At 34.9% G+C, this 132,857-nt stretch overlaps 27 protein-coding genes across 53 annotated transcripts; 11 read left to right on the forward strand and 16 right to left on the reverse strand.

Moving 5' to 3' along the window:
- The first annotated feature begins 2,265 nt into the window (after positions 1 to 2,265).
- LOC144473897 (protein Wnt-1) lies at positions 2,266 to 4,574 on the forward strand. Its single transcript, XM_078188279.1, has 3 exons — positions 2,266 to 2,350; positions 3,558 to 3,789; positions 4,368 to 4,574. Exons 1-3 carry the CDS (start codon positions 2,278 to 2,280, stop codon positions 4,567 to 4,569), a joined length of 507 nt encoding a protein of 168 aa, XP_078044405.1. The 5' UTR covers positions 2,266 to 2,277; the 3' UTR covers positions 4,570 to 4,574.
- A 4,683-nt stretch (positions 4,575 to 9,257) lies between these two features.
- On the reverse strand, positions 9,258 to 14,406 carry LOC144472937 (UDP-glucuronosyltransferase 2B31). Of its 2 annotated transcripts, XM_078186403.1 has the most exons (6): positions 14,204 to 14,406; positions 13,686 to 14,134; positions 12,791 to 13,247; positions 12,112 to 12,457; positions 11,653 to 11,905; positions 9,258 to 11,118 (listed from the first exon to the last, which is right to left on the reverse strand). In XM_078186403.1, the coding sequence occupies exons 3-6, from the start codon at positions 13,156 to 13,158 to the stop codon at positions 10,607 to 10,609; spliced, it is 1,479 nt and encodes a 492-aa protein (XP_078042529.1). In that variant the 5' UTR covers positions 13,159 to 13,247; positions 13,686 to 14,134; positions 14,204 to 14,406; the 3' UTR covers positions 9,258 to 10,606. The 2 variants fall into 2 exon arrangements, with proteins under 2 accessions (XP_078042529.1, XP_078042528.1); XM_078186402.1 differs by having other exon boundaries at positions 12,791 to 14,134; positions 14,242 to 14,404.
- Positions 14,407 to 14,985: 579 nt separating this feature from the next.
- On the forward strand, positions 14,986 to 16,898 carry Hus1-like (Hus1-like checkpoint clamp component). Its single transcript, XM_078186575.1, has 3 exons — positions 14,986 to 15,804; positions 16,064 to 16,470; positions 16,533 to 16,898. The coding sequence occupies exons 1-3, from the start codon at positions 15,753 to 15,755 to the stop codon at positions 16,896 to 16,898; spliced, it is 825 nt and encodes a 274-aa protein (XP_078042701.1). The 5' UTR covers positions 14,986 to 15,752.
- Positions 16,899 to 17,053: 155 nt separating this feature from the next.
- Nup62 (nucleoporin 62) lies at positions 17,054 to 19,063 on the reverse strand. Of its 3 annotated transcripts, XM_078186574.1 has the most exons (7): positions 18,976 to 19,063; positions 18,636 to 18,806; positions 18,246 to 18,548; positions 18,039 to 18,158; positions 17,807 to 17,975; positions 17,494 to 17,737; positions 17,054 to 17,422 (listed from the first exon to the last, which is right to left on the reverse strand). In XM_078186574.1, the coding sequence occupies exons 2-7, from the start codon at positions 18,703 to 18,705 to the stop codon at positions 17,060 to 17,062; spliced, it is 1,269 nt and encodes a 422-aa protein (XP_078042700.1). In that variant the 5' UTR covers positions 18,706 to 18,806; positions 18,976 to 19,063; the 3' UTR covers positions 17,054 to 17,059. The 3 variants fall into 3 exon arrangements, with proteins under 3 accessions (XP_078042700.1, XP_078042699.1, XP_078042698.1); XM_078186573.1 differs by having other exon boundaries at positions 17,807 to 17,966; positions 18,039 to 18,548; XM_078186572.1 differs by having other exon boundaries at positions 18,039 to 18,548.
- Positions 19,064 to 19,313: 250 nt separating this feature from the next.
- Positions 19,314 to 21,856, forward strand: LOC144473275 (suppressor APC domain-containing protein 2). Of its 3 annotated transcripts, none has more exons than XM_078187005.1 (5): positions 19,314 to 20,626; positions 20,856 to 21,002; positions 21,070 to 21,276; positions 21,364 to 21,506; positions 21,584 to 21,856. In XM_078187005.1, exons 1-5 carry the CDS (start codon positions 19,781 to 19,783, stop codon positions 21,588 to 21,590), a joined length of 1,350 nt encoding a protein of 449 aa, XP_078043131.1. In that variant the 5' UTR covers positions 19,314 to 19,780; the 3' UTR covers positions 21,591 to 21,856. The 3 variants fall into 3 exon arrangements, with proteins under 3 accessions (XP_078043131.1, XP_078043130.1, XP_078043129.1); XM_078187004.1 differs by having other exon boundaries at positions 19,317 to 20,626; positions 21,064 to 21,276; positions 21,364 to 21,511; XM_078187003.1 differs by having other exon boundaries at positions 19,317 to 20,626; positions 21,064 to 21,276.
- Positions 21,857 to 22,835: 979 nt separating this feature from the next.
- LOC144473788 (uncharacterized) lies at positions 22,836 to 25,525 on the forward strand. Its single transcript, XM_078187996.1, has 4 exons — positions 22,836 to 23,166; positions 24,709 to 24,852; positions 24,977 to 25,108; positions 25,338 to 25,525. Exons 1-4 carry the CDS (start codon positions 23,118 to 23,120, stop codon positions 25,400 to 25,402), a joined length of 390 nt encoding a protein of 129 aa, XP_078044122.1. The 5' UTR covers positions 22,836 to 23,117; the 3' UTR covers positions 25,403 to 25,525.
- Positions 25,487 to 32,394, reverse strand: Unr (cold shock domain-containing Unr). 2 transcript variants are annotated; one of them, XM_078187980.1, is made up of 11 exons: positions 32,350 to 32,394; positions 29,947 to 31,230; positions 29,685 to 29,864; positions 29,406 to 29,596; positions 29,114 to 29,324; positions 28,803 to 29,032; positions 28,442 to 28,706; positions 28,249 to 28,350; positions 27,837 to 28,042; positions 27,183 to 27,767; positions 25,487 to 27,090 (listed from the first exon to the last, which is right to left on the reverse strand). In XM_078187980.1, the coding sequence occupies exons 2-11, from the start codon at positions 30,340 to 30,342 to the stop codon at positions 26,922 to 26,924; spliced, it is 2,535 nt and encodes an 844-aa protein (XP_078044106.1). In that variant the 5' UTR covers positions 30,343 to 31,230; positions 32,350 to 32,394; the 3' UTR covers positions 25,487 to 26,921. The 2 variants fall into 2 exon arrangements, with proteins under 2 accessions (XP_078044106.1, XP_078044105.1); XM_078187979.1 differs by having other exon boundaries at positions 28,114 to 28,350.
- A 402-nt stretch (positions 32,395 to 32,796) lies between these two features.
- On the reverse strand, positions 32,797 to 36,587 carry LOC144473787 (ataxin-3). 2 transcript variants are annotated; one of them, XM_078187993.1, is made up of 5 exons: positions 36,385 to 36,587; positions 36,142 to 36,306; positions 34,026 to 34,162; positions 33,694 to 33,848; positions 32,797 to 33,618 (listed from the first exon to the last, which is right to left on the reverse strand). In XM_078187993.1, the coding sequence occupies exons 1-5, from the start codon at positions 36,406 to 36,408 to the stop codon at positions 32,981 to 32,983; spliced, it is 1,119 nt and encodes a 372-aa protein (XP_078044119.1). In that variant the 5' UTR covers positions 36,409 to 36,587; the 3' UTR covers positions 32,797 to 32,980. The 2 variants fall into 2 exon arrangements, with proteins under 2 accessions (XP_078044119.1, XP_078044121.1); XM_078187995.1 differs by lacking the exon at positions 36,385 to 36,587 and adding an exon at positions 34,263 to 34,366 and having other exon boundaries at positions 36,142 to 36,257.
- Positions 36,588 to 36,904: 317 nt separating this feature from the next.
- Positions 36,905 to 45,878, forward strand: Srpk (SR splicing factor protein kinase). 2 transcript variants are annotated; one of them, XM_078187987.1, is made up of 8 exons: positions 36,906 to 37,794; positions 37,967 to 38,080; positions 38,251 to 38,367; positions 39,021 to 39,234; positions 39,314 to 39,629; positions 39,809 to 40,387; positions 40,442 to 40,736; positions 40,815 to 45,878. In XM_078187987.1, the coding sequence occupies exons 1-8, from the start codon at positions 37,613 to 37,615 to the stop codon at positions 41,104 to 41,106; spliced, it is 2,109 nt and encodes a 702-aa protein (XP_078044113.1). In that variant the 5' UTR covers positions 36,906 to 37,612; the 3' UTR covers positions 41,107 to 45,878. The 2 variants fall into 2 exon arrangements, with proteins under 2 accessions (XP_078044114.1, XP_078044113.1); XM_078187988.1 differs by lacking the exons at positions 37,967 to 38,080; positions 38,251 to 38,367 and having other exon boundaries at positions 36,905 to 37,794.
- Positions 45,879 to 46,034: 156 nt separating this feature from the next.
- On the reverse strand, positions 46,035 to 50,106 carry Nhe1 (Na[+]/H[+] hydrogen exchanger 1). Its single transcript, XM_078187986.1, has 5 exons — positions 48,666 to 50,106; positions 48,425 to 48,594; positions 47,976 to 48,347; positions 47,565 to 47,896; positions 46,035 to 47,151 (listed from the first exon to the last, which is right to left on the reverse strand). The coding sequence occupies exons 1-5, from the start codon at positions 49,951 to 49,953 to the stop codon at positions 47,124 to 47,126; spliced, it is 2,190 nt and encodes a 729-aa protein (XP_078044112.1). The 5' UTR covers positions 49,954 to 50,106; the 3' UTR covers positions 46,035 to 47,123.
- A 128-nt stretch (positions 50,107 to 50,234) lies between these two features.
- Positions 50,235 to 52,470, reverse strand: Dph2 (Diphthamide biosynthesis 2). The gene is made up of 5 exons (XM_078187992.1): positions 52,116 to 52,470; positions 51,522 to 51,855; positions 50,963 to 51,444; positions 50,601 to 50,892; positions 50,235 to 50,531 (listed from the first exon to the last, which is right to left on the reverse strand). The coding sequence occupies exons 1-5, from the start codon at positions 52,230 to 52,232 to the stop codon at positions 50,365 to 50,367; spliced, it is 1,392 nt and encodes a 463-aa protein (XP_078044118.1). The 5' UTR covers positions 52,233 to 52,470; the 3' UTR covers positions 50,235 to 50,364.
- A 708-nt stretch (positions 52,471 to 53,178) lies between these two features.
- Positions 53,179 to 65,522, reverse strand: LOC144473778 (uncharacterized). Of its 6 annotated transcripts, none has more exons than XM_078187973.1 (17): positions 65,298 to 65,522; positions 64,617 to 64,718; positions 64,078 to 64,537; positions 63,674 to 63,890; positions 63,514 to 63,594; positions 61,846 to 63,411; positions 61,508 to 61,759; positions 61,322 to 61,423; positions 61,003 to 61,107; positions 60,551 to 60,695; positions 57,979 to 60,467; positions 57,472 to 57,882; positions 57,182 to 57,385; positions 56,558 to 57,090; positions 56,219 to 56,462; positions 56,020 to 56,122; positions 53,182 to 55,936 (listed from the first exon to the last, which is right to left on the reverse strand). In XM_078187973.1, the coding sequence occupies exons 4-17, from the start codon at positions 63,776 to 63,778 to the stop codon at positions 55,197 to 55,199; spliced, it is 7,080 nt and encodes a 2,359-aa protein (XP_078044099.1). In that variant the 5' UTR covers positions 63,779 to 63,890; positions 64,078 to 64,537; positions 64,617 to 64,718; positions 65,298 to 65,522; the 3' UTR covers positions 53,182 to 55,196. The 6 variants fall into 6 exon arrangements, with proteins under 6 accessions (XP_078044101.1, XP_078044099.1, XP_078044098.1 ...); XM_078187972.1 differs by adding an exon at positions 65,065 to 65,176 and having other exon boundaries at positions 64,078 to 64,718; XM_078187978.1 differs by having other exon boundaries at positions 53,189 to 55,936; positions 61,846 to 62,406; positions 63,364 to 63,411; positions 64,078 to 64,718.
- Positions 65,523 to 66,034: 512 nt separating this feature from the next.
- On the reverse strand, positions 66,035 to 69,163 carry LOC144473784 (PP2C-like domain-containing protein CG9801). Of its 3 annotated transcripts, XM_078187990.1 has the most exons (9): positions 69,068 to 69,162; positions 68,729 to 68,870; positions 68,563 to 68,651; positions 68,068 to 68,375; positions 67,772 to 67,998; positions 67,507 to 67,707; positions 67,127 to 67,424; positions 66,571 to 67,060; positions 66,035 to 66,419 (listed from the first exon to the last, which is right to left on the reverse strand). In XM_078187990.1, exons 4-9 carry the CDS (start codon positions 68,232 to 68,234, stop codon positions 66,204 to 66,206), a joined length of 1,599 nt encoding a protein of 532 aa, XP_078044116.1. In that variant the 5' UTR covers positions 68,235 to 68,375; positions 68,563 to 68,651; positions 68,729 to 68,870; positions 69,068 to 69,162; the 3' UTR covers positions 66,035 to 66,203. The 3 variants fall into 3 exon arrangements, with proteins under 3 accessions (XP_078044116.1, XP_078044115.1, XP_078044117.1); XM_078187989.1 differs by having other exon boundaries at positions 68,729 to 69,163; XM_078187991.1 differs by lacking the exon at positions 68,563 to 68,651 and having other exon boundaries at positions 68,729 to 69,163.
- On the forward strand, positions 69,131 to 76,251 carry LOC144473781 (protein zyg-11 homolog B). 4 transcript variants are annotated; one of them, XM_078187982.1, is made up of 10 exons: positions 69,131 to 69,232; positions 69,824 to 70,045; positions 70,138 to 70,375; positions 70,468 to 70,662; positions 70,998 to 71,404; positions 71,483 to 71,628; positions 71,755 to 72,143; positions 72,348 to 72,717; positions 72,785 to 73,121; positions 73,246 to 76,251. In XM_078187982.1, exons 2-10 carry the CDS (start codon positions 69,937 to 69,939, stop codon positions 73,374 to 73,376), a joined length of 2,322 nt encoding a protein of 773 aa, XP_078044108.1. In that variant the 5' UTR covers positions 69,131 to 69,232; positions 69,824 to 69,936; the 3' UTR covers positions 73,377 to 76,251. The 4 variants fall into 4 exon arrangements, with proteins under 4 accessions (XP_078044108.1, XP_078044109.1, XP_078044111.1 ...); XM_078187983.1 differs by lacking the exon at positions 69,131 to 69,232 and adding an exon at positions 69,249 to 69,406; XM_078187985.1 differs by lacking the exon at positions 69,131 to 69,232 and adding an exon at positions 69,490 to 69,505.
- Positions 76,252 to 78,807: 2,556 nt separating this feature from the next.
- Pabp2 (poly(A) binding protein nuclear 1) lies at positions 78,808 to 80,704 on the reverse strand. The gene is made up of 7 exons (XM_078186502.1): positions 80,592 to 80,704; positions 79,842 to 79,978; positions 79,652 to 79,766; positions 79,508 to 79,575; positions 79,181 to 79,422; positions 78,956 to 79,048; positions 78,808 to 78,879 (listed from the first exon to the last, which is right to left on the reverse strand). Exons 1-7 carry the CDS (start codon positions 80,686 to 80,688, stop codon positions 78,846 to 78,848), a joined length of 786 nt encoding a protein of 261 aa, XP_078042628.1. The 5' UTR covers positions 80,689 to 80,704; the 3' UTR covers positions 78,808 to 78,845.
- Positions 80,705 to 81,917: 1,213 nt separating this feature from the next.
- On the forward strand, positions 81,918 to 83,189 carry LOC144472166 (magnesium-dependent phosphatase 1). Its single transcript, XM_078184955.1, has 4 exons — positions 81,918 to 82,235; positions 82,329 to 82,383; positions 82,456 to 82,677; positions 82,752 to 83,189. Exons 1-4 carry the CDS (start codon positions 82,190 to 82,192, stop codon positions 82,906 to 82,908), a joined length of 480 nt encoding a protein of 159 aa, XP_078041081.1. The 5' UTR covers positions 81,918 to 82,189; the 3' UTR covers positions 82,909 to 83,189.
- LOC144472165 (uncharacterized) lies at positions 82,778 to 84,830 on the reverse strand. Its single transcript, XM_078184954.1, has 4 exons — positions 84,357 to 84,830; positions 83,996 to 84,264; positions 83,359 to 83,924; positions 82,778 to 83,288 (listed from the first exon to the last, which is right to left on the reverse strand). Exons 1-4 carry the CDS (start codon positions 84,533 to 84,535, stop codon positions 83,046 to 83,048), a joined length of 1,257 nt encoding a protein of 418 aa, XP_078041080.1. The 5' UTR covers positions 84,536 to 84,830; the 3' UTR covers positions 82,778 to 83,045.
- Positions 84,831 to 86,285: 1,455 nt separating this feature from the next.
- Tsc1 (tuberous sclerosis 1 protein hamartin) lies at positions 86,286 to 91,370 on the forward strand. The gene is made up of 15 exons (XM_078184952.1): positions 86,286 to 86,434; positions 86,819 to 87,087; positions 87,161 to 87,429; positions 87,510 to 87,737; positions 87,799 to 87,992; positions 88,101 to 88,213; positions 88,273 to 88,511; positions 88,567 to 88,872; positions 88,953 to 89,141; positions 89,204 to 89,495; positions 89,577 to 89,800; positions 89,872 to 89,997; positions 90,078 to 90,314; positions 90,373 to 90,469; positions 90,586 to 91,370. Exons 2-15 carry the CDS (start codon positions 86,979 to 86,981, stop codon positions 91,065 to 91,067), a joined length of 3,105 nt encoding a protein of 1,034 aa, XP_078041078.1. The 5' UTR covers positions 86,286 to 86,434; positions 86,819 to 86,978; the 3' UTR covers positions 91,068 to 91,370.
- A 202-nt stretch (positions 91,371 to 91,572) lies between these two features.
- On the reverse strand, positions 91,573 to 94,933 carry Sugb (Sugar baby transporter). The gene is made up of 11 exons (XM_078184953.1): positions 94,807 to 94,933; positions 94,490 to 94,642; positions 94,110 to 94,229; positions 93,684 to 94,036; positions 93,459 to 93,605; positions 93,109 to 93,385; positions 92,856 to 93,049; positions 92,394 to 92,716; positions 92,150 to 92,325; positions 91,913 to 92,080; positions 91,573 to 91,804 (listed from the first exon to the last, which is right to left on the reverse strand). The coding sequence occupies exons 3-11, from the start codon at positions 94,171 to 94,173 to the stop codon at positions 91,734 to 91,736; spliced, it is 1,773 nt and encodes a 590-aa protein (XP_078041079.1). The 5' UTR covers positions 94,174 to 94,229; positions 94,490 to 94,642; positions 94,807 to 94,933; the 3' UTR covers positions 91,573 to 91,733.
- Positions 94,934 to 95,166: 233 nt separating this feature from the next.
- Positions 95,167 to 108,031, reverse strand: LOC144473389 (uncharacterized). Of its 3 annotated transcripts, XM_078187217.1 has the most exons (10): positions 107,272 to 108,031; positions 105,520 to 105,608; positions 105,136 to 105,300; positions 104,917 to 105,033; positions 104,468 to 104,800; positions 103,828 to 104,393; positions 103,388 to 103,533; positions 101,925 to 103,303; positions 101,141 to 101,831; positions 95,167 to 101,068 (listed from the first exon to the last, which is right to left on the reverse strand). In XM_078187217.1, the coding sequence occupies exons 1-10, from the start codon at positions 107,297 to 107,299 to the stop codon at positions 97,791 to 97,793; spliced, it is 6,792 nt and encodes a 2,263-aa protein (XP_078043343.1). In that variant the 5' UTR covers positions 107,300 to 108,031; the 3' UTR covers positions 95,167 to 97,790. The 3 variants fall into 3 exon arrangements, with proteins under 3 accessions (XP_078043343.1, XP_078043342.1, XP_078043344.1); XM_078187216.1 differs by having other exon boundaries at positions 95,167 to 101,831; XM_078187218.1 differs by lacking the exon at positions 105,520 to 105,608 and having other exon boundaries at positions 95,167 to 101,831.
- Positions 108,032 to 109,550: 1,519 nt separating this feature from the next.
- Positions 109,551 to 112,743, forward strand: Rangap (Ran GTPase activating protein). Its single transcript, XM_078187219.1, has 5 exons — positions 109,551 to 109,845; positions 109,978 to 110,397; positions 110,467 to 111,335; positions 111,406 to 111,633; positions 111,717 to 112,743. Exons 1-5 carry the CDS (start codon positions 109,734 to 109,736, stop codon positions 111,933 to 111,935), a joined length of 1,848 nt encoding a protein of 615 aa, XP_078043345.1. The 5' UTR covers positions 109,551 to 109,733; the 3' UTR covers positions 111,936 to 112,743.
- LOC144473391 (phosphatidylserine lipase ABHD16A) lies at positions 112,174 to 116,398 on the reverse strand. Of its 2 annotated transcripts, XM_078187222.1 has the most exons (12): positions 116,310 to 116,398; positions 115,267 to 115,406; positions 115,137 to 115,190; positions 114,590 to 114,900; positions 114,338 to 114,522; positions 114,151 to 114,265; positions 113,913 to 114,048; positions 113,513 to 113,677; positions 113,305 to 113,432; positions 113,037 to 113,233; positions 112,807 to 112,958; positions 112,174 to 112,743 (listed from the first exon to the last, which is right to left on the reverse strand). In XM_078187222.1, the coding sequence occupies exons 2-12, from the start codon at positions 115,354 to 115,356 to the stop codon at positions 112,639 to 112,641; spliced, it is 1,638 nt and encodes a 545-aa protein (XP_078043348.1). In that variant the 5' UTR covers positions 115,357 to 115,406; positions 116,310 to 116,398; the 3' UTR covers positions 112,174 to 112,638. The 2 variants fall into 2 exon arrangements, with proteins under 2 accessions (XP_078043348.1, XP_078043346.1); XM_078187220.1 differs by lacking the exon at positions 116,310 to 116,398 and having other exon boundaries at positions 115,267 to 115,484.
- On the forward strand, positions 116,042 to 117,434 carry Mbf1 (multiprotein bridging factor 1). 3 transcript variants are annotated; one of them, XM_078187225.1, is made up of 5 exons: positions 116,042 to 116,273; positions 116,354 to 116,439; positions 116,524 to 116,575; positions 116,833 to 116,993; positions 117,089 to 117,434. In XM_078187225.1, exons 2-5 carry the CDS (start codon positions 116,365 to 116,367, stop codon positions 117,242 to 117,244), a joined length of 444 nt encoding a protein of 147 aa, XP_078043351.1. In that variant the 5' UTR covers positions 116,042 to 116,273; positions 116,354 to 116,364; the 3' UTR covers positions 117,245 to 117,434. The 3 variants fall into 3 exon arrangements, with proteins under 3 accessions (XP_078043351.1, XP_078043352.1, XP_078043350.1); XM_078187226.1 differs by having other exon boundaries at positions 116,042 to 116,269; XM_078187224.1 differs by lacking the exon at positions 116,042 to 116,273 and having other exon boundaries at positions 116,304 to 116,439.
- A 1,030-nt stretch (positions 117,435 to 118,464) lies between these two features.
- On the reverse strand, positions 118,465 to 119,661 carry Prosbeta6 (proteasome beta6 subunit). Its single transcript, XM_078187223.1, has 4 exons — positions 119,442 to 119,661; positions 119,141 to 119,330; positions 118,791 to 119,027; positions 118,465 to 118,717 (listed from the first exon to the last, which is right to left on the reverse strand). Exons 1-4 carry the CDS (start codon positions 119,537 to 119,539, stop codon positions 118,532 to 118,534), a joined length of 711 nt encoding a protein of 236 aa, XP_078043349.1. The 5' UTR covers positions 119,540 to 119,661; the 3' UTR covers positions 118,465 to 118,531.
- Positions 119,662 to 120,398: 737 nt separating this feature from the next.
- Gmd (GDP-mannose 4,6 dehydratase) lies at positions 120,399 to 123,250 on the forward strand. Of its 4 annotated transcripts, none has more exons than XM_078185194.1 (8): positions 120,399 to 120,478; positions 120,808 to 121,014; positions 121,188 to 121,430; positions 121,508 to 121,700; positions 121,782 to 122,014; positions 122,084 to 122,299; positions 122,386 to 122,454; positions 122,526 to 123,250. In XM_078185194.1, exons 2-8 carry the CDS (start codon positions 120,961 to 120,963, stop codon positions 122,586 to 122,588), a joined length of 1,071 nt encoding a protein of 356 aa, XP_078041320.1. In that variant the 5' UTR covers positions 120,399 to 120,478; positions 120,808 to 120,960; the 3' UTR covers positions 122,589 to 123,250. The 4 variants fall into 4 exon arrangements, with proteins under 4 accessions (XP_078041320.1, XP_078041319.1, XP_078041321.1 ...); XM_078185193.1 differs by having other exon boundaries at positions 120,400 to 120,478; positions 120,805 to 121,014; XM_078185195.1 differs by having other exon boundaries at positions 120,413 to 120,427; positions 120,805 to 121,014.
- A 332-nt stretch (positions 123,251 to 123,582) lies between these two features.
- Positions 123,583 to 124,996, reverse strand: LOC144472955 (uncharacterized). Its single transcript, XM_078186433.1, has 2 exons — positions 124,406 to 124,996; positions 123,583 to 123,834 (listed from the first exon to the last, which is right to left on the reverse strand). The coding sequence occupies exons 1-2, from the start codon at positions 124,994 to 124,996 to the stop codon at positions 123,637 to 123,639; spliced, it is 789 nt and encodes a 262-aa protein (XP_078042559.1). The 3' UTR covers positions 123,583 to 123,636.
- A 2,877-nt stretch (positions 124,997 to 127,873) lies between these two features.
- Positions 127,874 to 132,114, reverse strand: LOC144472718 (retinoid-inducible serine carboxypeptidase). The gene is made up of 9 exons (XM_078186035.1): positions 132,019 to 132,114; positions 130,687 to 130,916; positions 129,616 to 129,846; positions 129,370 to 129,480; positions 128,997 to 129,231; positions 128,755 to 128,907; positions 128,590 to 128,667; positions 128,365 to 128,519; positions 127,874 to 128,275 (listed from the first exon to the last, which is right to left on the reverse strand). The coding sequence occupies exons 1-9, from the start codon at positions 132,074 to 132,076 to the stop codon at positions 128,219 to 128,221; spliced, it is 1,308 nt and encodes a 435-aa protein (XP_078042161.1). The 5' UTR covers positions 132,077 to 132,114; the 3' UTR covers positions 127,874 to 128,218.
- Between the last annotated feature and the right edge of the window lie 743 nt (positions 132,115 to 132,857).

Genomic DNA, 132,857 nt, shown 5'->3' on the forward strand with positions numbered 1-132,857 from the left:
ACGCGGCCCCCGGAACCGCAAAAATGGCGGGTCCGCGCGGCGAACGCGCGTAATACCCGGACGCGATATGTACCCGGCGCCGCGCTTTTCCCCGGCGACGTTTTCCACGTGACTCTTCTCACGAACACGTGTCCCGCGGACGCCCCCTATCCTCGTTCCTCGTCTCCTTTTTCTGCTCTTTCCCTCCTTTACGTCCTCCCTCGCTCCTCGCCCCCTCCCCGGACCCCTCGCCCGCCCACCGCCGAAGACAGAGCCCCGTACCTCTGTTGTCTTTTCTCACGCCGGCTTCTTGTTCCTCCCTGCCTCCCCTCTTTTTCTCTATTCCTTTTTTCTCTTTCCTCGGCCGCGCTTGGTTTTCTTCTCCTCGTCCGTCCGTCGTCGTCCTCCTCCTCCTCCGCCTTCTCCTCCTCTTGGATTACGGTGTGTTCGATGCGCACGGCCTTTGTCCTCTTTTTTTTCTACAGCGATTCATAATTACAGGAGCATCGTAGCGGAATATCGAAAAAATCGCATTTTCCGTAGTCCTACGTGCGAATTACAGTTCGCGGCTGCGGATTCGATGAATGAACCTTTATTTTCAGATTTCGTGACGAATTAACGTTTTATGTTCGCGCTGTTCGGACGCTCGTCGTACCGATAACGCGTACAGGCTGGCCGGTGAGACGCGATGGAGGGAAATGTTCTGATCTGCTAGATTAATGTATAAATTTCCATTACATATATTACAGATAATATATTGGAATTAATATATTGGAGATGATCTTGACAGAACGTAAATATATATGTGACAGAAATCAGAATATTAATTCAGCAACTTAGAACATTTATTAGGATATTATATATATATATATATATATATATTTTAACCTCTCAACGACGGTATCGGTACGAAATTCATATTTTGGAAACAACGTCGTAGTCTCGATGATATTAATACTATAAAATTAATATTATACTTAACCTTTTATGAACCGAATTTGTTTTCTCAAATATGTATGTGAAGACGAGGCACTTTGATATATTTTAGGCTGACAGTGCTGCGCCGTAAATATTGTTATCATTTATATCAAAGATTTTATATAATTAAAATGTCAGCTTGTGAAAAAAAAAGATAAAGTTATTTGGTAAATTTTCAATATATTAACATGTGACCTGAAAGTTACACGATCCCATAGAGGGTTAATTAACATTACTCGCCGATCGCATAAATAAGTATCAATAAAAGATTACGAATTTATTAAATATTATTATTTGATATGAAATATTAAATATTTATTAAATAGGTTACCCGAGAGTGTTAATGTATTATATATCGAGAACTTAAAGATATTCGACATTTGCTTCCAGACCAAAACGAAAGGATTGAGAAAGTAGGGGGCTGCTGACGTTGTCGAGAAAACTTCGGATGTGTAATCAGTGTTCGTTATTCTAGGTTTCTTCGTTTCGAGCCGATCAGGAAGAACCGCGTTGCTTCTAGGAGGACCGAACGCGACATTACGATTAACCCCTTGCGCTATAATAGCGAGTCAGACACGTGACGAACGTTTCGCGCCCGATTCGATAAATACGGCTGCCAATCGTTTCTATAAAATCGAAAGAAAAATTTGAATCCCCTCTCATCGAAATCTGGAAATGAAAGTAAACGAGGAGGACAGAGACACTGGAATCATTTCATGGCATCAAGGAAATAATTAACACTTTATCGACCGGTCATCCGGTCGTAAATATTTCCGTTTCTATTTCGATTTTATTTATCTCATTAATCGCGAAAGGTATTTAAAATTAAAAAATGTATATAATAATATCGAAGCTTGCCGTACAATTTAACACATCTATCTAAAGCTGTAAAGCTGTAATTATGAATAAAAATCTATCTCAATAATAGATAACAAATTACGGGTTACTATGGCAACCGATTCACAGATTACCGATCGACAAAGTGTTAAAGACGAAGCAGTCGCAATCAACGCAGCTCCGAGAGACGTAATAATATAATAGCGCGAGGGGTTTAAGATTCGCAAGACGACACGGTCTCGCCGACCGGCGAAAGAAGAACCGCCTCTCTATTTATTGTGCGGCCGCGATCGTGAGAACCGTTCGGCGGCGGCTACGTCGCATTTTTGTCCTGCGGTTTTTGGTTCGGTATCACGATGGTCCTCGTTTTCTGCGCAGGACATACACTTCGGCGAGAAGTTTTCGCGAGAGTGGTCCGACGGCGGCGAGGAGCCCGTGAAAGACGGCGTGCTGCACGGGCCGAAAGGGCTGGCTGGCCAGCTGATGAGGAAGCACGATAGCGAAGCTGGCAGGCGCGCCGTCCGCTCGAGAATGCAACGCGTGTGCAAGTGTCACGGTGAGCCATTAATGCATCCCGCAGATAACAGAGCGAACCCGCTATCTGCTCTCTTATTTTTCACTCTGCCCGCTTAACGACTTAGGACCTCTCGCCTATATCCCCTGTCACCCTTTTTTTTTCGAACCGCGCGCGCGCGCGCGCACGCCCGCCGGGCCCCGAGGACAGATAGATGTCCTCCGGGGGATCTTCGCGTGTCTCGAGAACAAAGGTGTGTGTTGCTCGTGTCCGGCGAGAAAACGGATAACGCGCTTTCATTCTATCGGCTGATGACCATCGGTGGAGCGGGATCGCTGACAGTCGGACAACCCTTTGGACATGATCCTTCCGTACACGGGACCGCTTCTACGCGGGTACGGTCGTTTCTCTCGCGTGGTTGTCCAGCTCGCGGGAGAAAATGGACCACTCCGGAACAGGAGATACGATTGCTCGAGTCTCGTCGACAATTTCACGTATTTCCAAACCGAGCGACGACGCGAGAGAAATAACTGTACCATGAGGTTTGACCGAACGAAGAACGTGACAATGATAGGGATGATATACGACTTCTGATCTTAAATGATTTTTGAGACATTTTTGTTATCCACGGACGCTTCCGATGGCATCGGCAAGGTTCTTAGAATACCAAGTGTCTCGACGTCCAAGACATCCTCAAAAGTTTTCATGCTCCGACCGAGCCTTTGACATCCTCGCCGGATACGATCTAAAGCATATATTCGTATAATAAAGAAAAACATATCTCCGATATCCGGACAACTCCTTAACCCTTAATTAGGCGCATGGGGTCAGGGCCACAGGGTCACAGTAAGTATTTGTTTCTTAAAGTTAAGTATATTAAAGAACTTTATTAATTACTATAGAAATCCATTAAATTTTATTCCTTTTTGATACTACTCCTTTCCCAATGTTTTTTGGGGGTTATTTAAGACCCCATGCGCCTAATTGGGTGATTTTCTTAATGCGCCTAATTAAGGGTTAAGTCTCGTTAGGCCACTCTGTCATCTGCTAATATCCCGGCAACATCGACGCGCGTCGACGAGTCAGCGTAGTTTCAGCGGTCGACGTGTTCGCCAGTCGCTTTCTAGATGTCGATATAATCGCGATCGCGTCACGCGGGGCTCGTCTTCATCGGATTCGAGGTCTCCCCGTTCGCGAACGGTCGTGCTCGCGGCTTATTGACCGACCCGGAATTTTCTACTTCCAACAGGTATGTCGGGTTCGTGCAGCGTCCGCGTCTGCTGGAGACGACTGCCGGCGTTCAGGGTGGCCGGCGCTGCTCTTGCGGCGTTGCACGAAGGCGCGGCTCTGGTACGATTGGCGCAACGCGGCGGAAGAAGACCGGCAAGACTGAGGCCAGCCCGTCCGGATCTGAAGCGACCGAACAAAACCGACCTTGTGTACCTCGAGGACAGTCCGGATTACTGCGAGAAAAATATCACGTGAGCCATCCAACCCGATCTTCTATCCTCCGTTCTGCTGCGCGTGTCGCAAGGTCCAACTAGAAAGTCAACCGGAAAGACTGCTTTTTCGTAGAAAACGATCGAGTATGAATCTCTTGACCCTTTCGGTGCGTGCACTCGTTGTACGAGACGCCGCGCCGAAAATTCGCGCATGGTCGAGCATCCTCCTTAAGAGTTTCCTAAGCGTTAAATAAAAACTGTGGTTAACAAGACAACGTTTTTCAATAAAACTGTTGCCTGTAGTTTAAGAGATATTTAGAGATATTTCTATGAATCGTTAAGAGCAATTTATATAAAATTCTGTTATTTACATCGTCGCATGGACGTCGGATATATTCGTCGATCGTACCGAAAGGGTTAATCCAAGCACGCGCTTCAATCAAAATGGCGAGATGCCTGAATAAATGTTCCTTTCGTGTCTATAAAACAAGACGTTGCAGTTGGTGGTAGGACTTTAGGTTTAGCGTAAAAGCGAGCCACGGCGTTTGATCGTCTTAATGATCGGCTGGTTAAAGCGAAGCGGTAAGAAGGTGACCAACGCGTCAATTGGTTTTCAGGCTCGGTATACCCGGCACGAGAGGAAGAATATGCAACCGGACGTCCCTCGGATTGGACGGATGTCGTCTGCTTTGCTGCGGCCGGGGCTACCAGACGCGGGTCCGCGACGTTACCGAGAAATGCGGCTGCCGGTTCGTCTGGTGTTGCAACGTCGAGTGCGAGCTCTGCCGGCACACGCGCGAGGAGCACGTCTGCAATTAGGTGGTGCAACTGCATTCCGGTCGGCCTACCGAAAGGTGCTTCACGACCATCTGCGTCCAGGCAGATATCTTTCCGCGACAATGATTCCTCGGGGAGGCTTCCCCCCCCCCCCGCCCCCCCCTCCCCGCCGCCGCCCCCCCCCCCCCCCCCCCCCCCCCCCCGAACCTGGGCGAGAAGACGCGATCAAGGTCGCCGCCGAGGATCACCGAGACCGGGTAGACCAACGCTGCTCTACCAACGCCTGTTTTTAAGTTAAAAGTTCAAACCGTAAGCCCGGCCTGGCCGGCCGGCCGCCCCCCCTCCCCCCTACCCCTCCACCTCCACCCCTCCCATTCTCACGGGGGGTCGGCCGCACGGGGGCCGTAAAACCGCCGCGAGAGGCTACAAAGTGTGACACGTTACGTTAGAACATTCTGTACCTGACAGTCAGAGTGTCGTAAGTCCACTCTTCGGCAACAGTGACTTTACGCGTAGTTTTCAGACGGTTAGAAGAACATATCTGGCATGTATACGGTCGTGATCTGCAGGGCGGTCCGTACCACGGCCGCGCGATCGTCTTCCTTGTTTCCGTTTGCGAACGATCCTCTCGGGGTCGTCCCGGGTCGGGCACACCCGCCCAGGACGGAGCTCGGGAACGGTAGTTTCTCGGTTCGCCTAAAATTGCTTTTACTCGCGGAGCTATAAAACTTGCATGCTTCTTAAAATTACCGCCAACGGAAATTGTCCGATACGGAAACTTGATTCCGTGTAATTCCGAATTTTGATGCGAAGCGATCGTTTAGAAATGTGCGACTACGCGAGTCTACTTCTGGCGAAACCATTCTCTAATGAAACATTATTAAGTTGCGTGACGATCCGCAGAAAATATTTTCTTTACAGAAAAGCTTATTCGTTGTTAATTTAGTTCGTCGTGTTGGTATCATTAATGTTTAACTAATACATTGAAATTCGGAATTGAGGAGAAAAATGATGAGGAGAAGATTTGCAAAGTGTTTGGAAAGCATTGTCAACGGATCGAATGGAAACGAAATTAAAGGACATTTGGACCGGTGCGATGCTGTCCAAATGCAGTCTCTCTGATCGCGTTTAATCCAAAAACGGTTCGCATTAATACGAGGTCTTTGGCAGACCGTCGGAAGAAGCAACGAAGACGCGGCGAGACGGATCGCCCAAACCCCAGCAGAGACGCGACCGGGGGCGAAATTCGCTCACCCCAGCAAAACTGTGTCGACTCGTTTCAGTATTAATATCGTAATAGCAAGGTACGATTGTGTATGCGAAGTTGCAGTTACGTGGCTTATAATGCTAGTCTGGCTCTCAGGTGCACCAATTAATTTACGCGAATGTCAGCATATTGAGGAGCAGTTGGGAATGACGGACGGTATACGCGGCCGGAAGTCGCGCGGCGTTCTCCAAAATGGCGGCCGGTGTCGCGTTACCGGCGGCGACAAAACGAAACATTCTTCGCGGTATACAATATTAATTCCCGCACGATCTCGTGCCCCCGTTCACGACGAATTTGTACACGCTCGTATCTCGCGCGTACACGCTTTTTTTTCTGGCTGTCGTGTCCCCCCCCACGTTGTAACTCAATATGTTAATAATTTGCGGTTTTCTGCTGACGCGAGAGAAAGATAGAGGAGAGGCGAGAGAGTGTTCTGTGTGCGTGTGCTTGTGCGTATTTCGTGTGGACGAGAGATCGAATGTCCGGATAAGCGAGCGACTGAGGAGCGGAGAGCATGGGATAGAGTAATATAGGCGTGAATATTAGGCCACTCGACGACCATTCTTCGTTCGTTTCTGTTAACGCGCTCGCGAACTGTTCGCGTACGGCTGCGAGTCTTATTTATATCGGAGTTAAAAAGACCTGAACGATGTGTAGGTATCTCATTGTAATACCGACGCTCTCTCTAGCGCGTAGAAACCACCTTGTCTTCACTTGAATATGGATCACCTACAGTGGCTCGCAAAAGTGCTCGCGCTATACACAGTCTCGGAAAAGCTCCGAGACGAGCCCGGAATCGGCCACGCCGGATCATTCGGAACGCGTTGCATTCGATTCTCTCGATTCGTTTCTTCTCGAATAGATCGCGCCGAACGTGAAACGGTAGAGAAATCTTGTGCTGTAGACTGTGGATTTTTGTACGAATTTAAATATTTATACGGTAATTTATAAACGACGAGAATCAAAGAAATGACGACGAGACACGTCGATCGGGATCTGTGTCGGATTTTTTTCGAGCACCGATATCTGCGGTCTAGTTAAGAGTAAACCGTTTCTTCTTCCTTTTTACTCGGAATTAAAGTACGTGCTGCCCCGCCGATCGCTGAAACGATGGACGCCGTCGAATCACCTTAAACGACATCTAGCTTCTAATTTGTACATATCTACGTGAATTATGTTAATAATTACGAATACGTTCTCCTTTAACGGTAAAACATGACGCATATTATCCTATATAGTTTTCCGTGGAACGACAGAGAAGAGAAAGGGGAAGGGTACCGTGTACTTACGTTCGATTTCGTATCGAAAGTCTCTTCGCCTCGTGTCGATCGTTGCGTGAAAAACGAGCAACCGTCGGGCGTCGACACACGCCAGTTTAGGCGAGTCCGCGCTTCGGTGCTGGCGAACAAATGATTTCGTCGCGCAGCGAGAATGTTGCGTCGCGAGCTCCCCGCGTTAAGTTCGTCAACAAATGTCGCCCTGTGGCGTTAGAATACTTTCGCGATCCACTGTACCACGACTTGCTTATATCGGCCGTGTTCCGGCGAACAATGCGAGTTACGAGGAGCGAGACGGACTGCGAAAGCGAGAGTCAGTCCACGTCGAGGCGAGGTGAAAAGGAGATGAAAAAATAACCGGAGAAAAAACAAAGAAAAGGGAGAAAGACGAAGACCTAGGGAAGGGGGGAAGGGGGGGGGGGGGGGGAAGGAGGCCGTGCAAGCGATACGACGTGTGTATCCCGCTGTCGGCAGTTCGCCTCGGGTCGCTCGAATGGGAAACAATTCTGCCAATGACTGTACATACTGTCTTTTTAACGTATTCCTCTTTTTTAATTATTTTCCTGTTTTTTTTTTTTTTTGTAGATTTTACGTGCACACGACTGTTGCGCTGTATATAGATAAGCCGGTTTACGTGGCATCGTTGACACTGGTTTCACCGACACTCTCTTATCAAGGGCTACGGTTCTTTTTTTTTTACTTTTCTACTTCCAGGGAGAATCCCCCCTTTTTTCACACGCTTGTGATACGCGAGCCACAGCGTCGTATTTCTTGAGAAAATTAGATCTCACTTTCGTAAGGGAATTCTCTTTCTTTCAGCCGGTTTACAAATGTATTCGTCTATCCATTACGATTCGTAGATTTTGTCGCACGCGTGCGCAAAAAGTGTATTATCGTCTTTTTCAGACATTTTTAGCGACATGAAAAAGTAGAGAATTTGATTGGGAACAAAGTCGCTGTTGACATAGGCTATCGCCGACTCGTTTATTTAGCGACGACCACTTGTAACAAATACAAATGCCACGGTATGACCTTTCCTCCGTCGATCTTGACAGGATCGCCACGCCATGGTTTCATTCCGGTGAACATTTATTGGTTAAAAGAGCGTCGGTATAATCCGTGTCGGTGATTTCAATGAAACTCATAGATAAGCATATACACGGATCGATCGATGTTTCTTTAAGTTTACCGAAAGCTGTGTCGAGACATTAACAGAGAGAAAAGAACGCGAACGAGGACGAACGAGAGAGGGAACAGGAGAGTGCAGTACCCGGGGCTTTGAAAAAAAATTAATTGCTCCTACGTTTTCCAGGTCTCGATCTGTTCCATTGTCACGTCCGATCGATCCTTTTATCGCCGCGTTTCCATTCGCGACTCTAACAGACTCTGCGGGAGCTTTCACCGAGACACAATACGCCGACTTCTTTAACTTAAATTTAATTTAAATTAACTTAAATTAAGATAAACACTTTAAGATAACAGATGTGTCGAGGAGCGAATGGTTACTTATCCGCTTAATCTACGATGTACAAGATGAGTCGCGATGAATGGAACTTATCGAGCATCTCTACCGGTCTCGAAGGCACTCGAACCCTGGGAAAGGAAAGAACCGATTCGTTCAAGGGTGTAAATACGATAGCATAAGTAGAATTTTATTTAATGTAATTCCCGAGGTCGTGTGAAGCGTCGTCTTTGAATATTCCCTAGCGTATGTATTAAACGGCATGGATGATTTATCGAACGATTGAAAAATCGTAATATTATTCGACTTCGAACGACCTTGAGGAAGTATAATTAAAAACATCGATAGAACTTCGGTGTTGAGACCCAGCACTTATTACGTTTCGTCGCAGAAGCTAAGCCGATTGAAGCCACTGTCTAGTCAATTACGAAATCCGAATTCATCGTAGCTCGGATGTCTTCATACGATCATGCTTTTCGTTTTCTATTTAGAACATGAATTTTATTCTATGTTTTCTATACTTTTTTTTTTGTCCTATTCTTCTTTCTCCTTTCTTTTAAATAACGCATACTATCGACCGTATTTTTTAACGCAGGACACACGTTTTTTATGACCTTTCCCCCCTCTCCCCTAAAAAAAAAAAGCGAAAATCAATTTCTTACGCGGAGATCAATTTATTTTATAACTACATCTATTGTCGTAGATCGCTTCGATGGAGAACGATTTTTCTACGATTGAGTAACCGGTAAAATATATCGCACGGGACACGTGACGATCGACGAAACACGATACATACATACAAACGAATTGTATACTGAGCGCCAATTTGTCATCGCTCGAACGACCGCAAATGGCTAATCTGATCGAAGAATATGGCCTTAGAAAAGGAAACGAAAAAAAAAAATTGAGGAGAAGAAGACGAAGAGGGAATAAAGAAGGATTATTAATCGTAGGTACAGATTCGTCCGTACGTTGTAAGGATCTAGCGATAAACGCACACGAGCGAGCACTCGTGCGACAACGACAGCATACAGAGCGCAGTATTGTGAAAATTTTTGTAATTTATTTTTCCTCACATCGCTACAATTGTACTTTCTAGCTTTTCTTCCGATCAATCAATCTTAACGATCAAGTATTCTCGTAATAGTTACGTCTCTTCATTAGCAATGCGATAACACCCTAGCTCGTAACATTTGTATTTGTATGTACCTGTACTCTACGTGCATTTATATAAATACATATGCGAAAAGTGTCCGTATTTAACCACTTCCGTTCTAGCCGGAACCACGGGCGAGACGTAGGTTGTGCCCCATAGCTTGGAGAACAAACTTATTACGATGCTATCCCAACAATAAAAATGGAAATTAGATGTAGCTGGTATTAAACGTTTAAGAAAATTTCGAGCGGGTGAAGAGGGCATTCTGGTTTTCCCAAATCATAAAACTGATCTTTACGATATCATTTTCAATCCTTATAATCTAAATGATGTTTGCCAAACGGCATTGTAAAACTGGATCACTTGTCTGTTTATAAAATACATTCACGACTGTCGATATAGAAAATATCTGGTCTAAATCAGAATACCCCCTTGAATGCGCAAACTTCTCTCTGACACGGATTTGCCAATGTGAACATAGAGAACAGTGAACAAAACTTCTCAATCATATTGTCGTGAGACTGAATTATCTTGTTTTCAATTTGATTGTATTTGGCTTTTCCAAAGGAAACCTCTGAAATTCGCGTATGGTCAGAATAAGTATCCACACGATACCCATTGCATTAGACTTGGAATTGTTACCCATGTGCCTATTTCAGGAGTCTTTAACAACTCTTTATGATCGTTGTATCAGTCGCATTCCATGTTTCTATAGAGAGGGTATTTTGTAAGTCCTGTCAATATTCTTAAACACAGGTGGTCCAACAATGTCATATGTATCATATGTTAAAAGATCAGCATATCGTGTTGCGCGTCACGATTTTCATTAGAAGTTCAGGGTGTATTACATTTTATGTGTAAAATGCTGCAAACTCCTGTACGTGCCAAGCTGAAAAGGGTCTCGGCAGAATCTTTTTTTACTGATTGTACCGTCCCTTAGACAGTTGCGCCCTCTTCGACGTAAAGAAATACCACGTCAACATGCAACCAACGGTCACGCAAATCCCCACTATGCAGCCCACGAATGTACCAAGCAGAAATTGCAGATCCTCGTTAGGCGTTATTGCTGGGCTGATCGACGTCAAAAACTCCGTGTTTCGATCCTTGGCCCGTGCCGTGTAACGGAGCCAATAAGTCAGTCTGTCTACAGCCGGATTTATCCTATCGCGGATAGCCACGGACACTCTCCGCGCGTTCTCCCGGTAATCCATTGCCAGGTGCATCTGTATCACCATGTTTGCTAGCTCTGAACCAGAGATGGCGCGAATATCCTCTACAACGCGCGCAAAACCTAAATGAACCGCGCGTGCAGCGTTCTTGGATTCATGGACATTCCTTGGGAAACATAACACCGGAGTCCCATGGAAGCCGCATTCTAGGAGTTCGGTGTCAGCGCAGTGACTTAATACCACCTTTGCGCGCGCGTTACCTGCAACATGATGGTAATATTAATCGACCACCGACGCCTATTTATACAACTGCTGTTAAACTGAAATGGGCAGTGAAAATTTAGTTTTGCTTTCTATGGAGTACCTATTGTTCTTACGTATCTAGTTTTGTAAGCTTTATAATATGAAATTTTATCGTATCCTGTAAGGCTCAAATTGAAGCTCCTGAAAAGGTGCAAAGTCTTTGGTAACTTGTGATCATTGGGAACGGTTTAGCTAATTCAACTAAGAACGTAAACTGTATCAATCATATTTACAGATGTCTACTTGTACCATGACTAGCTTTACAGTCTGCATGTGTCATTGAATGAAATTACTTATAACGTGTACCTGAAGAATCATTTTTAATACCATTTTCCTGTATCCAAAAGGCTCAAAATGAAATTCAAATATGAATAATGAGAAGCAACTATTCGAGTAAGGGCATCAAGTTGATGAGAGTATTATTATCGGTAGCTTCATCAAGAACCTAGCAGGATTCTATCCAAAAATTACAAGGTTTCCATCTGCTCTACCTATCAGATCTTGTCGATCGACCGTTGCAGTAATAAAAAGGTTCTCCGGGTTATCCGAGCTTTTCCACCCTTTAGTTTTATAAGCCACCGCTAAGCCGTCCCTGCCTTGAGGCAGCGTACGCGCCATATCCTTAATCATAGTCTCATGACCATCATCCAAGAAAACCGCAATCGTTCCCGATTTAAAAGTCACCAACAGTTCGTGCAATTTTTCAGGAAGCAGGTATGCCGCTCTACAATGATGACAACCGACCTGAAACATTTGAACTTCGTTAACTTTGTGGTCAAACATATAAACATGAAGCTTTTTATAATTAGAAATTGATATAAAATAATTCGCAAGATTGATAGCGAAACACTGGATACAATGTCATCGGACAAATCGAACGTCGTAAAACATTATAGAAGGAAAACATAATACCAGAATAGAAAGCCTAATCGTTTTTCCATCTCGCTTACTTCAACTATCAACGGCGTAAGTGGAGCGAAATCCGAGCGTAGAATGACGTCGCCACCCCAAAGTATGAGGCGAACATCCGAGTAAAGATTGTCTAAATTGAAACCAGTGTCGGGCAAGTATTTTCCTCCCATCCGGAGAACATACGCAGTGTACTCGTCTCTAGCCATAGAGAATAATGATCTCCGTGCGAGACTTGTCCGTAATCTCGTCCAAAGTCCAGCACTCTGAACCGGCAGAGCGGTGCCAGTGTATTCGAAAACGTAGATCTCTTCATCTCGGTTCCGCGTCCATATTACTGGTATCGATTGAATAACTCTTGTCCAGGGTAACAAACAACCATCGTGCCTATAAAAAATTTATCAATTATTTTTAGTATTGCGTAATTATCATAATAAAAATATAACTTTTTAATTTCTATATTTATTTACTACTCCGAGTAGCAATCAATTATATGTATAATATTAACAATTCTTTTGGAACATTTTTTTTGTTAATTTAGAAATACTCCGTAATTAGCGTAAAGAAATGTTCCATATATCTCAACCGGAAGTATACGTATATTTAGAGTTTCGTACGTATCGCACAACTTGTTAATCGTTTAGTGAAACGTCTGAGGAAAATAATACGTAAATAAAATATGTTGAAGGAGGTTTTTCGTTCACCGGCAAGAGAACCCACCTAAGACCAGGAAATATGACGAATGTAGGTTGAATTTCGGATATTTTCTTCGCAATTTGCTCATCCTTCAAGAAAGCCTCGCAAATCTGGATCGCTTTGCTCTCAGGATATGCGGACTGCGTTATTTCGACAGTCAGCAATACTACTTCCACTGCGATTAAATTTTCGTGGAGATCGTTTTGATATTTCTCCGGTATGATCAGTGTCGCGTCGATTCCTTCATCCGACAAAGTATTGGCTAACAATGACAAATCGTAGACATCCTCGAATGCAACAACCACTACCGATTGCGGAGGTTGAGTCAAGGTCGAACCATGAATTACATGTACTAAACAAAGCCACACGCAGAATTTGACAAGTCCGAACATTATGAGCGGATGATGGTAATAAATCGGTGAAAATAAAACTCTTGTTTAGCTTTCATACGAATCACTCCCCTTAAACGACGTTCGAGATACTGCACAGAATCGAGAACAGCGTTAAGTTTCTCATACTAATTTCTAATATTCCCTGTCATATAATCAGCGTGTTCATCGAAATTTCGAAACAGGTCACTCGCTGAGGATAGAAAGAAAGACGTTCGAGACTATTTACAGATAAATCAGCGTTAATTCTCATCTATTTTCCAGTTTAATGGAGACACGTGCAAATTTTTCCCAATTTAAACATAAAAGCTGACCTACTTCATCTCTATGTTAACTGCTACACGTAAAACTGATGTAACTATTAGCGTGAAGCTCGATTTATCTTTTTATCCAAGCAATTTGTTGATTTCTTCGTTTACAAATAGTTTCTATAGTACGAATTTCAAATATTTACACGTTGTACAGTTCGAGAGTAGAATAGGTAAATAACACACTGTTTCTCGCTTAAAAGATGCGAAGGATTCACTCACGGAATATAACAGCCGTGCCGGTCGAAGAACAGTGAATTTTAAGTGAACGAGTAACTCGCCTCTGACGCAGTGCCGCCACGAAGCGTAAACGATCGTGTGGGTCGTAACATTTGTGTTTCGTAAGCAATGTCTGCTTTGGTCCAGAACGACAGATTACTGAAACAGGCTCCGATTACTGATGACGAGCCGGCTACATGTCCCTAAAAAATCTAAAGACGTTCCACCCTACTTAACAATGACGAGTTTTCATCGCGCGATGCTTAACACAGAGCATAAACTAATTAATATTTTGACACAAGGGACTGTAGAAAAGTCCCATTACGTCGGAAAAGATTGAAGTCGCATAGTTTCGCGTCTTCAACGGACATTTAATATTTTAGAATTCAACTTCGTTTTAGGCAGAACCGTGTGCTCACATACACATCCTGTTGCATTCACATCGCGAGACGCTGCAAAATATTAATTTTATGTATTTTAGTTATGACAACTGGCAACAAAAAGGTTGCAAACTTTATAACCTCTTTGGCATTATCGCAGCTGGTTGTAGCGACTATACCGTGTAAATTTTGTCCGTCAGTTAACAGTATTTCATTGTGGGGCTAGTGTGATCTTTTATCAAGAAATGACGTTATTGAATTTGTTTTCTTAATGTTACTTTTCAGATGCCAAACGCAAGAAACCGGCACAAACATGTACATGTAATCACATGTAGTGTAGTTTTCATGTATACATGTACAGTAATAATTTCTCTCTCGATTCAGGAACAACATTCGGAGGCAACGTAATTCCTCAGTCGAGAGGTGATCAAGGAATTGCTTTGCTCTGATTGGCTGACGATTTACAGTTGAAGAGTGCTGCCCCCATAGTCGCGGACAAAGAGAGGAAATAGTGAGTGAGGAAAACAACACATCGGCACAACCGCATGCGAAACGAGTCGCACCGCAACCAATGTAGCCTGTGTCACTTTATCATACATGCGGTCCCATTCTTCCCGCGCATTCGTATATCTGACGGTCCATTTGAAACACGTGGCGCGATATGTAATTATTTCATAAATCTAACAATATAACAATAATACTATTTATTCATACAATTTTTTATTTAATTACATTATATAATTACAGACTTATTAAATATATTTAGATTTTCTTACTTCATGGCATTTTCTCATTTGCTTGCTCAATTCTTCCTTTCCTTAAAATACCATGTGGCTCGTTCCTAACGAGAGTATGAAATAGAGCTGCTATTATAGTTCATGTCCATATTACCATAACTAGCAGCTATGTACGAAACTGCCACGCCATTATTGACTTTAGCATTCGTATCGGCTTTTTTTTTTATTTACTCGAAATATGAGTTTTCGTATACAATTATGTACATGGATTGAAATGTCGAGTTATGAGATTTTATTACAAGAGGCGGCACGTGCTCCAAAACTGCTCTAAAACTAATCTAAATGTATCGTAAATGTGCCCTAAATATTCCCCAAATGTGCCCTAAATGTGCACTGGAACTACCCTAAACATCCTTAACTGTATCCTACAACTGCTCCACAACTACCCCATAACTGCCATAAATCTAACCTAACTATGCCCTAAAACTGCCCTACATGTGCCTTAAATAAACCCTAAAACCGTCTTAAAACTGCTCTAAATCTGCCCTATATATGTTCTAATTGTACTTTAAACCTGCTTAAAATTTGCTTTACATTTGTGCTCAATCTGTTCTAATGCTTTTATTAGCTGAACTTTGTCCTGCTCAACTATTTGAAATATTCGTGCGTTGAGCATTGTTTGCAAATTCGCTGATGATGTCGGTCTAAAATTGCAATGCCGTACATATAATCAAATACATATGCCGGTTACTTGAAACTGTTTTGTTTGAAATATAAATGTAATGTAGAAATAAAACATTTGTGGAAATTGTGTCAATGTTTATTATTTCCAATGTGCTGACAAAACTATCTGCCAAATATCAGCAACATTTGTGTAAGAAGTTCCCGCCCAAATTTTCTTGTGGTTTTTTTGCTTATTATTAATGTAAAATATTTTTATTATATACTTCAATATGAAATTTCGATGTAGAATGGTAGATGCGATTGCTATGAGAGATTTCACGAGTGAGTTCAATATTTATAACTTATTTCTAACCTTTAATTGTAATTCTTAATATAATAAATATAAAATTGACAAAAATTGATTACGAAAGTTTATTTTCTGCTGTATTTACATATTCTAAATATGGTATCATATATTTTATGTACATTGTACTTAATTGTTTTAAGTATTATATTTACTATATTTCTACGAATTATTTAAAGAACATTTATTCTAGTTTTAGTACGCAAGTTCTACAAAAATAAACTATTTCTGTTTTAGATATTGTTAATGTTCTTTCCCGATTAACAAAACAATGTGTATTAAGATTAACACCGGACGAGTTATGCTTTAGTGTCAGTGATGATCGTGCAGCGATGATTTGGGCAGAATTAAGTCAAGATCATTTTTTTACCGAGTATCTCATGAACGGTGTCACCGAGGAACAAAATGAAATTTATTTAGAATTTGATGCGACTATGTTCGCCAGGTCGCTCAGTTCTTTACGAATGACTGCAAAGAGCGTAAAAATTAAACTAACAAATAAACGTCAACCATGCCTCACACTGGAAATCGAACTTCCATCGTTAAGCATTGAATCAAGACAATGTTTACACGATGTTCCAGTGAGAGTTATTCCACGTCGAGAATGGCAGGAACATCAAGCACCGAATATACCGGAATTTGATGTAAATATTTATATATTTTCTGTGTTTGATTGCTGAATAATTTGCATTTTTATAACTTTTAGATATCGGTTGATATGCCGCAACTTAGATATGTAAGAAGTATCGTAGAGAGAATGAAAAACATGAGTCCACGATTAACAGTAAGCGCTGATAAGTCTGGCGTATTTGTGTTGAAAGTTGACACAGACAGCGCGACAGTTTCTACTCATTTTCAGAATCTACAGGTGTGGAATTGCAGTCAAAAAGATCATAATGATCAAATATCTGCAACTATCGATGTTAAAAAGTTTTTCATGTTTTTGGCCTGGGATATCATACATCCTGATAGTGTCAAGTGTAGTATACTTGAAGATAAAATTGTGAACTTATATCTACATTTATCAGAACATTTAAAAATACATTATTTTATTCCTTCGATGACTACTTGAGTCATCTTTTTGCAGCTTATAAATGTTTGTAAGAATGTCCAGATGCAATGTAAATGTGTTATTTTTTAAATAGATTACCTTCCCGTGCTTTATTTATTTTTTCGTAATACTTAGACATAATTAGACAAACTTTATATTAAACAGATACGTGGCACTTCAGATTAATTATATGCTAAATTAAAACTTCGTTCATTTTCTTGTCTGAAGTTTTGATGCATCTGATCGATCTGTTGTATTTTATGGTTAAGTAGAGATGTCTGTTGATCTAACCACTGCAAACTATTTGTGTGCGCGTTGAGTATTTTACCAATCTGGACGATTGGATCGCTAGAATCTTGGGTACGATTGGCTTGATTTAAGTGTTCAATAATTTCTTTTAAATCTTCTGACATTCGTTTCAATTGAGTATCGAGATCTTCCGCTAAACGATACGTGTATTCTCTTTCTGGATCCGAAACCGAAATTGATGCTAATTCTTTCTCCAGTGGCACTAAACAGTCTTGCAACTCCTTTTGTTGACCGACCTGTACATAATCAACACGTGTACACAAATTTTTAATACATCTCATTTCATCTATGGCCAATAAAGACTTACAACATAATCCAATTCTTGTTCTAATTGTTGCTGTTCAATTTTTACTCGTTCAACTTCTTCATTAAGTGCTACTATTTTTTCTCCATTAGTTATTAGTAATTTGTCCCAAGCATTAACTTGTTCAGCCTGATTGACAAATACCTTCTCTTGTTCTTCTAATTCTAAAGTGCACTTGGTCATAGACTCACAAAGTGCAAGTAAACAATTAGGACGATTTGCATTCGCATTTGCAGATGAAGTGACACTGTAATATTATATCTATTAATGTGCAAATAAAAATGCGTATATTTAATTTAAGAAATTTTTTCTTTACGTGGTTGTTGTGCCTAACGATAGCTGAGTACTAGGGGTTGTAAGACTTGGAGCAGCAGAAGTTTTATTTAAAGCAAATCCAGTTGTGCTTACTGCAGTTGTGCCTGTGCCAAAAGTGAATCCTGTGGCAGTAGAACCAGTTTTCGCGTTGGTCGGAAACCCTGTTGAAACTAAAAAAATTATGTATTTCTAGATTGTCGGATTGTAAACATTATATAGTCTAAGTTTGATACCTGCTGCAGTTGTACCAACAGCAAAACCAGTGCCTGTTGCTTTTGTATTTGGTGTACCAAATGTTAGACCAGTTGTTGGAGCAGATGAAGTAGGTTGACTGCCACCCAATGACAATCCACCTGTAAGTGGTTTAGTTCCAAAACCAGATACAGGTGTTGCAGTTGTAGTAACAGTAGTAGTGCCTCCTAAAGTGAAACTTGGAGTACCTCCAATTGTTGTTGGTCCGCAAAAAAGTTTAGGTGATGCTGTACTAGTTGCGGTAGGAGTTATGCCAGTATTTGCAACTGCACCTGTACCAAATGCTAATACAGACGTTTGTGGTACTGAAGTATTAATAGGAGCCACTGTGGGAGCTGCTGTAGGTGTTCCGAAACTAAATCCAGTACCCTGAGCAGGAGTAGCACCAAACGCAGGTGCAGCTTCAGGTTTACTTTGCGCAGGTGTTTGTGTCAATGAAAAACCCATCGGTTTTCCAGCATCTCCGGCACCTAAAGAACCAAATGTAAAACCTAAAAAATATATATATGTATATATATAGATTTATTGAACCATTCTTCTATTATATACGTTGCTATTAGGATTTTTTTCGTATTTACTTGTTGTTGGGGCATTAGCAGTTGTTGTAGTGGCTGCTTGTGATTTAGAAGCATCAAATGTGAAACTCATGATTTTCGTATATATGCGTATATAATAATATAATAAATATGTCCGTTTATTGTCCACTGACGTTATTTGTTATTCTTCATTCACTTTATTCCTCAGGTTATCTAAATAATTATATTAAATAATTAACTTTTTAACCTCAAAAGCCACAAAACATGATACCCGAATTTAACGAATGTCACCATTTATGATCGGTACAAGGAAATAATTTATAATGTTCCTGAAAATCTTAACAGTTTTTGTAACTTCTCTTGTCTTTATTTTAAAGCTCACCTAGAAAAGATAACCGAAATGCAAGCTTTGTTGTTTCTAACCAATAGCGGACTGATAATAGAGCAAACGTAGTTCAATATTTGAATAGATGGCGTTGCGATACATATGTAATTCGTTTTGTATGAACACGTACATATGCATACATACCATTCATTGTATATGTTTCGTCGATTAGTGTATGTACCTTCATATCCATTAACTTCATTACTTACTCCTGCACACCTCCAGGCCGCATCTTGATCCGCTAGCGGGGGTAGACGTAAAAATTTCCTGTGCTCTGATTAGCTATTAATTCACTGCTGGGACAAGATCCACTGCGGATTGAAAGCGCAGTAAAATGGTGGTGATGTGCACGCCAGCTTAGAGAGTAAAAAGAAATAAGCAGGAGTAGGTCTCATTACTGTACTTCTTACATTTGTTGTGCTTACATTGCATCGATAAGATTGAAGGTTTAAAGAGGTTATTTGGAAAAGTAGACTGATTTAAGAAATCAAAAGTCGACAAAAGAATGTATTCAAAAAGTGTTAACTATAGTCAAACTTGACAATAATAATCGAATTTTTAACGTAACAATACCCATCAAGAAATGTGCACTGGGAAGAAGACCTGTCAGGTTAATAAAATAATGACTGATTAATGATGACCGATTATGACACAATGACTAATTCGTATGACGAATTATATGAATCATAATGAAATATCTTTCAGCATCGACAAGATAATGCATAAATATAAAGTATTTAAACAATTACAGTATATGTATGAAATTTCCATAACCATATTTTAAGTACACTTGTATATAAACATGGCGCAAATACTAACATCGGCCGCTGATGGGCTACCGAAACATTTTGTCACTGCCATGCGTACACTTTTTGATATAATGGATGATCAAAATACAGGGTTTGTCAAATTTTCTGATATTGAAGATAGATGGCAAGATGATGGAACACAGGGTCTTCCAAAAGGTGTTTTAGATAGTCTTAAGAAAGTTACTCCTCCAAATGGTTTATTATCCTTTGAAAGATTTTGCACCGGATTAAAAATTTGTTTGTTGCAAATTCATGTAGACTCTGACCCCAAAAAGCACAGTGGTCAACCAAATAGACCACCGTCTGCTCCAATTCTTATTCCTGATAATCAAAATAAAACAACATGCACATCACCGAACACAGCAACTATAAGACCAAATAATGCCATATCTCAACAACGAACTTTAAGTATGCCTCAGTTATTAGCAGGTCGTAAGGATGTCAATACACAGTTGGAATTAATGGATGCTAGAAGTGGAGCTGAATCAAAATTAAATAAAGCATATGGACCCCCAAAACCTCCCAGAACAGGTGCTGCATTAGAAGTTAGAACTGTTAATACTGATAGAAATTTCGACAAGTCTGAAATTCGAACAGTACTACAAAACTGGCAAATGGGTTTGTTAATGAATGATGATAAAGCTATAGAGAAACGACAATTACCAACAGTAAACTATAAACCAGACACAAGAACATTATTGAGACCGACTCGTGTATTAGGAGATGGTAAAGCAGTTGAATTACAAAATAATCAAGTTGGTCTTCAACTTAAAACGTCGCTAAATCGACGCAGAGAACCTAGACGTCATACGTTGCAGAATGGTATTGATTATAATATGGTAAAGATGTTCTCCTCTAGGATTCCCAACTAACGATTGGTGATTGGTTTTGGGTATGCATGATATTTAATAAATATTAACATGCTGTACAACCATAAGGTTCATATAAACTTTAAGTTAGCTTCTAATAAACACAATGCTATGCTACATTCTTCTAGATTGGATAGTTGGGAAACCTGTGTTATAGCCTTTATTGCAAAATACTATTTAATTTTACTTACGTTTTCAGATGAAGAGAATGAAACAAATCGAACAAGAAAAAGATGTATTGCTTCAAGGTCTAGCTGCAGTTGATAAAGCTAGAGAATGGTATTTGAAGCAAATTTCTGCTACTCAAGAAAAGATCAAACATCTTGGACGCATGGGATCTCACGTGGTATTAAAAGTTTTGTCAATTACTTTACATGCATTGGACAAATAATGTACCTCTTTTTCAGGAGCAGTGGACGGAAGCACAGCAAGAACGTTTAGAATTGCAACGTGCCCGAGTGTTAGAAGTTAATAAACACTTGGCTGCATTGATTACTAGCTGGGAACGTGGAGGCCTTCCCCTTCATATGAATCTTGCTTTTCTAAGTACTCCGACGAATACACAACTTCAACAAGACATGCTTTCTGGGCTCAAACAACAAAATCACAGACTAACAGAAGTGAGTTCAAACATGAATTTTCTAACTAAAAGATCTCTACAGTATTAACAACCGCATGAATATTAATTTCAAAATAATATGAAACAGGAAGTTAACAAGAAAAGCCAACGAATAGCAATTCTCGAACAAGAAAAAGAGTATTTGGTGCGAGAATTATATAATAGGCAAGGTGGTATGGTTCAATCTCGAAGAGCAACAATGATCCATGAGCAACATGATCAAACATTCATGTAAGGTACAATCAATAATAATATCAATATCTTAATATTTCACAGAAGATCATACTGTAATAAATATTATTTTTTAGAATATAACAAAGACGATTATTGTGAAGATTTATCTCTGAAAATGAAAATGCAAAATGTTGATGTATAATTATACACTTACGTGAAACTTAACAAATGGTAATAATATTCAAACTTTAGATTAAGTTTGTAAAAATTTGTTAAATATTCATGGTACTAATATTCAAAGCTAGATGTATAATGTAAACGAAGTGCCTTAAAAAATTCATAATCCGTCCACGGATCTGGAAGATTATTGCAGATTCATCAATAAATTATTATGATTATCAAATAATCTTGACCCAATTATTCATTCTGTTGCAAAACCATAATCTAACTTTCTATAAAAAATATAGTGGCGATCATAATATACTTAACGCTGATTTCTCTTATCTAATAAAGAAAATATTTTATGAGAAATCGTAGAAATAAATTTTACAACCTTCGCGATGTGTACTACTACATATGAAATATCTCGTCTGTGATTCTACATTTAGTTCCGGAAGCATCTCCGCGATATTAAATGCTATCCAACTTAAAAATACGATAATATGCTTCTCTAATCATTTGACACTGATACTTATATAAAGTTAATTAGAAAATTTCCAAGAGGCGCACGTTCAAATTAATATTATGGAAAATATACTTAACATCACTGAAAAAGTCTATAAAAATCGAATTAATACTCAGAAAGACATGTTTTTGATGTATAGCTGAATGATTTATTTAATTTTAGTCGGTAAATCATAAAATAGTCTAAAGTAATATTTTTTTTTTAATTTAATAACCATTTTTTCATTGTTTAATAAGCATTTATTTATATAGAATTTTAAAAGTCACAATTTGCTACTCGTAAGAAGTCCGATATTTTATGTATCACTACGTAATACGTACAAAATGGAAATTTCGAATATAAACTCAAGCTATTTTAAAGCTTTAATACTATCTTGCTGACCGTGTGGTCTATTTGAAAAAATATAAGATAGATTACCAGATGGAACCTGCTCCAAAGTCATGTATACCTCGAAAAATTACTCAAAATATACTACCTATACACACATACACAAAAATAGGATACATACATATACATAAAAAAAAATATATATATATATATATACGAACAATCAAATATTAAGGAAGTAATTATGAAAGATTGAACATTTCACAATCTTACACATGATGGCTTGGTTTCTGGTGACATCTTACTTAGCTAAACTAAATACGTTCGTCTATCTTTATTCCGTATTTAGTTAGCAGTTGTCGAGGGGCAGTTGCCTCCAGCGGTGCAGCGTGAACGGTTCAGTTCGTTCAGCGCGCTCAGCGAGTATCGTTGCTCGCTTACGCTAGCGTGACCATCAAGAATCTTCTCTTCGCGATAGTGCATGCGTGAGACGAACCCCTTTGAACGGTCGACCTTTGACCCAACTGAGGTCAGAAAAAGCCTATCCGCAGGCGCGGATCGCCGATCGTCGATCTCAGTTTTCGGACTGCACAATCCGCTGGATTATCGTTATCGGAACTCATTCGGATTTCGTGTGAAGTTTCTGTAGGTCCATCATGTTACCGAGATTGGTACTGCCAATAATTTTGCTACTCGTGATTGTAGGTACGAACACGTTTTATATATTTGAAACTATCAATCCTTTTGGAACGTTATTTTTTCCCAAATTATTTGAAAAAAATAAGGATTTTTCAAATATTTCTAAAAAATACACATTTTCATATTTATTGGAAATGTTTCTTCGAAGTATAATTATTGTAGGTAAAGTAAATAAGCTGAACTTATTGTTTAAATAGTTTAAATAGCTTAGTAAGTTCATATCATACCAACTCTGTTCAACCATCCAAGTATTATTCTTGCCAAGGACTATGGAGTGATCATTTTTCACTTATCAGTTTAAGGATACTTGCTCGAATTTTTTTCATTTTTTTTTTACTATGGCAAGAGTGTACTATGTCACTATAACTTCTTACCGAATCACTTAATTATCGAAAACGAAAGTTTTTAAGTTCCTTGAGCTTATGAATAGATGGGGATTAGATGAACAACAATTCTGAATAGTTTATCGTATCCATGAAATAGTAAAAAGAACTTTTCAAAAAACTGAGACAGAAATTTCAAGCTAATAAGTTAAAGGTGATGATTTTACGATCTGATAACAGCATAATATATATTCGAATTGTTATAAAATATTTGGTATAAGAATTTTTACAGCAATAAATTAAGTTAAAAAGAAGAATAAATTATTATATTTCTTTGCATGTAACTATTGTTGACTGCTACTTTTTTTCTTCAGTAGATAATTCGTTTAGTGTAAAATAAGGCTTGAGCGTTCTTTTGAAAGAAAGATCTCGGTTCATTCACCGAGGACACAGATAATGCAGTACGATAATAAAGTGTAGTTTCAATGATACTCATTCCATGTTCCCTCTTACTGCTTTTATTATGCGGGAATATGGATGATGACAGCGATAAACATTTAATAATTGAAAAATCAATTTACCCACGCAGCCATGTTTTATCTCCTTTAACCTTTATCAATTTAAGCAAGTGAGAAGTGCAATGGATACCTACATCCGGTACAAATAGTTGTCGAGGCAACATATTTCTTCATAGCACTATCTCTATAGGGTAAATAAGCTGCAGATACGTTCACTGCATATGAAGTATTTTACTTGGAAATCTTTACAAGAAACTTGTGCCCATAATTTGTCGCTTAGATATCTTTTACATATTCAACATTACTTTAGTAGATTTTGGTTGATTTATCATGTGTCCGTAGAGGTGGTGCTCCATCATATCAGCTATTATTTGATATGTAGAGAAATAAAGAAGTATGTATATGTAACTGCATTTGTGGCGGATGTAGGCAAGATAACTTGGTACATTTGGATTGTTAATTAAAATAAGGTATTATTTACGAAAAATAAAAAGAATTAAATAATGAATGAAATAGTTATTTGGTTATTATTTAAGAAAGGAATATTTTTAAGAGAAAATAATTATTATTTTGTAAATAATATAATTCTACGGGGCACTGATTGTATAGGATGTTTTATATATTTGTAGACAATCAAAATTAAATATTTAAAGATTGATTTCAGCGCGTCAAGCATTTTGATTCGATAATTATTTTCTTTATTCTAGCAATAAGCACACGATCGCGTGCTTGTGACTTGGATCAGATGCAGTATGGGTGTCGAATCTATAATGCACAATGCAGATGCGGTTATGGCTGTTCTTCCGAATATAGATATAATAATAATGAGGACTGTAAAGAAGCATTGAGAGGTAATGAAATATTTGCTAGATTCATCAACGTTAACAGGAGATTTTTAGTCTATTTTGTTGTACTCTCATATAAATGTCACGAACGTATAGTTACAGTTATTATTGTATAATTACTTTTTTTCAGGCAAGCGTAGTGACACGTGCTACAGATTAAAACCTTGCTTGAACGAGGGATCCTGCATACAAATATCGTCAGACCCTGGATTTAAATGTCGCTGCGAAGGAACCGGTTATTATGGGCCACTCTGTGACAAACGTTAGTATATAACTATCATTACCGATTAAGATTGATTACATTTATACATTGCAGCCTTACATTTGATTACATTCAATTCCAAATGTAATCATAAATACAACAGTATCAACTAACTAATAGTATCAGTGACGTATTATTTAATGTTAAATATTCAAATAAAAATTTACTGCATATAATAATAATAAATTTAAAAAATTCTATTTAATCAGACGATTATGTCTTTTTTCAGCTTGTCCAGTACTGAACCATTTACGTCTCCGAGGGCCGTTTCCCTACGAATGTGTTGTAATCTAATCTACAATGCTTCTTATTCTTACCTACTACAAAACAAATACATGTGTTATTAAATACAAAAAAATGAACACATTCTGTAACACTTTCCACATCTTTGTACATACATAATAAATACATATTGTATATATCATAATATTTTTGCACATTATTATTTATAAATATTTATTACAAATTGTCAATATAGAAATATGGCAAAAAGTTGAAAACACTTATTTGCTACAGTGAATATTGTTTTAAAAAAACACAGTTTCTAAACTATTTTGTATTTTAAGACAAAGAAGAGAGGTTTGACATTTTCACTGTTTATTCATCAATAATTTTACAATATGTATGCACATGATGTGTTGGATCCATGAGTTGTCAAACAAACGCATAGTTTGTATCGTGCTCGTTATGCACTTTGTTCTTATTTTTATTCCTTCCATCTATTTCTACATAATGCCACGTGTACCTCACTTGCTGTTTCTGATGGCAAAACTTGTAAAAATCGATTCTGTTACTCTTCGCATAAGTACTGTTTTGTAGTTCTTTTTTTTTTTTTATTTTTGTAGTATGAATCGACTGAATCCGTAATACTAGTTTGATTTTACAACACGAGACTGCATCAGGAACTTAACTGCATGTACATATATTTATATATTATATATTATCTAGGACAAACAATTGGCCAGTTGTTAACTTCTTTTACAAATTCATTGATATTCTCTTTTTTCAACAGAGTTACACGTTACAATGATTCATATAATGAAACATAAAACTGCTCCTTCCACTATAAAATTATTTCAATTCGCAAGTTTCAGCAAGTGATACGGATACATTTTTTCTTCCTTTTTGATTATATAGCCAATCAGTATTTTATATATATGATGAGAATTTGCATGTGACTTCAGATTCGTCTACTGTACATTTTAAACTGATTGTAGTGTACATTATAGGTAAAACAAACATTCTAAAGAAAATTATATAAATAAATGTTGTATCAACATGTACGTATATTTTTATAAAATCAGACGAGACATTATCTTTGAATATTATAAACGGGCAGGCTATCAACGATTCAATATTAGATTATTTTCCAATCAATGTTTTTAGTTAGGATGAGCAAAGGAAGAAAATGTTCGTAAAATTTTCATAGGGAGTAGCAATTTAAAAGTTCTAAAATATATCAAAACACTTGTTTAGAATTTCTCAGCAGAACTATTATGCGACGTTGCAAATAAAAATGATCTTTAGTCAAGTTAAATAGCTCAGATAAATCATCTCCCTAATCATTTTTATATTTTATAAGATGATAAAATGACTCGTTGTATTTTTTTATTTTATATTCTTTTCTTTTCTCAACAAGTTCATAATCCAATTGATTATTATCAATATTATTATTGTTGTCACATTAGTCTCAATTTGGCAAATGTTTACGATCATGCTTATGATAATAATAATCTCGGTACCGAAGTGTATGGACTAAAAACAAGTAATGTAGATTACAATTTAGATAAGCAGTAACCGTTTCGATACAACATTACTCTTCAATGGCACCAGGGGTATGCTGGACTCTTTCTTGATTAAATCCACGCGTACCGTCTGGCCCTCTTGGTTGTCTAACTACGGTTAATTTAGGACCTGTGTCTTCCATAGATGTAGTCCGCAATCGGCTGATCAAACGTTCGGGTCGTTGTTGGACTGAATCGCTGTACAATAAATGTACAAAATATAATTCACAAATTAATTTATAGTATTTTTTCAAATAAAAATATAATTTATGTAAAAATCAATACTATACCTTATTCGTGTTACATTGCATGCAGATGATTTACCAGTACGTTGATTCGTAATCAAAACGAATTCAACCGGGTCTCCTGGTTGAAGTATCGCATGGTCTCGAACTTCACTCATGTGAAAGAATAATTTCTTACCCTCATCGACCTCATAGGCAAGAAAACCGAAAAGACCTTTCACTGCATCCACTGTTGCTCTTCTCTTTTTTCTAACTGCTACAATATTACAAGCATGGCCTGCTGAATCAACCTGTAATTGCACAGGATCACCAGCCTGCAGTAGCTCACGTTTATTAACCAGTCCCATAATTCTAAACTCGTATTCTGGGGTGTCCTCATCTTCGTTAGTAGCGTTTATCTTTATCAAACCAGCATACTCTGCCTGATCAGGATTTGCACTTCGTAATGGCCTCACGACCGTTCCATCAAGCACTTCACTAACTGGTATTGGCCTAGGAATGCTTCCACGAGGTACTAATTTAACATAATCCGCGGCAACACAACCACCGTTTCCTCTACCATTTCCAGAACTGATTATACATTCAATATCAGCTCCTACTTCCAGTGTACTAGCGTCTCCTTCAAAATTGCTGAAAAATATGGACGTTATATTTACGATTGTTTAGTAACAGCCAATTGATTTATATAAAAATCTATACCTGAAGTGAAAAAATATTTCTTTATCGTGATTCACAGTCTCAATAAAACCAAATCCATCTTTGAGAGCAGCAATAAAGCCCTGACAAACTTGACCATTTAACTTTTTGTTACCATTTGGAGTCTTTTCACCAAAAGAATTCACTAGAGATATGTCAACAGCAACAAGTTCTTTATTTCGTTTCACTTGACAAATACTAAATTGAACCTAGAATGAAATCGTAATTTAGACAATGATATATTTAAGAACACTTTCAGGTTGGGAAGAAGGTAATATACCTTCTCATCTACTTTTGGAATATTTTTTGGATCACAATCTTTGATAAAGAAAATAACACTCTTATGTTGATTTTCCTTCACGTATCCAATGAGACCAGGTAACAAACCGCTTACACCTTGAATTATAGTACCCACCAAATCTTTTTCTATGATTGTTTCAAATTGAACTGTTCCAGCTGGTAAATGTTTCAACCTAATTGCACTTTGTCGATTACTCGAAAATGATGAAGAAGGATCCTATTATAAAAATTAACGACAATAAAGATTAATACAAAAATAACATAGGAGTGCTGTGACCATGTACTATTCTTTTTAAAAATATACTCACTTGAATAACTGTAAACTCAACTTCATCTCCTACACTAATTTCTCTATCAACATCAAGAACCTCATTGAAATGAAAAAATAAACGCGCTAACTCTCGATCTGCACAACGAATGAAACCAAATCCATCTTTGAGAGCAGCAATAATGCCTTGTTCTCGTCTTTCACCGGATACGGTAAAAGACTCAGGTAACAACAATATTTCAGTAGCTCTTTTGAGTTGATCTCTAGTATCCGTAGCAATACGAAATTGGACCCAGTCCCCATGTCTAACAAAAAAGAAAACACGTAATTGTGTTGATAAAAAAAATTGTATAAACTGATAATTTATATGTACATCTTCGGATATCTTTAGTTATCTATACCTAAGAGTAAAATCTCCTTTTTGATCTTTATCTCCAAACGGAATTTCGACTTCACAATGACGAGCATCTCTATAACGAATTCTTCCAGGCAATGGATCATTTTGGTGACGAGCAGCAGTGCCTCTTTCTAAAGGCTTTAATACCTGCCCTTTTACTACATCATTACAAACTTCTTCAAATACTATAGAACCAGGTGGTAACTTAGTAATGTTACAAGCGACTTCTTTTCCCTGAAAAGCAGTGACAATATAATTAATATAAAGCATAAAAAAGCGATGATTTTTTTATATAAATTAAATATGCCGTCTTACATTTCGAGTTTGTATTATAAATTCAACATCATCTCCTAATCTAAGTTCTTCTTTCATAGATTTAGCTTCACTAAAGTGGAAGAAAATCTCTTTAACTACATCAGCACGTTCAATAAAGCCAAAGTTTTCTTTCATCGAGCAAACTACTCCACGATAGCGAACTGGATGTACTGGATTTTCCAATCTTACATGACATGCACCCAAATTTCCACTGTAATTAATATCGAAACTTCGTATTAGTTTTGTATATCTATGTATTAATAAATTTGACATAACAGATAAGACAATTTACCGTTGATTAGTAGCAATTTGAAATGACACTCTATCACCAGTAGCCAAAATAACATTTCCTTCTACATCATCTTTCGTATATGGCAAAAAAAAACATTCTCCTCTGTTCTCATAACTAATACGCCCTTGTGAGTCACTACTCGCGTGTAATGATGTGGTTACGAGTCCAATAACTCGTTCTTCACCTAGCACCTACATCATATGAAGTTTTACAAATTTGTACATTTATTTTATGGATTTTTGGAGAAAAAAACAAAAATTATTCATATGCCATACTAACCATCTCCGGAGAAATCTTACTGACTGTACTAGCAATGGGTTTTCCAGTTCGTCGGTCATAAGTCATTTCAAATTCAACTGGATCTCCAATTCTTAAATGTTCTATGTTACCGCTAAATTGGCTAAAATGAAAGAACAATCTTGCTTGTCTTTCACAGCACTGTATAAATCCATAAGAATGCTACAACAAGAAAATATAGATGTTAGGCATAATTTAAACAGTATATTACTGATTGAAGTGATCATAATAATAAAATTCTTACTAATAATTTTTCAATTATTCCTGTTTCGCGTGGTCCTTGGTTAGCAGATTGATCTTGATAAGTGGAATTATTTGTTGGTGGGTCTTCTGTGTAACCAGCATTTCCTTCCATACCGGTAAATGTCCCAAAAGGAAATCTGGTAAGATCTTTACGCGATTTTTGCGTATTAGTGTAACCTGCATAGTGTATGTTATTTTTTCCATTTCCAGGAGGTGAATCTGTCATATAATGGTCACTACCATAGTTGGTACCATTTCTGTAGATATTAGTTGCTGTTTGATGCGATCCCATTATAACTTTGGGATTAGGTATAGCCACAGACTTATAATCAAGTATTGCAGGGTCAGAGTTCATGATTGGCGGCTGGAACGTTTTCCACTGAGGATTGTTGGACATTGTTTCAAATTCGCACAACTTTAAGTATAATCTTCACGTATAAGAATTCCTCTTTTCTTGAAACAATTACTTAATTTCTTTTTTATGTTCACTTCCGTTTCACCACAATATATATATACTTATATTTAGAAATTTTTAGTCTTTTCAATTATTTAAGTGTTAACATAGATATCACAGAACGGTTCTTGGTACCTTATATCTTTGTTCACTATTATAATGTTACAAGAACTTAATACAGAGGAAGAGAGGCTCTTTAAAATGCTGCACAAATGCAGGCTCCTTTGTGACCAAGAAGTGGAAGGAAGGATTTGAACATATTTTGACATATATCATAAATTATTTATCTGCGAGTACCTCAACAACTCTGTGCGATATTGGCACTCTTTTTAAATATAAATACAAGTGTTTTATTAACCAAAAGCTGCACAATCTCAGCCGCAATCACAATTACGGTCACTTTATGGCTCACCTAACTCTTTCTCACAAAGCTTGTGTACACAATATATAAATGAACAATATAGTTAATGTTGATTTATGAATTAATACAAGTACAAAATTCTTAGCACATCATAGACCATTGATACTTTCCACATATGTATGCACGAGTGTTATAACAACTGTTTGATATTTACTCAATTTAGCATATGTTAGAATAACCGTGTTTCCTTTCAAACAGCAGTCATCCTTTATAAAAGGAGTAAATAAAAAAACATAGGAGATTTAAAGGATAAATGTTGACTTGAAAATCCTCAGATGTCTTCAATGCGTGCTGAGTGTGATTGTGTTGTTCCGATATTTCTATATTAGCGTTTCTTTCTTCAGCATTTAATTGTGAAATTTACAGTGAGCCTTGGTTTCAAAAATGTCCTAAACTAACAATTACACAAGCTGAAATTAAAAAAGAAAAATATTTATTTTAGAATAGCCTAAAAATCACTATAACTATATTATTATTATTATATGTATGTAAATATAATGATCATAAGCTTTTCAAACAGCATGTTTCAATAAATTAAAATAAACCTTTGATAAATAATGTTTATTTTTCGATAAAGAAAGTACCTGCTATAATTTATCATTTGTAGTCACATTTTGTAACTGATTCATCTAATTATATGACAAATGTAATTAGTTTTTCTTGAATCATTTTATTTAAAAATGATGTGTACTATTTATAAAATATTTTATAAAATACATATCCATTCGTATTTTCTCATATGTCATATATATTTAGTTTGCACTTTCATCATATATAATAAGCTAAGTAAAAAATAAATTTTCACTAGTATGTATTGGTATTTTCACAGGTGTACTTATAGGTTATTAGGTATTTCATACGTTATATTGATATGAATGTTCAAGCATACAAAATGATTCACATTATATTTATTATATTCTATTTGTGGTTTCACATAAGATAAACAAGATATTCACAATAATTGAGTGCCAGTTTGACATTGACTTTTAATGTTCCAACTGGTGGTGTTTTCTAAATGTTTTTTACTTATTTTTTTATATTTTATTCGTGTTTGAAACCTTGTTTACCAATGTCCAAGAACCAATCAAGGCATTATTGTCGTCGTCGGTTCATGATTTAAATCATAATACTCGAACTTTACTACAAGTCAGATAGATTACTTGAACACCCACATGAAAATGTTTGAAATATATGTAACGGTATAGGTATCGTAAGTATGTTCAGAATATAACTAAGTATGTATCACTTTCCTAATTTTTTAATAGCTCGTCTGAAATTTAAGTCGACAAGACACATTTCCAAAAGAAAAGAAAACAAAAACCCGAAATATTATATGTGCTTGCCAGTTATGAGATTCTGATTTTTTTATGAAGTCGCTCATTTCTACAGATACCGTAAAAATTTATCAGGCCTCAAAATGCTTATAGAATATGAATATTTCCGATAGAGAATGTATAGCTCTGTAAAATCTGATTGTTTCGTTACAAAGCTCGTAATCAAACAGCTTTAGAAAGTTTTATAAAACTCACCACGACACAGCACAGCACTGACGACATGCCGCCATGTTGAATGTCAACATTCAGCATTCATACAAAACAGGAGCAACCACAGAGTAGTTACAGTTAAAATTTAGATTCATAAATTTCTGACGATATTGCAACAAAAAGAATTACAGTGTTCGTTTCTCATATTACACACGTAAAAAAACTAATAAAAATATAATAAATTTCGAAAACCTAAATTAAAATACACACGAAGATAAAAGGAGAAGTGTATTTTCGAATACGTACGTAAATTCTGGAACGAATAACGTCGAATACGTATATTTGAAAAATTAGTACAATGTTCACTCGAAATAATTAAAACCCAACGTAATTTCTTGAATAAGTTCTGGAAGTAAACTAGTGTTTTTAAAAATTAAGAAAACTATGTTAATTAAGTGATCATCATTAGTAATGTAATAAATAAGAAGGTAATAGTTTCAACATACACGTGTTCTTTATTTTTACATTCATTTTCCAGGTCTTTATTGTTGATAGTATACGAAGTAATTAGTTATTTATAATTTACAAATAAAATTTGCTTTAATAATAATAATGACAGTGGTAGTAATAGAATAATAATAATAATGACAACATTAAACAAAATTTGCATATATTATTAAGTGTTTAATTTTTGGGATGCTTCTGCACTGGATGACCTTGAATATACACCAAAATAATTTAATCGACGCCAACGCAAGTCTTCTGGATCTGGTGTTGGTGGAGCAGTGACACATTCTAAGCTTAATTGAAGAGCTCTTCGTAAATCATCGTCTTCATCTGTGTCATCAGTTATGCTTACTGTATGAGCTTCTTTATTATCATTGTGAAGATCTAATCTTAATTTCACAGATTCATCAATATCATCCTTCTTACTATTTTCTAAACTCAACTGCAACGCCCTTTGCAGCTCTGTATTATCATCATCTTCTTCTCTACCTTCAACTTTTATAGGAATTATCCTTTCTTGTGGTTTATTCTCTGACAGGTCTTTAGATGTTGACGGTTTGTTATATATACTTGAATCTGTAGTACTTGGCGTTCTCAATATATTAGAAGTATTTGGTACTTTCGCTTCTTCCGAAGGAAGTGCAGTTTTGTACAGTTCATCTTCTTCTCTAACTCCCAAACGATAACCTTTTGAATCTGTTTTTAGAGGCGTTTTTAGTTTTGGTGCAACTACTACTGGATTTTTCATAAGAATATTGTCTGCAGCACATTGAGGAAGTGTACCAATAATGATAAAAATAGAGTAACCTATTAAAAGATATATTACAATTTAATGTAACTTTGTCATTATGAGTTATATAATTTTAATGTAATTACACTTACCATCTTGTATTAATTGAGCCAAATACATAGCAAGATAGGTATCTGATATGAGTTGTGGTCCACTTAGCATAGAATTCAAATTAAACCATTGTTTTCCGATTTTTCTTATAGTAAACCAATGTCCTTTATAGTTACAAATATATGCTTTCATCTGTCTGAAAAATTATGTCATTTATTATTATATACTCATGTAAAATATTAATTAATATGTGAAAAATGATAATGAATACAAATTTTAAAATCTATATAAAGAAGTGAAACTCTAATAATAATTGTGCTTTGTTATAAGATACATGAAAAATGAAGATATGAAGAAATGAATAATAACCTACGAAGGATCTTTCCGTGCCATTAATGCTGCTGATTCAGTACTATTATATGGGACTAGCTCTAACTCCAAAACTTTCAATGCTCTGCTAATAACTTGAACTGAAAAGTATCCACTATCATCCATATTTCCTGATGGTTGCTAAACAAAACAATTATTATTATTTCATAAAATTTTTTTCTAATAGAGATTTTAAGAGATTAATATTTAATTTAGATAATACACTTAATTCATTTCTTACATGGGCAAAATAAGCACATAGACATGAAGGTTTTTTAAAAAAATTTCTTCATTCTATTTAGCGACATTTGGTTAGTCTTGCGCGGTGTACAATTGTTTTTCTGTCTAAGAAAAATATAACTTGTTGTGAGATGAGTGAGAGATATTTTTAAAAGACTAAACTGAATTTATGCGGAATCAGCTATCCAATAGAGCTGTCCACATGGTAAACTTAGCTAATGCTGACTATAAATTTGTGAAGGACGTTCACACAATATGGATAGATCAGCCAGCTCCCACCCTATTGGAATATTACAAAGCAAGGGCAGTACAAAATCTCGATGCAGTTCGAGGGCTGATTGCTGGTGCAGTATTTTGTTGTGTATCTTCATTATCAAAAGCAGAGAACTTTACAGTGGCATGGGTACAAAAACGCAAATTGCAATTACAGTCTCTAATTCCAGATGTGCCTCTCGAGGCCTATATCTCCGATATCATCTGCATACACATCCACAGCATGTATGGAAGTTACACTATGGAATGGAAAGAAGTCTACCGACAAATAGTAACTTCTTGGTCGCAGCTCCAATCATCACAGGGATTATCTCTGACTTAGGTAATAGAACGAACCTCAAACAACAAAGTTTGACAACACGCGCTTGACAACGATCGCCGATATGGTCACGAAACTGAGTTATTCTGATGCGGATGTCCTCATCCAAAAGGGCTTGTCTGTTACCAACTTCAGGTCTACTCTCAATCAAACGAGGAACTTGCTGAGATATCCATTCTGTTCAATTATCAGTCCAGCTATTAATATTTGCTAATACGCGGATCTAGCTTTTTTATATACTTTCATAAAACAGGATTTGATGAAGGACACTTCATCAAGTAACGCTTTGGAGGATACCGAGGTCAGGCTAATACCATTTGTACTCTAGGATGATAGTTAGACCTAACTCAATAGTTAATTAGGCAAGGTGGCCAAGAAGGGCATGGGAACAGGTTATTAACCCGCCTGACATCTCTGAGTCAGACTTTATGACTGTTATAAGACATATGTACGCTGCACCTGTACAAGTGCCTTTGCAAACTATACCATCTAATACAATTAACAGCTTTCACTCTCTGGCAAATAGAAGTACCAGCACTCTGGCTGCAGGTTTTATTGACCTACGAGTTTGGCGATATAGGACCCAGCCTAAATATCGCGGACCATTTACCTTATCAGGATGCAGTAAACCATCCTGAAGGAGAAGAAAGATGTCCCTGCCCAAACCTTTAAGCTTCTGTATAGTGTTACGATCATTTTTGTTTTTTCTTTTACTACCCATGATTATGACTTTAATTTTATTCACTCTTTAATTATTTTTAAGATCACTGTAATTGGATATTTCACACACCCTTACTATTCACCACATATCTATGCTTCTTTTATTCTGACATCATACACATGTGGACAGACATATCAAACAGGTATGAATATTGTCCTGTCAAAATTCAAATCAATTGTTCAATCCCCCTACGTCCGATTTATCCAAAAAGTCATATCTGACAACCGCCACTACATTTTAAGTGTGTTTTTATTAATTCTCAATCTTGTATCCCTCTACCAACATCAATATGTGCAATCTAACAGATATTACCGCTTCTGATCATGGGATGAGTATACAATTTAAGACTATGTACTAACACAATACTTGCAGAATCATCTTTCATCTTACTTGCAGAAACACTGTTTGTTTAATTAATCTCCGATTGTTTGATTTTTATCAAATATATATTGTTATAACTATCGAAGCTCAATTTATTGTTTTTGTATGCTTATATGTGTTCAGCATAAATTAGATGAGTCAGGTATATACTACTGCAAAGAAATATGATGCAATAGAAATATATACCTCTAAAAAGAGTCTATAATCTTCACTGTCAACACCTGATTCTGCCATTCTCATTCTTTCCTCTTTATCCAATTCGTGACCAAAACTGGCAAGATCCACTGCATTAAAATATGGTCCTTGTAAAAGTGCATTTAAGCAATGTTGCGCGCATAAATAGCCTTCTTGCTGTAATACATTTACTCATTAATATGGTATAGACGCAAAAAGACCGTTAATCTTTTTACTGCGAATATCATTATTTACCTTTTCATGGAATATTGTTTCCATTGTACCAGTATTTGTTGAACGTAGTATGTGAAATATACAGACATTAAATAAGGGATAATTAAGTTGTTATGCGTTGAACAAGCTTAAAAGATTGCTGTGACTAAACGTCATCCACAAAAATATTTTTTGGTTATAACCAGAAACATATAAAGTATAGTGTAGCATGTCAGTCGATTTTATCATACACCTCTACAGGACTACCATCTGAAAAGTGATTTTAGAGTTAAAAAGTAAATTTTGTAAAAAGTTTAACAACATAATACATAAGAACATTTTAAGTATTTGCATAAACATAGCGTTTTAATATTACGAAAGAAAAATATATTATATATTACAAATACAAAGTGAAAAATGAATCTTATACATATGTATATGCTTCTGTACATACTATGTAATCATTAAAATGGTTTTCATTAGATGTACATAGATGATCCGTTACATAAGTTGTATCATCTTTACACTCCATCACACTTTTAATTGGTCTGTATAAAATTCACGATATGCATATGTACAATTTTCTCTATTAAAAATGATCCAAATACAATATACATAAATTCATTAAAGGAAAAACTTTAAGCTAAGTACAAAATACTCGACAGAATTCTGCATTAGAAAAGCACAATGTAGTAGATAGTCTCTAATCCGTGTGAAGCATCAGAAACTGTAAAATTATTATTTAAAGGCTTTGGCCGAATTTGAGCTTCGTCTACTACCACGGCATAGAAAAGGATATGTACTGAGTACATATGTATTAAGCACCGAGTGCGAGCGGAGAGAATCTGAAGAAAAATTGGAAATCGTGAGTGTGCCGGAAAGGAAGGCGCTTGTATCCGCGAGTGTATCGCCGGTATAAGGGCGATCTGAAGAGGAGGTTGTAGTGTGTTAGCGATTAGGACGGCGTCGACGACCTGTAGAAGACGACACCTGCTTTGCTTGAAACGGAGACCGGAGAGACACGGTGACGGCGGGGGCGGCCATACTCAAACAACCGCCGAGCGAAGTGCGCGGCACATCGTAGAAATGAGACGATAATAAAAGCATATTACATCGTTGGTAGACGACTCGGGAACGAGGTGTAACGGATGTAAGTGCCTCCATTCTAACGTGAAAGAACAAATTTACGGAGGGAAGTGAAAACGGAAGTGTGAGAAGTGCGGAAAAAAAAAAGGATAGCGGTCCGACGAATCGAGGCGCAAAGGACGGTATGAGTGCGAAGACGGACGTGAACAGGCGGGTCCTAGCGATTCAGGCCAAGAAAAAGAGGCACAAGCCGAGCAAACGGAAAGGAAAGGGAAATTCTCAGGGTGAATCGGAGACACCAGGAGCTCAATGCTCGAAGACTACATCGCAAAAAAAACAGATTTCAGATTTCTACAGCGGAAAGAGGTACCAGATTATCTTTTATTAATGTATTATTTCATTTTTCGTTGACCCCTCTTGCTGACAGTTTCTAAGTTCCGTGAATTTGACTTGTTTGTTAGTGTATTATTTTCAATTTTCGTTAACTTCTCTTGCTGGAAGTTTATAATTTAAGTAAATCTCGATTTAATAAACATAGCTGGACAGCTGAGGAAAAGGGAAATTCTCAGGGTGAATCAGAGACACCAGGAGCACAATGCTCAAAGGCCACTTCACAAGAAAAACAGATTTCAGATTTCTACCGCGGAAAGAGGTACCAGATTATCTTTTATCAATGTATTATTTCACTTTGTTGATTTTTCTTGCTGACAGTTTCTAAGTTCTGTAAATTTTATTTGTTCGTCAATGTATTATTTTCGTCGTTTGTTAACTTCCCGTGCTAGCAGTTTATAATTTAAGTAAATCTCGGTTTAATAAACATAGCTGGACAGTTGCGGAAAAGAGAAATTCTCAGGATGAATCAGACACATCAGGAGCTCAATGCTCGAAGGCACCAGTCACTCAAGAACAACAGAATTCAGATCTCTACCTCTGCAAGAGGTACCTGGTTATCTTTTATTAATGAGTTATTTCATTCTCCGTTGATTTCTTTGCTAACAATTTGTGACTTAATTGAACTTTTATGTAACAAATGTAGCTGTGAAGCTGTTTATTCATTTTCATTTGCCATTTTACAATGACAAAGTATTGTCAATAAATTATTTAGAATATGACAAGAAATATGCGAATATGTCTTTAACGATTTGTCTTAAATTCTTTTTATTACAAGATGTCATGTTTATGATTCATTCTTTTTCTAATGAAAAAGGAATTAAAATTATGAAACCAATATTTAAAGACAATGTACATTATGTTAAAGATATTTAATTAATTGAATTCATGAGAAATAATGCCTATATATTAGATTATATTTGGGAAATAATGAAAAGTCTTGTTTATTTTTTCTTATAATTTCAAAAAGTAGAAATTTAGCTAACAATCTTAGCCTCTTTTCTTTTTTGAGAATCTCCATTTCTTGTGAAATGATTGGATAGGCTTACCATAATTTTTAATATAACAAACTGAACTTCCACGTAACTTCCTGATACAAAATCTGGAACAGTAAAAAGCTGTCTTTTATCTGTCGACCATCTCTATTTTGCACTTCCTGATTGGCATTACTTTCTTTTCTGTTTCTCAAATAAATTATATAGATTGGATCCAAGCCATAGCTCAAGTAATGAAACTATAGAGGACGATGATGAGCTATATAGTAGCGAAGAGGAAGAGCAGGAAGATAGCAGTGATTACTGTAAAGGAGGATATCATCCAGTGAAAATAGGAGATTTATTCTTAAACCGTTATCATGTAACTCGTAAGCTTGGTTGGGGTCACTTTTCAACAGTTTGGCTTTGCTGGGATTTACAAGTATGTATGCTACATTTGAATAAACTATTTTTATTGTTATTAAATACACAACGGGAATGTCTTGAAATATGTTCTGCAGGATAAACGATTTGTGGCACTTAAAGTGGTGAAATCTGCATCGCATTTTACTGAAACTGCATTGGATGAAATTAAGTTATTGAAAGATGTGCGTGATATAGATCCCAGTGATCCTAAACGCAATAAAACCGTCCAGTTGCTCAATGATTTCAAGATCAGTGGCATTAATGGTCTGCATGTTTGCATGGTATTTGAAGTGCTTGGACATAATCTTCTAAAATTGATTATTAAATCCAACTATAGAGGAATTCCAAGAAATAATGTTAAACGTATCATCAGACAGGTTCTTGAAGGACTTGACTATCTCCATAACAAATGTAAGACAGATACAGAAAAAATTTGTTCCATACTTTTTTAACTTTTGTGCGAGTATGAAAAATTAAAAATTGAAACTTTAGTGTAATGCGAATTTGAAGTACTCCGTTATTATTGTTAGGAAATTTCTTTCTAAAATAATAAAATGATTTGATATTTTAAAATATCTGTTTTTTTTCAGGTAAAATTATTCATACCGATATTAAACCTGAAAATGTTCTTATTTGCGTTGATGAAGTTTACATACGAAAGTTAGCCTGTGAAGCTACCGAATTACATTCTTTAGGACTGAGATTGCCAGTATCATTAATTTCAACTGCACCAAAGGAATTCCAAGAACCTACTCCTAACTCTAAAATGTCGAAGAATAAAAAGAAAAAACTTAAAAAGAAAGCAAAACGTCAAAACGAATTATTAAAAAAACAAATGGAACAAATAGAGGAGCTTGAGGAGCAAAATAAGATGGCAAATAATACAAGAGAAAACGGAGAATTAGAAACAAATAGTCCAGATCAAGATATAAATACAGAAAGTATAGAAGATAATACTGAAAGCAAAAGTTCACCTGACATATCGGAACCGTCAGCACCTTCATTGCACATAAACGGTGTGGACAGCTTAGGCGGAGGAGAGAAAGTAGAAAATCAGTTACCTCAACAACCTGAAAAAATGGACAATGCGAACTTATGTGATATAGAAAAAAGTTGTGGAGAAGGGATGTTACCACCAGATCATGAAGATACAGATGAGTGTAGTGAAGGTAAAATGTTCAGAGAATAATTGTTAATTGCATTTCAATTATATTTTCTTACAGGTCGTAATTTACAACCACCAGACAGTAAACAATTAAAACGAGCATCTGTAGCTCCCTTAGATCCTGCCATAGTAGAATGCGATGTTGAAGTAAAAATTGCAGATCTCGGAAATGCATGTTGGGTCTATAAAAAATTTACGGACGACATCCAAACTCGTCAATACAGATCGTTAGAAGTGTTACTAGGTTCCGGGTATGATACATCTGCGGATATATGGTCTACTGCCTGTATGACGTTTGAATTAGCAACTGGTGACTATCTTTTTGAACCACATAGTGGCAAAGATTATTGCAGGTAAGAAATAACGTTATTATTTCCTTACTTCAGCCATTTCTACTATAATAACTCCTTTCTAATAATGTATTATTGTAGGGACGAAGATCACTTAGCTCATATTATCGAATTACTTGGAGAAATACCAAAACCTATTGCTCTATCTGGTAAAAATTCGAAATTGTACTTTAATAAGAAAGGCGAGTTGAAGCATATTACTGGATTAAAACCTTGGGGATTATACGAGGTGCTCACAGAAAAATATGATTGGTCACCGAGAGAAGCACGCGAGTTTGAAGAGTTCCTAACTCCGATGCTTAAATTTGATCCGAGTACGCGAGCTACAGCAGCAGAATGCCTGAAGCATCCGTGGTTGCAAATCAAAAAGTGATCGAGTTTTTTATCGTTTTACCTTTAAATTCATCAACTTCTACCATCCTGATATAATCATAAGTCGAGAGTGTGACAAGAAGCAGTAACCTGTAGGTGTCAAGTTCTTTCATAAATATATACAGTGTTTTACTTCCATGTAACGAGTGCATTGTTATTGAAAACGCACAGGATAAAATTATTTAATATTTAATATACATAAACGAATTGTAATATATATATATATACATATATATGTTATAGTATGCAAAACTATTAGGAATGTACCTTATAAAATTGTTACAATTCAGAAATATTTTTTGTTTATCTATTTTTTTTTAGTTGCTGATAAATTATTGTTTAAGTCTGTCGTTACAATATGGATAATTTCAAGTAGCGAGGGACAATAAAATTTTAATTGTAGTTAAAGAAAGAGCTTGCAACATTTCGCTAAATTACATATGTAGTTAAGGTACGCTTCTGGTTGTAACACTCTCGACAGTGGCTGCCTGTTTGTATATTTATAAATTTGTTAAATCATGTTTTCATTTAGTAATGATATCTTAAATTAAAATTTCGTAATATTTTATTATTTTACACAATCATCGTTGGATTATCCTTCGTACTTGTCACTTAATTTATCAAGTATCCCAAGAGTCATGGGACCTACTCATAATGTACTTTTTAGCAAGAGCAGACGCAATGCTACTGCTATATCGACATTAAATTTTAGTAACACATTAGTTTACGTATTACATCGATTAATTGGGATCCGTTGATGGCAGATTTTTTCATTGTGATCTCCCTTGTGCTTAATTATTGTTCAAGAAGATTTAATATTACTATTATTATGTTAATACTAATTAAAAAACAAAAAATACTCATTGCACATACGTCATAACGTGTGTCTAAGGAACTGAACCTTTGTACAAATTTAATGTATGCAGACATATGTAATGTTTAAAGAGTTGGTCGCCAGATTCTTGGTAAAATGGTTGATGCAAAATATTAATTATGATTCGGAATAAGACAGTGCATACTCCATTTGTACTAATCCAAGTCATCATAATTTAGTCTAATGAAATACCATCATACGTCATGAAATTCCAAACATTGTAAACAAGAAACTTACATTTCAAAAGAAACAGAATATTTGTAATAAAATTATTATATAATCCTATGTCTGCAGCAATATAGACACACACTGTCTAATTTCGAAGAATGATCGAAATACTGATTGTGGCACACATTTTCGATCAAGTTATTATAAGAAGTTTCATTCTATCGATAAGACATAACATAGATAATGTAAAATTAGGAGGAAATGAGAAGAGTTTCTAGATCATGATTGATACTTGGGTGTACATGAAATAATATCGTCATAAGAGAATACAAGAATATGTGATGTTAAGTTCTGCGCGACCTTTTCTTCAAACTGTTGACTGATTATTGAGCTCTCTACCGATAACCTGTCTTCTATTTTATAACGAAAGCGAAACAGTACGCTCACTGGATATTCGACGTTGCAAACATGTTTTGTACCATTGAATCCTAATTTTATGCTTCCAAACGAATGTTCTGTTTCGCTTCACCAGCCAGTTTAAGATTGTTTCTGCTGAAAGAAAATGAAAAAGAGCTGATTTATAAAATATTTCATATGAAACTAAGGTGGAGATGCATATATAAAGTATACTTACTAATAGCAGTTGCATTAAATCGACAACAAATTTCTTCCGGGTAAAAGAGGATAGTTGTCTCAGAAATGATAGATCCAAAGTAATTTCTGTTGAAAGGGTTCCAAAATCAATGTATATTTAATACAATTGTTGAAACAGAGTAGCGAGTAAGATAACATTAAAATTTCACTCTGTTCTTGTATATATCCTCATAAATAGTGCTGTCTACGGTCCTCTTAACTTGCGTTTTCTTTTACATATAGTAGTGTTGAACAGGGAGAAATTTTTTAGAGCTTGCATTGGACAGCACTATCCTAAGCAGAAAGTGCCTCTTCTACCCGTGTGCTATGATGCACAAAATTGTAATCGGAGAAATACGCAAGAACCGGTACTCTAAAAATTTAAATGATTCTTCCTTTTTTCTCTCCCACCTCTCCTCTCTCTTTTTTTCTCACTTTTTGTTTCGAATTGTATACTCTTCTAACTTTTCCTTATAACGATGCGATCCCACCGTAATTACAATTTTGGGACTGATGATGGCAGTCGTGTTGAACTTGTACAGGACACAATGGAAGTTATATATATAGTAGATATACATATTATATATATATATATATATATATATATTATATATGCCGGCATCATTTTATGAAACGCGGCCAGTGAAATCAGTAGAGGAGCGGATGACAACACAAGAGCGCAGAATGATCGCTGAAACTGAAAGGAAAGAAAACAAGAACGCTTTTGAATATGTCTCGAGCTTTCGCCTGACCGTCCTTATCGCTAAATCCATTTACCATCATTGCACGATTGTACGTCAACAATAATTTACACTCTTGAGGTGAATGTATAATAGAATGTTACTTGTTATCAACGAACGAAGGGACATCGTGTTAATAGTGGCGAATAGCGATTACCGATTATTGGAACAACGATTATGGTTGTACGACACAAATAATCGATCAATCTTGTTCAGTGGTATATTAACGGATTCCACGGAGGCACAATTTCATTACGTAGTCGTAACCTGACATTAACGATTATGCATACCGACGATTTATAAATACATATATGTGTATGTATATATGTATATACAGTGTGTCTTTGAACTGGTAAACTCTAAAGCTTCTGAAGCAATATGGAAAAATAAGTTAAGGATTAACAGGACATTTTTTATTTTACCTGTACTTTTGCATGAATTGATGTTACAAATTTTACTCTTTCACTTATAATTATTAGAAACGCCAAATAATGAGTAGAACCACAGATCAACATTGAAATTGAACATTTTTTTAATATGAAAGGAGTTAAGAAATAGTGAAATCACAGGATACTTGGTAACACCCTGTATATACTTTTATATATAATAGATATGTATATGTGTGTGTGTGTGTGTGTGTGTACGGGGTGTAGCAGACGGGAGAAAATTTGAATCGATTTCATTTGTTATATGGTAGAGAATTATCTTTTAAAATTTGTATTACATATTGTCATACATCCTGTGTATGTACATACATATATACATATAAATTAAATCGAACGACAATTTATGTAGGTGTGATCCGCTGCTTGGCATTAGGATAGTTAGGATGAAATTAACAGTAAAAATGTGTATAGCTTAATGTACGAGAGACTCCTTACTTTTGTTTATCTCCACCTACCCTCTACCATCTCTGGTGTATGAGTAAATAATTGTATTCATATACAGTAAAATTCGAAGGCTCGACGTGCGTTTTCTCTGTTTGATGAGCGACGATGTTTCTGATGGTCTATAGAATAAGGACATCAAATGGAGGTCAATTCAATTTCGAGAGAGAGAGAGAGAGAAAAAAAGAGAGAGCACGGTTTATTGTAGGGACCTAAATTCGAATCCAGTTAAGAGATTAATATTTTAATCGATGGAACTACTTATACGCTCTGCAGAAGTATTATAATTTCGATGTAATTTGTGAATTATACGTAGCTAATCGAAGCTCGAAGACACATAGGATGAGTGTCGTTCTCAGATTAAGTTGAACCCGAATCATCGAATAGTCTGTCGCTTTTTTCTCGACTGATCCATTGTCCCCTGAATATACTCATAACAGTAATAGCACTCAAGAGAACAAATGTAAAAGTGACAGTCGAATTTAGAGATTGCGGGGTTCTGCGATAATTTCTTTTGTAATATTAACAGACTATAAAGAAAACAGATGACATTCAGCCAGTTCAGAGAAGGAATCCTCTGAGCATTTGCTAAGGGCTAATAAAAAAACAAAATGGGCAGGAAACAGTTTCAAACGAACACCAAATTATATTATGTAAGTTGTGGCGTGTGCAACACGTGTCTATGAGGTAATGTACATATTGAAAGGTATATTGGGGGGTTTTACACGTTTTTAGACCGGAGTGTCTGCATTAAAAGTCGGCAATTTAGAAGAATGTGGAGGAGGAAATTCGGCTCCAATAGATTATATACGCCGTGTAACGATAGAGTCTATAATTCATTGGAGCTACTCTATAATAAATCAACGGGATCGGATGTATAATCTAATCTTATTGATTGTTACATAGTCATACTGGTCGTAGCATTATAGCGATCATTTAACTCTGCATGCTTAGCCAATTGCTCGATGTTGTACATATACACACACCATGTACTGTACTGAGCATTAATAACAGTATAACTATTATCGATAAGAGCGTGTCTAGGCGCTCTTAATACGTGATCATTTTTAGGAGTTTATTGGACGGCAATTCAATGCGCAAATGACCATTCGCGTAGAGGATAATATGTAATTTAAATTGACTGGAGCATCGATGAACGGGAGGCAAGTGTGTTCTAATGTGCTTATAGACAATACTTCAATAGTAGTAAAAAGGGTAAAATAACGTTCTTCAGTATATTAGCGGTTTGACTAAAAGATAGAATTTAAATTGCAACTGTCAGTAATGAAAGAGATATGCTTTTACTTAAACAGTTATGGATACGAAAGATTAGTAACTCTACCCTTGTAAAGAAAATTCGGAATTCAGTTTTGTAAGTTTCAAAATAGAAAACTTACAAGACATTGTAATTTATAAAGAAAAGCGTGCCTCGTGCTCCAGTCATTCGATGTACGATTAAACGAGGCATAAAAGGAGATCGTAGGACATAATAAAAGTAGCGATAACGAGTCGAACAAATAAACGGATTTGATGTTTTAGACGCTGCCTCCGTTATGTGCTCTGCCGCAGAAAAATAAGATAACAGACCCACTTACCCACCTCCTGAGATCGGTATATATCAAAAATAAATTCACACAAAAATGAAATAACGTGTATTTTCTTTTTTTCCCTTCTTGCACTTATCATTACTTTCAAATTTGGCAAAAAAATGTTCTGTTTTGCAATTAATCGTTTATTATACAAACTATATATTCTTATTGTCTATGTGTGTATCATTGATGTTATTGTACATATTTAGAATACTTTAAAAAGAGCATGGACAAAAGCATTCCGTTCTAGTTACTTTTCATTTTGATGCTATATAATTATATTTAATTGTGTTAACGAAAATTTCTACTCTTCTGCCTTCATTTTCTTTGAATGAATGATTTAAACAAGTTACATACTTTTGTCTTTGTCTTTAGAAGAAGAAAGTTATTTTTTTAGAATTATTTAAAAAAATAATATTAAAAGAAAAAACACTTTGTGTTATAAAGTACTAATGCCGTGCATTAAATGTATTATTCATACAATATATACAATATAATAGGATATTTGCAAGTCTTATAGATAATAGTTAAAACAGTGAAATAAAATTTAGAATTAAATTGCATTTTAATCATGAAATAAGAAGTTGTTTAAAAATGAAAATTATTAAATACTATTATTAAAAGTGGTCTTGGCAAATATCTTATTATAATACAACTCTGTGTACAAATATGTACTTAGACTAAAAATAATTTCAATTTTATAATACTAACGAATGTAGATCATTTTTATAAATTTGAAAATTAAATATTACTTCTATAAAAGTAAACTGTATCACTTGTTATAATCTTTTAAGTTTTTAGTGCCATACGAGTTCTATATTTTATACAAATATTTATTTCGCATGATATGCAGCATAACTAGCATATAAAAATTAATATATGTATATAAGTAATATATTTATACATTACTTTTGTGCAGAAGTTAGAATTGTTTTGAGAATATCACATGTTTCTCCATTTCGGTATATTACTAATTAGCTCTAATAAACTAAAAAGGAACTTAAATTTATAATAACATGTAGGGGCTTGTTTATCATTCACGAATGTCACATTAATAATGTTGGACTAACTTCAATATGTAATATAATCATTTTATACAGCACTTACGTTTTGATCTACGGATTCAATTAATAATCAGACCAATCCTCATCTTCTCTGTAAATTAATTATAAATTTATTATTTATTCAAATGTTTAATCGTATTTAAACTATAGCCCCTCACCAATAAATAAGCCCTGAGAGCAAAGCCAATACTTTAAACACCAAACAAGTTTCGTCAGAGAAATTTTACGATCACATAACAATTTTAAGCAATTTACTGAAGCCAACAGATTTTTTACTGATATTTTAATATTTTATCATATACTATGTCAATTATTGATTCAAATTAATGTAAATTGAGAAAGTTGAACAAACCCTGCTTGCGATTATAAAAAAATATTTTTTCTAAATTATAGTGAACATAAATAACATTATCAATAAATGCTTAGATACATTCACATATAAGCGCAGCATTGGTAGCATATTTAGCATACCACACAGTTATTTATTAAATACTTAATATAGACCCATGACTTGGACGTCCTTTGTTTTGTTTTCCATGAATCTGAGTTCTACTTTCTCCAGATAAATTTATATTTAATTGTGCTGTTGATGCAGTAGTTACATCATCATCAGATTCCATAGGACTTATTCGGATAGCTTGATACCACTGATTTGTTAGATCTGTCATTTGTGATTTACAATCTTTCAGTTCTTGCTGGGTAAACCTTCTTGTAAAGAAAGGAATAAAGAATTTTAAATCCCATCTTGCAAAACCACGAATTCGTGATTGAAGGAACGATACTTCAATCTCTTCTTCTGTGAGTTCTGATAGATGCTCAGAATCTATTGTTTGGCCCTAAAATAAAAGTGTAACATTTATTTATAATCTAGTACACATTTATTTATTGCATATACGTAAGTATCTATAAACTTACCCATTCTCTAGTTTTACTCAAAGACACTTCTTTATCCTTCCTCTTTCTTCTACTGTTACTCTTTTGCTTTTTCTCAGCCCTCATAAACTTTAACAGTGGCATGGTTGAACCACCAAAAATTAATGTTGTAAATAACACAATAATTAACGTAGTTGTAATAATCACATGTCGGGTTTCATCACTAAAATCCAAATGGAGTGACAAAGCATAAGAAATAGCACCTCGCAAGCCACTAAACCACATTATAAACATCATTTTCCTTGTGATCTGATGCTCTCGAAAACGGTTAACAAGAAGAGCTAAAGGAAAGATGTTTGCAGCTCTACCAATGAGACAGAGGATTATGGACCATACAACTAATGCAGGTTCAACCTACGAATAAGATACAATGATTGCATTAATGTAACAAAAAAAATAACGAAAATAATATTAAATAGAGAATATTTTACTCGATGTCTAAAGCTGAACAAAGCTAGACCCAAATAAGCAAATACACAAGTTTCAGCAATAAACGCCAGTGTTCTCATGGTTTGCTGCATTGTGATTTGAGTCACAGTTGATAAGTTAAAGTGAGTATAATGCGACATTACAATCCCGTTAAATAAAATTGCCATAATACCTGAAACAAAAATTGATAATTTACTTATATTACAGTGTAGTAATAGTAAATTTAAATATTAAAAATCTTACCAGATAATTGGATGCCTTCTGCCAATACATATGGTGCATAGGTAAATACCAACATAAGTCCAAACTCAAGGGAAGGATTTTTTCTAAGATCCACATGTTTGAGTAACAATGCACTTATAAGAGCAAAAACAACTCCAATACCCGCAGAAGCAAAAAACATGAGACAAAATCTATTTAAGCCAAGAATAATGGCTTCACTAGTAGTTGACGCATTATTAGATTCTAATACAGAGGTGGTTAATACAATAGAAATTGCATCATTTAGGATAGATTCTCCAAAAACTAACATGTTTAATACTGGATCTACATCTAAAGCATGAAATATAGCTACCGTAGCAACAGGATCTACTGCAGATATTAGAGATCCGAATGCAAAACTTTCAACAAAACTAAGTTTATATGCTACTTGAGCTAATCCTAATAGATATATTCCAGCACCGATAACAAATGCTGATATCGCTGTACCAAAAATAGCAAAAACTAAGATACTGCCAATGTTCTGAAAAAAATTTCCTTTGTGCAAATTATACCCCGATTCAAATATGATAGGTGGTAGAAGTACAAGGAAAAAAGCAGTTGGAGAGAAGGCTTCTTCCTTTCTCCAATTAGCTATATTCTGATTTGACATAAGATTTATGATCATACCGATGGCTCCTCCTAAGAAAACAATTACTACAGACTCTGGTAAATATTGAAAATTTGTTTGCAGCATCAAGTGTATAAGTAAAATGCCTAAGGCTAACACACAGAGAACAAAAAATATGGACATAGAACTATTGTGTTCTTCTTCTGCAGATCCCTTATCGGGTAATACTGGTTCTGCCGGAGTAATAGTTGTAGTACTCGCATTTGTTGCATTGCTAATATCTGGACTTTGTGACGAAAGCACAAAATCTGATACAGTGCTTCCATTTTTGTCAATGATATTATTTATTGTAACAGTATTAACTTTTTCGGTAGTTTCATTATTAACGTCGTGATCCAATCGAATTGTACTTGTAGATACAATTTGAGATTTAGTATCTGCAACATTTGGTACAGAGGTACTTATATTCACATTGTTATTGACAGATGTTTCAGATGCATGCGTTTCTACTAATGTGCTGCTGTTCAAGTGTGTCTGCGTTATATTTTGCAGCGTATTAGTCTTATTGTCCAATGTGATATTTTCGTGTTTGAGGTTAGACGTTTCCTCGGCATTTAACACAGCAATAAACGCACCAAAAACGAAGATTGTGTAAATGATAAAATTTGTACATAAAAGTTTATTATTTGAATATAAATTCATTTTAAAATATCTTTTACATTATTCACGATACTTAGACACACATTTCTCCCGAATGTACTCCTAGCCTTACAATTTGACAGTGCACAGCTGATCATATAGAATGTATGAACATATGTACTTATTGCGATATCTCGCTTTGCGTTTACGTCAGCAATGCGACATGGGTTCGGCTGTAAAAAAAAAACTATTCCATATACATATATACCTATATTGTATATATTTTTTAATTTAATTCAGACCTCTAAACTTATATTACTATACTGCAAGTAATAAAACTAAAATTATTATAAGACAAATAATATATATTTATAGTGAAGTACGCTATATTATACACATATTGTACATCAAAATTTTGGTTTCCACCAAAAAATCAAAATTACATTAGAACTTATTGTATTTAATTATTAATATTTAATTAATATTTTTTGCAACAGGGGGTTCACTATCATAACTGGTAGGTAAACCAGATCGACCAATACCCGCTGAATGCGCTTCATCTTTTCCCAATCTTTGTTCAACACCTTTCCAAGATCTACTGTTCAAAAATTCTGCTCCTGCTTTTCCAATTGCAACAATCCCTAATTCAATCAAAATAATGTTATTGGAGAAATATTCATTGGCAAATTGTATTTATAAGACTAAAATACCTGGATCTTTTATTGCCAGTGCATTCATCTTATCTGAACATGGAACATTTTCATTACAATTTCTAAGTTCACCAGTAATTAAAGAAGTATCTGCATCTGTTGACGATGTAAAATCAACATAATGCATTCCTCCTGGTAAAATTTGTCGAAAATCCATACAAAACTCTGTATATGATTCTCTTGAGCTATTAAATGCTAGTTCAACCTCATAGGGCATAAGTATCGGTTTTAAAAACTCTCGAGAATCGAACATTTCATTTTCAGGACATGTTATCATGACAAAAACATCAATCTGTAAATATGCATATGTAAAAATATTACTACTGTTTTGGATAAAAATTCATAAAATGTAATTTACATACCTCTGGAAAATTTGCAAGTTTCATTGGATTAATTTTACCTACACTGAGAATATAACATTTTTTATTCTTATTTTTAAGAATATTTTTAACCATTGTTAACGTCTCCAAATAATATTTAATTCCTAGCGTGGCTACAATTATACCAACAACTTTAGCATCTTTTAATTTTTCAACCAAAAATCTTCTTCTTTTTAACCATGGAGTATTTAAAGCTTGGGATTCAATAATATTATTATCTTCAAAATAATACCATTTCTTTACAGGGATTGTTACTGCTAATGTAGTAAATGTTTTTTCACCACTCCCAAGATAAAATGCCTCATACTCCCTTATATTGCAACCTCCTTCTAAATTAAAACTTCTACCTAAGACCACTACAGAAGAATTATTTTTAACGTCTGTGTATTCTACATTGGAACTGCAATTTAAAGAAGTGAAGATTAAATTTTCATAAAGTGGACGTAATATACTTTGTACACTTTCTGTAATTAAAAAACATTTATAAAAACACCTATGTAAATTTAATATGCTAATGTTTTCCTAATAATATAAAACTTACCAATTTTATGTGCATAAGCAACATCATAAAAGAATAACAGTTTTTTACATTTATCTTCAAAATTAAATTTAAATTTGTTAATAACTTCTGTTACATTAATTTCTTTTTTTGGCAAAACATGGAACACTGGCAATCTCACAGTGGGATTTAAACAAGCATGACCAAAATGTATGATACCATCTGCATCGATATGTTGAGCTGTTATTTCATCAATGCAACAACTACCACAAGTAGTATCTCCCAAAATGTACACTTTCTTATTGATACGATTCTCCAAATTTAATGCAATTTTTACAGAATCATGTAAAAGGCTATCAGGAAATTGTAAACAAATCTGAAAGTATTTTATACTCGTCGAATTAAACGTTTTCTACATACTAGATATGCATTTATTTAATGTAAGATATCACATTCTACTTCTAAGCATTAGTAAATAAAAATATTACGGTAAACACGTTTAACCTTCACAACAAGATTTTTTTTTTAAATATTATTTAGGAAATAGAATAGATGTGGAAATAAAATGTTTCATTACAATTCAATCTTACAATTCTAAGTGATAAAATAGTCACTTTATAGATAAATCATTCGAACCTTATTTAAATTACAAGCATCAATCCATTTACAGCATTTTTCCACTTCGTAAGGGTCATCTTCAGTACCATCATTTATTTCACGTTGGGTAATTTTTACAGTCACTTCTGGTATCATTTTGTCTCATGCACTAAATTTTACACATAACAAAAATTATTTACAAACAGGTACATTTATACGTGTGATGAATACGCCAGTGTACTGTACACACATGCAATTACAAGAGGTCACTAGAAATCACGCAGCATGTCGCCGAGATGTCTACATATACATATAAACTATATGACACACACATGCTGCTCTCATTGTTACAGTATCCGAAAAAATAATAAAAATTCTGAAACATCATCGACTTTGGCAATTTTTGCATGAATATTTTTTTAAATTACTAAATAATCCTTCTTGGAACATGAATTTTTTTATTTACATTTTTTTACCGCATTGATTTACTTTACAATATGCAACATTTCAACTTACCTTTAAAATATTTGTTTCTAATATTATATTGAAAAATTATAAAAGTGGATGATATATACTTTAGTAAATGTAACACATTTAAAACTGGTTTTCGATATTTTTTCGATATATATATATAAATAAATTCTTTTTCAATCTACATGCACTAATACTTCATATCATTAGATATTGGTATTTCGATTCTGTAATGTAAATTTCTTACATAATTACATATTTTTAAAGCAGAAGTTAATTCAAAAGCAAATGTTCTAGTGTACCTATACAAAAAAGAAATATTAATTTAAGTCATTATTAATTATTGCTACAAATACCATCATTAGTATTGGTGGCTCAATTTTAATTAATTTTGTATTCTTTGGTATAAATTAATATGTAAGTACGCATAAAAAACATGCAATTTCATATAAAGCAGACATATGAAGCGCATTCAAGCATTTGTTAAAAAATGTCTTAATATACTAATATTTAAAGTACAATAATTAATGAAATTTTTATAGTTTTGAAAAGACAATGCAACTATAATAATACTTTTCCATATTAGAAATGAACACAATTATATGTATGAAATATGATAAAACATTTTGAACTATGCGTAATACTCAATTGTTTTGTGTCTGTGTGGTATTAAAATAATGCATAGTTGACAGAATAAAAAAGTTCACTGAACATTGTATCATAAGGCACCTAATATCTTGCATTTACAATGGAATATTAATAATTCCATGGTATCGTGATAGGAGAGGAATATGTTCATTATAAGATATTTGTGAATCATGATATCTATAATCATGTAATTGGTAATAATAATTACATTTTATCATATTAACCACTCCACTCTCGTTAGGCATTATTACACTGTTACGGAGAATTGTCAGTACTGAAAATCAAATTTCATGCTGCAAATTAAAATCTTAATACAGGCAAGGATAAAAATATTGTCGTACACGAGCTCGTGAAATATCGGCAATTTATTAGGATCAAAAGAACTTTAGCATATCCAAATTTTAAAATCTTTGAAGAATTCATTAAGTCACGATTGCCGTCGAGAGTGTAATTGAATATTATGTACAAATGATTATTTCTTATTGTAATACATTACATAGTTTTGCTTGATTCTCTGTATATACGTCAGTCTTGGATTGCTTTTGCCAAAAACATTTCATTGCCTCTGTGTATAGAGAGCTATCATGAATTTATGTGGGAAAAGGATGCAAAAATACAGTTACATAACTAAATTCTTCTTGCAAAAGCACTGTCGGTGATGAAGAATTATTTTTGTAATTAGTGAGATACCTAGAAAATGATTAACTCAGACCATCGTTCTGTATGTTTAATTTACTGATTTAAAATCTGCATTTATTATTTGACATATTAGCATCGCGTGAATCAAAGTCATGAGTCAAGTGTACATATATGATATTATTAGTCATCAACTATGTAAAAAATAAAAAAGGCACATATAGAAAGATTTGGTTTCTAAACCTTACTCACCGGTTATCTATCATTTGCTTAAAATGTTACCAATGTGGGTTTACCCTTTTTCCACACATGTGCTCTCTACACATGTACTCATCAATTACCCAGGTCTATTGTGATTTCATGTGATGACAAAGAAGTTGTAAAACGCTATATCTACTTAAAAAATGTTTGCCTGTTTGATTTTGCATTTCAACATTTAAGACTGCATATACATTAAATAGAAATGAATTCAAATTAATATAGAGGTTTTGTGTTCCCTTTTCACCTTATATATCATTTGCCTTCTATGCTTTTTTCATTGTCTTCCATTTCAGTCTCTTAAACCACTACTTTCTCTTTATACCATACATTCCTCATTATTTGAGACAATGGTATCGTTGACAATAATAGTAATAATAATTATAATATAATAATAATATTAATAATAATAATACAATAATAATTCTGAGAGTAATTCTCAATAACAATAATACAAATAATAGCAATAATAATATTAATAATACACGTTAAAAACGTATGTACAATTTACCGACCCAGTTTTAAGTATTCGCAAGATTTCTCTACAAGTACTACAGACAAAGTGGAATAAGTTGTTTTTAAATAATTACTTTTTACAAAATTACATTATAAAGTGGCAGATTGAAAAATCTGAGCGAGTTATCTATTTATTTAACTAACTATCTATCTATCGATCTATCTCTCTATCTATCCACATGTACAGCTGCTAGAATTAGGTAAACGCGATGGCTTTATTACAGCTAGACTACTGGAAAGTATACATGTTTTTATATTATGAATAGTTATTGCCATTGCAGAACAAAACTTTGGAGAAAAATGTAAAATTGCATAATCCAGTTAGTCTGTTTTAATTTATATATAAATGAAATTAAGGCTGCACGATTTTTTTGTACAAATAATTTAGCAACAATTTGTATGATTTTAGATATGCATTACCGAAAAAACAATGTTGCATTCTTAATGTCAAATATAGTTCATATATTATTCACATTAACCACAAAAATCACCAAAATGAATGTATAGTCCTTTTAAAATTTTTCAAAACGAACAATTAGCTTGATGTTCACCATTAACTTCACTTGTTTAACATACTTTATTAAAGGAGGGTCACGAGCCTAAAATGCTGCGGACTGCTTGGTCAAGCACTGTGTCCTTTGATTCACTGGACTGTGATGCACTGTTACCACTACTGCCAGGTAATGTGTTTGTAGGACGTTTTTTAAGATTAAGAATGCTATCAATAGCAGATTGTACCTGTGCGGTAATATCATCGTGTTCATTACCATTCCCACTTTCATTAGTTATATGGAGAGAGCCTGGACATTGTGTTTGAGAGTGTAAAGCCAGCCCATCTAAGCTGTCACTGTCTTCTAGTAGATCCCGTTCAAGGTCTGTAGCGCTACTCCAACGTCTCTCAAAAACAGTTGTATTATCTTGTTCACAACTGTCTTTTACAACTGTGTTTTGAATTCCAGAAACACTCGCACTTGATACATTCGCACGACATTCACCGTTCGCTCGTGTTCTTTCAGCTTTCGACGATTTTGTTACAGCCACAGCACATGCACTATTACTACTACTATTATTACTATTTTTACATTTGAACGAGTCTGTGGTAGATGGATATACACCGAGTTCCTTTTGAATTTCTACCCACTCGTCGTAATCACCACTAGTACAACTTGCTGATTTAATCACTGGTTTACATTCAATTTCGTCACTTGGAAAGTCATCTTCTAATTCACGTTTTACAGAAACGTTAGTTAATGGTGATGATAATTTGTCTTCTTCTGTAAGACCAGGTTCAACCTTTGGCACCAATGGCTTTTCTTCCTTTTTAAATTCTTCTGGAAACCATAATGGAACAATTATTATTGAGAAATGTATTGTATATTTTTCTCTTGGCATATAAAAATATAAAAAAACATACCATTAACTTTAGCCTCTTGTTCTCGTAACCTATTTAATATATTCTGTTCATCAGCAACAAAAGTTCTATCAATCATCATAAGTTCTGATGTCCTCACTTCTCGCTGTAATAATATTCCAATTACAGAATATATTTCACATAATCTAATTTATAAATATTATTGAATACAGAATAAATTTCTATGAAATAAGAAATATACCATGCTCTCCATTAAAAGAAGGTACGTGTATTTGTTCATCATAGAGTTGAATTTTGTTAACAGATGTTTTGCCGTTTCTTCAAATTTTTTATCAGCTTTCGCTAAATACTTCGGACTAGGTAGTTGTTCATTTAAACAATGATACCTTACAAGACGTTTACAAGCATCCCGCTTACTTAAAAATGGTGTATTGACATCAGGATTAATCGCACCGTTTTGATCAATTTTTAACTGTTGCTCTAACCTATAAAAATAATTATACCAACATATTTTTAAGTATAACAAATATATTAAGTTATTATGCGTAAAAACAAGTTAAGATAAGAAAACTAGACTTACAAGTCACTACGATTAATTTGTCTGCAAATTGGGCTAGACGCAGGTCTTTTTACACCTTGTCTAGGACTCACTAAAGGACTTGAATTACTGTTAGGACTGACGATCTGTTTGTTCGAATTGCTATTAGTGTTTACTGGACTTTGAATCCTTTGTGGTCCTTTGCCAATCATTCTAGGTGAGGCTACCTGTCCTGCAGGAGGGCCACTTTGAACTTGTACTTGAATAGGTGAAGATAGTTCTTGTTTAATAGGACTTGATATTTGTATGTTTGGTTTAATATCTAATGGATCAGTTTGACATTGCGTTGATTGCTGCATTCCTGTTGGTTGTGTTTGAACTGGAGCTAATTGTTGTGCGTTGGTCTGCACGGTAGCTACAGAAGTTATTGGTGGTGAGAAAATTTGCATATTGGCAGAGGACGGACTCAATATCTGGTTTCCATGATCTTGATAAGTTTTGTGCTGTTTCGTGTGCGCTTGATGCACATTCTGACTGTTTTGTATACAGTGTTGTCCCTGCACAGTTTGTGGTACCTGCAAGTATCCATATTATCATACAGCTTAGCAACTAATAAATATGTGTATATATATCAAGAATATCACATTAGGATATTTCGTTACTTACAGTAAGATTATTCATATAACTATTCCTTGTGTTACTTTGCACAGTTGTTGGTATGCTTGGATTTAAATTTTGCGATGTTACTACAGTAGTAGATGTGTGTGTTTGAGTTTGTACTGTCGACGTCTGATTTTTAAAAGAATTTTGTGGCGTTATGGTAGATGCTATTGTTGGAACTGCATTTACGTTGAAACTTGCTTCGGAACCCTATTTCGTATCAGTATTAATATCATTATGATTATTAATTACAGTTATAAAAATATTTATAATGTAGATTTTGTATAAAAACTTACACTGCTAACGGAATGTGTCGTAGTGCTAACAACTTTCCCACTTGCTAAAATTTTCGCTTGTTCTTGATATAATTTTGTTAAAACCGATTGATCCGGTTGTGAACCTGATTTTCGAGCTAATATAGCTTGTATTTGAGATTGTATAGTCTTCAACATTTGCTGTTTTTGAGCAGGTAGTTGAATGGTCTGCACTCTTTGAACCATTTGACCATTCGAGGGAACAGATAAGTGACTTCCAGGAGATGGTGGAAGTACAGGACCATTTGTGACAATTTGAGTAGACTCACTCTTAATCAGATTTGTACTTTGAGATACCACAGCATTTGTTTTACTAGGATTATCAACCTTATGAAGGTTTGTTGTATTCGTTGATATCATTGTTGGGCGGGAAACCGTAACAGTTTTTGTTACCTAATATTACAAGTATTTACATTTAGAAACAAATCATTATGTAAGCACGAGTATAAATACATTAATAAAATATGAGAATAAAATTGTTTGACATACTTGGACATTTCCAGTGTTTTGAGTAGTGACAGCAGTTTTTGTTCTTTTAACAATTTTCGCCTTCTTTGGTTGACTTGTTTGTCCTATATTTCTTATTTGTTGTTGATTTAGATTGTCAATAAATTGACTTGGAAATCCGGAATTTTGGATCTGTATATGTTGCGGCATTTGCGAAGGCGCAGCTTGTACTACAATATTTTGTATATTATTTTGAATAGTAGGAGCTCCACCAGAACTATTTACAATTATTTGACTCGTCGGTGTATTGATTTGTACACCTTGTAAATTCGGACCGTTCGCATCTGGTTCACCAATTACTATTTTTTGAGTTTGGTTTTGATTTTGCACCTGGCTGGTCGCGTTTAATTGCCCAGCCAAAAATTGTTGCAACAGTTGTTGACTTATAACTTGCATCTGTCCATTTGCATTTGCAATTAATAGTTGGTCATTAGGATTCAAATTGCTCAACGCATTCAAAATTTCGGGTGTAATTTTTGGCGCATTGTTCAATATATTGTTTGCCGCTGAATTAAGCATTGTTGTACTCTGAGTTTCTACTTTTTGAGATTCATTCTGTTGGATAGTATTAGAAGAAGCAGGAGCGTTTGTTATAACAATATTTTGATGTTGACTATTTTGCTGTGTATTTAGTCCTTGCTGCTGCTGCATAGTATTAGCTGCATTTTGACTGTCAAAATGTTGTGCATTAACAGAAGAAAACGTATTAGCTTGTGCAACAACTTTCTGTTGTTGCACGTTCACATTCTGTTGTACACTTGCATTGTGCAAAATAGCAGATGTATTTTGTTGTTGCATACTGGTGATAACATTTTGTTGCGCTTGAGCTATATCACTAATTCCAGATTGCAGATTTTGCTCAATATTTTGTACATTACCGGCTGCATTTTGCTGAAGCACGTTAATTGTATTTTGTTGTATACTAGAATGTTGTAAAACATTCATGGTATCATGTTGCATAGCATTACAGGAGCTTTGTTGCTGCAACATATTTACAGAATTATGTTGAACATTTGATCCAGATGTTTGAAGATTTTGTTCAAAAACGTGTTGAACGTTTTGCGTTTGCACAGTCTGCGCTGTTATCTGCTGATGTTGATTATGCTGAAACATTGGTGTTTCTTGTTGCAATGTGATATTATCCTGTTGGTTCCCTTGCTGAAGATTCTGATTATTTTTTGCAATGGTGTGTTCATTTTGTACAATTAAACTATTTGGCAATGACTTTTGAACATGCGCACTACTTTGTGATATTTTATTTAGATTTTGTCGCACGTTAGTAGTTACGCAAGCATTCGTGAGCCGCACTTGACTAGATTTTTGTGTAGAAACATTGGAATTTTGTTGATTAGTATTTGCTTGGTTCGGATTAGTCAATCGAGAACTTTGCACACTGAATGTGGTACACTGCGATTTCGGTACTAGAACATCAGAAGTCGTCAACACATTACTGTTGGATTGTACAAGGCTAGAGTTAGGTGACGGAGTCGTTTTTGACGCTGGTATAAGATTTTGTACAGTAATGTTTTTTGATGGTTGCATATCCAATGCTTGCAAAGATCCAAGATTACTTTGCACACAAACGTTTAACACAGGATTGGATTCTTGAGGAACATTTACACTTTTTTGCTGATTACTTGGTTTTGAACATACTTGCACATGTTGTGGACTAGTAGCACAAGTAACACTTTGAGGGCCTGTAGGACTTACAGTAGTAGTAACTGTTGTAACACTGGATGAAAGAGGAGACTTAACAAATTTCTGTCTCTGTAATACAGTACTTTGCGTAGTCTGCGTTGTAGTTTGTGCCTGTCCAAGAAGCTGCGAAATAATAGGCGTATTTTGACCTCCTCCTTGCGTTAATGATCGTATTAATGCTTGAGCGGTCGCCTGATCCATTTCCGATTGATTTGGTTCCGGAGTTCGATGTAAAACAACTCTTCCATCTTCCCCAAGAGCGAATCGTAATTGACCCTGTATTGTGCTCTGTACAGGCATCTGAAGTTGGGCAACAAGTTGACTATTAAGTGTCTGAGACACAGAAGTTTGTGTATTCGTTGTATTTGGTACAGGTACTTGTATCAGATTCTGAGCAGAACTAGTAGGTATAGTCACTTGAGATGGGAGTTGTCCTAGATTTTGTCCTGAACTAGAGTCAACTTGACCTTGACAAGAAACTTCAGCTTCCGTTGTAAGATCACTATCAAAAATATCATCATCATCTCCTATCCCAGATATTTTCATTATACTAGCAAGATCTAATTTCGGTGGTTCATCATCCTTTCGTTTCGTTTTCTTTTTCTTCTTTGCTTTCTTTTTGGGTGGTGGTAACAAACTCTGTTCAACAACAGTTTGTGTACACGTAGTACTGCCGGTATTAGTACCTGATCCAACTTGCGAAATCTGTGGTTGAGGACTTTGTACCATTGCATTTTGAATCACTATAGAGTTGCCAGTTCCAGAATTCGCAGCTGCATAAGAAAAATGATTTCAGAATTTGGATTAGCACACACGGGATAATATATTGAAATAAATTACTAATTATAAAACTTACAAGGTGCAGGACTTGACGGAGTATGTCTAATTACTGGAGAAGCAGCTGGAGGAAATCCATTAGGCACAGCGAAAAATGTAGGAGTAATACCTTGTAATTGCATTCCTTGTGCCGTGACAACCCTTACTAACTGCTGCTGTGTTAACTGTAAAAGAATAGGACTTGTATAACGTATATTTTACAAGATAACATTTTTTCCCTAATTTTCCTTATCGAACTTTTTTTTATCATTGTATATGATTTACTTTTAATAATTTATTCGAAGAATTAAATAAATCAAGAAGAACCATGAAATGCATACAAAATCTTAGGATGATCGAAACCATGTAAAAAGATGACTGATGACTTTAAGTAACATTTGAAGTGATATATAAAGAAACTTCTATGTAAGTATTAAGTAAGCAATGATAGAATATGATGAAATTGTTTGGCTGCATGGATGAAACCATCACCTGTGCAGTATGTGTTTGTTGCTGGGCACTTGCTGGCGTTCTTAGTATAAGTTGAACACCACCTGGTTGCTGCTGTACAATAACGGGCCCGGTTGACGGCAAAACCTATGTATGAAATGTGATAAACATATGAAGCACAAAGCAGATATTTGTGACACTAAAAATGCAAATAAGCCGTTATAATAGAAATCAAGCATATTAAAAATATTTTATATTGGTAAGTGCTAGAACAGGCACAACATGAACACTTTTAAATGATCTCATAATGAACAAGCATGCAAATGATGGAAACCTTAAACATATGCGTAAAATTACATACCTGATTTAAAAGGAGGCCTTGTGCTGTAGGTATCATTGTAGCTGCTGTGGGATTTGGTTGAGGTCCAGCAAGAACTAACTGTGGCTGGGTTTGTTGAGTGACCTTATAATTGTTAAATAATTGAATTACAACTAAATTTTTGAAATATTATACTTAAAATAGTTATAGTTTAATAAAATATGTTACTTGATTCGTAATAGTAGTGGTAACACGTTGTTGTTTTTGTTGCGATCCAGCTGTTTGTTGATTAGGAGGTTTTGGTAAAATTTGTGGAGGTTGCTTAGCAGGCTTAGTTGTTGCTATCTGAATTTGTTGATTTCCAAAGAGATGTGTTCTAGTTACAAGCTGTGTTGGTGTTGATTGATACCCCTGTGGTGTACCATGAATTATTTGCAATACTTGCATACCTTGTTGCAGTATGGGTGTATTAGATCTAACCTGAATTAAAAAACAATATTATGAAATCTGTAAGCGCTATTAAAAGTATATAAAATTTATATATGGCATATAAAATGATTTCTTACCACAGGTGGACCAGGACTACCGCCAGGTGCCGGACTTCTGTTGTTTAGAGAGTTATTTCCACTTAATAGATGAGGACTTTTTGCAGGAGGATACGGACTAAGTACAGGACTTTGAATTTGGCTAACACTCATTGGACTCTGCATTGGACTTTGCATTTGTATATTAAAATTATTGTTTGACGTTGATGTCCCAACAGGACTCGGGCTATTCCGGTTCGATTGTATCGAATTCGAAGCTGGACTTCTAAGTAATAGCCTGTTAGGACTAGGGCTTGGTGTCGGTGGTGCGATATTAGACGCCGGACTTTTCAATGGTATCGAAAATGGACTACTTGGAGAACTAATATTTTGACTTTGAATGTTTTGCATAGATTTTACAGTATTTATTGTACTGACCACATTTGATGGCTGAGACGAACCCGTTAATGTTACTGACGAACTTAAGCCAGGGTTAATTCCCTGTGAATACTGTCGCTGAGGTTGAAATCCAGTTGATTGAGAGGAACTTAAGGAAGATGTATGACTCAGTGACATATTCGGCTCGTTTGATGCAGATATATGCTGTACATTAGACGTTGATACATTAGATATATTTGAGTGCATTGTACCAAGATGTGGAATATTAGTAGTGAGATTCGCATTTGAAGCGTGATTCACATTTGCTGCGGTTGAATGATTTGGTTCGTTGGAAGTGCTTGTAAATATACTGGAACTTGTTAAAGTACCAGCATTTGATATTTGTGAAATAGTAGAAACGTTTGAATTTGGATGTTGAGATATGGCAGAACTTGGTACATGTGCAATATTCGATCCAACAATGTGTGGTGCAATACTTTGTATACTCTGTATGGTTTGGAATGGAAATTGCGTACTGTTAGAATTCAGACTAGTTTGAGTCAATCCAGTTGTTAAAGCATTAACAGGTCGATTCAGACCTTGATTTACACCAGAATTTATACTGGTAGTCGTCAGATTTGCATTTATGTTTGGATTAATAGCAGTTAAACCAGACACACCAGAACTTGGAGAGGTGAAGTTTGTGCTTAAACTGGTAAGATTCTGGTTTACGTTTGAGTTTAAACTTGTCAAGTTTGGATTTACATTAGTAATTCCAGTGTTAACATTCGATAATCCAGAGTTTAAACTCGTTGAATTTAACGTATTAAGTCTATTAATTCCAGTATTTATATTATTTAAATCCTGTCCCAAACCAGATAAACCATTACTAATACTGTTTGAACCAATATTCGAAGTTAAATTGGAGTTTATAGCATTCAAGTGATTCAGGCTAGGATTTATTGTAGGTAGTCCTGTATTTATGCTTGGCAGGCCCAAATTGAGCAGAGGATTTGACGTTGTGATAACATTAGATGTGAGGGATGTAAGACTGGTATTTAGAAGTGATAGTGGCAATCCCATATTAAGGCCCACCCCAAAAGTGGGGGTGGCCGGGGGTAGGCCCATACCAGTCCCCGAGGGATTTATGGTACCCTGATTTAAATGATTTAGTTGGTTTACATATACTATGTGATTTCCAGTCGTGGATCCATTTCCTTGGTCTTGTGGCTGCAATACAAACATTTATAATAAAATTAATCACTTAATTTCTTTCACAATAAATAACTCATATGAAATTCCTTCTTTATGATTTTGAATAAAAATGCTTACATTATTTGATGTTTGTTGCAAAGCAAATGTCAGAGATTGACCACTCGAGTTCTGGGCCTGTAATTGTTGCAACTGTTGCAACTAGAAGTCAAAATAGAATTTATAATATAACACAGTAATAACAACATATACACTGTCTTTATATTTAAGAAGAACATACTTGTTGATGCGTTAAAACAGCAACAGGATTGTTACGCCGAGCAGTCGGGGAAGTTGTAGAGGATACTGAGTCCCCGAGAAGAGGGCGTGACTGAGGCTGCTGCATGCCCACGCAGCCCCTCTTTACTCTGGGCAGCGTCTAGCCACCTTTTCAGTTTATCTAGGCTTACTTCTAAGTACTCCTATATACATTTGTAATACACATTGAAAATTACCAACTGAAATAAAAGATGTAATAGATATAAATAAATTTTAATACATGAAAATGTAAAGTATACAGATATAAAAACATTAATCAAAATTGTCTCGAATTTTTTTGCGAATATAAAACCTTAATTCTTAATTAGGATAACTTTTTACTTTTATTAATATTTACTGACATTGGAATACATCAAAGATACTTACCAATGGTTGCTAAGCTCAGTGACAGAGAAAGATTAGATTTGCGCTACGGCGCCACTCAACGCGTCTGCGACCTACGTCTCCTATTCCTGTCATCCATATAACTTCGTATTTCACACGTTATTTAGGCAGCACTTTCTTATCACTTTAAAATCTGTGTGTTTATATATGTTGTTGATGTTTATGTTTAATATCATGCTGTAGTGCTAACCATAATTGGATATTAATTTCTTTTGCATAATAGGTAGTTCTTTTTCGAACTACATTATCCATTAAAGAATAACTGCACAATTGCATTTTGAAAGTAGTCTGACTTATCTTTAAAGAACATTTGTTGCAGGATCACATCCATGTATAAACACAGTTGAACTACATTTTTCCATGACATTACATTTGAAATTATGCATATAAAACAATTTTGGATGCCACTTTCTATATATATGTCCTTTGTATTATCCCAACTCTAAGTAATATTCGGCAGACATTATTTAGCAGTTTATAAACATTCAGGACATTAATATCAAGACATTTTGCGAGCAAACCATTAATTATGATTTAGAGTTCGTTCACATTCCAGTTTTGTTTAAAAGTGTCACATACACTAAACACTTATGGCTTCTTAGGATCAGCACTCAATTTGTGTTCTGCAACATGTAAACAATATTCAATTACTCATTAATAATACATGAATACATGGCAAAAATGTCATTCAAACTATAATATATCCTTTTAATTTACAGGAAATCATTAATTATAGACTTAATAAAGCTTTTAATGTCAAATAATGTGGATGTTATTATTAAGAAATTGTGTTATATGTTATGGACTAGAAATCAACACACTGTTGTACTACACTCACACTTATAGGTACAAATAATCATTTTATAGCGGGAAAAAAGTTCTGAATAAAAATTCGACAGCTGGAAACACTTTTTGAGGTTATAACTTGCATGCTTGTGTGCAAGCATACGTGCCACACAAGCCACTTACACGCATACAAGAATCGCATACATCTCACTCTCACTTATGGGTACCAGCGGCGCGCGGATGCACACAACAAAAGCCCAACTGACAAGGCGTAAACAAAAGAAAAAGCAACCATCTGTAAAAAAATTTTCGGTTCGTATAGCTCAGAAACTCAAAGAAGGTATCCTGGATGCGTGTATTTCATATTGACGCGGAAAAATGAGAGTAGCGTCGTGATGAAAAATTGTCAATATTACCTCCGCGAACGCGGTTTTGCCACCCGTGTTTTCTTCTTACAATTTTTCGTTTTTTCACACTTCTTTCGGCATGATTTCAGTTCTGTACACAACCTTTTATTCCTTCGCGAACAAAAACAACATATATGAACAACACGAGAGGAAAAATTCTACTTAAAATAATAAACTTTTCTGGCACACGACAGTTCCATGTACGCGTTACACTATTCGGTGGCAACGGCCATCATGTATTTGTCAAGGCTGCCATTAGCACAAGTCTATAAAATCCCAGTGCTTTTACCATTGGCGACACCTTGGTTATGGCACTGTAACTTTTTGCAGCACCCATTTAGCAAACTCTTCATCCTGATTGGTCAATGCTTTACTTATAACCAATCAGTACACAGTAACTATTAGTAATCTTAATATGCTAGCATTCGAAGAGTTTAAGAGAAACGTGTGTTTGTATAAAATTTTTATTCAATTATCCCACTGATATCGAATGCAATTCCACGATACATATGTTTTAATGTCATTTTATTTCGATTCATAATTTTATATATTGCTGTTTCCAAAATATTTTCTAAATATCAAAATTATACATTCCAATGTTTATTGCTGTCGCGTATATTTGAATGAACGGTAATGACGCTATATGTATGTACACGTACAATACTTCGATTATATAGAAATTATACACATACGCTTAACATATTAAATATATAATTACAATTAAATAAATTTTATCATATACAGAATAAGCACATGTATCTTTTATTTTAAATAACAAAATGACGGAAACAACATAATTCTATAATACTTAAAACAATACTTTTACTCAATATATGCAGGAATACCTTATATAAAAACATTTTAACATAGTACTTGTCTTACAAATAAAAACTGCAACTTTATTACCACGGTTATTTATAAACCATACTCTGAATCGAATGATCCAACTACATATGCTACAACTGTTGCATGATCTAATTTTCCAGGAATCATGGAAACCTTGTCCAATGTTTTTATTCGCAGAGTTCTTTGTTCTTGTTTGGAAAGTTGAACTAATTGACCGTCTTTACTTTGTGCATAATATAAATCGGTATCTTCCAATATTCGTCTTTTGGCAGCAGTTATACGCACCTTATTATAAAAAAAATTAAACTCATGTTAATATCTAACATCAGTATTTTATTATATTTGGTATCATTTAATTTCATATATTTAAGTGTATAAACTTGAGATATTACATGCACACTATTAGTAGATTTTAATTAAATTTGAGAAAACTTACAGCAAAGTCCAAAAGTAGTTCGCAAAGATGTTTGGCACTGTTACATGGTGGACCTTCACCAGATACACCTCTTCGTAACAAATCTTCCATCCTAAGTAGAGTTAGCTCATGCCTTTGATAAGCCTCGACTACAGGCAAATTAGATTTATTCCTATTACTATTGCCGGATTCTGTATGTCTTAAGGTCTCTACGGATTTTCGACGAGTTTTCGATCTTCCTTCAGCATGATTTTTCACGGTTGAATCAGGTATACTATTATGGCATGGTAAGATAGCAAATTTTCCAACTACAGGATCAAAATTGTCTGAAATTCCGTCACTGGTTAAAAATACGACATCTCCGTTTTCAACTTCTGTCATTGCAAGTGTTAAATTATTTAATTCAGGATTGCATCCATCTACAGGGCCTAAAGCTCCAAGCGCATCGCGCATGTCACGCATACAATGAATATCGTGAGATCCTCTGGTTATTTCTCGTACTCCAGTTTTCCTGTTAATATTATCATGTTACTTTTATAGAAAAACTGTAATTGGTGTTAACAAATTGTTTTGGTACCTTGAATATACATAAGCTAAACTGTCTCCAACATTACAGGTACAAGCCACATATTTCTTCTGATTCGTATTAGACTCAGAATTCGGCAGTGGAAGAACTGCACATACAGTTAATGTTGTGAGCATTCCTTGCTCTTGTAAAATTAACGAATGTGCAGCATGGAATGAACGAAGTAAGGCTATAAATACATCTTTCGTTGTTGTTATTTCATTATTAACTGAAGGACAGAAGAGTGCTTTATTCAAGTATTCCATACTTCCATGTACAGCAGATCTAGCAGCAATACTTGCTTTGGCACCTATTAAATTTATGTCTCTATATACGTGATGTTGTTCGTGATTGCAATGTATAAAGAGATATGTTTTTCAAATTAAACATACCCCAATTAACACCATCTGCAAGTGCTAAAATAGCTGAGTTCGATCTTACTACAATACCAAAACAGTCTGCAATAGGTTCTCCATTATTTGTATCATTTATAGGATTTTTTTCATATAATGTAGTAGCAATTCCATATGCTGTCTCTTGAGGATTAAACCAATCGGAAATACCAGCAATTGTAGGAGTTGTGGTTGTGGATGCTGTAAGAAATAGTTTTATTATTTCTATATTGTTTATCCACAATCAAATAATTTTAACACTTACTGTTTCTATATTGTTCACCTTGATCTAACATATCAATGTAATCTATATCAATATCATTAATACTTAAATGTTTCTGTTGTACATTAACTGCTATGAGCCCATTATCAGGACCAGTGTGGGCAGCAAATACTTCCTTATCTTCTTGAAAGCTTCCAAGTTGTCTAATCGGCAGTTCTTCTGGATTTCTACCATGCACAATTGCTGGTCCTTCCTCCTTTGTTTCTAGACTAAAAATATAGTTTAAATGGTACACTTGTGTATAAAATTTTTTTGAAAATTTTTTATAAACATATTACCCATCTAAATATCTGGTAATAAAGCAACCACTTGCAAAATCTTGTGTCATTGATCTGGGGCTACGCAAGGTATGTTCTCCTTGACCTATATTTTCTACAGCTCCTGCCAAATTACTGATTGACAACTGCCGCATAAAGCCAGCGACCTTTTTTCTTAAGCTTGGCATTCTTTGTACGAAATTAAATTCAAATACAGGTAAAAGGTCGATCAATGTCAGTTGTTTTAAAATATGACATTATAGAATGGTTGACACTTATCAATGATTCAAATTGTGACTTTAATTTGGAAAATGCATTCTTCTTTAAACCTTAATAAAGAAAAGAAAGGACATAAATATATTTTACAGCCTCAGTATTGTTTATTTTACATAGTTCCTTTAATTTATTATACTTCTATCACCAATGACTGAATTTAAAGAAAATCATTTGGTTCATGTACAAAATAACAGAAGAGAATATATAATACAAAATTATGTTTATAAAAAAATATCTAACTTTTTGAATTTGAGATTTGCATTTTAAATCAGCTTCTTTGATATCCGATAATCCTTTAATTCTAGGATCAAATGTATGTAATTAGAATTCTGTAATACGAAATAATGGTTATATTTATCAAAATCAACGTGTTTAAATAATTTTTACATAACTTTTATAAACTCACCTACAAAAAATTCTTACAATACAGAGATGACATCGTAATCCACATTGAAAAGCACATCGTTTTCCACTTTACCGCCATATTGATAATATGTTAATAACTGATGAACTCCCGTAATAGTAGAATTAAAACTTCAATCTGTTACCTTAAACGAGGAAGCTCAATTCATTATCGAAAAGTTTCGCTAATATCTTATATAAAAATAATTCAGATGACAAATCTTTCTTGTCGAAACAATGCAAATTTTTAATTTCTTTAACTTTGAGGTACGTGTCACTGATGAAAACTATAATGTATACATATATACAAAACAATACGGTTGGCACTATGTATTATTCTCACAGTTAAATTTCGCTTAACATTTTTGTTTAATTACTAACGTATAACATATGTACAATAGTAGACGTGATTCTACGGTGGACGTATCCTACAGTGTGCATTCAAGTAGTCTTTTGGTCTGTTTAGACATTTGGCAAGTCAATGGTCAATATGGCGTTCTCACCACAGGTGAGAGACTATGATTTTCCGCGGTTGTTTTTAGAGTCCGTGAATCAGTGTTATGTATTTTCAGAAGAATTTATAGAAAAATTTAATCAGCTCCTTAAAGTTCTTGTGATCGAATGATAAACATTAATGTGCTACATCGAAGTTTGCAGTTTTATTATTTTCATTCAATATGTGGTATAAGCAATGTGCTTACAATTAGATGTATAGTGACACAAATATTTATTCCACTTTGTGAAGTTGTCATTATGTAATCGTTAGACAACGAATGTTTATGTAAACTCATACCTTTATAGATTAATTTGAGAAAACGAGAATTCGATAGGTCTTTAATTTTTTCTATCATTAGGTTAAAAATAAAAAACAAGATTTTATATATATTACCTGAAATTCTTGCTTTATTGTGCTTGGTATATTCATACATGTACATAATACATATGTGATTGTAAGTTATTTTCAAAGGATAGTTGTTCACTTCAAGTAATGAGTATATGAGCTGTCATTCAAATTAGAACATTTGGATTCATAACATATGTGTGTCTGATATAGAGAAGCCATTGCATCAACTTTAATGGTATCAATTTGTTGTGACAGATCCATTGAGATAAACGTAAAATAATGAAATGCTAGACAAGTGGGAGCGGTTAAATATTTAGGAAGGCAATCAAAGAAAAACAAGAAGACTTGCATGAGAACAAAAATAGAAAATGTTTGAGTCTCCTAGAAGTCTGTGTGAGGTTTGCATTGATTTTATTTGTGACAATATTTTAGATGTATGTGTAGTAAGCACAAATTCAGCGGAGTCACCTTCTTGCAGTAAGTACCATCAACTATCTCTTCTTTTAATAAATTATTACATAAAGCAATTATTTAAAATTTGTTATTAAATCATTGTTATTCATTATTAGACCAGCAAACCGAGCCCTCTGTGAATAATAGTGATACAGATACTGTGACTAATAGCGCATCGCTGCCAAAAACATCTAATGATGCATCATCAAGCTCAGCAACAAGACTTAGTTTTAAGCGACCAGATATTTTTATACCTGCTGAAATTTCAGAATTACTATTATCCACCCTCTGTGAAAGAAAAAAAATATCTGATGAGACCATAACACTCTTTGATTCAAAAACCACTAGATTAAGGTAAATTACATCTAGTCTTATTAATTACAAAAAATATTTATCACGAAAGAGAATGTAAATAAAATATTAATTGTTTTAATTAATTTTTCTAGATATGTGCAGATAAAAGATGCAACTGTATTATCAACTAAAGGCTTCAAAGTTTTAAAACAACATAAAGTTCAAGAATTAGTAGTAGATGGATTATTGATAACAATTAATGATCTTGTAAACTGTTTAAGTGACTGGAGTTTACAAAATCTTAGGTCATTGAGTGTAGCAAGAGGAATGTTTTTGGAATGTTCACGGTATTTATTGTACATTTATGTTTGAAACAATATTAACAAGGGAACATAGTGAAGTAACATCTGTTTATTTTGTTGCAACTGTAGTACAAAGTATTCTGATAACTTTTCGTATAATACAAAAACAAAAATTTCAACGTATTCATATTCTATACTTACATATAAACAAATATATGTTTATTCCTTTTTTAACTTTGTTTAAGATATTATTCTACAAGATGTTTCATAAAAAATGGATCAAAATTGACAGATGTCATTTTAGTATATTTTCTTGTAAATGAAATATTTTCTTTGTGTATAATAATATTGATGGTATGCATATACATATAATATTGCAGGTATGGTCTGCTAGTAACACTAAATAAATTAAAAGCATTGACTTCATTAAATGTATCTGGAACAAATTTTAATCAACATGGTTTGGAAATAGTGGTTGATGACCTTCCCCTTTTAGAACATATAAATATCTCTTGTACAAACGTTGATGATATAACACCATTAAAAAAATGTAAAAATCGGTTGAAAACTCTTTACATGTATAACTTGATGAACATAGATAAAAGTGCAAATTTAGTCTCAGTATTATTGGAATTAAATGAATTAAGGCATTTAGACATTTCGGATGAAAAGGAAGTGTTTAATTCAGCTAACCCTGTGTTTAATGCCTGCTTTAGAAAACCAGAACTAACACGTTTCTTAAAAGCTGTAGACTGTATGCCATATTTAATTAGTTTAGATTTATCCGGTAGGTATTACATGATTTTGTTCAATTTATTCTCTTTGTTTTGAAGAAATATAAATTTTTGCTTTATATTTTCTATAGGTAAAGCAGATATAGATCTAATATACTTGAAAAAATTTATCAATGCTCATCCACATTTAAGGTTTTTGGGACTTGTTGCTACACTTGCTTGCTACGAGGATAGTTTAACAAATTCTACAAATAAGGATTACAGACCTGAACTTGTTGTAAGAAATAATATTATCATTAGTATTATAGATTGATATTCGTAAATAATTTCTGATTAATATATTGTGTTTATATATTGCATAAATATTGTTATTTTTAATAATATGTAATATCTTTTATTGTAGGTTAGTGGTACAGCATCGGAAGCTCAGATTTTGGAAGCTCTTAGAAGGTATACATGTAGGCCACTTTACCTTCAGAAATGTTTACTTAATTTATTCCGTTTAACACATAACTTTCTCGAACCACGAGTTGATGTCATAAAGTTGGTGTTAAATGGTATGAGAGAAAATCCACACGAAGGTCGCGTACAACTACCTTGTACGGCATGTCTTTATAATCTTTCCAAAGGTGAATTTGGTATTATGATTCACCCATCTATACTTAAGGAAGTTGTTGAATTAACAATGGTAGCGATGGAATGTTATCCAACCAATTATCGACTGTGCATGAACACGCTACTAATATTATGTAGCGATAGAATTCTACAAGATGTTGCTTTTGATAAATACAGGTGCGGATTTGATAATAATTTCTAATTACATGTTTAAATTCCAATAAAAAATATAATAAATATAAGACAAGGTTAATTGTAAGTGACTGTACCTTAAGTCACTTTTTTAACAATATGAATTGTTATGAATATGAATATTGGAATTTTGATGTACATTGTACTTGTAGTAACATATCGCAATTTAATTGCTCTTTGTTTTTATAGGTGTGCAAAATTAGTGATGAAGTCCCTGTTAACTTTTAATGAACCATTAATGACTCGCATGTCTGTTGCTATTACCTCAGTTTTAGCATCAAAGATAACGCCGGTAGAAACGTCTATGCTTGCAGCTCAACCGCTATACATGGCTAAATTACTTGGAATAATTAGGTCTAAAGTCGAATCTGAATCAGTAGATATAACGATGAAATTTGCGTTAAGTGCACTATGGAATTTAACTGATGAAAGTGCTACAACATGTTTAATTTTTCTGGCAGAAGGTGGAATGGAGTTGTTCCTTAAAATGCTTGAAAATTTTCAGGGCTTGCCCAGCGTTGATACTAAAGTATTAGGTTTGATAAATAATATAGCAGAGGTTCGTATGTTTATTTGCTACAGAATGAAAATAAAACAAATTAACATGCAACATAATTTTATTGTAGATTAGTTATCTGAGACCCAAGCTGATGGAACATAAATTCATCACTATGCTTCCTATATTGCTGGTCTCCACACACATCGACGTATCTTATTTCGCAGCAGGCATTACTGCACATCTGCTTAGCGATGGTCCAATGTTGTGGTGTTCGAGAAATTTGCAACAAAACAGGGAGCAATTGTTACAGCTTTTAGCTCACACTGTAACTCACTGGCGAACACCTCAAGGAGAAATGGTTGCTTATAGAAGCTTTCAACCATTCTTCCCTCTTTTACGTTGTTCAGACACTCCAGTTCGACTGTGGGCAGTTTGGGCAATACAACATGTAATTACAAAAAATCGTAAGTATTTCTGACGTTTTGACAACTGTTAATTGCTACAGGTGTTTTCGATAATGCAATTTCTTCTATTACACTGAGACAGATTATGACTATTGCCTTACTTTCAAATTCTTATTATTTGTAGCGAAACATTACTGCAGTATGTTAATCAGAGAAGAAGGTGTAGAAATCATAAAAAGCCTGGAAACATCAAATACACATGTACAAAATTTACGGCAATCAATCCTTGAAATGATTGAATTAAATTCAGAATGATGACTATTGCCTTCCAAAACAAAATTTGCGTACCATGGAGTTGGTATACTAGTCAATGTTTATATCTATGCACTCTAATATCCTGTTCTTTAGATAATTGAAATCATTATATGATCATGGAAAATTATCAAAAGTGGATTAAAAAAATGAAGTAACATCCAGAATATTACTATTAGATTCTATAGATTTAAATTGAGGACCTGAATTATTATAATAGTTCTATTTATTATGAAGCGTAATAAATTGTAGCATACATAGATCTTACATTCGCAAGAGAAGGACCAGATAATATTAGATGTAGATACTGGACAATCTTAAAGATATAATCAATTAAGATTACGTATGTATCTATGGATCGTAATATTTTTCTGTTCACAATGGAGATTTAATAAATGTTAATTTGTTGTTATTATGTACACTAACTCTGGAAAATTAACTTGATTTTCATTTACAATATACCATATAGATACAGAACTTGAATTGTTTATATTTTTAAGACTAGTTCGTCTTTAACATTAGTATGATACAATTTTGGATGTACTTAGCTTCTATGTATAATTAATCTGGTTTATTATCTATTTGTGCAAAATTTAAAGTTCAACCTTCATTGACAATACAATATCTATCCAGGGTAGAGTTGGATAACACAGCTTAATTTGCAAATATTATTATTTTATAAAAATCAAAGTAGACAATTGGAATCCTTCTCTTGTTACAAGTATGTTTGAATGTATAGAATAGTTATATTAAAAGAATTTGTTTACTAAACAAAGGACGTGAATAATCATTTAAAGATGTATGTTAAGCTTAGAAAAAATGAATGTTTAACGTTTTATTATCATATGCTATATTTTTTAATTGTTGCATATTACAAAACCATGTGTTAATGAACAAATTAAAGCCATAGACTCCCGCATCTTGAGCCTTCAGCAAACCTATTAGAGACCAAGTTGATACGATTTCCTTGGACATTGTGTTAGTACTTGGACAGACTCCCTTAATGTAATTTTATGCAGGAAAGTTCCATTTCTTATTTGCTTAGTATATAAAGCATAGATCTTCAGAAAATTTGTTTAGGACATCTATGCCTTAAACTATTTAAGCCCCAATGCTACATTCATGTATAATTTCTTTAGATAAGAGCTTTTGTATAATAGGTTTATGTTATTGGTTATGTCTCATATCTTACCGAGTTAAAATTATATGATATTGAATTACAGATACTAGACTACAGCTAGCATGATAGAGTCGAGTAATAAACCTCGCTGTTCCATATGCTGAATGTGATAATTTTTTAATTAATCAGATATAATCGATCTGTCTAAAAATTGAATCATAGCCTGGTAAGGCTATTCAATTCTTGATAATATTCTTGGTAAAATTATACCCTCATAACTAGCAAAGGTTTTATTAGCACTGATGGTTTTACAAGCTATAGCTCCTCGTTTACATTAGCAGCCTTCCTAGAATATTGGATATTTTAATGTTCCAATATAATACATCATACAGTAATAACAGTGCGATTCATGTAATCTGTGGCCAATTAATAAGGTATTTTGGTTTAAATAACCCATTTCTCAGCCGATTTCAAGATTCTTTTCTCAAGTAACAAGAACGTTACAATGCTTATATTTCATTCGTTTTTCCTTCATTCATTAAAATGCTAAGTATGAATAACTACATATAACATTTAGAATAGTAGGTTCAAAGCAGGTGACTCCTTAGATTGGAAAAAATCGAATCGAACATTTTTGTAATTCTTACAATACCACATAGGGAAAAAAATCAATTTTCGATCTTAAAAATCGGAATATCCTTTAAAGCTGCTCAAAATTGGATACACAATGGACAAAAGAAAATACACTAAAGTGATACTATTACAGTTGTTAAATATATTCATATATTTTAAAATAAATTAATAAAGAAATTGAACAATTTAAGTAGTAAGTGCTAAGGTTACAAGAATTTAATAATTTGTTATTGATTACGTCGTTTTGCATTACATAATTATAAACTATAATATAACTAATATTTAAGGATCTAATCTTATAAATTTGGTTATTCTTACTACAATATTTGTAGCATATTTTTGATCAGATATTTGATGATTTCCTCGTTTAGGTATCACGCTAAAATGTTACTATTGTTACTGTTGATTCTTATGGGTGTAATGCTTTTGAAAAAACTATCCCGAAATTAAACTCTTATTAAAATTATACAGGATGGTTAAGTTTCAAATGACATACTAATTAATATGTACACTTCTTGTGTTTCAAATCATTACTACGCAACGAAGATTGCTATCAGTTTAGCAAATAGTGTAGGATTATTTTCTCGAGAAGTATGATAAGAATATTAAAACACTCAAATAAACGTCAACAAAGGCGCAAGTTGTACATTTTGAACCCTATGTGGTGCTCCTTTTTCTGATTTTCAAAATTTTTATTACCGCTTTCATGACATAAAAAATATTTATGTTAATACTGTAAAAAATATGATTAGTCTAGAATTTGATTAATATACTTTGAAAATATAATACGTTTGAATTATTATATAATTATAAGATACATTATTCTGTTATAGTATTTTAAATTCAGGTCTTCAGTTTTTTCTGTTAATACTATTATCTTTAGAATGTTTCATTAATAACTGACAAATTTTTAGAGATTAACCATGCATTTACATGCCTTCAGAAATATAAAAAAATGCAAAGTTTAAATAAAATAAATATAACGATATTCTGATTATATCTGTTAACAAAATATTATTGATTTGTATGAACAAAATTTATCCGTTTAAAAACATGAACTGTTGATCTGAAATGTAAAAAAAAATGTCGATTTAACTATCATTGATTGTTAATAAACGGAAATTACTATTCTGTTTGAATTATTTTTTCTTACCTATTCTTAAGATAATACCAGGTTGTGTGAATTTATAAAGGAAACTACTATTGCAAATATAGAATTTAAGCCAAGAAAATCTTTATTTACCACCCAATCATATTACATTTATATGTTACATTTATATCTTAATTATTCTTTCCTCTTTCTTTTCTTTTTTTTCTAAATGGAACGTAAAAATTGTTCATGAAATTTGTATGATTATCACTCAATTGATGCTGATGCTGCACTGCACCTGCAAAATACTTAGCGACATGGAAGTAACGTCACGAAATGTAGCTCGATCACTAATATGTGGAAACTTGGTTCTCCCCCTAACATCATAGCACAGTGGATTAATGGTTCAAAAACATTTTACACGCATCTTACAAATTAGTAGCAATGTGTTTCAGATAAAATTGAGGATATATAGTTAGTAATAAATAAATGAAAGTTGCACACATTAATATCAACATATATAGTATACATTATAGAAAAATTATAACAAGTTAAAATTTTAGCAACTTTCACTTACTATGCATACAAAATTTACTATATTTATTATAGTAATATGATATTACTCTAAGACATTCGCATTGCAGTTCAATTGCTATCTTTAATATTTAAAATTAACATTAAGAAACGTGCAGCAATTTTCTTATAAAACAAATTGGTCATATATTTCAACAATATCATCTAGATCATTACACCAAAATTTGTATTTCTTTTTCTCATTGTTATATCAGCCTTTATATTATATCAAAATACTTCTAAAATTATTATAGCTATACTACAGATTCCTAAAACCAGTTTTTTAAGACAGTAATATAGTTCTGTATACATTTAGTTTTAACTTAATATATGTTAATCCTAGTACCATTTTCAGTGAGAGCCATTTTTATATGGTTCTAAAGGTTTCTCTAATTCATGTTTATTCTATCACTGTACTGTACTAATGATGCTGAAATAAGTTGTAACTTCTTTATACAACAAAAATGTTTGTAGTTATAGTTGAAAGTTATAAAAATGTAAAGAGGTTTTTTTTTAAAGGGGAAACTTATAATATGCTCTAAAACAAATAAAACTATTTAGAATTAATTACAGACCATAATATCTTACAATAATTATATAGATATGTATAAAAGGAATGACGTGCTTTTTATTTGGTTATAACTGAAGGTACAAACGTATTTTTTTCATATTATATAATAATTGAATGATTACGCTTTTTTCAATTAAAATAATGTTTAGTGTTTATATTATTCATGTGCATGTATATATACATGAAAATGTATATATACACATATTTAGAAAAATTTTTATATATTAATATTATTTTATTAACATTTCAATATTTTGTATAGTTTTTCTAATCTGAACGGATTGAGGTACTTGTAAACAGATAAAGGCTGATGCTACAAAAATCAGTTGAAATTTCACCTGTTTAGAGTATATAAAAGCGCAATTGAACTGCAATATCAAATCATCGCTGATCTACATTTGTAATGTTCATTATGATGATTTTTTAAATCAAATATGATTAATTGTGCCCATCTTTGTCCAATCTTTTTTTTTCTTTTGACATGAGGTTTTTTCTTTCTCTTTTTTTTTCCCATCGTATCAGTTTTTTTTTCTGTGGACATATCATAAGAATTTACTTAAACACTTTAGCAGCATTGTACTGTAATGCATGTTGGTATAAATATGTAAGTTTTGTGTAACCTATAAGATATGCACAAAAACTTACAATATCTTGTATTACAGTTCACAAGGCCATATTTCAAAGTGAAGACTACAATACCTATTATTTATGGATATATAAAAATGTGATGTAAAAAGAAGGTTTCTATATATTTTTTTCTCTAATATATTACAATATTCTACATAGTTCAAATTTTCAGTGAACTTTAGTACTAAATTACCTTTCGTGTCTGGTTAACGTTCTAATATAGGCATTTTATTATCAATATGTAAAATATGGCCAGGTGACTAAGCCTGAATATAAATGTAGAGCACAGTACAGTATCCCTAACAAAGCCAATGTATCTAATTATGATTTTCATAATATTGACTGTAGAAAATTGATAAATATTTTATGATACTTTAACTTCAAGTAATTATAGTAAATTTATACATTTTAAATTCAATAGATACATCAGAATATGAAAACAATAATCCAAAATACAGATTAATTGCTACTAAAAAAATAATAAATTTACATTGATTAAGGAATGGCTAGTAAATTTTTACATTATCATTTGTTATTAATATTTATGCTATCTTGACGATAATGATATCCATAAAATAGTTATTTCACCAGCCTTTCCTACAAATGTATTGCTTCATTGTTTGTAATTTGATTGTTCAAACAAAACCATTTTTGTATGGCGAATTTAATTCATAAAATTTATTACAAATATTTATCTTTAACAAATATAAATATTGTTAAGTATAAAATGTTTTTAATCATTCTAGTATTGGACGTTTCATGTTTGAACAATCGTAAGAAGTAGATAAATTACAATATAAATCATAAAACAAGAACTTACCTTAATTTGTAAAACAGTAGTACGATTTTTTAATACGGTCAATACGGCATGTAGTAACCCCTTCTGTAACTCCTACATTAAAAAGAAAAACAGATATGAGGTATACTCAAATTCTTTTAATGAAAGAAATATCAAATTTAACACATACCTCGGTCGCCTTGTGGGTCTATATCCAAAGTATGCACTGCCACGTACGATACCCCTAGCCATACCTCGGTAGCCTCGCGTTCCCCGTGGTCCCCTAAAAATGGTAACTGTTGATATGCCGTTTTTGCACTATGCATAAAACAATCGACTCAAAATTGTTAGAGACGTAATAGTTTTTCAGATATTATTTATACAAGTGAATTTTTGTTCTGCCTTGATTAAATACCTATTAGTCACAGAGAATCCCGGTCTATTCGTTCTTTTAGGCATTACTTTAATTTGTCGTCCTCTAAACATAGATTCATCAAGTGCCATAGCTGTTTGTATAGCATCACGTTCTGCGAATTCAATATAAGCAAATCCCTTAGGATGCCCATCGAACTTATTGCAAAGTATAGTTACTCTATTGACGCTACCACAGCCATGAAAATGTTGCTCTAATTCTTCTGCTGTAGCACCATAGTCAACCTTGATCAATATATAAATAATATTTGTTGTATTAAATTTTAAATATAATGGAGACATAATAAAATTGTATAAAATATCAACTTACATTACCAACATAAATGGATCTATTATCAACTTCCTTTTTATCTTCTAGAGACATGTTTAATGGACTTGCTAAAAAGAAAATATTACTTAATAACAATATGTAATAGTAGAATATGTATCAAAATTGAAGAGCTTTATAACTCACTTATACCAGGTGGACTACCCATGTTCATTTGCTTGTCCACTTCCGATTGCAATTGCTTTAATTTTTCTGCTTCTTCTTCCATTTCTCTGACACGCGCTTTAATGGCCTCCAATTCCTGAAGTTATAAAAATTAGTAATATGGAATTCCCATAAAATTATACATTTTTTCAAGTTGACGAAAATCAAATACCGGATCATCAATGTTTGCTTCATTTAATTCACGCTTTACCCCATCACACTGCATAATAGCATCCCCATCTTGACCATTTTCTAGTCCGTCTAGACCATCAATATGATCCGTAGCTAAGAGATCTGATTCAGACATTTCTAGAATAAAATATAAAACATTAGACTCCTTGTTGTTAAATAAATATTTGTAATATGTTATAGATTTTGTGCATTTATGATATATAAAAATGTAGAATATTTATTATTACATATATTTCTAGCTTATTATATAAAACTTTAATTATTGACTGAATAGAATATTTAAAATAAATAATTTTCATTATTATACATTTTTGTAAATTATTTAAACAAAATATAATATTGCAGAAGAATTTGTAGTCTAAATATTGACATCGTTTCACGATACAACAAAATTATAATTAACAAACTAATATAAGTAAAATATACTAATATAAGAGAAATATAGTTACAAATAGAAATAGATAAAAAAACTCTGTAAATATACATCTAATGAAAGCATAGCCCTAATAAAATAGTGTTTTAGTAAATATAACGCTCATAACGTGCAATATATGGGTTTATATATCCGTAGTTAATACGGTCTAAATAGAGCTTTAGTAACTATCCTTTATAGTAATTCAAAAGCCGTAACGTACGTGTATACTTTCAAACAATTATATTATTTGAAATAAGAATTTTATATTAAATTGAGTAACTATTTTCAATCGGCACTGCAAAAAGCTTTACAAACCAGACAAACGAGATTGACGCCACCGAACCACAAGATCACAAGATGAACAATGTCTCGTCACGAACTGTTTCGTTGTACAGTATGCATATACATACATATACAGTACCAGTCCTACTCCTGCACATCTCCAGACCACAGCTTGATCCTTTAGAGAGGTTAAATGTAGAAATTCTCTTTGCTCTGATTGGTTGATGATTTATTGCTGAGACAGGATGTACTGCGGATTGGATGTGCAGTAAAATGGAGAGACGTGCACGCCAACTTAGAGAGTAAGAAACTCGTGCAGGAGTCGGTTCCATTACTGTACACAGCATGCCAAAAATGTGCAAAATTGTTGTTATTGAATGCGTGGGAAAGTCAAAGTTTAGTTGAATATATCATTCTTTTTACAAGAGTATTATAAAAACACTATTTTAATTTTTTATATACTTTTATACAAGAAATTGAAGTTTTTATAAGTTCGCATAAAAAGCAACTAAGGAAAATATCGATAAGAGTTCTCAGTATCCTGATCGTTCGCGGTGTTTATACTCATGATCAGTGTGTCTATTCGTGCTTAGTGTGACCAATGACGTCAGTGATTCTGTTCGGAATCTGTTCTAAGTGGCAAAGAGAAGTCTCTCACAAAGAGAATTGGACGATTCCAATGAATTATCAGAGAATGGCCATTGACGCCAACCAATATCATAGTCTCTTATATCTTTATGATAGCATTTAGAGTACATATATTTTTGTTTCAGATTTTTTTAGATTGATCCATCTTATTATTGAAAATGTAGCAATGAGGAACTGAGGAAAGGTAGTTCAAAATTACAATGTCCATCTTAATGGCGTTACAATAGGTTGATTAGTGGGGATTCGGTGAATTCGGTGCTTCTTAGCAAGGCATAGTACAGACATTGTATATCAGGAGTCAGAATTAACTTGCGCATGACAGAAACAGAGCATATTTGGATATTGCTCTAAAATATGCTTTAGAATGGTAGAAGAGAGATCTTAAAAATGGCATTGGATAATACCATTCTGCAGCACATTTCAAAGCAATCCCCGAATCTGCTATACACTGAATCAGAGATGAATAAAGATAAGAGAGATCGCTAACGTTTGAATTTTGTTGATTTGTCGTACGAGTTTTAAGAAGTTAAAAATCTTATGCAACGTTCTAATAATATTCACTTTATAAAATTCTGTGGTTTCCTTACACTTTGAGGTGGCGTGCAAAACCCTACTTAATCCGTCATTAAGGGTCAATATAGAAATTTTCTTTACTTTGATTGGTTGGCGATTTATTGGTGAAACAGTGCTGCACTTACAATCAAAGAAAAAGGGGGAAACAGCGAGTAAGCAACAACGATGTAGATTGTCTCACTCTGGCAACGTGAAAAACGTGTCGCATTAAATTCGAAAATTTGCAAATTTTTTGAATTCATTTTCCGCCATTATAATTTATCGCCAGTAACCTCCTCGCGGTGAGATCAGGACATACTTAAATATAATATTTCGATATATATATCAAGCTAATTGTTACACATAGATCAGTGAACAAATCAAAATAGTGGAATCATAATAATCGTTCTCTGACGGTAAATTTCAACAGGATGAGCGATATGAATCGAAAACCTAAAATATTAGTTTTTGATTTAGGTTAGAATATTTGCATGACGAGTTTCTAAATATAATGTAGATAAGGTTTTTAATTATGTGATGAATAATTCTTTTGTTAAATGCAATTTTCAGATTATACTTTATGGCCGTTTTGGGTTGACACTCATGTTACTCCTCCATTTAAAAAGTAATAAGTTTTAACAATATTCTAATCACTTAGTAATATTAAATTATTTTGCCGTTTTAAAACAATTTGTAGAAAGGGCAATGATATAGTAGATGCTCATGGGCAAAAGATAAACTATTACAAGGAAGTACCAGATGTTTTGAAAAAGTTAACAAATGAGGGTTATGAGCTTGGTGTTGCTTCTCGTACGTCGGAAATTACAGGAGCTAATCAATTATTAAAGTTATTTAACTGGGAAAAGTATTTTAAGTATAAAGAAATATATCCTGGAAGTAAAGTAAAACATTTTTCTATGTAAGTCTTGTTAACATATATGTAAATAATCGTTAATTTTTAATAATTAACTAGAATAAACTATTTCTTTGTAGAATTCAGAAAGCGTCAGGTACGGATTATAAGGATATGATATTTTTTGATGATGAAAATAGAAATATTGTTGATGTAAGCAAACTTGGTGTTACATGTATATTTGTTAAAAATGGTGTAACACATACAGTTGTAGAAAATGCTTTGAAAAATTTTTAATGTTTTAAATCTTTAGAACTTTTATGTAGCAATTGAGATTTATTACATTTCTTTTTTTTTTACAATTACAATTTTTTTACTAATAGCGTACTTACATTTAAATAATGTGAATGACATTAAATAATTTGTATTTAAATTTAATTAGTCATAGCTAAATAATATTGTAATGGACTATTGATAACAATGTTATTATTATTTATTTGGCCAACTGCCTTAAAGAAGGATTTACAAGCACAACGAGGAGCTTCAGGAGATATAGTTTGTAATAATTTAGTGATTTGATTACCTGATAATGATAGAGACAGTAAGTCCTTTAAGACATTGGTATCGAAATTTTTGAACGGACATCCTCCTTCATACATCGGTCCGGGAACAGCTGCCTATAATAAAATTAAACAAAAAACAAACAACACCTATAGATTATTCGTAAGAGTAGAGTATGTTACTTACACACAAGAATTCACAGTTAACTGATTTATAATTTTTTCTGGATCCTTCTAAGCCATAAAGGTGACGAATACTATATACAAATTTGCGTTCACTTGATTGCCATTGATGCGAACAAGTGGATGAACATGAATGAGGTTTTGAATATTCCTCTTTCCAATAACTTATGGCATCTTCTATTTGCATCCCCCCATCTTTTAGAAAAAGGCTATAATGTAAACGAGCATAATGTCCTAATCTATGCGTATTCCGTAATTTTCTATGCAAATTCTGCATACATAGAGGAAATTTTGTCATTTCTGTATCTATATTGTCTACAGTTATACTTCCATATACACCACTTCTTTTAAATAAGTGATTATGGATTTTTTGGTGTAAATAGTCAAGTCTATTGTCTTGACTTATAGTCTGCTGTACTTTTAACTTAATACATGCCACCTCTTTACGCAAGTAAGTAATAAATAATGATGACAGAACTTCCATAAATTTGGAACAATCTATAATGGCATAACCATTACGTAGCTCTATTTTTCTGTTTCTGACTAAGTCTGGTACTAATTCATATCTCACTTGAAAAAATAAAAAAAAGTACATTAATATTTACACTAACAATTCAATTACAGTTTACTAATACACCTACCTCTAGTCTGAAATCGACTGCAGTCTTGCTTATGATCTTTTGCTACAAGATGCTTAAAGACCACTTCCTTTGAGAAAAAAGTACATATATCAATCAATGTACTACTAATTGCACTTTCCTTATTTGTAATTAATCTGAATTGACGTATAATGCTTCTTATTAATCTATGTAATTGCTTAGGCAATAAATAATTCAATCTTTTTTGAAATAATAATGTTTCTTTGACAATCCAGTAATTCCACAAATCTTGGGATATTGAAGCCAATAATCTGAATTAAATGTATGAGTAAATTATTACTCCGTCTTTCATAAACTATAGAAATTGAACAAATAATGATCATAATTACTTAAATGAACTTACCGTAGTGTAAAATGTCCTATTTTATCATATACCGAATTTTCTAATAAATACTCGAAGTTACCATTGAATTCATCAGCTTTAGCTTCATATAATAAGTCTAGATATTCTAATCTGGTAAAAACACATTTTTCCAAAATATGAAGTGATACTTGTCCTCTAGGAGCTTGAATATAGAACATTCTCAAATGTTCAAATTTAATTTATCGAAACTTATATACGTAAGTAACATTAAAATGTGTTTTCATTGTTATTGTAAAATTTGTACACACATTTTAATGAAATTATATACATAGTTGTCGGCAACTGTTTTACTCATTAATATAAGAACATGATAACAAATTTTTTTTCTCATCATTAAACTATTGTATTTTTTATATTCTGTTCATGTTTCAGCGTACATTTTTGATATTGGTGAATGATTCTTTTTGTATACACAGCAATGGGTACTACTCCTGCACACTTCTAGGCCACAGCTCGATCCGTTACCGAAGGTCAGTACAAAAATTTTCTTTACACTGATTGGTTGGTGATTTATTGCTGAGACAGTGGGATTTGGGGAGTTTTGGCTGGTCGGATGCTCGTGGAACATAAAAGTATTCTGCTTGTGTAGGGCTTGTAAAAATTAACTAGCTACACAAAAATCGTCTTTAAAACTTTATTTCCTGGATAACGATGTTATTTCCAAGCCTTCAAAATAAAGTCTGTCTGTATTTTCCCGAGGAATCGAGTTGTTTTCCTGCGTTCCCCCTGGTTTTTCCTCCCTCGTCCAATAGGAAAATTGGAGTCCTCTAGCTGGATGCTGATTCGTCGGATGGTCCGTCTTCCGGTTGCAAATTGATGGTGATTGGTGGTTCGACGGCGCGCATGCGGATGGGAGTGCGCGGGAGTCGAGCGCACAGAGGTGAAAAGCCCGCCGAAACGAACGGTGTGGGAGTATGCCGCGCGCGAAGATTTTGGCTCGAGGACAGAGTGAGAGAGAGAGGTCAGAGAGAATTCCGAGAAGTCCCTATCTAAAGATTTCCGACAGCCTGTACTTGAGAGATCCGGATTTGTTACTGTGACCCGTCTAGTTCATGTGAGATTGGAAAGGATCTTACTATCATCTAGAATCTGATGCGTACCACTCCGTTTCTTCCCATTATATCTCGTTCTCTTTCTACAGCACTTGCGCGGAGCTGAATGAGCAGTAAAATTGTGGGGATGCGCGAGCCAACTTAGGGAATACGAAAAGTGTGCAGAAGTAGGACCCATTATTACTTTACATATTCTAAATATATATATACATAGAAGAGAGAAGTGTGGTTCAGCTAAATTCTACCTTCTTCTTTCTATTCTCATATTCCTTTTGTTTTGCCGCGAGAGTAGCACTGTCACAGGAGAAAATCATCAGCTAATTAGTACCCACGGTAAAAATAATGTATTGCACATACATATGTACATACATACATATTTGGTTCATAAAATTGTCTATATAGGTATGTACATACATATGTTACACGATTCAAGATCTTAAGTACAGTAATGCCTCACCATAGTATCCCCACGCGGACCCAAAAACACTCAATAATATAGGGGTAGGTGCGGAAACTGCTCTTTTCTGATTGGCTGACGATCTACAGCTGAAACAGGAACCACTGTGGATTGGATGCGCATTAAAATGGTGGGGATAACAATGCTTTACAATTGGGCAGCTTAGCGGGCTACTATGGTAAAGTATCACTGTATTGTTGCCAATTCATTATGGATTCCATATTATGTCTAAAATATCACAATGCTTTTCAACTTTCGGGTAATTCTGCTAAAGAAGTTGCAACATTACTGTAAGTACAACTTAGTATGTGTATTATAATTACGTGTTCAATTTGTATATAAGTACGAACACTAATAATTCTGATAAAAGTTTCGTGTCTACGAGAATATTCTATGTCAAAAGTTTCTTCTCTGTAGGAATATATACTCTGTGCTGCAACAACATCAATGCGCATCAGTTTACGATATAATGTATATACATATCTACGATGGTATACCATTCGCCATAGAACTTGCGGAGATTCGTCGAAGTACTCGATGAACTTTAGGTAAGTTAATTTGTTAATTTCAACGGATGTATTACTGTTCAAACATAGCGTTTGACATTCCATTTAGAAACCGAAATCATATTTATTAAAAGTCTTTTACGAAAATCGTACCTAATGACCTTTTACGAATACCACGGAGCCGTACCGACAATTTTTTTTTTGTACATTTAGAATAAAATATTCAGTGTCAATTTAACAATATTTTACATAAAATTTCCATTTCTATAACCTTAAAATTGTATTGTTTAACACAATTTCATATAGAATTATAATGGAAATTCATATGCCAATTTGTACGAATTGACAGTTCTTAAGTCATGAAAGTTATTAAAAAATACGTTCTTTACCAAAACGATTTCTGTTAAGTATCCTATCACATTTCAGATGTTCCAAGGATCCCTGTGCTTCTTAGGAAGTTTGTTCTACATAACAAATGACAAATGGATGAAACCAAACTTCATAAATTCATTTCTACTTCCATTTCATGATCATATGATCAAGCTAAGTTTTACTTGTCTATGTTGGAATACTCATTGTTGTCAAGATGAACATCAACACAATAAGCACTGCAGATCTCTTTGATCTATTGGAATCTAATAAACTAGGGGAGGTGGAAGAAATAAAAAAAATTTTCCATGAACTTTTTCTGAATAGTAAGTGAGATTATGGATTTATTGTTATGATATTAATGATTTTTTTTTTTTACTGAATTGATGCATTTTTTAGCAAAAGACAATTGGTTGGTAAATGGGCTTTTTGACTATTACTTGTCAACAAATTCTTTAAGGGCTGTTGAGGTATTAGCCAGTGTTCGGGATCCACATGACAAACATCTCTTAGATCGTTTATCAGAAGCTCTTTCTAAACAAGGAAGTAGCAGCAGCCAAAGAATTCAGACTCTTACTTTGCTAGGTCATATTGCTCGTCGACAACCTACATGGCTATACAAGCTTGCCAGTCATGCATTATTTCGCGATTTACTTAAGTTACTAAAAGTAAATCCCATTTTTAGACAAATACATATTACAAACAGAACCACCAAATATATGTGATATTTTAATTGATTTATTTTTAGATGGAAGCTGATACACTATCTCTCATGAGCGCGCTTCTTCTCTTGGTAATGTTGTTACCAATGTTGCCTGCTGCTTTAGGGCCATATCTCTCAGAAATTTTTGAGGTGTTTGGCCGGCTAGCATCTTACTATCATCAGTCATTGTCTTTGTTTTCTTCTCCTATGCATTTTACTACCACAACAGCAGGAACTATTGATAAAAATCATTTATATTTATTACATCTACAGGTGTGTTACATTACTCAAATAATTAAATAAGCAATCCATTCATGTTAACGTCTTATTTCAGGTGGGCCTATATAGTTTGTTTCATAGACTGTATGCTATGTATCCATGTAACTTTATTTCATATTTGAAACAACAGTATATTCAACGAGATCAGTTTGCTACTTTTACACATACAATTAGACCAATGTTGGATTCAGTGCGTATGCATCCATTACTTGTTACTGCGTCCAAAGATACAGAGATTTCTGCTGCAAGGTATTATTTACATTCTGAATGAAGATTAAGAAACAGATGTTCCTGTAGTTTGAGAAAAGCACTGTATACATAAATGGTGCTCTTAGTATCTATTCAATTATGTTTCAGATGGAAAAAAATGGAACATCACGATATTATGGCAGAATGTGATCGTTTCACGTTAGACAAGTGTCGAGAAGAAGTATTCAACACTGTAAATTCACGCTCTACGCCACCTTTAGGTGTGTTTCTTTTCTTGAAACAAATATATCTATAAGTGTCATGATGATATGTTTTCTAGATCACTTTTCTACATGTACTCCAATAAACACTAGCGGGGGATTACCACCATCAGAAGTTACCAATGGTGAAGATGAAACTTTCTGGTCTCCAAGTATGACAGTGCCGCCTCAAAGTCCTCCGTTTCCAGCTACAACTCACGAACAGCGATCCGCTCCTTCAACACCCAATAATAATAGAAGTGGCACATCTCCACCAGAAGCTGCAGTCGAAGCTACACCTGAGACAACTCCCGTTAAAGTATGTTTGAAACCGTTAAGGGCGTGCTCAGTATTCTATTTTAAATTTTACGTAGGATATACGGAAAGTACCAACAAGGCAAGGACATGTGGGATCTGCTGCTGTTCGTGCTTTAGGCACGTTTGGCAATGGCACAGTGGGATTAAATTCTCGACCATCGACACCAACTAGTTCCGTAATTACGACTGGAGATGGTAATAATGCACAGGGATTTATTTCGCACAAGATAAGTAAAATCATTGCGGATAGACAGGCCGTCAAGGAACAGCAAAAGTCATCTAACACAGAAGAAGATGCAAGACTTGCAGAAATAGATACAAACCAAAACGGAAAAAATGATTCATGGCAAGAAGATCAAGAGGTTTTATATATTTTATATTTATGTATGCAAAACTGTTGTATATTAATATAATGATTGATATGTTTGCATATATTATATAGGTTTTAGAGATTGTAAGTTCTCAGACAGCTGGAAAACTAGAATGTCCAAAATACTTAGATCGACAACACCATCACAATGAAAAAATTCAAAATACTTTAGAAGAAGTAACAGAAAGGATTTATAAATTACATCTATATTCTCAATATCAAATTCCAGGCCAGCACTCAATCTCTAGTTCTATTTGCAAGGTACAATGCTTTAAATATAGTCAAATATAAAAATTGGGATTCATAAAATGTCTACTGCACAGGTTCGAAAAAGTAAATCTTGCCCAAACATGGAAGTCCAAAAACAAATCTATAACGATAAAACAGATATATTGAAATCAATAGGGGCGAAAACAATGGAAGACACTGGAACTCAGACATTTGATTTACTTCCATATGAATACTTGCTGTCGGAAATTTTAGATCAGAAGAATCAAATGAATATACAAAAACGTAATCAGCAAAATACCGAAAATAGATTATCACCGACAGCGATGCTTGATCAATACGTTGAAGCATGCACACGAGCTAGTAATATTTCTGGTGATAAAATAAGTTAGTATGAAATAAAATAAAATACAGCAGTACACAGTAAATTACTTTTTCACAGAGATCTAATAGAGAATTCTTTTAAAGGAACCATCGCTGTTAAGCAAAGACAAAAAAAAGAAACCGATGGAGAAGATGAAGTTGGAGATGAAGATGTCTTAGATGCTGAATGTGCAAGTCAATTGCTACAACTAATGCAAATTCAATTACAGTTCGAACGGCAACGTAGAGAGGTTCACGCTGAACGTAATCGAAGACTCCTTGGCAAATTGAGAGATTCACGGGCGTTAGAAGAACATAACTATGCTTTGGTTAGCTGATACTGTACTATGATACTGTTGTTATTTTGATTATCATTAATCATAAACTTTTTTTTCTCTAGACTGACCGATTGAAATTGATGGAAAAGGAAGTGGAAGGTTTGAAAGTAGAATTGGAGAGTAACAAACGCGAAGCTTTGCAAGCTGAGGAACGATATAAAGAAGCATTGCATCACTGGCAAACCAAGGTAATAACAGTAACAATTAGTACAATAACAGTTAGTAACAATTAAATATAAAATAATTAATGTGTTTAAAAATGATACAGTGTGTAGAAGAAGAACGACAAAATCAAATTTTGAAAGATCGTCTTGAATCTATAGAAGTTGAATTGAAAGACGAACAGAAGAAAATAGCGGTATGTGAACAACAAATTCGTTCCACGGATGCATCACTATTCGATGCGGGGCATCGATTGCGAGTTGCTCTAAAAGCTGCAGACCGTAGCAATGAATTGGAACGTACACTTGACACCGTGCAAAAAAAGTACCTTTTGCTCGGAGAGGTAATATTTCAATAAATTATTTAAAATTAAAGGCGTATAACTTTTTTTCCATATGCAGGCGCAAGCAAAGCTGCAAGAGACTACAGGAGGTTTGTCACCTTTGAGTAAACAAGAAGCAACACAAATACAAAGATCATACACGGAAGAATTGACCAGTAAGTGTATTTAATATATTTATTAAATCTACATTCTTTTGTGGTCATCGAGGATCCTACAAAGTGTGTGTCCTTAAAATTGGGAAATATCGAAAGTGAACGTTTAATGTTTACAGACTTGCGGCGACAACTAGAAGCGCGAACATCTCTTGGGGAAGCCTTGAAAATACGATTGAATGAAATGGAGAGCAGAGATGCACGAAAAGAGGCACAGCTTGTAGAGTTGCAACGACTTTTACAAGAAACAAAGGATCAACACGAGGCTGAGCTGGAAGCTGTCGAATCGAAGTACAAAGCACAAGCCGAGATCAATCTTCTTCTTGAAAGTCGTATACTTGAACTTCATGGTACATTAGAGCCAGCAACTTCTAGTATCACTACTATGAACAATTTAGCTTCATCAGCATCGCCTAAAGAAAGGTCGCCTCCACTGTCAGCCAGTTTAGCTTCTTCCAGCGAAGGAAGTCTTGCCTTTATTCACTCAGGTACTGGAATTATAATGAACGACTGCTGTGATGCCGCAGGCGAAATTCCCAATCTCCAAGCAATTGTTGAGCCTGTACCGAACCAGCCGATATCACCATCTCGACAAAGCTAACAGAAGCGAAATACTACGGATAATTGACACTACGCAAAAACGACTATTGAGTCATTTCGCATGCAGCTATTCTGTTTCGCACGCGAGCAACTGTTATCCAGTGCCGTGGTATTAAATCAGAAGAAAGTTTTTTGTAGCTTTTTATCGACGTATTATGTAGAACACAAAAAAATATTCTTCTCGTGTGATTTCAATAAATAATTGAAACTACACCGGTAATTAATGAAATTACTAGCATGATATAATTTCACTTTGAAAAAACAAAAAAAGTGAATTCACGATAAATAAATGGTTGAGATATTTTGTGAGCAATTTTCTAAATTTCAACTGAAATTACATCCTCGCACTGCTTTCCCTTGACATTTCTGTGTTATATTTTATTTGTCGATATTTAGAATATCATCTATCTGGTAAAAGTCAATTGTTAATGAAAAGACAAAACACAACGATTTTATTGTAAAAATGATGAATACATAACGTACACGATGATAACGAGAATACATAATACTGAATAATTAATACTTTATTTAAAATACGTAAAAGAATCAATCACAACATATAAATTGAACTATAATCATAGGAAATGTTGCTATGTCTGCTACAAGAGCCATTACAAAGCAAACAAGCTAAGTATGTATAAAATTTTAAAAAGTTTATAATCTTTTACTAATAAGTTTGCAATTCGCGACTCATTGTCATAAGAATTGCATCATCCGGATTAGCATAATTTGCCAAATCTAGAAAAGATCAACAAATAAAAGGATATTTTGCTTCAACTGAAACTGGCCTTCTTAAGTACATAATGCGCATAAGGTTACTTCTACATTCTTATAATCGTTACTCACGATTATGTCCCATGTTGTTCGACGAAGATTGAAATCTTCGAAGATACAACTGATGTAGGCCAAAAATAGTTAACCATACTAATGCACCTACTGAGAAAGTTCTGAATGCTATAACACCACCATATGTGTCTAATAACCATCCACATATTAAACTACCACTTGATACGCCTGAAAGTATTAATATTATATATATATAAAAAAGACAAAATTATATACTATTAATTTGTTATATCTGACCTATTCCTTCGAATATAGCACCAATAAAGCCTTGTATAGTAGCTTTAGTACCAGGTGGTGTTACTTTATCACCATATGATACCATAGCGGGCCAGCAAAGACCATAGGATGGTCCATGAAGTATTTCAATAATTAAAAACCACCAAAGGTTTGTTATTGTACTGTATGCCATAAATCTGTAGAAAATAGGGTAAGTAATAGTAAATCAAATAATGTAATATTTTTATATAATGATATATCTTACCTAATTGCATAGATTAATAAAATTAAACTCATAACATTTATATGACCCAATTTTCGCAATACAGTTCCTGAAATAAAGTTAAAAGGTAGCTCTCCTAAAAAACATTGGATACCAGTAAAAAGGCCTTGTAAGGTTTTTAGCCATCTTATTTGAGAACTCGTTACTATTTCCTCAGTGTACCAGAATAGGAAATTCCATACGACTCCTGTACACATTCCAGCACCTATGCACCACCACGCAAATGACAATACATGACCCTCTTTACAGAGGCCACATAGTTCTCCAAATATTGATGCTTCGTCCTCAGAGCAATCTTGATTTTTCTGTAATGATACTGCTTTCTCCCGTTACCTGGCAATTTTTTCATTCTCTTGATAAGTAAGAAGTATTTAACTTCTGTACTGTTTATTTTAATCCATCGAATGTAATAAAATACGCTTGAAAGAAAAAAAGAAGACGTACCTTTTTTATAGTTATTGATACTATGATATCTAGAATCATCATGACCAGCATTATATAAAATATACTACTATAGTCTTTGTGCGCTTTTCCTTCGCTCAATGTATCTACTAAATATCCTGCACTAATACCAATAATACCAAATCCAACAGGGCTCCACATTTTTTGTTTCCCATACTCTTTTCTTTTTTCAGTTCCTATAATACAGAAATATAAGTTTTATAAAATATTTAATTAGGAAATTTGATATACTGACCAAGAAGATTTAAACAAATAGCATCTGCTATAGAGACTACAACAGCCATTCCAATCCAGCTGAATATAGTTGCATATAAAAATGCGTGAAATTGATAGTCTGTGTATTCAGTGGTATTATGATAAACATCAGCCTTTTCCAATAGCTGATTAAAAGCCGGATTATTATGACATGTCATTATGCATGAAGTTCTAGTGTATTTGTCACAAGTTGGTGTATGTACAACACCATCTGAGAATGTAACATTACGTACAATGGTGTCCACACATTCCTTCACCTGAAAATCATAATGTTTTCAATTCCTCTATTATGTATTAATTACACATAAAATTAATATGCAGAAGACTTACTTGAATATTATAAAATTCATCAAATCCTACACTAAAATCAATTGTATTTGTATCCAAAATATTTGAATCTGTCATATTACAAAATTGCTTCGCTTTCCAGCTTTTACATATTTCAGTATAAATATCTTTTCTGCTTTGACAAGACAACTATAGAGAATTAAAGGATCATATAGAAAATATGATAAATTAAAATGCAATTACTTATTAAATACATGAAATATATACCTGACATGATACGTTTTTATGATCCTTTAATATTACATTTTGTATTACCTCACTTGGAAATCCATTTTTTGAACAGATTTCTAAAGACGCAAAATTAGTACAACTGAAAATTACATTTGCACTTTTATCTTTTTCAGGAATAAAATTTATTGTAAACATAGATATAGCAACTACTACTTGAAATATTAAAAACAAAGTTTTATGAATCTTATATTTATCAGCCAATCCACCAAACAAAGGTTTAGCTATTAAACCAGAAATCGGCAGTATTGTGTATATTGTGCCTACTAAAAATCCAGAAAATCCTAATTGTTTTGCAATTGTTGGCAGAAATGGTACAATTGGTCCTGTGGCTGAAAATTAATAATATAATTGGTTTAATATATTCATTACATACATTTTTAAATGTCAAGGTATTTGACTTACCAGCATTGAATAAAAAATAATGGGCTTTTATTGGTAATAATTCAGTGTTTATATTTTCAAACATTTTGAAAACATATACAGATTGCACGCTAGGTTAAAGGTTTAAGTGTTATCTGCAAACTAAACGCATCGTTGAATAAGTATAATTATGGTACCATATCATTTACACATGACACATTTGTCTATACATATACATATGTCACAGTCAACAATGATTAAATGCTGAAATGTTTTTAATCAAATTCAAAGATGCTTCGAAATAGAAAAAAAAATATCGTTCTTGAACTGAAAAAAATCTTATTAGCAGTATTTATCCATGGAACGACATAATTAATTTCGGTATATTGAAATAAACAGGGTAATTTTGTTTGCAAACGTACATTTTACGAAAAAGATATGAAACTATGCTATTTCACAAATGGTATTCTGCTGTATGGCTTCACACGTGCACTGTCCTCGAAACCACTTCACTGCCTCCAAGTTAATCACACATTTTTTGCTGTATTTGCAATTGTCGTCTCTCTAGCTTCAAGCTACAATCAGAAATGATGCAGAACTCGCACTTCATTATCATATTCACATTCCACGGATACTATCATGTTTCATTTTATCGCGTTTTTAATTAAATTGAAATAGGCGAATATGCAATTCACAAATGATTGATTGAATGATTTGTTTGGTAGATTTTGTTACGTACCTATCTATTAACAAAATAAAATGATGTTAAAACAGATGGCCTGATCTACGTTCACTGTTATGTTCGATTAACATTCAAGTAGTTCAATAAAATCTGTACGAGTATTTCTCCACGATCCATTAAATTGATTAGCGATACTTATGATATATTAGCAAGGTCAATAGGAGATCGTGAGAAAATACGAAATTATATAACTATATCTATCGCGACATATTTTACATCAATAATGTCTATTTCATAAAATTATCTAAATTGCCTATAAAAGTATGATGCTTGAAGAAGTAATTGTAATTGCCTTGCAATATTAGAGACATGCCGCTTGTAAGTAATGGATGAATAAAGAATAATAAAGAGTTTTGTAACAAACTGTGCTTTAATCTGTCATCGATACATTTACAATATACATTTACAATATATATGTATATATTTATAAGTTTTAATATACCGCTTCCGTCAGTTTTTTTTTAGCAATAAGGTGGGTTAATGTATGATTGCGGCGTATTACATGTTCCTCCACATTCTCGCACACATAAATACGTATACACATACGTATCGGTTTTTCATATTAGCACTTGCGCGTGCACTCACATACATGCCCACACATGCGTACATTCATTCTTCACGCACGTCTAGTTCCCTACATTTCTCCATTCGTAACCTACCGCGGACGATTCTACAAAGTTTTTTTACTTTGCAGATCTTTCTTTACATCGAGCACATCGTCTATGAAGGATATGTATTTTATATACAAAGAAACGAATTTTAGCTTAGAACTATTGAATCTATATACTCTACAATAAGATACACCGGCAACAGTGCGCTCAATATCATACAGAAATTCTTCGAACTTAGAAGTCATGTATACTCCTATATTTTGTCTAGCCATTCTCTTTTCTTTTTATGTTTATTAACACAAATTCGGGAAAAGGCGAAATATTTACGATCGGCTGGACATGTTACGAGCACTGGTCGTGATAAACTTGCATCCTTCGCTAGAAAATCGAATATTGCATAATTCATATTCCCGATACATCGAGAAAGAGAAGTAGATAGTAGCGCTGTAAGAGCGGTAGTAGATAGAGGAACTTTTGATAGAAGGTTACTTCCGGTCACTAGCGACTGAACTTAACAAGCCTAAGTTGTCGACTAGTTCATTAGAAAAAGAACTATCAAAAATTCCCACGTGATGTAGGCTTATTCTTTATGTACATATGACTACATAAGTAGATTATCCGATAAAAGCTAAACATCTTTTTCTTTTCTGTTTTCCTGATAAATCGTGTAAAAATGTCAAAGTTCATATCGCTTTCGGTAAAAAACGGGAAACAAATGCGAAAAGAGGGGGTGAAGGACACAGCCCGGTGGAAAATCCGGCACCCGAATTCTAAAGAGCTTTCAAAATCCGTTAATTTCTCGTCAATCAGTAAAAAATACACATATACATAAAAAAATAAAATAAATGAGCGACCATGATTGCGTGATTCTTTTACTGTTTGACATTTACGAATTCACATCTGATTAAAATTTTTTTGTCTTCTTTTTGTTAGTACCAGAGTTTTTCTTGAAGGAATTACCAAATTTAAAGATATGAAAAAATAAATGTTCAAGAAAAGATCTATAAAATAAATTGTTTGTCCCCTTCTTTACGAAAAGATGTCGGTTAATATTGTACTTAAACCTTCTGTGATCGAACAAAATTGAATAAGAAGAACACTGGTACTGCTTACCAATAGGTACTACTGTCGGTTTGAAGAAAAATAAGAGTTATAACAGTGAATGCGATGACAAGCAATATGTAAAGAAACAGCGTTTACAGAAGGATGTTGAACGCGATATTAATGTAAAATTAATTAAATTTTAATGTTAGAACAGACAAGACATAGAATAAATTTAAGGTTTTATAGAGATATAGGTAAGAATGTTTCAAATACTGTTTTCGTAAAAGAACAATGATCTCAGGACGCCCTCTATAATTACGGGCCGCGATACTCAGAATTAAATTGAACTCAAGAATTAAAATTAGCATATAATACTTAAAATATTTATATATATATATATATATATACACTTATTTTCCAATACGTACAATATAAACTAAAGATGATAAAAATATGATTGCACTGTAATTGTAACCCTTGACAAAATTAACAAGTTACTTCTGGTACACATTTAATAGAAATTCTTACACCGCAAAGAGTATTACTATCTTATTTTGTTTCAAATCAACAAGAATTAGAAAACTATGAAGTTTTTTGAGAGTGAGATACAAAGATATATAAGATACTACCTATCCTATATCTTGTCTGTTATCTTTTTTATAAACGAGAAAAACCGTATGTTAGAAAAGAAACTTCTTTGTATAATAAAATAGGATTACTAAAAAAATATTCGATTAAATAAAAATATTTGATTATAACAGTAAATTAATGCTTTGTAGCAAATATATATATATATATATTAGTTCGTTCCACCAACTACTTTTTGGCAGAGGTGTTCATCTATTTCAAACGCTGTTTCTTCTGCTCAACGAGGGACGGCATATCCACCGAAGTGTCACACAAATTTGGGCTGTAAATAAAGTTCGAATTATTCGAACTTTCAATTGTGTTAATTATTCCTAATCATTTGGATATCATTCCTATCAAGCGAGAACTTATAATAGACTGATTTACGATAATTGTTTTAATTTGAATTCTTGTTAAGTTTATCAAATGGTTTTATTACAAAATTTGAAATTTTGGAAGTCGTTTAATCTTATATTGAAAAAAGATTAGAGATAAGAGTACGATATTTTTTCGAGCCAAAGAAAAGTCTGTTAAGCAAACCTAACTAATATTAAGTAACCATTTGATAGGTTTTGATACAGGATGATATTCAAATAATCGGAAGTATTTCCTACGATTCGAAGTTTGAATACTTTGAACGTTTCAATTTTTACAGCGCTAGTCCAAATATTTAGATGCCGATCACACAGATTTTAATAGCTAAAGCCAGGACGGTCGATGATGATGCGGCGGCGGTTGAAGTGCATAGAGGGAATGAATGTACTGTTGGTATGCAGTTGGGTCCACTGTTAAGTTCGGTCCATGAGGCGTGACATAAGCCGAGACTGGTGGTCCATACGCGGCTGATCTCTGCGCGGAATGAAGAAAAGGATGAGGCGCATAATTTCTAGGCGGTTGATTGCTGAGTTTGTTGCAAGCCTGCTGGGTAGCGTCCGTTACTGGCGGCACCTGTGGCTGTTGTTGTTGCTGCTGTTGTCTGAGCGCCATACTGTAATAACTGCTTGGATTCCGAAACTCGTCCAAAAAGGCGAACGCTGCCGCCGCAGCCGATGGGTCTTTATCGTAGAAAGGTGAACTGGTAGTGGTGCTGGTCGACGCGGCGTAATTGAAGGCACTGCCTGGCGGGACCATGCCGCTGTTCTTCAGACCGATTGAATCCGCTGGTGTACCGGTGTATTGTGAAAAGCCAGGTATACCAGATGCAGGTTGTGGCTCCGTACTCACTGCGGACGAAACATTCACGACGTTTTGTTGCTCCTGCTGCTGTTGTTGTTGCTGTTTGCTCTTCCTGCTTTTTTTCGTTTTTGTTGGTGCTGATGTGGTACTAGCCACCGGCCCTTCTCCGCCTCTACGCGACATAGACAGTATGCCCTGAGTATTCTTCGCGGCTGCTGTTTGCAAACTCTGAAGAAGATTTATTTCCAATTCCGCGGTTCCAGTGGCTGGACTACGCGCGTAAGCGAGGTGCTCCGGCTTCGTCGGTGGCGGCCGAGGAATTGTTAACAATTGCTGCTGCTCCTTACTTGCACGACCCACTAAACCTAGACCTAGACGAGCGTATGCCGAGTTCGTGGCCACCGAATCGGTCAGATTTCCAACGAACGAGGCATCGAATTGACTAGCTGAAATCGCTTCCGGTTGCGGCAATGCCATTATTGGATCGAAGGCAAACTGTTCTTGGCCAGATCTCGCTGCAGCCTCCTGTGTCAGGCCGCGAGCTGTGTCGCTGGATGATTCATTGTATATACGTTTCTTTACGGGCGGAAGGTTGCTGGCCGAACTATTTACAGGTCCACCGGTGGCAGTCTTCGAGCTGGCATCGAAATAGTGTGGGCTAGGATAAACCGGTCTCGAGTTTGGCATCGCGTACCCAGACGATTGGAAACCGCTAGGGTAGAGAGATTCGTGCGTCGTCAGATTCTGTTGGAACGCTAACAGCTGAGATTGTTGATCCTGCGTTGATAGCTGATCACTAGCGGTCGACGTTTTACCAAGGAACGAACGCTGTTGAACGTACTTTTGCGAGTTCAGAGATTCGCTAAGGTCGGTAAAACTGGGACGTTCTTGGGATGCTTGTTGCTGCTGCTGCGACTGTTCTGGCCTCGATCTTTGTAAGTCCAAGTTTGGATAGCTGTTCCCAAACGTTGGTGGATACTGATTCGGCGATTGATAAATCTGATGATTCGTATTCAAGCTCAGCGATGTCTCTGTTGGAACAGTGAAATTTCTCTGTTGCTCACTGCTCGAAGACTTCTCGACGTTGCTAGAGGACTTGAGATACTCCGATCGATGCTCCGTTTCACTAACTGTTGATGGCGCCGGTGATTGTATGTAGCCGTGATTATGTTTGAATCCTTGCGAATATGTTGACGGTGTCGCCGGATTCGGCGAACATTCCTCTGAACCTTTAGAGGTTTGTGGTTGCGGCGTGTAGTTTACATTTTGTTGAGGTGACGGTTGCGAGTAACTAGGAGTTTGCTGCGAGGGCTGCGGCGTACAGGCTGTCTTCTGTTGCGGTGACGGCTGGGAATAATTGCGGGATTGTTGAGGCGAAGGTGACGGTTGCATGTAGTTCCGAGACTGTTGAGGTGATGGTGATGGTTGTGAATAGCTGCGAGATTGCTGAGGCGATGGTGACGGTTGCGGGTAGTTCCGAGACTGCTGGGACGACGGAGATGGTTGGGAATAATTGTTGGGTGGTGCTTGTTGAGGGGATAGCTGTGAATAATTTTGAGGCGTCTGTGGCGAGTGTATAGGATGCGAATAGTTTGCGGGTTGCTGAGGAGAAGGTTGAGAATATTTGACTGGTTGCTGTGGCGAAGGTTGGGAATAGTTCGCACTCTGCGGGGAGGTCTGAGAGTACGTGGGGGGCGTTGCCTGTGGTGACGGTTGCGGGAAGGTTTGAATTTGCTGAGGCGATGGTTGAGAATAATTTCGTGGCTGAGGAGACGGTTGCGAGTATCCAGTAAGAGGTTGAGGCGACGGCTGCGAATAGCCAGCAGGGCGAGTTTGAGAACATGTGTGAGGAAAATTTGGAGATTCCGATGGTTGTGAATAGACGGGAGGAGGTTGAGGTGATGGCTGAGAGTAATTTGATGGTGGTTGAGGAGAAAGTTGAGAATACCCAGACGACTGCTGAGGGGATTGTGCGTAAGGAGAATGCTGCTGTTGCGGAGACGGCTGAGAGTAGTTGGGTGGTGGTGCTTGAGGAGACGGCTGAGAGTAGTTGGGTGGTGGTGCTTGAGGAGACGGTTGAGAGTAGTTGGGTGGTGGTGCTTGAGGTGAAGGTTGCGAATAGGGGGAACGAGGTTGCTGAGGTGAAGCTTGAGAATAATTAGATGCTTGAGGTGAAGGCTGAGAGTAATTGGAGGTGTTCTGTTGTGGTGACAGTTGCGGGTATTTAGGGGTAGGCGATTGTTGAGGCGATGGTTGAGAGTAATTTGACGGTATTGGTTGAGGGGAAGGTTGGGGAAACACCTGCTGTATCGGTTGAGGGGAGTGTTGTGAGTAAACTGGAGACGGATTTTGATTGGCTGGTGGTATTTGTTGACTGAACGTTTCGTTCTGTGCTGAATTTTGGGGAAAATTAGCTTGTGGAGAACGCTGAGGGAAAGTGGGCGACAATTGATGATATACTTCTCCAGAATTTTCCTGCGGTGACTTCTGAAATGATTGATGGGTTTGTTGAGAAGGTGCCTGAGGCGGCACCTGAGAGTAAAGAGGTGCTTGCTCGTAGGAAGATGACGGATAAGCTGGAGAAAGGGGATGATTTTGAGGTGAAGGAGTGGGTGGTAACTGAGCGCTGTACCTCGGTGGAGTAGCATAATAGGGACTGTTGTAAGGACTGCTTCCCGTCGACAAAGCATCCTGATAAAATCCAGCTCCTCTTATTTGTGGTTCTACAGAAGCTATAATGGGCTGCGCCTGCGGGGACCGACCCGATCGTCCTGGCGGTGATTCTTGAGAAAAACTAGAAACTGATTCACTCACACTACTACCGCCAGTACTCATTCTTCTTTGTCTCCCACAGAATACTTCCTGCAGCTCACCATCTTTTTTTGTTGCACCATCTTCGGATTCGTCATCCTTCTTCTTCGATTTTGGCGCCCCGAACGCTTTAAACCAAGCACTCAAATTTGGCGTTGCTGCTTTAGGTTTTTGCATCTCCTTCGCGTTAGTTTGATTATCTTTAGATTCTTCTATCTCCACAGTTGTTTGTGCAGCTGGCTTTCCAGCTGAAGAGTTCTCCTCCTTAGATGCAGGTACCGAAGCTATTGGCGTAACACTGTGATCTTCTTCCTCGTCGTCGTTCGACAAATTAGGATTGGGCGAGGATACTAAACTTTTACAAATCAACTGAATGGAGTCCACGTTCTTCAAGACTGTTCCTAAACTAAGTTTTGGTTCCTCGTCAGTGTTCTTGTTTGTCGAGTCGCTGTCGCTAGCCAACGGGCGGTCAGCTGTCTCGTTAACACTCACGCTAGGTAAATTAAGCGGTTTCTTTAACAGCAAATTGCCCTTACTTTTACCAGGCTGCAAACGATCTATCGTGCGTTGTATCTTTTTTGGTCTACTGGGCCCATGAGGACCAAAGATCTTAATTGAACTTGGTCGTTTTCTCGGCGCTTCTACCTTTGGTCCAGACCGGGCAGATTCAACAGAAGAATGAAATATCGGAGAATCGCTCCCGGAGGAAAATTCAGAGAGTCTTGGTGCGTCATCTAACCACTTGTTGATGTCCTATTAAAAAGCAGAAAGAAAAAGAACAATAAAACAGTGCATTGCAATATTATCGAACAAATTATTTAAACGGGAAATGGGATATATTCTTACATGGAGTGTTTGCTCTGTTGCCTGATTCAATGCTTGTATTGAGCTTTCCTCCTTTCCAAATCCTTTGGTATGCTTGCTCGTCGATTTTGCTTTTTTAATTTCGCTTGTCTCTTGGTCTTGTATTTTCACAGGATCCTCCGTGGTAGGAACTTTTTCTTCTTTCATTCCCTTTTTTAACTTTGGTCGTTTGACGCCGGCTTTGTCGCTGTCATTAAAGGTACTACCGTTTGAAGGCACTTTTTTTGAATACACGTTGTGAAAGTCGCTTTTCCCTGTTTTCTTCGGTTTCTCTTTCTCGCCCTTCAGCTTCTCCTCCCGCCGTCGTTCGTTGAGTTTATCCTTTAAACCGTCCAACGATTCTATGTCCTTATCACCTATAAATGCAGTAATCTTCTTAGACGTAGGGGTCTCCTTTGAATCTACATCGCTTTCTAGCTCTAAATCTTTGGAATCTATTTCGCTGGATATTTCTCCATTTTTCATGTCGTCATTTTTCTGTTTTGATTTCTTTTCTTTGTCCTTTCCGCGATTCTTCTCAGATTTGTCCTCGGACTTCAACGTTTTCAATGCCGTTTTCTCTTTCTTTCGATTTTTTTTCGTTTTGATATGCTGTGTCTTGTCCTTGTTCTCGGATACCTCATCATCTACTGGAGGAGGTTCTACTTTCTTTGTCTTACCCTTTTTTGCATTTTCTGTAAGTATTTCGGTCTCCTCGATTTCCTGTTTCTCAATTTTCCTACTTTTACTTTTCGCAATGACTAGGGATTCGTAATCTTCCTCAAAGTCTTCCTTTCGTTTCTTATTCTCTTTTGCTTCTTTTATCGGACGCACGCTTTCTGCTTCTTTTTTCTGCTGATGACGTTCCTTACTAATTTTCTTATTCATTTTCTTTAACTCTTCCGATTCTTTGGACGACAGCTTTTTGGTTTTCAACAATAAATTGTTCACCTCTATGTGTTTCCTTCTTTTTGACGTTACAATACTTGACTCGGACATAGCATCCTCACTCTCCTGATCTTCTTGTTCCTCCTCGTTTACGGATTCCTCGTCTTTCGCTTTCTTGCTCTTTTTCTTTCCCCTCTTCTTCTTTGGAAGCTTGTAATTTTTTCCCCGCTTTTCTTCTTCGTCATTCTTCTCATTCACTTTAGATTTCCCTTTGCCTTCAGATTTATACGATTTCGATTTTTTTGTAGACTTTTTTGATCGTTTGCGGTTTTGATGTGGAGAAGAAACTCGAGAAGGACACGACGGTGACACAGGCGTTGCGAGAAACGATTTTGGCGACGACGGATCCTCGTCACTAGATGTTTCAGATTCTAAATACCGATTTACAGCCTTATCGAACGCATCTTTAAGATTTAAAGCCATTTCAGTATACTCTATAAAAAAAGTTACACAACATTAAAAATTGAAGTGTGACCACATAAGAACGCTGCATGTAAGTATATTTAAATAATATTTACCATTATCAGAACCATTATATTGCCTACAGTTGTCTACTATGAGACCAAAATCCCGCTTAAATTCACTTAAACTCTTGTACAAACCACCATCGAGTTTCTCTTCCATTGTACTGAGATCCATAGGTTTCCGTACAACACTATAATATCTATATGAGAAAAGTAATATCAGTGTGATGTTAATAACAAGTTCAGCAATAGACATGACTGTACAGTAATGTATCTCTAATAGCTCTCTATCCAAAACTATTAATGAACATCGACAGACGATTTGACGTTTCATTTACAAATCACTTATTTTGTCTATCTCTTTATTTCTTTCAACCGTAATTGCCTCTTTTGAAAATGTGTCCAGATAAAATTGGAAAATTGGTAACCCAGTAGACAGAAAACTAATAAACATACAGGGAGACATTACTGTCTCATCTATAATTATATTATACCGTGGCGCGTATTCTTCGTCAACGGGATCAATGAACGGCCACGCATCCACATGATCCTTGAGACTCTCAAGAACCTTGTGCATCCCAACCCGGCGTTCTTCTTCTTCGATTCCAAACGAATATCCATATTTATACCCATAGTTGGAAGATACATAATTCCCATCACTGTTACTTCCAACTCCTTTCTTTTTCTCTAAACTTTCCACTTCGTCCCTAGTGTGGATCACAATTTGACCAACAGCCGACGCTAAAGAATTATTAGTTTGCCGTCCTTTCTTCTGAACGGGCGGCGATGACAACGATGTCGGTGCCTCTTCTTTAACGTAAACATTCTTCGAGTTCTGTGTCCCCTTTTTGCTCCCTTTGTTTGTTTTAGTTTTGATCTTCGATCTAACCATGACTGTTTCCATCTGTGTTGCAGGCTCGTGGCTACGAAGAACTCGCGAACTATTGCGTTGCAATAACTTGCGTCTTTGTTGCTTTTCTTTTAAGTCAAAAAGCTTGGGGATTTCGGGCATGAAATCCTTGGACAGAGTACGGTAGAGCTTACGTTCGGTATCGTACTCCTAAGTAGTATAACAACATTATTAAACAGATCTAAAGGAGAAAGCGATTAACACTCGTTCAATGAGACAATTACCGAATCGCGAAATTTCTCTACTAAACGACTCCAATCCTGCTGAGTAAAGCAGACAACTTGCCAGACACTTTCTTTCCCCTCCTCGTGTATTAAACAGTCTTCCTTCTTCTCCTCCTCTTCCTCTTCCTCTTTCGCCACTCTGCTTCGCCGTCTTTTACGCTTTTTATCCCTAGGTTTACTTTTCTGTTTGTGTGAGATGCTGTTAGAAGTATCAATGTAGTCCTCCCTATACAATCGAGTGCCGTAAAAGTACCAATAGGCAGAATTCTTACGATCATGTCCTAAAGGTTCGACTCGCAGACTGTCCGAGTCCAAATTACTTAATGAATGCTCCTGTGAACAAATACAAAAACCAAAAAAATAATTATAACAAGATATTAAAAACATTTATTAAAACATTAAGTTATAATGAAAAATAAGAAAAGGATGAAGTTATTTGCAATACATACCACGTCTTCAGCGTCAAGCCTGAAGTCGCAGAGGGCTCTCAGTATTGCTACTTTTTGACGAAGAGGCAATAACTCAAAATCTACATCTGTATTAAAAGGATTCTCACACTTGTATTCCTTAAAAAAATAAAAAGAGAGGATATATTAATTATTTTTATTGTTACAATATAGCATTCTTCAGTTTCTGTTTAACATTAAATTGTATAAGATTTATTTTACCTGACACTTCTTACGAAAGAGTCTACGAAGAAACATCTGGTAATTAAAGGTGGAGATGTCATTGCGAGTGTCATTGGGTAAACAACCTTCAATTAATTTGACTATTAGCTCCTGTACTAAATGTCCCTCAGTTCCACCATCCGTTAACAAAGCTTCCTCTAAGTCCTAGAATAATACAGAAGATTAATGCGATTATGTATATATATATATATATATACATTGCTCGAAACATTAATCAATGCAGTAACCAAATGATAATGCATAAGCCATTAGTAACATAATAAAGCCAAAGCATGATCTAGTTAATATCCAGGAAGCTGAAAGCAATACTAACAAATCTCTTGTACAATGCCTACTCATACGAGACAGCATTCAGGTATGTACCTCAATATCAAAGTCCAGAAGATTGAAGGCAGCCCTAAATAATGAGCAGAAGTGTGCTATACTTGGCACCTCCCACCACGATTGAATATCTAAAAAAAATAAAGGAACAATTGAAAGTTCCTTGATATTACAAGTCTTTGATCTCTGAAACATCCCTCTTCGAATAAGGTATAAAAGATCATGACTTTAAAAGAAAATTTTACATCCATGAATTTTACTCTTGTGAAGAAAAAAAAACTTTGGCACAGAATTATTTAAAATATTGATAATTAGTGTAAAATTTTGTTTAGCACCATAAATTTTATTCGCTGAGAAAAGGTGAAGTTGAAGAAGAGCTACAAGTAAACAGTATTAAAGAGGGAGTTTAGTGAAGTTTTAATAATAATCTGATTACCTATATAGCATTCTTTAACTCAACCATGCTATGGTTCTCATTTAAATTACGTATTTGAGAAAACATTAAAAAAGATGAAAACATGTTGTATATAGAATCCTAATAGCGTAAACGCAATGGGACATGATCAGATAAAAAGAAAAATAATAATTGTAGTTACTACTAATAGTTAGAGTCACTAATAGCTACGTATGTATAGTTTACATAATCTCATGGTTGTCTGAAGAGTGTTCTATCATAGTTCATACTTATACAAATTTTTATAAATTTTGGGTCAAATTCTTTTTCACAACATTGTATGAATGAAGGATATACCTTTCTTCGATTATAATAATTATCCATTTTTATTACAGATTGTGTAAAATTAAGTTGGATAATGATAAATACATTACGGCTTTTTGCATTTAATTTACATTACAGCGTTTGCTACAAATATGTCCGCAAACAAAGACTTTAATTATATCTTATTCAAGCATAACATACTAAAATATCTCTTGCCTACATCCTATTAAAAATTATTTGTAATAATTATGTATTTGCTAACAAAATAGAACAAGTGTAACATGTAATTTGTAAATCTTCACAGAGTTCTCCAATAAGTCACTATTTTTTTTTCATTCACTGTAATCTAAATAACCTATAGCAGTTCAAACTTCAACCCAGGGAATGAACTTGAATGAGTCCTTAATATTCTTCATAAAAAAATGTTAAGAAACATTACATATTCAACAACTTGTTGAAATTTTTATTTACAGCTTTATTTACATAAATACCAAAAACGTACGAAACAGCTGCTTGACTTGATAATTTGTCTCATCATTAATTTTACTGTTTACCCAACAATACTAATTACGGGTGTCTACTGTCCAAGAAAACAAAAAATATTTTTTACCATTCACTATCAAATATAGAATCCACCGTAAATTCAACAAGGAAGGAAAAAAAACAAAAGAAAATACCTTTATATGTATTGGTATAGGGAGTCACATCTCAAAATTATCAAGCAAAAACACAAACAGTAAATAAATATCAACCACAGATACGAATATAATGCGATCGTGCATCGATATAGTTTTACGTAGAATATAACGCAATAATAAAACAAAAGAGAAACAAAACATAGAACGAGAGGGAAAGAGAGAGAGACAGGAAGAACGAAAAAGAAAGGACAATGAAAATAATTCTGTTGCTAAACTTGGGGTCATTGACAAGGCCTCTCAATTGTGGGCATCGATTTTCTTCGGGAGATAATCAACATGATATAAATCAGATAAAGGGACAAAAACTAGAAATGGAAATGAAAATAAATGATCCATTAGAATGATCGGTGATCACATCAAGAAGAACGCAATGCTTACCTAGGATTCCGATGAAAGTGGGAAACATAACCCGTCCTGTGGCGGGCAAACCGGGCGAATCACGTCAGGGCGAATAAGGTTGTTGGAAAACACGGATTTAAGAATCGCGTGCTGCGGTTCCCTTCCAGGTATGTAATTCAGTGAGGTCAGGAAATCGAAATCCACGGGAGGCAGGTAAAATGGTGATGGCCAAGCGAAAAACACTTCCGCTCGGCGAGGCTGATCGCTTTTAAAATACCGGAATGTACATCAGCGGGTGGCTATGACACCCATCGTAGTCCTCGAAACAAAAGAGCGGGTAATCGCGACTCCGCATAGCTCGGCCCGCCGTTTCGAAACGGATCCAAACGGAGAGGCACATTCGTCCACTAGCAGTTCCCAGCGAGGAACAACTACTCTGATTTATTTTGGCACAACACTACGGCCTCGCAGCGATGCGCGCGCGACACTTGCAACCATTCTAATAGGGTAACACTCCAGTCTCAAAACAACCACCAGCTTCGTCACCGTTAAATCGTTCCACTGTTCATACGTTGGCTACATTAACGCTAATTCGACACTGATATCTTTTCCCGTTGAAAGTACATACGTTCGCCACCACTGGGTCCTTTTTTCCACCACTTTTGAAATTCGATTTTGTGTACGCGTGTACGTGTGTGTATATACGTCGGTATTCCGATAAGGAGAGTTTTCCGAAACGCACTACACGAACGCACGGGTGCGGACTGTGCAGCAGCGGACTGCAACTGCGGGCGTAAACCTATGAATACTTAGTACGTAGATGCGTCGATGATACATATGTTCCATGCGAAACTTCATCAGTTCGTTGTGCAACGGTGGATTAAGTTTCATGTTATCGAATATATACCGATAAGAATGTAATGCAAGCAGCATTACACTTATTACTACATTATTATTATTTGATTTTATTATTTGAGATTCATGTTCGGGTTAGTATGTGGCATTACGAAGACTGTTAGAAAAACAAATGCCTGTTTGATTAGTTATTGAACATTCGTATATTCGCTGTAGGTGTAATACTGTAATGTGTACATCTCCAAATCGGAATATTATGTAAAAAAGGTAAAAATCAAACGGAGAAAATAAGAATTGTACATTATCATGTCTTGCCGAGCTCGTACACGAAAAAAACATCGTGTCTTTGCCGCAAAGAGCGTGACATGAGGATAGCTTTTATAGTCCACGCGACAAATACGTCCGATGTATAACCGGGATCACCGGTTGCGTGCGGCGTAATTTTCAAATAAGAATTCACGGGATTCCTGCTTAACGGTCTCCGCAAGTGCATTTTCTGGGCTTTGGTGGAGGGAAGATCTCACAAATGGGATTGGATGATGTTAATGAATTCCATTGGCTACCTATTCGAATCGTCTAATCACATTTAAGAGAAAATTCTAAGAGAGCTCGGTCTTCACCATTATGAAGCTGGCTTATCATATTAAACAATGTTGATTAGACATAATTACTCACTCATCCTTTTGGAGAAATATCCAAAAAACTTTTTGAAACACTTAGAGATTTTCTCGATAGGCTAGATAATTTTAATGTAATAATACAATAATGGGACCTACTCCTACAAGCTTTTCTTGAAAAGCAATAAGATTTGCGGTAAAGGGAGACTGCATGCATTTCAATTATTTTGTCGTTAGTTTCCTGAAACGTGCTGATTAATATACATTACAGTGTGTAAACTACCAATATTCCCGCGTTTAAGAACTCATTAGTTGGCCTTACTAACGAGTCCTCTAGCGGCACAAAACGCTTCTCTTTCTTTTCTTCTTTCCCTATCGTCGCGCATAGTCAAACTCCTATACTATGTAGTTAACCGTCTGATTTTGTACGATTTTGCTACCTTCCTTAACCTTTGCAAGCAATCCATCCAGTTTACTACGCGTCTAATCCGTAGTGAATCCTGACTAGCATTAATACTGACTTAGCATCGATCCTTCAGCCAATCAGAGTAAACTAATGTCTACTCCTATTCTCGTTAACAGAGCGGCCGAAAAGTCTTGCACAACTTAAGGTATTAATGTAAGTACATACATACATATTGCCGAAGTGCATTAGAGTCAGGGTCATGCCATCTCTAGTGTGTACATCGCTTGTCAGAGTCCCAGGACTCACTGGGACCCGAGACACCACTATTGTACATAGTGTAAAATAAAACATATTATGTGTACTATGCCATATGTATTGTACACACATATGGCATATAACATATTTCTTCCTCAACAGTTGGTAAACTTTTCCCGCGTACGTTACCGCGTGCGTGACGTGATCTCGGTACAATTTGCAACAACACATTACGAACAACCCTCGGTGTTGGTTGTTATCTGCAGTGAAAAGAGTTTAATATTTATAGTACTGTTTCTTTCACGTTGTAGACAACGAAGAAGAAGTAAATCGTTACGTGGTGCAGTTAAGTGTAATTATAGTGAAATATGACTCCGTTTAATTTAAGTGAACTTGGAAGTCAATTGGAGAATGTTACACAAAAATATACCGGTGTGAGTTTTGCGAAGAAAGGTCTCAAGATCGATACCGAAGTAGATGGTAAGAGATTGAAAAAAAAATTTACATATTTAAATGTTTCATTTCCTTGTACGTCTATAAAATTATGCGATACGGTTTCAATAACTTGTAAGGCGTTTTAAACTGAACATTAATTTTATTTTTATCTGCTAGCGGTGGATGTTGTGAAGGCAATACGAGAATGCCCGAAATTGGAGTATTTGGATTTAGAAGGGAACACTTTAGGGCCGCTTGCTGCTAAAGCTGTGGCTGAGATATTAGAGGAAAAAGGCTCTTTTCTAAAATGTGCACAGTGGAAGGACATGTTTACTGGTCGTTTGAAATCAGAAATACCAAAAGCCATTGAATACCTTGGTTCCAGTTTATGCATTGCTGGAACCCGTCTAGTTGAATTAGATTTAAGTGATAATGCTTTTGGACCAATCGGAGTAACAGGATTAGCCTCATTTTTGACATCTAATACATGTTATACTCTTCGTGTATTACGGCTAAATAACAATGGGCTAGGAATATCGGGCGGTAATCTGTTAGCAAAAGCATTGTCTGATTGCTATGACAATAGCTGTAAAGCAGGTAAACTACTTCATTGATATTATATTTTACGCAAATGAAAAAGAATTAATAATTTTCTCCAAATTGTAGGAGAACCTCCTCTGGCGTTGAAAGTATTTGTAGCAGGTAGAAACAGATTAGAAAATGAGGGTGCAAAAGCATTGGCAGCAGTGTTTAAAAAATTAACTAGTTTAGAGGAAGTTGTAATGCCTCAAAATGGTATTTATCATGAAGGCATAGCAGCAATTGCAGCTGGATTATCAACAAATTTGGGACTGAAGATTTTGAATTTAAATGATAATACAGTCTGTGTGAAGGGAGCTAATGCACTTGCTAAAGTATTACCAAATTTTAAAAACTTGGTACAGCTTAATTTAGGAGACTGTTTGCTAAAAACACAAGGATGCATAGTTCTTGCAGAAGCATTAGCAATTGAGGGCAACTATCCTTTGCTGGAGGAAGTCGATTTGAGTTCCAATGAAGTTCGGCCTGAAGCTGTTGAACGAATTGCTATTGCTATGGCTGATAAGGATCGATTAAGAAGCCTACAATTGTATGGAAATTCGTTTGGGAAAAGAGGACAATCTGCACTGGTTGAATCGCTAACTCATTCTAGAAGACTTTCGGCATTGGTCTTATTTGATAATGATGAAGATGAAGACGAAGACGATGATGAAGATTATGAAGATGATGAAGAGGATGAAGAGGATGAAGATGATGAAGATGATGAAAAGGAAGAAGAAGTAGAAGAAGAAGAAGAAGAGAATTGTGATAATGTCAGTGAAGAAAATTATGATGATGAGGAAGAAAAGCAGGATGCAATTGAAAATGGCAATAAAACACCAAATAATATTAATTTACCAAAAGTAACTGTACAAGAATTTTTAAAATCACCGACATTTGACAAATTATTATTATTACAAGGTGAAATTGCACAAGACTTTATAGATTATGCAAAAGTAAGGAATTATAATATTTGAAATATTTGATAGTATATTTATGATTTTTAAAAATATTTCTATGTTTTAGGAATTGTCAAAAAATGCTGATACATCTCCGGAACAAAAGTTCACTGAAGAACTCACAAGTATGATTATGAAAATATCATCTTTATGTGCATCTGGCTATGTTGACGTCAGAATAAAAGCTCAAATCATAACAGATTCTTTGTATGCAACGTTATGTTCCTATGCAAAGGAAAATAATCAAATATCTATTTGGAATAATGCATTACTAGTCAACCTAGGTTTAATTAAAGTGAGTAGCATTACAGAATTAATGTAGCATTAATTTGCCCATCTATTTGTAGTATAAATAATACAACATATCATTTATTTTAGAGTGAAAACAAACGAAGTAGAAAAATTGATTGGGACTTAGATGGTTGTTTTAAAGCATTGGAACAGGTGATTCTCAAAGACTATTTTTTGGAAGATACCCGAAACACGTTGAAACTGTTTCTGGATAAATCAATGGAAAACAAGAAGAAGGTTGTAGATTCGTACCAGGACTCGAAAGATTCACTTCGAAATATCTTAAATCGTAAGCAGGATACATAATAAACATTAGAATATATTGGTTTGCAAAACATTAATATTAGATTTACCTATTTATTGTTAAATATTTTCCAAGTTTTAAAACATACGTGGTTCTATACAACCTTATAAAAAGTAATGATTATATACCATGCAATGTATACAGATTATAAATGATTAAATGTTCGGTGCGAATTTTACATTTTATAACAATTGTTCATATAACGCCTACACATTAATAGATTCAGTTTAGTTACAAAAGTTTGAAAAATAAAATTGTTTTATTGATGTATCACTAAATGTCACATTACAATCAATTGTCAAAACAAGATCTGTAATATAAGTGCAACACATATTTTGATCACTTTTTTATCAGCAAAGATACAAACATTTCTAAACCACGAACATCAAAATTAGACTAGAACGTCAAAAGTAGATATAGAAATTATTTATGCATTTAGATTATGAAAAATAGTTTGAAATTCATACATAATAAATAACATTCATCAGTAAAAACAAGATCAAATGCATTGACAGTTCTGCGAGTTCCGCGAATGTTTATTAAATGTACCAAGAAACAGTGTAAATAAGATCATTTCGTACTTAATTTAAAACCTCATGTCCTACATTATTGTAACTCTTGAAAGTGTCATCTACCATACAAATTAGAACTTTGAACGAAGTTCCTAATAATTACACAATTATAATATCACGGAATTTTATTTCGTTATTTCATGAGAGTCGCGGATGTCGGATGCCATCCCGGGTGAAATAAATCCACGGCTAATGGCAAACAATGCGATGTTGGTTGGTCCTTCATATACATTGTGGCCTAAAATACCAAATATATAGATTAACATGTATCAATGAATATAAAATTTATTTTTATACGTACAAGAAATAGTACGAGTTGTTTTTTTATTTCAGGAATACAGTCTTGTCCGAGAGTAGAAGGATAATGTACAATACCGCCAGCTTTTTCTATGTCTTGCGCAATTAATTCTAAGCACTGCTTTTCATCGATATTTACCGTGTCAATTATTGATTCTAAAACGAATTTAAAAGCATCATATTACATTGTTGCACACAAATAGTAATTGAAATTGTAAATATGTAAATAGTTACTTCTAGTAGTAACATCGGCCGACAAAAACTGTGTTAAAAGCATTCCACATGGTGAATTCTCTGAGAAAAGTTGTGGATAGCGTTTTATCAAAAGTTTTGCAAGCAACATATTGCCACGATTGCCTGCTAAAGTATTGCTAGGTATACATAGTACTTCATCTTCTGTTCTTCGTATAAGCAATACAGGGCCATTGTATCTGCAAAGAAACAGAACATTTGTACATATTACAAAAGAAAATATTTTAATGGGATGCTGTAATGTATGCACCTGGTTAATTGTTCTGCTATATTCAGATTAAAATAATCCCTGATGATACTTCGTACTAAACCCTCTAACATTGAAGACATTGTCATAATGGCTAGCGGAAGTATATCGTCAAATGTTGCATCTAATATCTAGAACATGTATTGCAACATTTCAAAACAATTATTTTCGAAATATTTTATAATTTTTATGATAAGAATTACAATCTTACTAGACTTTGAATAGAAGGGTAGTTCATTGCAGCCCAAGTGGCGGTGTAACCGCCAATACTCCAGCCATAAACAATAATTCGTTCCTCAGGAAACTTTAAGTATTCGATTGCAAAATTCATTACACAATCGATAGCATTTTCTTCTTGCCGAGGATACGGGGCACCCTTTGTAGTTATTTTCATATCTTACTGTTACAATTTTCTAATCATAGTTTAGCCGAAGAAGAAGTTTTGCCATTACTTCAGTTATAGTTAATGTACATATATGATTGAGATTAACTGCAACATTGCCAAAATTTCACCTTTGCAATATTGGTGTATAAGAGTAACAGCAATTCTTCTCATCGGAGTATTATGATGAACGAAATGCAAAATACATATTTGCAGAAATAATACTTACAGTACTGCTACCAAACCCTGGATGATTCCATCCTAATACAGAATATCCCTTTCTTAATGGGGTTGATGTAACACCAGTCTCGTAAAAACTACAATTTCCCTCACATGTAATTACCAATATGTTCCCTTCTGTCGTTCTGCAGGTATAAAAAGAATTATTTCACACCAATCTCTTGTGAAATGGAATTTTGGAATAGAAATTATTGATATACATATATATGTATATATATATATATTACTTGTTTCGTCTGTCAATCAACATAGTGTCGATTTCATTGTTATCTGCAGTTAATAATTTGTATCTTTCCCCACCTTGCTTTATTAAATCTATTCGTCCTTGTAAAAGCGTAGAACCTATAATGCCAATATATAGTCTTAAAAAATGATAACACAACAAAACATGTCATATTGTATTGTACAACTTACGAAAAGCACAATTAATAATAGATACACTTCCAGTATATATCATTTTAAGAGTAATAGTATGAGCTAAGATATATGATAATAATTTACAAGGCAATGTGAATATAAATTCTTTATTAGTTTGCCTTTTTACACGACCACTGGATGCAGCAATTTTTTCTAATGTTAGTTTTTCACGTGGTTTATCCCTGAAAATTTTTCAGAATTACAAAAACACTTTATTGAATTGTCGTTATAGTAAATAAAATAATTTACTTTTCTACATCTGCAATTTTGAAATCTACAGGCCATGCCCAAAATTCAAATTCATATTTTTGCAGCTCTTGTTTGGTTTCTGAATTATACCGTGCATTTGCATCATTTAATCTCTTTAAAAATTTTAAGTATGTTGGATTGTTTGCCCTGGAACAGCCTCGTGCTACCAAAGATGCAATTAAAATTATACCAGCTCCAGCTGCAAATTTGCATAGTAGATAGATGTTATCTATTAAAGAATTATTTCGTTGATAAAAAAAGGTGGCAACTAGTGGTATTGTGTATAGACTTATGGACCAAATTGCTGCAAACTGTAAATAAATAAATTTAGTAAGGTTAACGTACACTATAACTATTTCTAAATTACTTACAATAATGTTTACTAATATAAGCGATTTATGAATGAATGAAATTTCAAATTTGTGCATTGTAGCTGTCACTTGTGATCTTATAACTGATGTAAGCAGTTTACTACATTATTGAATTAGTCTGGTACTAGACAATGTTTAATTAGATTGCTATATTTTAATTCTGTAAAAATACCTACACAAATTACAATGTGATCGCTCCATCGTTCTAAGCTCTTCGGTTCATATGATTTCTGAAATAAATTACAAAAGGTATAACCTTAATGTAACTATTGTAATAAATCCAATACAATTACTATTTACACTTACGTCGACTAAACGACCGATCCATGTTATTTCGTAAACTTTAAAAAGCCGAGGGCCAAATGTACATTTCCAAAGTGTACTAATTAAAGACATCTCGCATTGGTTTAAAATTCTTCAAAGACGTCCGCGTTTCGAATTACTACCTATGCAAAATATGTACGATGTACAAAGATCAACTTAACCGATCACCATGCTTGCATGACATGGGAAAACAAACTGTATGAAGATGAAGTATCATGTCATTAGTGACGTAGTGTTGAATTTTATGTTAATACAATATTAAAAGAAAAAAAAATTTGTTAGATTAACTTTTGATTACGATTAATATCAATCTTATTCAAATATAAAAATCCAATGTAAAAGTCATTACAAAATTGATCACAATAAAATTAAATATGTAGGCTTTATAAATTTCTAATATTTATAAATAAATTTTTCACAAGTATTTGTTATGTTGCACCGCAATTAGAAACAAAATATATACGTAAATAGAATCTTGTGTTGTAGTCTATCGAAATCTTAGAAATTTTTTATGGATATGTTTGTTACATATTTTTGGATCTCTTATATGAGTTCTTTGTTCATGTCGGAAAATCCATTTTAATAAAAGCAATTTAATAATCGATCTGACAACAAATATACCACATTTGATTTACTATCTGTATAAAATTTAGAAGTAAGTTTAAAATAATATGTGTATTTATATATACATTTTGAATGTCGCGGTTACGTGACATGGATTAATAGAATGTAAAAATCTATTTGTAATTATGTATGTATAGCTTACAATGTATTGTTTCGCACGGGCAAAAATAAAAAGTATTATGAAAATTGAAATTTAATAGCACCGAAAGGAATATTTACGAACATAGAATTGATTGGCAAAATTTGTAAGACTCCTTCAAGAGTGTCCGCGAAATTGGACAATTTCGGTACGGGTCGATTTTAGGTCGCACATTAGATCATGCTTTTTGGAACGTAGAGAGAACTTACTGGAAGATTCATAGCAAGTATAATATCGTACAGTAGTTACATGCTTTACATACGTGCAACGTCGATAATATAATTTCGAGTGTTGCTGTTATATCAGACTCTTGCAGCATGTCAGACTGGGACACGGCACCAATTACTCTGCGTAAACGTCCTCCAAAGGCATCGGTACTTAAATCAGAACAGGTAACATTATTTGACTGAAATTTCGGCGTATTTCCTTCACTACATACAGCAACGATACGATTGTATAATTGTGTTTACTTACAGGCGGTGAATGCTGCACGTCGTCAAGGATTTGCAGTTGAAACACAAGCAAAATGTAGGTACAACTTTTGAAGAGTTTTTAAAAAAAATAAAAAATTCGTAGCGTTTAGTGTTGTTTGGTTTGTAAAGACTTCATTTCTACATGAAATACTGTTTAGATATAGCAATGACAACTAATGCAACAGTGTGTTTACAAAGTTAGCAAATAATAATAAGATGCAATACATAGTAATATGTAATAATAAAAATATTAAGAAGTATATCATTGTTTTCTACAATTAAAAGAAACTAAAAATATATTACTTTTCATAGGGGGTGGTGGAGCTAACAGACAACATGTAACAACTAAAAACACTGCAAAGTTAGACAGAGAGACTGAAGAATTAAAACATGACAAAATCCCACTTGATCTTGGTAAATTAATACAACAGGGACGACAAAGTAAAGGAATGTCCCAAAAAGATCTTGCAACAGTAAGTATTATTATTTATTTATATTTATTTACATGTTTTCATATTTATATTTGTGGATACATATATCCATACATACTTCTTCAATTGTTATATAGAAAGTAAATGAGAAGGCACAAGTTATCAATGACTACGAAGCAGGTCGTGGTATTCCCAACCAGATGGTAATTGGTAAAATTGAGCGAGTATTAGGAATAAAATTACGTGGAAAAGATCGTGGTAAACCAGTGACAACCCCCGGGACAAAAAAGTGAATCTCGGGGGGGGAAAAAAATTTTAACTTTATACCCTTATGCATTGTTTCCTAAACAGAACTGTAAAAAAATTGTAGGATTTCTATTGTGTGAAAATTACAAGCAACTAATATTGAAACTATCGACGAAACTGTTAATTTATCTTTATATGCCATTTTGTTATATTTTTAAATACATGCTATTGATTATATTCTGAAACAGATTTATTATTTCATCTTCTTGAATGTCGATTCAGGTAGGCTAAATAATATTGTATTAACATAACGTTATAAGGTTGTTGCTATGTATATATATATAGATCAGTGATCAATTTTATAATGGTTAAAAAATAGAATTTATATATAGACATATGCATTCGTAAGCATCTTACATCAATATATTTCCATAGAAATTAAAGTATTAATTTATAATGTAACAATATTTCATCATACATCATATAGTAGCTTGTACATATATAAAAGAAATGATTAAATAAACATTAATTACATCGTTTAGTATTACTTTTATTGTATCCAAAACAATGACATGAGAATAAAACCAGAAATTTCCGTTACTGATGCTCGAAGATAAATCACTGGTTTGGAATATAGTGATCGCTCATCTGCCCCTGTGTTGCACTCTTTGCGGGTCATTATTCAAGCAGAGCAAAGTTCTGAAATCGAGAGAGAGAGGAAAAGAAAAACGTGTACAACAAGAACTTGGTGTCCTTGACCCTCACCCCCGGAGCTGTACAGGAATTCAGAAACCCAAATGGAGAATGGTCAGAAGACATAAAAAATAAACTTCCCCTCGTTGAAGAGTCAGATTCACGACTCGAGGACATCGAGTTAACCATCGTCGAAGGTGAGGTGGTGCTTATCTTCCAAGAGAGGCGGTCGGATTCTTTGAAGATAGTATGATTTTCAGATCAATACGGGTCTAGCTCGGAGTATGATACGTGCAGTAACTTCAGTGCTACCGAAAACGAAAAGTTCTTCGAGGTTTGTGATACCATACCCGACTCATGGATATAAGGTTACGAGGAGAACGCGAAGAACACGCAGAAAAAAATGTCAGCCCAATCAGAGACAGCTGAGTGTTAATAAATCCCCTAATTGAAAGGGAGTATTGATGATGAAGCAGATGTAGATTATTTATTATATATTTAACTTAATTTTATGTATGAAAAGGACTGTGTTTTAAATAATTAAATATATTTACACAGTTGATGAATAATTACTTTTTATGCATGATATTTACTTTTATTTGTATAGCAACCTCACAAAACCTTACTTTTGTCTCATTTAATTAATCTCTTCTCAATTCGAAGTGCGACTCCTTTATGCCATCCTTTGATATAACTTTGATACTTATAGAATCACCTGTATAAATGTCTCTTTCTGTAGCTGATATAAAAACATCCTTTATTAATGAAATTGCTCTTTCCTGAGTTAAAGGAACAGGTTCAACACCTTCCTGATTTTTAAATCCAATCTGCAAGGTGTACAAAGCAATGGATTAAAATGTGGTCAATAAAACGTATGTTCTCATAATATATTTATTGTACCTGATTATCAAGTAGAGGTTGTAAAAGTGCACCAGCAGAACCACCTGCCCTATATTTAGTTGCTTCACAATGTCCAACTGGATCGTAACTGTATACACAACCTTTACCTTCATGATCTATTCCGCCAATAATATTACTAACATAATACGGAAAGAAGCGTTTGTAATATAACATTGTTGATAACATTTGCGCTACTGCTGGTGTTGTCATTTCCTTCTGGTGTTCATGCATATACATCTATGTTAAAGAAAATAAAAATATTAATAACAAATATATAAATGGTATAATGTTGAGAATATTATTTTTACATATAAGAATTATTTGTAAGATCACGTATACTTGAAATTTACCTGCATACGAGCAGACAAAAGACGGGTCAGAGTGAGTGTATCACACCAACATCCAGAACATCCTAAAACTGTTGTTTTCGATAAAGTAAATAATTTTTCTTGTTCTCGCGTGTAAATAGAAAATCCTGCGCTAAGACGTGTGTCCGCTGCAATTACACAAAAATCATCTCCTGCGAGAGCTATGACACTTCTGCAATAACAATGAAAAATATAAGCTACGCTATTAATAATATAAAGAAAATAAATTTCTTTATATCTCTAATATTATCGTTGAGGATTTGAGGTTATATATAAACTTTACCCTCCATTGTTCGCGTAAGGACTAAAACTCTTCATTTTTGCGGCCTGTGTTTGATAATCAGGCAAGTTTCGATTGGGGTTTGCACTTACAAGAGCCATGTTTATTAAATTTTTCTTTAATAATTATAAACTCAGAACTTTTTACCGCGAATGACACTACACTTTGCAGCGACGATAGCAATGCAAAATCACTCTTCGTACACACACATATATAAACATACTTTCTCCATAGTTACGCGACCATTGGCTAGTTTATATGTATGCAAGTACAGTAGTTCCTCGCCATGCCAGGGGCAAAAGGCTCAGAAATTAGAGGTATGGCACAGAAACTGCTTTTCTCTGATTGGTTGATGTTCCATACCAAAGCAGTGCTGCCCTCACAGTTTTAGACAGAGTGGTTGGTGGCGAGTGAACAAGAAAGGATGATATGAAACAACACAAGCTAAACCAGTCACACCGACGATCAATGAGCTTGCTCAGGTTACTATGTTTGCGATCTCACTCTTTTCGCGCATCCGTACACCTGGCGCTCAATTCGAAACACACGGCGCGATGTTCAATTCGTACTTCCCGCCTCGTAGAATTATCGACTACATTTACCAGCGATTTTGTGAATGATGCTCAATACACATCAAAGATATGTTTCGAATGTATGTGTTTGTAGACAATATTGTATTGTATACAATATAATAAATTTTAATCGATCTTCAATGTTCGAAAGTTTTTCAAACTGTTTCGATGTGTCGAAACACTTCATTTTAGAACGTCTGAATAATATTTAGTAATTTTTCGAATCCAATTCTAAGAAACGGGTGCGCGAAAAGAGTGAGACCAGAGTGTGGACACTCACACATAGAGCTTTTGTTCTGTCTTTTTCAATCATCTCCCCTTCTTTTTCTAAACCAACTGCACGAAGCTGGATGCGCATTAAAATGGTGGGGATAAAAAAGCGTAATATGGTGAAGTATCACTGTACGTTTGTAGTATGTATGTATGATGTGTGATTACACGTTTCTTTTCTACATGAACATAATACGTGTATGTGTTTTCTTTTTAAATTTTAAATAAGCTTTTCAGTATAATAAATCAAATTATGTTGAAATTATTACGTATTATTATGTATCGTATACTAAACAAACAAGAAACAACAGTCAGTATAGTTTCATTAATAGAGTAAAAAAATAATTATTAAGTATCATTGAAACAGTAGAAGTGTGTGTTTAATGATTTAAAAAAAAAAATCGAATATTATATCTGTTATTGTCTATTGTATATCTGCATACTAATAATTCAAAACGAAGTCCTTTAAAACGTCCTTTAAAGTTTCTCTTGTAGTACTTTTGTATATGTGGTACTTCCTTTAGCAGGTGTATGTACGAAGTTGCGAGATAACGCCCGAATGAATGGTAAACAAATCAACTATAAAAAGTGTGGCCTTAGTAGGTGTTACACATTCCTACAAGTTGACAATTCTCGGGAAAATATAAGGAAAAACTATTTTTTTTCGGATATCTGTTGAAATGGCAACCGGCGATGAAAGACACGTTGCATTAATTACGGGAATTACCGGACAGGTAAGGTTGACAGTTCATACTTTTTTTTTTATATTAGTTGATTGGTGCATCAGTTAAACCGTTTTTGCCACGTGGATAAAATTATTACGTTAAATGTGATGACGTGAATGACAGGAATGAATGATGATCAATGAAACGCAAATTAAATAAATTATTTTATGTATTTCTTTTAGGACGGTTCTTATTTAGCAGAATTTTTACTGGAAAAAGGATACGATGTACATGGCATCATTAGGCGAGCCAGTTCTTTCAATACAGCTCGTATTCAACATCTTTATTCAGATCCAAAATGTCATCGTCAAGGAAAAATGAAGTTACATTATGGTGATATGACAGACTCTAGTAGTTTAGTTAAAGTAATTAATATTGTACAGCCAACAGAAATTTATAATTTAGCTGCACAAAGTCATGTTATGGTAAATGTCACATGTTTAAACTTTAAACTCTGAAACAATTAGTCACCTACTTATTGTATGATAATACTTTTTCATAGGTAAGTTTTGAAGTAAGCGAATATACTGCTGAAGTAGATGCAGTAGGAACAGTTCGATTATTGGATGCAATACGTACCTGTGGTTTAGAAAAATCTGTGAAATTTTATCATGCTTCAACATCCGAGCTTTATGGCAGAGTGGTAGAGGTGCCACAGAATGAGAAAACACCATTTTATCCACGTTCCCCTTATGGTAACTATTTATTGTTTTATTACTTTATCATAGTAGCACATTACCATTGTTGAAGTGTCATTCAAATTTTTAAAACTTCAGCTTGCGCAAAATTGTATAGCTTCTGGATCGTAGTTAACTATAGAGAAGCATACGACATGTTCGCATGTAATGGAATATTATTTAACCATGAAAGTCCTCGTAGAGGAGAGAATTTTGTTACAAGAAAAGTAACTAGATCAATAGCAAAAATACATTTGGGATTGCAAGATGTACTTGAACTGGGAAATTTAGATGCCAAAAGGGATTGGGGTCATGCAAAAGATTATGTTGAGGTAACAATTATACGTACATAAAGTGTTGGCTTGTAAGATTTTAAAACAGTATGTTGCACACTTTTGTAGGCAATGTGGCTGATGTTGCAACAGCCAGCCCCAGATGATTATGTGATAGCAACAGGAGAAACACATAGTGTTAGGGAATTTGTGGAAGCAGCTTTTCAATATGTAGGCCGTACAATTAAGTGGGAAGGTCAAGGCGTAAACGAGACAGGACAGGATGCACAAACGGGAGAAGTATTAGTTAAAGTAAATCCCAAGTATTTCCGTCCAACAGAAGTAGTACGTATAAGTCATTTTTTAGAAAGTAATTATGTATGATAGGTGTTGACATAAATAACATTGGCTTTCTTTTTTTTTTTATCTAGGATGTTCTACTAGGTGATGCTAGCAAAGCAAAGGAAAAAATAGGTTGGAAACCTACAGTTACATTCGAGGTATCTACTTATCTTATTTATATCTGTATGGCTACAAGATATGAACTTATCATTAAATATTTTTATTCTAGGACCTCGTAAAAGATATGATGGAATCTGACTTAAACTTAATGAGAAGAAATCCAGTCGCTTAATATTATTGCTTATCTGTAAAGAAACTTGATGCATTTCTTACATTACGTTATATGTCTCTATGAGATAGCAGTATACCAAATTAAAATATATTTACTTTATTAAAGCCGATCCATATTTAATTTCGTAAAACTATGTTTTCTTAAGATCGAGGAGGGACAAATTCTTTAAGTGAACTCTTAAGGTGCTAAAAAAGACAGTTTTGTCTATAATCGGTAATACATACGTTCGTATTAAACTTAACAATATTGTATGTAGTCTGTATCAAATGTTTACTGTAATTTCTCTTTAGGAAATCATATGTGTATATTAAATATATCTATATATATTGTTATTTCTTTAATATTATTAGTTGCAGATTTTAAGAATTATACGAATTAAGGTTAAAAATCGTTTTCCATTGCAACAGCATTGACTAAATTTAATTTTTAGATACAATTGACATTTGAAAATTTTTATTTTTACACAACAGCACAAGTTTATTTAAATAATTCTAATTTATATATACAAATGTCTTCCTTCGATGTGCGATAGTTAACTAATAATTTTGTATATACTGTATGATAACTCAAAGTAATGGTTAAACAAAATTTTGAACTTTATACACTGACGTCCAATGTGTAAAATAAAAAGAATTTTGTAACAAATAAAAGGGACATTAAGAAAATAATTTTTGTGTCTTGATGTTTCCTTGTGAGTTTTATCGACATCGGAAGATTTTTATTTTATTTTGGTTAAATGCATTGCCGAAATATTTCGAAGTCGTTGAAAACGTTTAAGTTGAACAATTAGATTCAATTAATTTTCATTGTACCTCATGAAAATTGTTACAAAAATCATCCGTTCTTTTTGTTTTTTGATGATATAGATGCAAGTGAATTTCCTGAACATATCTGAAACCTGAGAAGGGTTTCCTTAGTTTCTTAATTACCATATATTAGTCGAAGTAATAAAGTATTATACGAATTTCACAAGTAATGGGAGGAAACAACAAATGTTTGTGACTAAAAATAGCGAAAATCGAGAACATGATCCGTCGGATGTGAGTAGCTAAATGGCCGATTCATGCGTAGATTTCCGTAAGATATTCTCGATAGTGAACATCATTGATTTTACGCAGTGTCCTTGGGTTTCTGTGTATTTCACTTTCGCAGTCTGTGCTTCTTCTTCGTCATCCTTCGCACTCACTATTTTATATGCCCTCTTCTTTTCCCGTCTCTTCGAATTAGTAAGTTGTTCTGGTGAAATCTGAAGCACGAAAATGTAGTTCTAGTTAGGTAATGTCCATCGGAATTTATCGAATCAATGAATACAATTTCTAAATAATTTGTATACTTTTACGAGAGATAAATATTTGATAATTACTTTCAGCTTATCATTTTCGAGGAGAGTCAAGAATTTCAATGTTTTATTTCAAAAATTTTAGGAAATTAAACGCATACTTTTGTTTGTTTAAAAAGCACCTACAGCTTTATCTTCAACGAATACTTTTACCTCCTGCACTTGAGTAGACCATTGTATAATTTTCTATGATTCTAAATATTTGAGGCAGTCAGGTGCTATCCCATTATTTAAATGAATACATGCTTTCTATCAACAGCGTTCCGCGGATCTTTATGTAAATTAATTGTAAGAAACATAAGTAAGACGCAAATGTTTTTCTTCTTTCAATAATCGCATCAAGTTGAATCTTATAAAACGATAACCTTAATCTCTTCATAGTTCTGTTGTACCGCACTTAGTCATTTTTATGACAAAAGCATAGAATCAGGCGTTTAGTTATCACGTATATGTTTGCAGAACTATCATTTTCATTTACCGGAACGACGGCATGATTTTGTTCCTGCTTGTCCTGCGCGAATCCCTTCTGTTTCCTCATCCTCCTCCTCCTATAGTTTCCGTGTTCGAACATTTCGCTGGCCGATGGGTCCAGGGTCCAATAGCTACCCTTCCCAGCCTGATCCTCCTCGTTGTCCTCTCCGACGACCTTGTCCCTCGGTATCTTCACAAAGCAATCGTTCAAGCTGAGGTTGTGCCTGATGCTGTTTTGCCAGCCTTGCCGGTTCTCCCTGTAATAGGGGAATCTATCCATGATGAATCTATAAATCCCGGAGAGGGTGAGCCTCTGCTTGGGCGACGAATTGATGGCCATGGCGATCAGAGCGATGTAAGAGTACGGTGGCTTCTCGTACCGGGGTTGTGGCTTATATCTTAGCAGAGGGAGGTTCCAGGAGAATGGCAGGGCCCCCGCGTTGAGCATGTCCGGCACCAGGCTATAGTAACTCGGCAGGGGGCACATGGTTGGGAAGATCTCCTCAGGGTTCCATAGTTCGTAATTTCTTTGGAGATCGCAACCATAGGCTTTGGGAATGTTGCACGGGTAGTCTCGATAGCTACTGCTTGGCTCCATTTGAACGTGATCGTACATTCAGCAGTTACGTACTTTGTCACTATTCAGATTAAAGAGACTCTTCTCTTCGAATTCGCGAATCAGATTCGAGCTGCTATAAGGTTTACTTTAAGGTTTCTCCAGTTCTATCGAGAAAAAAGAACTACCCGTTGTTCTTGCACCCGTGCCCCACTGCACAGTGCAATATTCAACGGTCGGAGCACTGTGTATATTTTATCACACCGTATATTTAATCATGATAGAACTGATAGATTAGCGAACTCGTCGAAGTTTCAAGAAACAAGGGTTGTTGTTGATCACCAGCTTAGCCTCAAGCAACTATATCACCTCATCGTGAATAGATAACGGACAAGTATCGAGGCAACCGTTTAGCGGGACAAAACTGTCTAAACGTTAGAACGGAACTGTCAGATCTTTCGGAGAGGAGCTGCACCCATCGTCGACGTAGCTTCGACCGTTTTCGGCGGCGAGACTGAAATTTCCTCGGGCTAGCTTCGCGGTCGGCGGCACGGCGAACTGAATCTCCGAGCACGATTTGCGGCTAGCAGGAGCAATTCTTTAACGAAGGGTGTTTAATTTGACACCGATGATCCGGAGGACGGTCCAGCTCCGCCCATCCCGGTTTCCCGGAGAACTCTCGTTTGCGTGTTAGAGGGAGGCGGTCACCTATACGGGGACCCGGTGGTGCGTGTTTTATTGCTGTTTACACATATGCTGTTCTAACACCCACGCCGGCAGTAAACGAACCGATACGTAAACAAAGCTGCGGTAATTATACCGAAACCGTGCCGCTTCTCGGAACCGCTCTTGTCTTCCTCTTCGACCTACCCTTCCTTCCCCACGGACGCGCTAACATCCTCGCGATTTTCGAGGAACATCGATCTACCCTGCGAAAACTACGGGATTCTGGAAAAAAGAAGACGAAATTTGATTATCGGCGGGGACACGCGAAAAGTCGAATACTGGTCAATTAGATCTACTCCGTTGCATTCTATCGCATAATAATCTCAAGTATAATATCAAAGTGACAAGTAAAGGCGACCATTTTTGTATATTTAGTATATCATATTATTTTTGTATATTTAGTATATCATATTATTTTTGTATATTTAGTATATCATATTATTTTTGTATATTTAAAATTATATATAAATTTTGTATATATTGTATATAAATTTAAATTTCGCAGAGGTCACATATTGCGCGTCAACGTGATCGGTACGAGAGCCAGGCTCGTTTAAAATTCTTTCGTGATCGGTGTTCAGGCATTCGAAGCTTTTGACGCGCGCGAACAGGAGGAGGATTAAGGGAAGAAGTCGCGATATTTGTTTGCGCTCCGTTTCTGCCTCTGTGATTCGTGGTCGGATCGTCATCTTGGAATAATAAGAAACAAATCATCGTGGATCTGCGTCGGAAGGAACCAGCGGATTAGTCGTCCCATCCGTCTGTTTGTACGACGGCACTTAGGAACGTCCTCGGAATGTTCTCCGATAACACGGGTCCTACACGAGCGGATCCTGCGCTCCTGTTTCGCGTCCGTTAAATCATTTCGTCGGGCACGACTTAGAAAAACATTCACACAGACGGTCGAGCAGATGGTAAAAATAATTTTCTTTTAAAACCCAGCCCCTCCCGTCTCGCGGCAGCGTTGCTGTCTCGCGTGTACCGGATATACTTGAAACATGGTATGCTTTATTATAACCATTATAGGTTACAGAGATTTCCACCAGAATTATATGAATCGTCTACGGCTTTGTTTAATCGTATACCTATCGAGGTGTTCCTAGCATGCACTGGAACATCAGCTGCTCGGAATTAAATTCAAAATACTTTGAGATAAATAAAGATCGATGTAAATATTTTGATTCTCTGGATAGTCAACGTTTGCAGTAAATATACATTCATGTTGGAAAACTCAATGAAAACAGCAGAGCTGCGCGTTATCTTGAAATTAACGATTGCTGTTTTATGCAGTCGGTGCCAATGCAGCGTTACGAAGAATACTATTTAAATAATTTATTTCTAGAGTAACATCATTTCACGTTTTATTGAAAAAATTATTCTGTTCTTTACGAATAGCTGCAATCGCGTTGCTGGCTGGTGATTTGTGGAATTTCTTCGAGTGTAAAGGTAATCGATCGTGGAATTCGACGAAATGCATTGTCGGAGGACGTGAAATAGACGAGGGAAATAAGTTCGATCACCATCGATCGAGTGACAAAAAGAATTGAAATGAACGCAATTGGAAAAACCGGCGCAGCGTGTTTCTTCTGTTTTTTTTCTACAGCGACGAAGAAAGTTTCTCGCTAGTTTTATTTACGAGCCCGTTGGAACCGCAGAAGCCTCCAACCAACCGCTCTTCGCGAGAGCGAAATGCCTCGTCGGCGCAGGCGGTCTTGTTTGCGGATCGTTCGGTTTTACTGCCTCGTATCCGGCCGAATCTAAACAATCGTTCCTTATTGACAAAATCGGCGGCCGTCTGCGGGCCACGGTTTTTCGGATTGTTGCTTCTGCTCCCCGTTTTACGAGTGTGGGAAAATTCAGCGCGGCCGCAGATCACCGTCGAATCGTTCGCGCCGCTATTGATCCTCGCGGATCGACTAGATCGCGAAAAATAGACCGACGGTCCTCGTAAAACGGCGTGTTTCGCGGAAACACATCGTGGATTGCGCGTCTACGCGACGTGCGAAGTTAACGGGGCCTGGGTCGATTTTTTTTTTTCTTTGGGAATGTAATTAAATATCCCAGTTGTTTGCGAGACAACTGGAATGATCATTGAACCGTGGTTCTTCATGGAAAATTGAAATAAATTTAGTTAATTATAAGAATTAGAAATAGACTACAAATACTCCCTCTTTGAATTATTTTAAGAGTCGATAGTGGTGTAATAATATTTATGTGATCAGATATTTTTACAATAAATACATAAATGTCGTAGAGTAACGATCAGCGAGTTCCCGATCTTTATGTAAAATAAAAAGTTCTATGTATGTATATCATTGTATTCGATTCCATCAAGTCGTATCTATTATATGAATCCATAAAGTTCGATTGTTCTTCGTTTTGTTCTATGTGAAGATGAATCTTCGAATGCGAGGATAATTGGAAAGAAATCTGACAATGAACTCCTTCTCTTTTATAAAACTAATTGTTGTCCGCTCGATTTAACACGGTTTAGGAAGAAGGAAACATCATGGAAAATCAAAAGACTAACTGTATATATTAATTGGTAAATCTCTTCAAGATCTCCGCCATTGCAGCCGGATTATCTTTCGGAACCTAAAATAAAGCGAAAATAGAGATAATAGACGATAGTTTAGATTCGTTGCATCGATGAAATTTTTTAAAAAAAGAAAGATAATCGTTACCATGTGTCCAGCACGATTGACCCAAAACATGGCGAAGTTTCCATACGACTTCACGTATCCCTCGATCACGTTTCGCGCGACCAGAGGTTCTCGTTTAGCTTTCATCCACATGTTGGAGTACTTCCACTTCATGTTCTCGACCCAGTTGACCGTGCCTGAGACGTTACATTAATTAAACACGCTGACGCCGGACTCGAAAGAAAGGTGCAAATTGCGCGAAAGTACCTGGAGTGTCCACGATGAGGTCAAGCTGCCCGGTAATCACCTCCACCTTCAGGTTCGTTTGGTTCAGCAGAAGCTCCACTGCGAAGAAAGTTCACGCTAATCGTTTATAATTTTACCAGCGAATAAAAAAACCACGTCGCGTCGAATCGTGCTCGACGATAATACCTTTATCGACAACAGGCTTCATGAAGTCCTCCTGCAGTCTGTTGAACACTGTACCGGACTGAGTGCTGTGCGACGTCGTCAAATTAAGAGCCCGTTTCACCGGACCGTTCATCAAATTGTCCAGGTTAAGATCATAGGTGCTCAGCACGTCTCCTAGAACATGTCAACGGAGAACGATGCGATAATAGTTCAAAGTACGCGGGCGCGCGTTCTCGTGGTTTCGTTACACTGCATTTTATCACCTTTGATCTGAGCAGGCTCCGACGACTGTTTCACCGCAACAGAATTCATCATGTAGCTGGGCCGTGTTTTCGTCAAGATATTGTAGAAGTCGATGTTACTGGTGGCTTGCAGAATCACATTCTCGGTATGACTCCAAAGATTGGTGGCAGTCTTCCAGAGCCCGGTGTCCACGGCTTTCTTCGTCGATTGCGCCGCCTTGTCGATCATTTTGTAACCATCCGTGTCGACCATCCCCTATGAAACCAAATGTCTAAATGAATAATAGAAACTATCAGTGCGTTCATTTGATCGCTATGTTTTTAACTTTGTACGATTTTCATCGATGTAACTTTCGATGCGACGATAACAGGTTTAAAATAATCGAAACGTTACCGTCGACTGCAAGAACGGCGCCCAATTCATCACGGATTCAATGGGGTCGATCCAGGAATCGATAAGGGAGACACCCTTCAGATTGCTCTTAATGGTTTTCGTCTGTTGTGCCTGTAATTTATCAAACGGGGATACGATATTAATTTATGGGTGACAATACTTGTCGTGTAATTTCCAAAATACAATATTTTATGTAACGTATTCCACTAAATTGAATATCGTTCGAGGACGTTTCACGTATGTTACCTTGTACCAAACGAGAGCAAATTCCGCGCCCATTTTCCCGCCATAAGATTCGGTTGCGATGTAGGTGGAGACGTTCGCGAATTTCGGCAGCTCCTTGAGGAAACCCCTCATACATTCGACGAGATCGCTGGCGATCTGCGCGTTCGTCGTTGTGTAGGCACTCGGCGATGTTGTGTAGCTGAAGCCTGTGCCGACCGGGTTGTCGATGAAGAGGACATTGTAGTCTTTCACCTGCAGAAACGACGATCGATCGTACAATAACCGGATAAAGAAATCATACGTTTCGAAGCTTATCGGTCATTGTTTCCTATCTGTCGGGTGATTCTACATTTCTTTCGCGTGTCCATAATATTTATATTGTAAACAGTGTTTCGAGATAGTTTCGGACGCTATCCAGATGAATAAAATATTCACATTCTGCTACGATTAGGACGATTCAGGTCCTTAGATATCAATTATCAGTTATTTATATAATAGATATTAATTATATGCTGGAACCTAAAAATCGTGGATAAAACCTTCATAACCCTTCTATTAGGTCGTGTCGTAAATAACTTCCGGTGTAGATAGGTTAACCCGCTATGAGTCACTGGGACAATTTAAATGCATAAGGGTTAAAAACGAATGAATTAAATAGACGAAACGAATAAATTAAAAAAGAAAGTTACATGATTGATAAAAGGAACGGAAGTTATTTATGATTCGATTATACCCGATTATAAGGAGGTTATTCCGTTTAGAACAATGTTAATCCTCTTTTAGGGCTGATATAAAGAGGCCATGATTGAACGCTAGATCGATTGTACGGTTTTTAGTTTTAGATTTCTTAGGCTTTCGCGGCCAGAATTTTCAGAATTCGAATTAAAATTAATATTAATATTCATGGCTTCTGATTGGATGCTGCGTCTAACTTCAGCGTATTGCCGACGTTTGTACGGCATCCAATCGGAAGCCATGAATTTCAATATCAATATCAATATCAATATCAATATCAATATCAATATCAATATCAATTCTGAGCTTCCAGTTTTATCAAGTGACTTTTTGCTACATATCAGCACGTAACCATACCCAGGTGTAATTCCTCGGTTTCAGGTCCAGATCAAGCGGTCCGAGTTCCTCGAAGTTCCCGTAGGAAGTGGACGATGCACCCGGCCCACCTTGCAGCCATATGATCAGCGGCTTATCGTAATACGAGGAAACGTTCGCCGTCGTATAGTAAAGCCACCAAAACATGTTTGCGTTCGGCCTTACTTTCACGTAGCCCCATTCTTGCTCGCCAGGACCGAATCCTTTTTTCGCTGTTAAGTAAAAGTGACGCGCGGTTAAGTAGCAACTAAACTCTTCGAGATGCAGCGTGCGAGGACCGTAAAGAAAGTGTAAACATCGAAATGTCTATCTTGCCGCGTGCAGGGTTCGTCGGCAGAGAAAATGACGACGGGCGAGGAGGATCGAGTGCCCGAAGGAAGCGAGACACCGTACACGATAATGAGAGGAACGGGTCGCGTTCGCGACAGGTGGCGTTACACAAAATATCGAATCGTTGACAATTTCCGTGGGACTACCAATTTCGATCGCTATCGATTCGATGGATTTACAATTGCGTAATTAATTTTCAGTATTTACGAAGGCGTCGGTTTTATCGTCGCGGATGGGGTTATGTGCAACCTCGAAACAGAAGTTTCACACGGTGAAGACAGGTAGCTGAAACAACAAACGTTTTAGCTCGAACGACTAGGCGACTATTTGTCGAGTTTAAAGATAATACGAGGTAAATGAGAAATTCTACGGCGTACACACGTTGACAGATAACACCCCGTTGATTATTCATACGTGTTTTGTTTGCGAAATTTCTACGCTTACGAAATGGGTAGACCCGGCCTCGTCGTAATTGAACTTTCGTCTGGGTAAATACCATCGAGCTTGACTGATCCGTAATTTGAAATTGTTCCGGTTTGCGATACATGCAATATGAATATGTACATCTTATCCGTGATTCGTCGGACAATTTTTTATGTCGACACACAAAATGGAAGAGAGGAATTGTAGCTGGGCAAAAAACTTGCGAAAAGAACAAGGTTTTAAACTTGAGCTCTCGCAATGCCTTTGATTAAATGTTATATTTTGGCCACGAAACATTGCAAAATTATAATCAAACGCGCAAGGTGTACCTTTCAATTAAAATACACCTGTTGTTCTCGTTTCATCATTGAAATTGGCACCACGACACACTTTGATACCCGACCGCTGATCTATCGTTTAGTTTCCCTTTCAATGGTCACCGTGCAATTTCTCACCTGTTCTTATTTAATTCTGTCTACCATCGAATTCAACTCGTTTTTAGGTAAGAAACCGCTATTGGCCAATTCACGAAAGGATCTTCGGACATAAAGTTGTGCTTACCGTTGGCCCCGGACGCGAGGCAAATCGCCACGAGTAGCAACACCGAGAAACCTGACATTGTCACCCGAATCAGTGGTACCCGAAGACTAAACGTTCTGTCATTCTGGGCAACGTCTTATCTCTTAGTAGGGAGCGAACGATTAGATACATTACATATTAAGGTTACGGCTGAGTCACGTGTTCGTGTGCGTTCATTTCGTGGTGTATTTTCGTACAATTTCTAACATCAACAAATGATATTATAAAGTGCAAATGATTGCTCGAGCATTCCGCCATTGTTGTTCGTTTAAAAAGATATCGGGACAATTTCGGAATTCCTGGGGGGGGGGGGGGGGCAGCAGCTTTTTGCAGGGTGGATGAGTAAAGTTAAAGCAGTCGAATTACTGTTTCCATACTTTTCATTAAATAGTTATTTATTTATTTATTTACGCGAAGAAGAGTCCTTCGATCGTCGAAAAGATCTGAAGCATAAAATATGCCGGGCTAGAGGAAAGTCCAATTACTATAAAAGTTAAATAATAATAATAATGATAAAATAACAATGGAAGTTATAAAAATATTATTAAATTTTTATTATCACCGTGATTCTCCTGTTTTAAAATAATTCGATGCCTAAGGGATGTCCGAAATATGACAAAATAAAATCGGCGACTCTGCGGCGCCGTTAGAATTATTTTTGAAAATAATTTTCGAATGGTATCGTCGAAGCTTGGATTTAAAAGATTGTTGAAAGTATAATTGATATACGACTCGATTTCATACGCGTAGAATGAATTTCGTTAAATAAAACGGCAATACTGTGCGTAGAAAAATGATTTTAGATTTCGGGCCGAAGTGGC

The sequence above is a fragment of the Augochlora pura genome, chromosome 7 (assembly GCF_028453695.1).
Source record: "Augochlora pura isolate Apur16 chromosome 7, APUR_v2.2.1, whole genome shotgun sequence".
In the NCBI taxonomy this organism is placed as follows: Eukaryota; Metazoa; Arthropoda; class Insecta; order Hymenoptera; family Halictidae; genus Augochlora; species Augochlora pura.

Bases quoted from the DNA above. Each gene is read 5' to 3' on its own strand.
- LOC144473897 (XM_078188279.1), top strand. From the start codon at position 2,278: ATGAGGAAGCACGATAGCGAAGCTGGCAGGCGCGCCGTCCGCTCGAGA. The intron at 2,351-3,557 runs GTGAGCCATTAA...TACTTCCAACAG, and splicing joins ACGCGTGTGCAAGTGTCACG to GTATGTCGGGTTCGTGCAGC. The intron at 3,790-4,367 runs GTGAGCCATCCA...ATTGGTTTTCAG, and splicing joins TACTGCGAGAAAAATATCAC to GCTCGGTATACCCGGCACGA.
- LOC144472937 (XM_078186403.1), bottom strand. From the start codon at position 13,158: ATGTTCGGACTTGTCAAATTCTGCGTGTGGCTTTGTTTAGTACATGTA. The intron at 12,458-12,790 runs GTGGGTTCTCTT...AATTTTTTATAG, and splicing joins GTCATATTTCCTGGTCTTAG to GCACGATGGTTGTTTGTTAC. The intron at 11,119-11,652 runs GTAGAGCAGATG...ATCATGTTGCAG, and splicing joins CGATCGACAAGATCTGATAG to GTAACGCGCGCGCAAAGGTG.
- Hus1-like (XM_078186575.1), top strand. From the start codon at position 15,753: ATGAAATTTCGATGTAGAATGGTAGATGCGATTGCTATGAGAGATTTC. The intron at 15,805-16,063 runs GTGAGTTCAATA...TTTCTGTTTTAG, and splicing joins TGCTATGAGAGATTTCACGA to ATATTGTTAATGTTCTTTCC. The intron at 16,471-16,532 runs GTAAATATTTAT...TATAACTTTTAG, and splicing joins CGAATATACCGGAATTTGAT to ATATCGGTTGATATGCCGCA.
- Nup62 (XM_078186572.1), bottom strand. From the start codon at position 18,705: ATGAGTTTCACATTTGATGCTTCTAAATCACAAGCAGCCACTACAACA. The intron at 17,738-17,806 runs GTAAAGAAAAAA...ATAATATTACAG, and splicing joins TCGTTAGGCACAACAACCAC to TGTCACTTCATCTGCAAATG. The intron at 17,423-17,493 runs GTAAGTCTTTAT...GATTATGTACAG, and splicing joins AACAAGAATTGGATTATGTT to GTCGGTCAACAAAAGGAGTT.
- LOC144473275 (XM_078187003.1), top strand. From the start codon at position 19,781: ATGGCGCAAATACTAACATCGGCCGCTGATGGGCTACCGAAACATTTT. The intron at 20,627-20,855 runs GTAAAGATGTTC...TTACGTTTTCAG, and splicing joins ATGGTATTGATTATAATATG to ATGAAGAGAATGAAACAAAT. The intron at 21,277-21,363 runs GTGAGTTCAAAC...AATATGAAACAG, and splicing joins AAAATCACAGACTAACAGAA to GAAGTTAACAAGAAAAGCCA.
- LOC144473788 (XM_078187996.1), top strand. From the start codon at position 23,118: ATGTTACCGAGATTGGTACTGCCAATAATTTTGCTACTCGTGATTGTA. The intron at 23,167-24,708 runs GTACGAACACGT...TCTTTATTCTAG, and splicing joins TTTGCTACTCGTGATTGTAG to CAATAAGCACACGATCGCGT. The intron at 24,853-24,976 runs GTAATGAAATAT...ACTTTTTTTCAG, and splicing joins CTGTAAAGAAGCATTGAGAG to GCAAGCGTAGTGACACGTGC.
- Unr (XM_078187979.1), bottom strand. From the start codon at position 30,342: ATGTCCAACAATCCTCAGTGGAAAACGTTCCAGCCGCCAATCATGAAC. The intron at 28,351-28,441 runs GTGAGTATATTT...TTTTTATAATAG, and splicing joins TTGAGTTTACAGTTATTCAA to GATCCTTCTTCATCATTTTC. The intron at 27,091-27,182 runs GTATAGTATTGA...TTTATTGTACAG, and splicing joins TGCAATGTAACACGAATAAG to CGATTCAGTCCAACAACGAC.
- LOC144473787 (XM_078187993.1), bottom strand. From the start codon at position 36,408: ATGGAAACAATATTCCATGAAAAG. The intron at 36,307-36,384 runs GTAAATAATGAT...AATGTATTACAG, and splicing joins AAACAATATTCCATGAAAAG to CAAGAAGGCTATTTATGCGC. The intron at 33,849-34,025 runs GTAGGTTATTAT...ATAATTTTTCAG, and splicing joins ATGGCACGGAAAGATCCTTC to ACAGATGAAAGCATATATTT.
- Srpk (XM_078187987.1), top strand. From the start codon at position 37,613: ATGAGTGCGAAGACGGACGTGAACAGGCGGGTCCTAGCGATTCAGGCC. The intron at 39,630-39,808 runs GTAAGACAGATA...GTTTTTTTTCAG, and splicing joins TGACTATCTCCATAACAAAT to GTAAAATTATTCATACCGAT. The intron at 40,737-40,814 runs GTAAGAAATAAC...GTATTATTGTAG, and splicing joins AGTGGCAAAGATTATTGCAG to GGACGAAGATCACTTAGCTC.
- Nhe1 (XM_078187986.1), bottom strand. From the start codon at position 49,953: ATGAATTTATATTCAAATAATAAACTTTTATGTACAAATTTTATCATT. The intron at 48,595-48,665 runs GTAAGATTTTTA...TTTTTGTTTCAG, and splicing joins AGAAGGCATCCAATTATCTG to GTATTATGGCAATTTTATTT. The intron at 47,897-47,975 runs GTAAGTTTATAG...CTTTTATTTTAG, and splicing joins TGAGTAAAACTAGAGAATGG to GGCCAAACAATAGATTCTGA.
- Dph2 (XM_078187992.1), bottom strand. From the start codon at position 52,232: ATGATACCAGAAGTGACTGTAAAAATTACCCAACGTGAAATAAATGAT. The intron at 51,445-51,521 runs GTAAGTTTTATA...TTTTAATTACAG, and splicing joins TGCTTATGCACATAAAATTG to AAAGTGTACAAAGTATATTA. The intron at 50,893-50,962 runs GTATGTAAATTA...GCATATTTACAG, and splicing joins AACTTGCAAATTTTCCAGAG to ATTGATGTTTTTGTCATGAT.
- LOC144473778 (XM_078187973.1), bottom strand. From the start codon at position 63,778: ATGCAGCAGCCTCAGTCACGCCCTCTTCTCGGGGACTCAGTATCCTCT. The intron at 63,595-63,673 runs GTATGTTCTTCT...TTTGACTTCTAG, and splicing joins CTGTTTTAACGCATCAACAA to TTGCAACAGTTGCAACAATT. The intron at 63,412-63,513 runs GTAAGCATTTTT...TTTGTATTGCAG, and splicing joins TGCAACAAACATCAAATAAT to CCACAAGACCAAGGAAATGG.
- LOC144473784 (XM_078187991.1), bottom strand. From the start codon at position 68,234: ATGCCAAGCTTAAGAAAAAAGGTCGCTGGCTTTATGCGGCAGTTGTCA. The intron at 67,061-67,126 runs GTACCAAAACAA...TAATATTAACAG, and splicing joins TTAGCTTATGTATATTCAAG to GAAAACTGGAGTACGAGAAA. The intron at 66,420-66,570 runs GTAAGTTTTCTC...TTTTATAATAAG, and splicing joins AACTACTTTTGGACTTTGCT to GTGCGTATAACTGCTGCCAA.
- LOC144473781 (XM_078187982.1), top strand. From the start codon at position 69,937: ATGTTTGAGTCTCCTAGAAGTCTGTGTGAGGTTTGCATTGATTTTATT. The intron at 70,663-70,997 runs GTATTTATTGTA...ATAATATTGCAG, and splicing joins ATGTTTTTGGAATGTTCACG to GTATGGTCTGCTAGTAACAC. The intron at 72,144-72,347 runs GTGCGGATTTGA...TTGTTTTTATAG, and splicing joins GTTGCTTTTGATAAATACAG to GTGTGCAAAATTAGTGATGA.
- Pabp2 (XM_078186502.1), bottom strand. From the start codon at position 80,688: ATGTATGTATATGCATACTGTACAACGAAACAGTTCGTGACGAGACAT. The intron at 79,576-79,651 runs GTGAGTTATAAA...TTTTCTTTTTAG, and splicing joins GGGTAGTCCACCTGGTATAA to CAAGTCCATTAAACATGTCT. The intron at 78,880-78,955 runs GTATGTGTTAAA...TTTTTAATGTAG, and splicing joins AGACCCACAAGGCGACCGAG to GAGTTACAGAAGGGGTTACT.
- LOC144472166 (XM_078184955.1), top strand. From the start codon at position 82,190: ATGAGCGATATGAATCGAAAACCTAAAATATTAGTTTTTGATTTAG. The intron at 82,236-82,328 runs GTTAGAATATTT...TGCAATTTTCAG, and splicing joins AATATTAGTTTTTGATTTAG to ATTATACTTTATGGCCGTTT. The intron at 82,678-82,751 runs GTAAGTCTTGTT...ATTTCTTTGTAG, and splicing joins AAAGTAAAACATTTTTCTAT to AATTCAGAAAGCGTCAGGTA.
- LOC144472165 (XM_078184954.1), bottom strand. From the start codon at position 84,535: ATGTTCTATATTCAAGCTCCTAGAGGACAAGTATCACTTCATATTTTG. The intron at 84,265-84,356 runs GTAAGTTCATTT...CATTTAATTCAG, and splicing joins ATAGGACATTTTACACTACG to ATTATTGGCTTCAATATCCC. The intron at 83,925-83,995 runs GTAGGTGTATTA...TATTTTTTCAAG, and splicing joins CAGTCGATTTCAGACTAGAG to TGAGATATGAATTAGTACCA.
- Tsc1 (XM_078184952.1), top strand. From the start codon at position 86,979: ATGAACATCAACACAATAAGCACTGCAGATCTCTTTGATCTATTGGAA. The intron at 87,088-87,160 runs GTAAGTGAGATT...TGCATTTTTTAG, and splicing joins CCATGAACTTTTTCTGAATA to CAAAAGACAATTGGTTGGTA. The intron at 90,470-90,585 runs GTAAGTGTATTT...TAATGTTTACAG, and splicing joins ATACACGGAAGAATTGACCA to ACTTGCGGCGACAACTAGAA.
- Sugb (XM_078184953.1), bottom strand. From the start codon at position 94,173: ATGTTTGAAAATATAAACACTGAATTATTACCAATAAAAGCCCATTAT. The intron at 93,386-93,458 runs GTAAGTCTTCTG...TATGATTTTCAG, and splicing joins ATGAATTTTATAATATTCAA to GTGAAGGAATGTGTGGACAC. The intron at 92,326-92,393 runs GTAAGATATATC...TATTTTCTACAG, and splicing joins TTATTAATCTATGCAATTAG to ATTTATGGCATACAGTACAA.
- LOC144473389 (XM_078187216.1), bottom strand. From the start codon at position 107,299: ATGTTTCCCACTTTCATCGGAATCCTAG. The intron at 105,609-107,271 runs GTAAGCATTGCG...TATTTTTTTTAG, and splicing joins CACTTTCATCGGAATCCTAG to ATATTCAATCGTGGTGGGAG. The intron at 104,394-104,467 runs GTAATTGTCTCA...TATACTACTTAG, and splicing joins TAGAGAAATTTCGCGATTCG to GAGTACGATACCGAACGTAA.
- Rangap (XM_078187219.1), top strand. From the start codon at position 109,734: ATGACTCCGTTTAATTTAAGTGAACTTGGAAGTCAATTGGAGAATGTT. The intron at 109,846-109,977 runs GTAAGAGATTGA...TTTATCTGCTAG, and splicing joins GATCGATACCGAAGTAGATG to CGGTGGATGTTGTGAAGGCA. The intron at 111,634-111,716 runs GTGAGTAGCATT...CATTTATTTTAG, and splicing joins TCAACCTAGGTTTAATTAAA to AGTGAAAACAAACGAAGTAG.
- LOC144473391 (XM_078187222.1), bottom strand. From the start codon at position 115,356: ATGTCTTTAATTAGTACACTTTGGAAATGTACATTTGGCCCTCGGCTT. The intron at 114,523-114,589 runs GTAAATTATTTT...AAAAATTTTCAG, and splicing joins AAAATTGCAGATGTAGAAAA to GGATAAACCACGTGAAAAAC. The intron at 114,266-114,337 runs GTAAGTTGTACA...TTGGCATTATAG, and splicing joins TATTATTAATTGTGCTTTTC to GTTCTACGCTTTTACAAGGA.
- Mbf1 (XM_078187225.1), top strand. From the start codon at position 116,365: ATGTCAGACTGGGACACGGCACCAATTACTCTGCGTAAACGTCCTCCA. The intron at 116,440-116,523 runs GTAACATTATTT...GTTTACTTACAG, and splicing joins CGGTACTTAAATCAGAACAG to GCGGTGAATGCTGCACGTCG. The intron at 116,576-116,832 runs GTAGGTACAACT...TACTTTTCATAG, and splicing joins AGTTGAAACACAAGCAAAAT to GGGGTGGTGGAGCTAACAGA.
- Prosbeta6 (XM_078187223.1), bottom strand. From the start codon at position 119,539: ATGGCTCTTGTAAGTGCAAACCCCAATCGAAACTTGCCTGATTATCAA. The intron at 119,331-119,441 runs GTAAAGTTTATA...TTGTTATTGCAG, and splicing joins CCTTACGCGAACAATGGAGG to AAGTGTCATAGCTCTCGCAG. The intron at 119,028-119,140 runs GTAAATTTCAAG...TCTTTAACATAG, and splicing joins TTTTGTCTGCTCGTATGCAG to ATGTATATGCATGAACACCA.
- Gmd (XM_078185194.1), top strand. From the start codon at position 120,961: ATGGCAACCGGCGATGAAAGACACGTTGCATTAATTACGGGAATTACC. The intron at 121,015-121,187 runs GTAAGGTTGACA...TATTTCTTTTAG, and splicing joins TTACGGGAATTACCGGACAG to GACGGTTCTTATTTAGCAGA. The intron at 122,455-122,525 runs GTATCTACTTAT...TTTTTATTCTAG, and splicing joins AACCTACAGTTACATTCGAG to GACCTCGTAAAAGATATGAT.
- LOC144472955 (XM_078186433.1), bottom strand. From the start codon at position 124,996: ATGGAGCCAAGCAGTAGCTATCGAGACTACCCGTGCAACATTCCCAAA. The intron at 123,835-124,405 runs GTAAATGAAAAT...TTCGTGCTTCAG, and splicing joins AAAATCATGCCGTCGTTCCG to ATTTCACCAGAACAACTTAC.
- LOC144472718 (XM_078186035.1), bottom strand. From the start codon at position 132,076: ATGTCAGGTTTCTCGGTGTTGCTACTCGTGGCGATTTGCCTCGCGTCC. The intron at 129,481-129,615 runs GTAACATACGTG...GATAAATTACAG, and splicing joins TTGCTCTCGTTTGGTACAAG to GCACAACAGACGAAAACCAT. The intron at 128,276-128,364 runs GTAACGATTATC...GCTTTATTTTAG, and splicing joins TCAATCGTGCTGGACACATG to GTTCCGAAAGATAATCCGGC.